We start from the raw sequence: 144,179 nt of genomic DNA, 5'->3' as shown, positions 1-144,179 counted from the left end.
TCCGGATGTGGGAGGCCCTGAGTGCCGCCCTCCTCCTACCGCTCCGCCTCTGCCCTGCCCCGAGCCGGACGCCCCCCCTCCCTCCGAGAAAAGCGTGAAGGCCGGGCCGGCGCAGTCGCCGGGGCCGGGGCCGCCTCAAACTTTGCCTCCGCAAGCACCCGCGGAAGTTTTTTGTGAGCCTCCTCCTACATCATTGGGCTCACCCCAAGCAGTAGAGCAGTTACTGCAAGTCATTACCAACAAGCTTGAACAACTTAACTTAAGAGTGTCAAATGTAGAGAAAAATAAGGAACAAATTGAGTTTCAAAAACCAGCTTGCCCTTCACAAACAATGCAATCAAAGGTGCCTATAGACTCTACTGACCAGCCGCAGCCCCGACGTAGCAGATGGTCAGGGGTCATCAAAGATGCCATCCTAGAAGGTCATTGGTCTCCAGCAAAATTAGCCCTACCGGTAATTCAAAATATGAACACTCAGACAGCGGTATGGGAACCACACGATTGGAAAATTTTGCAGCAAGCCAAACAAACAATCATGAACTATGGTATACGTTCAAAAGCTACCAGACACAAAGAACATCTCCGAACCTGTATCACAATCAGCGACCAACTGTGAACCAGGCTTCTTTCACCTCAACAAGCCAAGCACCGCAGGAAGCCTCGGAGTTGATGTGGAGACAGCAGTAGATATAACATTGACCAATACTGCAATTCACAGAATACCAACTAATGCTAAAGGACCTTTATTTAGACAAGATAGTCTCATTGGAGGCCTATTGATTGGCCGTTCTTCTGCTAGTATCAAAGGTCTTATAGTAATACCAGGTATAATTGATGCAGATTTCACAGGAACTGTTCAAATCCTGGCCTACACTCTGCATCCGCCAATTTTTATTCCTTCTGGGAGTAGAATAGCTCAGGTAGTAGCACTGGAAAACTGCCTACCAATGCTTCCAGGAGTTCCTCCAGCATCCTCAACAGAAAGGCGTGATAAAGGATTTGGATCGACAGGTCCTGCAGTTTGCTTCACCTCATCAATGACTCAGCGTCCCATGTTATGTGTGCAACTATTTCAGTCTGATTCTACTGTTGTTGTAGAGGTAAATGCAATGCTTGATACTGGAGCTGATGTCTCCATCATTAGTCAATTCAAATGGCCACGAAATTGGAAACTTCAAAAATCAATCTCTTCCACTGTAGCTGGAGTAGGGGGTCAAACTACTCCAAATATAAGTGTTGATCCCATTTCGATTAGTTTCCCTGAAGGTCAATGTGTTACCCTTAGGGTGTATGTAATGGAATTGCCAAGCAGCCTTGAGGCGCTTATTGGCCGTGACGTCTTGGGGCAACTTGGTGCTGTGTTAACTACTTCACCTTTTCCTTAGTGGTCACTGGAAAGCAGTTGCCCAACCCTCCATTGACCTGGCTAACAGATAGCCCAGTTTGGGTTGACCAGTGGCCATTAACAGAAGAGCGACTGCAAAAAGCACGTGAATTAGTAGAAGAGCAATTAGTTGCAGGCCATATCAAGCCTTCTACTAGTCCATGGAATACCCCAATTTTTGTAATACCAAAAAAGAGTGGAAAGTGGCGATTATTACATGACTTGCGAAAGGTAAATGATCAAATGCAAGCCATGGGTGCTTTACAGCCTGGATTACCATCACCTGTAATGTTACCAGAAAATTGGCATATTCTAATTATAGATTTAAAGGATTGTTTCTTTACCATTCCTTTACATGAACAAGATACACAGCGTTTTGCATTTACACTGCCTTCAGTAAACAAAGCGGAACCAGCTAAAAGGTATGAGTGGGTAGTGCTACCGCAAGGTATGAAAAATTCTCCTACACTGTGCCAAATGTATGTTGCATGGGCACTTCAACCTATTCGTGCATCATGGAAACAAACAATTATTTATCATTATATGGATGATATTCTGTTCTGTCAACAAGCTGAGTTCACAGAAAGTTCCATAGTCCAAATTACGATCAAACTCAAAGAAAAGGGGTTGGTTATAGCTCCAGAGAAAGTTCAAAAGTCTGCACCTTGGAAATACCTTGGTTGGTCCATTTGTGATGCACAGATTCGTCCACAAAAAATTGAATTACATACTGATTTACAGACATTAAATGATGTCCAAAAATTATTAGGGGACATACAATGGATTAGAAATTGCGTAGGCATTACTAACAATGATATAGCACCTCTTACTTCACTTCTAAAAGGAGGTGATCCAGCTAAGAAAATAAGCTTAGAGTCCGTGCATCTCAAATGTCTTTCTGATATTACACAAAAAGTACAGACAAATTGGTCTAGCCGAAGACTTTCTGATCGACCAATTTCCCTCCTTATTAGCAATCTAGAACATCCGTGTGCAATCATCTGCCAGTGGCAAAACAAAAACGGGGAATTCCCCATAGATGTTGCTACAGATTCTTCCTTTTGTGCCACTGTCAGATCAAAACCAGAAAATGATTTGCGATTATTAGAGTGGATTTTTCTCAGTGTCCAACCAAAATTCAGTATTCAAACGAGACCAGAAGCAATTGGAGAATTGATTCGAAAAGGAAGATCTCGAATATTAGAAATTAGCGGTCAGGAACCAGATGACATCAGTATTCCGATAAATGGAGCCGATTTAGAATGGTGGCTGAGACATTCGATGCCTATACAGAATGCATTATTAGGATTTATAGGCAAGGTACATTCACGACAACCAAAAGGTAAACTATGGCAATTCCTTAGAACAAATCAGTGGTTAGAGAGAAGCAAAGTAAAAGCAAAACCTGTTGAAGGCCTTACAGTATATACAGATGCAGGAAAACGAAGACACCAGGCAGCATGTGTCTGGCAAGAGAATAGTCAATGGAAACAGCATTTAATTGAAGGTTCAAAAGAGGATTCATTGCAGACTTTAGAGCTCACAGCAGTAATATGGGCCTTAAATAATTGGCTGAAATCTGCTTTAAATGTTGTCACAGATTCTTTGTATGTAGCAGGTGTAATACCCAGAATGGAAAATGCCCTCTTAAGACAATCGAATAATCCTCGATTAGGGAAATTGTTTGTACAATTGAGAGCTATTTTAAATCAAAGAAAAGAACCCTGCTGTGTGATTCACATCCGCAGTCATCAATGGAATCTTGGTCTAGGTGAAGGAAATCAAATTGCAGATAGTTTAGTAAGTTCAGTACAGCACATGCCTCCAACAGATAAATTCCAACAAGCGAGACAAAGTCATGAGAGCTTTCATCAGAATGCCAGAGGTCTCCAAAGACAATTCGATTTAACTTTAAATGAAGCAAGAAGTATTGTACAGGCATGTCCTCAGTGTGGAAGCCAGATGTTAGGTATAGGAATCGGTGTCAATCCTCGAGGTTTAAAAGCCTTAGAAGTATGGCAAATGGATGTGACACATGTGCCAGAATTTGGAAGACTTAAATATGTGCATGTCACAATTGATACTTTTTCAAAAATGATATGGGCTACTGCTTTACCAGGAGAAAAAGCACTACATGTATGTAAACATCTTACAGCTTGTTTTGCTGTAATGGGTGTCCCAGAAAAGATTAAGACAGACAATGGCCCTGCCTATGTTAGCCAGAAAGTTAGAACTTTTCTAATGAAATGGGGAGTGAAACACATTACAGGTATACCTCATTCCCCAACAGGCCAAGGAATCATCGAGAGAGCACATCAAATGATTAAAGGGTATTTGAGCAAACAGAAGCAGGAAGAATTAGATTGTCAACAGCGTTTAGCAAAGGTGTTGTTTACCTTGAATTATTTATGTCTAACTGGAGATCATGAGGAGCCTCCTGTGATCATTCATCATTATCAGATCAGACTAGGAAGGAAAAACACTTTACCGGAATTCATGGTGAGATATCGTGATCCCACCACTGGATTGTGGAAGGGACCAGTACCTGTTATTTTTAATGGTAGAGGGTATATGTGTCTCTCCACAGATCAAGGTCCATTGTGGGTTCCAAGCCGAGCAGTAAAGCCGGAGTTGAAACAAACTCAACCAAGTCAACTCCCTGCAGCAGAACCCTCGGAGGTCACAGAGTGAGGTGTAACCTTTGCATTGATTTAGCTGTGACATGTATGCGTACTATAGTTATATAAGTAGATCTTTAAACACCACTACCTCTTGAGTAAGTTTATCAACACCCAGCACATCGTTTGTTATAAGTTGAGTATCTTTAAACCAAAGTTCTTGGAATTTGTTTAATCAATCCATTGCGATATTTAAACAGCAATGGAATACCTCAGGTTTATTGTAAAGTGCACTGTTTACGTTGATTGTTGTTGTTATTTATATGTTATGTATAAGTTGTTTTTTATCACATATCAAAAAAGGATTAGAACACACAGCTAATCAATCCTGGCTTGTCCAAAAAAAAAAAAAAAAAAAAAAAAAAAAAAAAAAAAAAAAAAAAAAAAGGAGGAATTGTGGAGAGTCTCTGGCTGTGTGCTGTGAACAAGCCAGGGCTTGATGCGGCTGTGCTACACGGAAGGATTTCCCTGAGACACCAGAGACAAAAGGAAAGTAAACAGGAGCCGCTCTGCTCTCGACCCGGGCTGCAGGAGGGGCGTTGCCGCTGCGCATGAACAGTCTGTGAACAGTGCCCTGCAGCCAATCACCATAGTGGGGGGGCATGAGTGACTGTGAGTGTAACCAATTGTAGCCTGCGCTTGCCGCATGGCCTTTTGGTATAGAGTATATAAGGCTTGGAAAAACGTGGTCTCGGGGACATTGATATTCAGTGTTGTTTAAGAGTTCATTAAAGAGTACGGATGGTAAATTCACATTGAATTAGACTCCTTACTCTCGCCCGGCCCGCCCGTTCGATCAAAGAGCTTATGCCGGCGTCTGGATTCGTCGAATTTGCTACCGCCACAAGTTATCACTCACCCACACACAGAGATGAGGTAGTCCCAGTCCTGGCAGGTTATCTTAGATGGCATTACGGCCTAAGGGGAGGGTCTCTCCACTGCATTTTGGCCCACGGCTCCGAGAGGACACACACAAAGGGAATCCTCAATGGGAACCCCATTTTTATAGTCTTGTCAGATCTGTCTGTGGGCATTCCAGAAGCTTCTCTGCACCCCCACTCTGGCTATGGATGCCCCGAAACTTCTCGGCACCACCCCCCCACACCCCGCTATTGCTATGGGCACCCGGAAACTTCCCTACTCCTCGACACCTCTTCCCCTCTCCTATCTAACCGATAGAGGGTTAAACAGAAGGAGCTATTAACTGCCCCATTGCAGGAGGAGGGGTGGATGTGTTGGGGAAGAGGGGGGTGTGCATATGCACCTTCCATATCGAAAGAAATAGCGGGGGAGAGGGGGATGTGCATCTGCCACAGACACCTTTAGTTGGCACTACGTGTTTAAAGACCAATGTCTAGTATACGTCCATGAAAGATTTTTTCTAAAAAGTGAGTTCCTACACCACGTCAATTATGGAAAGGATTTGCAATGCAGAAAAGTGTGGGAAAAACACTGACAATTCTGAAATTTTTGACTGTCAATCACAAGATAAGTAAATACATCTCTATGGCATTAAATATTAATAACAACAAAACTAAGTTACAGGAAAACTATTAGTCAATATCAAAATCATGATGAATGCAAATAGGTATAATTTAGCTTATCTCAAGGGAACTATATTGATTGGTTGTCCTTGAGAGTCTGTCTCCAATCACAGGAACTTAAGGATGTTTAGAAAATTATTATGAATGTAAGTAAAGTCTAAATCTAGAGTGACTCCTTATTTAGTTCCTTAGATATAAACTTTCATTATGAATTTCTGGAATCTCTTGTTATTTTGATGTGCTTCCTGTATGTCTTAGATCATCCATGCCACAGACAATTCTCAAGGAAGATGAAGAAGCTCTGAATCAAAAAAAATTTAGTTTCTTTTAGAATTTTTTCATACAAGAACCACCATGAATCAATGCCACATCCTAATAGTGAGTAACAAAGAGATACAAAACCAAAATAAAAACTAGTTTTCTGTTGTAGATATTTAGGTATCAATAGTTTGGCTTAAACAAGAGATTACTAAGCAAATCAAAATCAAGAAAGCAAGGTAAAGTAAGAAATTAGTGTACCCCAAAGAGTCTACCAAGGAAAGCAATAGGCAATACAGAGAATTCCTTATTTTGTATTTAGAAAGGACAGCATATGCAGCCAACAGAGAAAGCGGAGTTTGGCATGCATTGTGCAGTTCAAAATAGCTTCAGTCATGGTGGCTATCTGAATTATATTTTACTTTTCACTGGCTGTCAGGAAAATAGCAAGAGCATTCTGTGAGCTCATGACTGGAGTCACTAGTTTGTATTGATCAAGATAAGGTGCATTTCTTTAGTCCATTCTTTCCTGATATAATTATCTGAGTTCTGAAGAATCTGCATAGAAGAGATGGTTGCTTTAAAGCTCCAGAAACATTGTTACCAGTCCACCAGCTACTAGTGCAGTTGCAATGTTTCTGGAGTAGAAGATTATATCTTTTCCATTTATTAGTAGTCTAAGTCAGGAATCTCTAAAGTATACTTACATGGTAAGCACAAACTGAACAGCTACCTCAGTTTACAAGAAGCTCAAAATGATGCTTAGAGGAAATGTTAAAAATACCTTGGAGAGACTAATCCCTACAATGACACTTGAGGAATGAAAAGTGAAAGTTTGAAATGACAGAGAAGAAAATGCATCCAGCTGTGACTGCTTACTGTAGAATACAAGGGAAAGACTCAGTTTTAATTTTTTTCTAGCATGCTACTTCTGTCTTGTCCACCACAGAATTTGCAAGTTCTTTGCCTCTTTTTTGCATGCTTCAAAATGCACAACAGTCTTGACCTTGGACTGACAGGTGCTTGCAGCAACTTACGCAGGATGATGAATCTGCCAGCCCAGTCTGCTCCAGAATGCCTGGGAATTGGACAGTTTCATCATAAAATATTTAATGAAATAATACCTACAATTAGAATAATGCAGATCAGATTTTTACCTGTCAGGAGCTATTAACCATATACCAATGCCTGACAGTGTATTTATTAATTAAAAAGGTAAGCAAATAGAAATTGATAGACAAGCAGCAAATATCTGATTTGATTATTTTTAGCAGTTTAGTCCGGGTTTTGGGGCATTCAGACAATAGTGGAAGAAGAGTAAGAAATCTAAGTCTGGGTGAACTCTTACTAAGATTCAGGACAGTAATGGAAAAATACCTTTCTCACAACATCTCAGCTTGCTAGATTTTGACACTAATTTAAAGGCAAAACTCTTACTTATAAAGGGAACTGCACTTTCTGCACTGGTGTCTGATGGACTGATACTCTAGTTAAAAGACATCAAAGCCATGTTTTGCATATTGGCACAGGTTCTAGAAGTCCAAGGATTACCCACTCAGTCATGGATATGTCAGATGGTCTGAGTTTGGTCCAATGACAATACGGAACTTCTCAAGACAGACTATATTATACTTACTGTATCTCTTTAAAAGGGATAGGGAAAGAGTATGTAAACATGTGGAATTGAACAGAACACCATACTTGATGACTTTACAGCCTAACACAGTGCTCTGAAAAGAAGGAGGTTATCAAAAGCTTTGGGAGGGTAACTAGTCGTCTGTGTCTTTACAGTGCATGAACAGTCCCAATAAACATATCAAATATGCAGTTTTGTAAGAGGCAGCAATTATTATGGTGTTGGCTTTTCATCCTCTGAAAATGCTGAGATAACCTGCAGTGAAGACAAGTCTGAGGGTAGAATTTCTCAGATTTCTTTTGTAACAGAAACATACTTCCAGGACCAGGTAAGTTGAAGGAACACAGCTCTCGGCCTTTAGTTGTTCCTTTTGCAGTAACTTTTCAAATGGCCAGTAGTACTCTTGCAGAACTGTAACTGTTCATCTCCTGTGACAAGAGATCTGAAATAGGAACATTCTCACTTTGAAGCTTTTTTTCCATCTGACTGGAAGGTTTCTGAATTCTAGGACCTCCTTACAGGCTGAATAAATTACAATTACCTACACGATCTACAGTGCCAGCATGTAAGAGACACAAGCTGTTTCAATGGAAGTTAGTGGTACAGTTAGTCTGTTTGAGACAGGTTCCCTTTCCAAAGTGCAGAGTAGTGGTTTTGACCTGGAAATTACAAGGAGAAAGAGTATTTCTTCTAAGTTTTCATGTATCTATTTGATGTTACATCTCAGCAGCATGCAGACCTACTAAATCAGGAGGGGTGGCTGACAAATACAATACTGAAGTCAGAGAATTTAATGAGATAAATACAATGGACCTGCTACTGAAGGTGCCATAATCATGTAGCATTGAGCAAAATTGCCAATTCTCCGATTTTTCATTTCTCCCCCACCCCCACCCCATCCTGAAGAGACCAGTGACAAGTAGATGACATCATTCTCACAAACTGAACTTTTTGAAAGGGTCACTTTCCATTTGAAGTCTGTCTCCAAGTTTGATTTCTTTGGAATAGTGGTCCAACAATAGTCATTCCCAGTCATGGCATTCCACTGACTAATTAAAAAAAACCCCATACTTTAAACAAATAATAATAAATTAAGTTTATTTAAACTTCCAACTGTCAGATTTCCTGTCCAATTCTGAATTCTCAACAAATATGCATCAGTTCTCCATTTCACTTTTTTGAACAAAATTTATAAATCCCCTCTACAGAATATGCATATATATGGCATACCACATTATACATATTAAAAAACACCCCCTGACTTGATGAATTAATATTTTCTATCTCAATGTAAACAATTATATTGCAAATATTGAAACCTAGAATACTAAAGACTCTGGTAGTATCTGTATCTTTCCTTCTTATAGTTACAGAAAATGAAAAATTTATCTTATTACTGAACTTTCTCAGTAGTAAAAATGTTCTGCATTTAAGTTTCCAGTGAAAGTTAGGTTCAGTTTTCGTTTCTGCCACATTCCACAATCCTTGGGAGAAGTATTGATAGATTTTTTTTTTATCCCCCATCTGAAAGGACCGTGTTAACATAAAGAATATGAAACAGAAGAAAATCCTACTTTCCCTCAGTAAAGTGTTTGATGTACTCAATTCTTGACCTGTTGATGTGACATTAAGCTCACAGACTTCAGTGGTCCATCTATATTTTATTTGTGAATCTCAGTCCAGAATACTTCAAGGTATGGAGCAAATTTGTTTCTCAGAAGGAACAAAATAAATTTTCAGAAAGGTATTCATCAGTCTAACACCTCTTTGCTTTAGAAAGACCTAACTTTTAGAGGCTAACCTGACTCCAGTGATTAAATCAAACAAACACAGATGGTTAATAGAGCTGATTATGAAGATAAGCCACAATTGTATCCACCTTTACTTCTTGTTCCGTGTCATTTCTAAGAACCCGTCATTGTAGAAAAAAAATGAAACAACCTTACTAAAAATGTTTATTATTATAAGCAAAATTAGTAAGTGACAACACATCCAATGTGCTCTATTCTGCGTATATGATTTTTTTTTCCAGACCTATAGCACTTACATGGCTGAATTTTGAAAAGCAAAAATGAAATATCACAGGATCATTCAGATATGAATATTTACAAATACTAACTTTTTATTAGAGTAACATCTGTAATTAGTGCTTCGTGTCACAAAGAAACAGAAAAATAAATATTTTGCTTTGCATTGTATCTAAATATCTTCAGTTTCGCTTAACAATCTCAAATGAGTTTGGATCTTTAACTGAAGAAATATTCTAGCAACTAAAACTCAAACATTTTACATAAACTTGAAGTTTCTGTCACAGAACTACTGCAAATTCCTTAGCAGAGTTTGGAGAATGCTAGTTTTTCACTGTTACTACTAGTACAGACTTTTCACTTTAAAACAGGAATCAACCTTGGTTCTGCAACCCTCCCCAGTCAGCCACTCAGTAACACTCTGAATTATGTTCAACTTTCTTTTTTTTACTTCTTCTTTTCTCCTATGCACCTATGTAATGGTCTATGCCAACTAGCAGGAGATGTATGCAAAGAGATTTTACCTCCCTTAATACAAAACGGTGGACAGGAAGACAAATATTCACCAACTGTATATTTTATTATTTTCTATGCAAATAAGCATTACTGCAAGACAGATTAATGTGTAAATTGGTATTTGATTAATGTTGCAATATTTATACCTCAATCAGTAAATAATTATCACTTTACATGTTTTATTGCTAGAAATTAACAGTGAGCAGAAAAGGAATTTTGAACTCTTGCATTCTCTTTTGAAGGAACACATATCTCAAGGAAGTGCATATCTTCCTTAATGCACTAAAATGTACCCATGTACTGTTGCACCAGTCCTTGCTAGGAAAACCGAAAGTTGACCAATACAAGGCAAGAAGCATTTGACATAGAGACATCCAACATAAAGAACCTGTTGTACTACTACTTGAACTGTCCATTTATACAGCAACGTACTCATGTTATTAGTACTAGTGAACCATTAAAAACAACCAAACCAAACCAAACAAACAAACTGTTGGGTTATTCCTGAAATAACTGTTATTTCTCTTTTGAGATAACTTGACAATTACTTTTTTGTTGGGTACTGTTGAATTGTTTCTTCATTTGAACTTTGAATAGGAGACTTTAAGATGTTCTTTATTGTATAATCTTTATCTTATTTGTATTTACATAACTTATTGAAGGTTTGAGAGTGCCATACAACACTCAAGTTGTGGAGGCAAACGAAGAGTCAAGATTAAAGCATAGGTAGACCTAGTGAAGGGAAAGTGGTAAAAAGTATTTAGAAATTTAGCATGCAATCAAAAAGCTTTAGACAAAAATCTATTTTTTTGACATGTATGAGAAAATTTGGACAAAACTGTTTGCTTGTACAAATGATGCAAGTACACTTTCTCTGCTGAAATTTTGTGGTACCTATTGAACATCAGAAAGATCCAAGATGCATCCATTCTGAATAAAACATAGACCTTGAACAAGTGTCCTCTTCTCTCAAGAGGCATTTAAAACTGTTTCAAGTTCAAGCATTTAGAGCACCATCTTGTATTTCCATGCAAGATCTAAACTCGTATGGGTATTTAAATTATTTTTCCCATAACAGATCAAGAAAGAGAGAAGTTGAAGGACAAAGCTCCAGATTTTGTTTGCTTGTTTGGTTGGTTTTTTTTTGTTTGTTTGGGTTTTTTTAAGATTTGTAATAATTGTGACATTTTAACACAATCAGAAGACAACAAACTAGCAAAATGCATGTTTGCACTCTAAGTTTGCGTTTACATAAGTAAAAATAACCAAACATAAATTGCCAAAAAAAATCCCAATAACATGCAGCATGAAGACTAGTTGAGAACTTTTATTAAAATGCTTGGATTTTTATAGTCAAAACATAAACAGACCCTCCCCTCAAAACACCACTAAAAATATGGCTGAATAAGTAAATTTCACATTTAGATGACAACAAAGGTTTCACAAACCCTCCATCATATTGATTTGCACAGCCTGTGCTGAAGTCTAGCCTAGCTGAATTTAGAACTGCTGAGAACATTCAGTCCAAGAAAGAAAAAGGGAGGAGAAATATGCATCTACAGTAATTCAAAAGGGTGTTTTCTGGCAATTTAACATTCTTGCAGTACACAGCACATTTGATTTGAATAAGCAAACTAGAGGTCTTGCCTTCGTTATTAGTTGTCATTTTTCCATAGTTTGTAGAACACACAAAAAAATCATTTTTCATACAGATAGTTCTTCAATTATGTGGAATATTAGAGACAGGCTATTACTTTTTTTAGCTCACTTTGCTCACCAAGACTTCATTATCTAAATTATATCAAGGAAAGATAATTCTAAACTAAGATCTGTACTCATAATTTGATGAAATAGCTAAAGATACATTGAACTTTGAAAACTAGCTATTGCTCAAGACATCATTGTTAAGATCGATATTAAATTTATATTAATATTCCTTTAAAATATAATTGTTAGACATAAAAGCCAGCATATTTTATCTACAACATATGCAATTTATTCTCCAAAAGCTAACTAGTCAGATCACTAAAAGGCATATAGGAAAAACCATCTGTGCATATAAGGATTTTTTCATTTAAGTGATCACAAAAATGACAGCCACTGAATTGTCTTTGTACACATCAGGAATTATCACAGACGTGTTCAATCTTGCTCTGCAATACTGAACAATATTTTTATATGAACCAGTAAGATCTATGGCTTGTGTTTAGTACTCATTTTAAAAGGTACTAAAACAGAGCAAATTATTGTACATAAGATGAAGTGATAGTTTAGGTAACAAAACAGGGCCTTTACTAACCACAATGTGATAAGAAAAATAATTCAACTGTGAGATATCGATTTGTCAAAACTAAATTATAAGAGCTGTTGAACTGGAGCCTAATACATGGCAGATAGTAAATGTGACAATGTTTAGGAAAATAGTGTCTTCTATTAAGCTGTTAGAGATATGTCAGAAATTTAATTGCTTATTCAACACTATTGGCTGAGCACAGATAAATTAAATAAATTGCAGAATTTTCCAAAGTTTCCTAAGATTGCTTGCCTATCCCTGCTTCAGTTTCTTATGCCAACTCAGCATAATCTTAGTGAACTTTTGACTGATTGGACTATTTCAACCAGACTTGACAGCTCAATAAAGATCCCAAATGACAACCAAATTCCCACAGGCTTTGTAGAGATGGAGCAAGTCCCAACAGCGGGAAATTCAAGAAGAATGCAGCTGTCACGCATGGTTTGGCAACCGACATTGGCCATAAGGACAGAATGATCCACAAGATCACAGCTACTCTTGCCCTCTGTCTAGCGCCAGAAGTTACAGACTTGAGGAACAATTAGAGTTCAATGAAGAGAAAGAAGAAAAGAAACCCAAGAGCATGTGGAACACATAGGAAATGGGACTTTATTAGTTCAGCTGATTTTGAAACAAAGTTTGCCTGCTAGCGTATGAATGAACTTCAACTCACCTCAAGAAAGAATACTGTGGGGAAGCAGAAGACATGGCATCCAAGTGAAAAAATATTCCACAAGAGCTTCATGTATCCTGAAGCAACACAATATATTAGATACAAACAAGTACATTTTTTACTGCTTCCAGCAATAGGGGAAGAAGAAAACATAAAGGGGAAAAAAATTAGTAAAACTTCATAGAAACTAATTTGTATTTCTATTGCATTTGCAATAGCCTTTCACTAATTATTCACTCTGATCTTCTGCAACTCAAAGTTTAGATTGAAGACTACACCTAAGATAAAAAGCCAGTTTAAAAAGAGCAAGGGGAAAATTCTGAATAAAGAAAAACTATTCCTTTACAGAGAAAAATCTTACATTCCAAACTATTTTGACTTAAAAAATTGCTTTTATATCAAGCTGATAATGTAAAGGTTTGCCAATTTCAGTGTTATAATTAGAGAAAAAAAAAGAGATCGATAAGAATGCTGAAGGCAACTACAAGACCTTTAAAATTAATATTTCTAAAACCCATCTTCTGAAATTTTTAAAGGCTTTCTTCCAAATTATTATTCTCCTCAGTTAAGCAAGGGAAGAACCAATTCAGAAGGTGGCAGTTAACATTGGCACACAAGCAAAAATTCATTCCTGAGCTGAGCTTGCCAAAAAAATCATCAGCTGAGGTAATTGGTAGGTACTTACCAATTTTCTGCTGTCAGCTATACCAATGCCAAATATGCTAGTAATTTAAATATTTTATAACATAGGAATGGAGCCACTAATTCTAAACATCTTTTATGAGCACACAATCATATATTATAATTTTCTCACAGTAAACTGGTGGACTTGACAGTGTTAGGTTAATTGTTGGACTCAATGATCTTAAGGTCTTTTCCAACCAAAACAATTCTATGATTCTACAATTCTATGATTCTTGATTACATTAAATCACATTCAATTGTCTGAACAGTCATGCATTTCAATAATATACACAAAAATAACTGAAGGAATCTTTCTTTGTCTTGAAAATTTATCCTCATTATTAATAAATTTAGAAGATCCTTTGAAGGAATCTCATTTCCCAATTCAGTTAATTCAGTTTGAAAGAATTTATTTTTTTTAAATTTATTAGAAGTCTGATCTTTTTTCCCACCAGGTATAAACAAATGTTCAGAATCCATCATCGTCACCTGGAACATTTTATGGTAAGTATTCTTACCATATTTTCATAGAGATAGTTTGCAGACTGATTACAAGCAATGTCACACATACATAGTCTTCTTCTGCAGCAGCAGAAAAAAACTCAAAAATAACATGTTTTCATTGCTGGAAGAGAGTGAACAAGATACATCTAACCAAGGTATGTGTCAGCATATGAACACTGAAACAACACAAAAAGTAAGCACAGAAGTCAACAAGAAATGATTCTTGTTGTTGCCATCCCTCCCAATTTACTCTTCTCAATCAGCTCTACCCCAACCCTCAATTCTGCTCTCTTAAAAAAAAAAAATCAATACTGAGGACTGAGTATAATCAAGACTAAAGTTTCATATTGGTGTTGTTCAAAGCACCATATATAAAAAGATGTGTCTGAAATATTGTTACCAGTACAAGTGCATGCTAGCTTCTCAAAACAAAACAAAGAAATAGCTTTAGAAGGAAATCAATATGGCAGGTAAAGCAGGCCACTCAACAGCTTAAGTTTGTCAGAACATAACAAGGCAAGAAACACAAGTTGCATTCGTAAGACTCAGCTAATAGCTAAATATCTACATTAAGCATAAACAGAAGTTGCACTGATTTTTATTCAATAAAACAGATATAGACAACTATCAGCTATATGTAGAGTTCCATATATATATGTGTAAAAAGAATCCTTACATACTTAGGAGTTTTCAATTGCTTTCCTAAGTTAATGAGTTAATTATCACAATGCATTACCTATACCCTCTGTAAGGTTCACAGAATCATCAGAGGAGCAGTTTTCCTTCCTTCTGGAAATAAGAAGTAAAGCTATGCAGCACATGAATAGCTAAAGACAGCTTGGAGAACAAGTCTGATGAGGAGTGGTGTCGGTGTCTTCTCCCAAGTGGCCAGTGATAGGACAAGAGGAAATGGCCTGAAGTTGTGCCAGGGGAGGTTTAGATTGGATATTAGGAAAAAAATTCTTCATGGAAAGGTTTGCCAGGTGTTGGAACAGGCTGTCAAGGGAGGTGGTGGAATCACCATCACTGCGGGTGTTTAAAAGGTGTTTAAATGAGGTTCTTAGGGACATGGTTTAGTGCTAAAGCTAGGTTATGGTTGGACTCGATCTTGGAGGTCTCTTCCAACCAAAATTATTCTATGATTCTATTCTATGATATTGAAGGGGAAGAAGAGTGGGGGTGGAAATTACCCTATTTGATGCGTAAACACATAGGGCATTTGAAACAAATCTGTAAAAAGGTAACTTATCTACTTCCTCAATAATAAAAGACTGGTAATCTAGGAATCATTCTAGCTTTTTAATTAGATTGGGGTTTTCAAAAGATTTTTTTCCCCCCAGCTTCACACTGAACATTGTCAGATGTACTTTTCCAAAGGAATTTTAAAAACTTCCATCAGCAAATTGAGTTGATTGATTAACTCCATCTTTAGTTTGTAAACATCACATTTGGCTTGACTTCTAATTACAGTTTGTCAATATTCAGAGTTCCATAATGTAACAATTGATTTATTTTTTAAGTCTCTAAGGACATTACAGAAATCAAAATTTTACTCGCGGACTAAATAATTATTTTGTGCTATTAATTATGATAGTTCCATCCTTAAGAAAATGTATAGCCCTCTTCTTTTCATATGCCTTTACTTTGACTATTGCCAGTCCTTTGACTATTACTACTTAAAAAATTCCATGTGCCACAGTAAGAAAAAAAAAAACAATGAACTATATAACTCTGTTTGATAGCATCCATGTAAGAAAGTGAAATATCAAACATGCAGAAGGAAATGGATACTTTCTTTTTCTTTAAACATAAACAAACAAAAACAACAACAACAACAACAACAACAAAACCAGCTGCAGCCTGGAGTGTTGGGCAACTTAGAATGTTAGTAGGAAACAAAGTCTATTAATTTTCAGCATGTTACTGCTTAGCAAAATACAATTGCCCTATCACTGGTACCAAAAGGAAGATTTCAAAAAAGAGCATAAATCAGGTATATTGGCAGTTGAAAAGCTGAAAAAGAAACATCACAAACATCATTGCTAGTGACTTGGGAAACAAATGATACTTTTAGAGGATTTGTACACACTTGGAAGAGTAAATGAAAAGAGGTTGTGAAAACTGCTGATGGGAATTCATCAAAATGAATCCCCAAGTTATATAAACTACGTCTATTTCCTCTTATTTGATAACACCACAAGGAAGAGGCTTACAAAAAGAATACATCTTTAAAAGAGGAAGAAAATGCTGACAGCAGTATGTATGGGACTGTAAGGCACTTTCAGACTTTTAGTATCTCACATACACGGGAGATAATTTAGCACAAAACATACAGCTTATTGCACCTAAAAACATGTTACATTTAGAAATACACCCAAATCATAAACAAATTCAAATTCTATAAACCATCTCTAATTTTGCAATGGGCTATGTCTAATTTTGTAATGGGTTGAAAGAAAAGCAGTGATTCAAAAATGATGTTTGAGCTGCTGAAGCATTCTTCACCACTAGTATTTGGACCAGTTTCTGGGGGAAGAAACCTGATATTTGCTTCTTGAACAAGTCAAGTCATTATTTTCCCACTTTAATTAATCACTTACAGGAATTTGATTTTTATCTCAAAAAGTATGTTAGGATTGATACAAATCGTTTGAAGTATTTACCTTAAGATACAAAAGAAAATGATGACAGATGATATTAGAGATCAAAATACTTATAGAATCAAATTGTAATCTCTTCAAGTCTCAGAAAAAATTTCATAAGTTATATCTGGATTTCTGCTATTGCAAAATGCAAGCATATTACAATTAAAACAAATGTACTGATAAGTGTCAGAAAGTATGAACTACACTAAATTTCTGAATAGTACTAGACAGACTGGTACTATTTTAAATTACCTGATCTTACCAGTTTAAATGAAAACTTCTTGCAATTCCAGTTTTTCTTATCATTTCTTCTTCCCTCTAAAAAGGTAAGATTAGAGAAAGGACTTTGTTCACCTCCATGAACCGTTAGAATTAATCGAAGAAAAAAAAATGAAAAGCTCTCTGGCAAGGTAAACAAATCCATTTATTTCTTTATTTATTTAATTTCCTCCTTAGTAATTACAGTTGAACAAGTCACATACTTAACATTTGTAACCTTTGGAGTTCAAGAACTCAAAGACGTGATTCACAGTGGATATTTCTTGCATTTCTTTTGATTCTGTACTTCAGAACTAGTAAGTCTGTCTTCAGACATCTGTGAGACCTACTGTTGTGAAAGTCTTTGCTGAACTACCTCATTCTTTCAGCCTCCAAACCTGTCTGGTGCTAAAAAAGAAACAGCATCTTCACCTTCCCAGCACAGGGAAGACCTGCAACACATAGATCTTATTGTTTATTCACTGACTGCCATCTGCATCCCTGGAGATGCAAGAAACAGGCAGGAGTCATTCTTTGTGCAAAGAGGATTCAAGCACAGGACGTGAACATACATTTTTCTCACATCGATGGAGCTATGCTGATGCAATGAGAATCAAATTCAAAACAACTCCACCAAAATTTTTATCTTAGAATACTGAAGATTTTTTTTCTCTCCACACAACATTTTATTTGCTCCTGTCATTAAAGAACCATTTATACAACAAGAAGTTTTCATTTACCTTTATGTTTCAACTATGCTGCAAGCTCAATGTAAAGAGTGTCAACCATATCAGTCAACTGAACACTCCTAAAGGATATTGATATTTTTATATTTGTTTTATGCACTGAATTTACTTCAGTACTGGTACATAATGTAAAAATCCTAAAATAAAATAGAAAACTAGTCCAAAATTTCATAATGGAAAAGGGTGTAAAATTAGAGAAATAAATTGATGAATTTGGGGCCAATTTAGAAACATAGATTAAGATGTTTCCATATTTCAAATAAGGATGTCATGGTTTAACCCCAGAAATAAAAATTCCTCCAAAACTTCAGATATATTCTGAATAACTTAAGTCAATATTTCTAAACAAGTATGTACAAGTGGTAGTGCCACTGAATTATCTTCCTTCTAATGTTTAACCACATAGTATGTCTACAAAGGCACTTACCTAGAAAAATTTTTAATTATTTTTGTTTAAGAAAGGAAGCATATACTGATGTTGGTTAAAATGGTAGTTGTACATACTTTAGTACTGAAGCGTTTTTGCTGTCTACAGTTTGAATATACTAATTTCATACATTTTAAGAAGTTTTACTATTGTTGTAATTTCACTCCATGTTGTTTTGACAGGTTCTGACTTATTGGAGAGACATGATTTTCATTCTACTAACTTAATTATTTTGGACTTTGATAAACAGGAAGAAAATATTTAGATCCAAAGCAGCTTAGTATCATAACTAGTCATTACAAAACTGCTCAGGAAGCTATTATCAAATGTTTTCAGCAACTGTTTCAGAAAATACTTCAACACATACCAATATTGTAATGAAACTTTGCCATCAGAGTTTCGTAGCTGCTGGTGTTGTATATGGTCCTCTTGAAAATATTATTTGCATTAAAAAAAAAATATTTTGTGGTGACTGCCTAATAATTGAGATCCAAGTTTGTTCCTTCACCAGCAGCATCAAGGAATCATGGCAACAATGCTATTTTTGACAATGACCACTTCCTATATAATTTTCTTCCCGTGAGGTAACATAATATATTATCTAACGCTAAAAAAAAATAAAAATAAGAAGTCTCCCTACATTTTTCAGCTTATCTTTGTTTCTTTGCTAGAATGCATAAGAATACATAAATATTCATAAGAAAAATATACAGAACAAATAAAAGTTCTTTCAGTCTTGTCCTGATACCTCAGAGGCTTGGCAGCATACACATCACAATTTTCAGGCATAGCAAGTCTCCTCAGTCTTCTAGTTTCTTCTATGTTCATTTTGAGTGGAACAACAACACTATTATATAATACTACTCTCCAGGTAGCGTCAGGAGGAGTGGCTGACACGCCAGAAGGCTGTGCTGCCATCCAGCGGGACCTGGACAGGCTGGAGAGTTGGGTGGGGGATAACCTGATGGAATTTAACAAGGGAAAGTGTAGAGTCCTGCATCTGGGCAGGAACAATCCCAAGTTCCAGTATAGGTTGGGGAATGACCTATTAGAGAGCAGTGCAGGGGAAAGGGACCTGGGGGTCCTGGTGGACAACAGGATGACCATGAGCCAGCACTGTTCCCTTGTGGCCAGGAAGGCCAATGGCATCCTTGGGTGTATTACAAGGGGGGTGGTCAGTAGATCGAGAGAGGTCCTCCTTCCCCTCTACTCCGCCCTGGTGAGACCCCATCTGGAATATTGTGTCCAGTTCTGGGCCCCTCAGTTCAAGAAGGACAGGGAACTGCTGGAGAGGGTCCAGCGTAGGGCAACAAAGATGATTAAGGGAGTGGAGCATCTCCCTTATGAAGAAAGGCTGAGGGAGCTGGGGCTCTTTAGTTTGGAGAAGAGGAGACTGAGGGGTGACCTTATTAACGTTTATAAATATATAAAGGGTGAGTGCCACGAGGATGGAGTCAGGCTCTTCTCAGTGGCAAACAATGATAGGACAAGGGGCAATGGGATCAAGCTGGAACACAAGAGGTTCCACTTAAATTTGAGAAAGAACTTCTTCTCAGTGAGGGTAACAGAGCACTGGAACAGGCTACCCAGGGAGGTTGTGGAGTCTCCTTCCCTGGAGACATTCAAAGCGCGCGTGGACACATTCCTGTGCGACCTCACCTAGGCGTTCCTGCTCCAGCAGGGGGATTGGACTAGATGATCTTTTGAGGTCCCTTCCAATCCCAAACATACTGTGATACTGTGATAAAGCAGTGCAGTATTTGAAATTTCATTTTAAAAGACATTGACCCATTTAGATCTCTTGCCAAGAACAGGTCAAGCAAGTTTCCTAATATGAGAGCTTTTGCACTGTTTTACTGCAGTAGACACACTAGACATTTTAAGTGTGAAAGGGCTTCTTGCAATGTCATAAGAGCTTTTGCTTTAAGTATTAATGTCCTCAAACCTCTGATGTGTTGCATAAGTTAACACCAATGATAGTACCAGTACACTTCTGGGAAAAAAATAATAATTGATTTAAAAAATAATAATAGTAACATTCAAATAGAGAAGCCTTGAAGGACACAACTTTAGTTTCATTTTTGCCGCCTCAAATTGACTTCTGAATATTAGAGTAAAATTCAGCAATCCATATTCCTAATCATGAAAGTGGTTTGAAGAAAAAACAGCCTCTATATTATATTCTGTAATGTTCTTTCAACAGACAGACTCCATTGATTTAATTTAATGAAACAGCTGGGGCCCTGAAGTCAGACTCTCCACCGCTACCTATCCCTTGAAGTAATGAGGTTCCAAGTGCGAGCCACAAAGTGAGGTTAATTAGGATAAGGCCCAGTGCAATGAAAGGTCAGACCCCCAGCCGAAGTACTGCCACTCGGTCTGGGTTATCTCCCCACAGTGCACCCCTTGACCATAGAGATCACTACTAAAGAGGAGACCTTAGGGTTTGTGGAGTGCTAACGGGAGCAGCTCTTGCCTCCATGCATATAAACTCACAATGTTGATTTGATGGCACAGCATTAATGTATCCATAATCATCAGGATCCGTCTTCCAAAGAGTTTGACATTGTACAACATTAATGCCTAAGGCATTCTTAATACAACTAACAATACATCCAAAAATTAAGGTAACAATGACAACTACAACTAAGATTTATAACCAAGATTGAATCATAGAGTTTCATAATCCAGATAGAAAGATTGAATCTCAAAAGTGATAACAGTCATGACATAAAACTGGTGTGATTCACATTCCACAAGGCCTCATAGCCTTGAGCAACTTTCCTCATTACATTGAGTCGCTACTGATACAGGAGAGAGGTATTTGAAATTGAGACAAAATTGGTGTGTTGATGAGTGCACACACTCCACCTTGTTTGAGAAAGAGCACATTTAGCTAGCAACCAACCAGTCTGTTATGTAGTATCATCTTGGTGGTTGCTTGCAATTGTGTATTGACCAATGTGAAGGATGTTCTGGTGCTGTTGGCCAGATATCTCAGTTGGACAATGGCATCTCTGATGATGATGTTAGTCTTAATGTTGATACATTTAATAAACTAGTCAGCCATCCATCTCGTAATAGATTTCAGCCATTGACTCACACTCACTTCTTCCCAGGTGTTTCTTGCTTTATCTGATAGTTCTGCCTAGTTAAGGGGTGTAATGCACGGAGCATCCTCTTCCTAGGGCAAAATATTAATAGAATGGTACCTAGAGTGTAGGCAGATGGATGATACACAATTTCCCAGGTTTAATTTTTCCACCAATTAAAGCTGGGATGGACATAATCATCTCTGCACAGCCATGCCATATCCGGAGGCATTTTTTCCCACATGAATAATGCTTGATGTGTAGTATGAAACCAGAGGCCCCACTTCTCTTGAGGTAGGTTGGTGAGTTTAAACTCTTGGACCTTAGAGTAATTCTCTTACTTAGTTTTTGTTTTCCTCCTAAGTGGGTGCATCAGGAAACATCCTGTATTTGAAACCAAGGAATTTGAAATGAGCCTGGGAGTTGCTCTTTTACCACTTCTAATTTGAACCAATGTATCACATGTTGCATTTTTGCTTGAGTCTTTCATATCGCTCTTGAACTGTATGGGAAAGAGAGATGTTAGGCTTCAATTCACTAAAGCAGGTTAAATTAAATCCACTGCTTGGGGTGGTCTAATCCCTATCTCAAGTACAGGTAGTGTTGGTGGTGATCCAGCCACATACCCCTTCCAGACAGCTTTCACTGTCATTTAGACTCAGGCACATGGGACCTGAAACTAGAGCTATACAGCACACGTGGACGCCTTTAGTGGTACTGAGGAAAACCGCTGTTTTGGATAATGTATGTTGTTAATTCTGATATGACAATGCTTGAGCCATAGAGGTATGAAGGTGAGCTCTAAGCTGATGAGAGGTGAGACCCCTGACCAAAGTGCTGCCACTCAGTCTGGATCATCTTACCCCCAACATGAGGTAACCTCCCAAATAGTTACAGGGCAGAGGTAGAAGTTGCCATCTAATTAAGTATCTAACTCTATAAATGCTTTTATAGGTGTTGGCCTAAATGTCCATCCAGATCTTGAATTTCCTAAGGTGAAAAAGATAACGATGCTTGGAGTTCTGGAATATTTTCTACCCTTGTTCAAGATGACTGAATGGTAACCAGCTGCATGAGCTCCATTTGCATTTCTCTCCATTTTCAATCTTGACTAGCAAACAATTTTTTTTGTGTACTATTACAAGAAAATTACAAAGAAACTTTCACATTAAGCAGATAAGAAAGAATTAGAAGCAAACCAGTAGGAAGTCTACCTGACATTATCAAAGGCCTAACACAAAGAAATGAAAGGATATAATTTGTGATGCCTATCACATTTACAAAGTGTCCTACTTACCTGTTGACACCCCATTGAATGAATCATATCAACAGTAGCAATTTTATTCCACTTCTCCAGTAAAAGAATAAGCATCAAGGTACTTCATAACTGCTGAGGAAAAGAAGCTTCAAGCCTATCTTGCCTTTTCAAACAGAAAAGTAACTTAGAAAAGTTTAATTGTCTAATGAAAAAAAATATCAAGTTACACCATAATAAGAAGGAAAAAAAAAGAAAAATACCAGCATTACCAGATCCTTAAAGTACTTTAAATACACAGATGACCTTTTTAATGTTTTTGTTTATTTGCAAAAATTGACATGCAACCAATTGATACCTGATTTTGTGTAGAGGAGTAATTAATTTTGTACCAAAACAGTTTTAAATATTCCTTAAATCAGGTTCAAAAGAGTCAAAACTGAAATACTTGAGCAATAAATACATTTCCATACAAATTTTCATCAAAAAATTAAATAATTTTGGCAAGTGTTATGTGGGGGTTCAGTTATTTCAAAGCCTCATGCTCTATTTTAAGAACGTTAGCAATTCATTGAACTAAGACTTACAACTTGTTTTCCACTCTTCAGCTTTATACAAGGTATGTTAAGAAGTTCTACCTCGAACATTCTCTTTATTTAAAGTGAGGAAACATTTCTTATGGGAATTGTTATATTGTCTATTAGTAGTAGAGGTACTAAAACCAATGTAGGTTTAATTTAAATTGGCCTTATCTGTTCTCATCAAAACTGCAGAAAAATATCTACAAAGATCTTTTACAAGGTAACAAGGAGGATTATTAATCACTACAACTAAGAAATGAGACTTTTTGCAAGTACTGAAGCATTCAAAACATTTGTCATAAGCAATAGTGAAACCATCTATCGGTGACAATTTCTCCCCATGTGATCCCTCTTCCAGCACCGCAGAAAGCAACATACCCTTCTTCCAGGTTTCAGGTAGTTGAGCACAGCTGTCAGCAAAACCCATCCTAGCTGGATCTAGCTGGCCCCTCCTTTGAGCGGGAGGTTGGACTAGAGACCTCAGTGGGTCCCTTCCTGCCTGAATTATTCTGTGATTCACTGCAGTGACACTATAAATGCCCTAGGAGTTCTATTTCAAAGGCTCATTCAGTCACAGTGCTCTTCCTCAGGAAGTCTGAGGAAACTCAAAACTAGAGTTACTTCACAAAGTCCTCCCTTTGTTTGAGACCCTCAGAATAAATAGATTTTTTTCAGACTACCTCTGTAAGTATAGGAGAGCTTGGATGATTACAGAGCCATCTCCAGTATCTAACCATAACTAACCTCCCCTTATTGACAGAGAAGCCCTTCCCCTAGGAAACAGCTTCCAGATGTAGCACAAAAAGGTTATTTGCCTCCCATAGACAGTGGATCTTATCTAGCCCATGGTTGTAATAGAAAAAGTTGTGGGACAATATTTGAAAGGGAATATTTTTAGATTAATAAGACAGGAAGGTGATCAGTAAAAATGTTAGGAACTAAAGTTTTTGTTGAGGAGTCACAATCAGGCAGTTTTAAACACACTAGGCACACTGAAACTATAAAAGAATGTTATTAAGCCATCTAAAACACTAGATGCAAAAAAAATGGCATCTTCAATATTAAAGCTGACATTAAAATCCATAGAATGATTTGCCATTATTGTGAAACCTTAAGAAATGAAATTGAAGACATCTAACAGCTGTTGCAGAATACAGCTATAGCAAGTACTATATCCTGCTAGGGCTCTCTGCAGAATTAAGGAGTGTTTTCAGTTTCCAGAAATTTCTTAGCTGAAGACAGTCAACATCTGACCAGTATGACAACATACTCTGTTAATAAATGTTTATTAGCCTTGACACAGAGTTCCATCTGAACTGCATCATGCTCTTTTGATGCCATATTTGATAAGTGAGTTTTGATAATGGACCTCTCAGATGAAAGCTGTATACTGAAAAGAGAGAGCAAAAATGAATGAGAACATTCAGTCGCTAGCAGAAGAGATTAAACTGATGTGAAGAGTGACAAGATAATGCAAAAAAAAATCTGCCCTTTAAGGGTTATTTTGCTTTTCTCATTGACGTGTTGGTTCCACCCCTTAATCTACCAGTCCATTTCTGAAAACCTACCAGTAAAAGAAAACTGAATTTAAAAAAAATTGAGAAGATTGCACTGCAATTGCTAAATCGGACTTGAGTGTTCACTTACTTGTTTCAAGTATGTCGTGGCTTAACTTGAGCTGGCAATACAAGCACGATAGCCACTCACTCTCCTCAAACATTTTCCCCCTCCTGAATAGAGGAGAGAATCAAAAGGGAAAGGAGAAACTTGGACTGAGATAAACACAATTTAATAAAATAACAAAACACTAATACACTACTAGTAAATATATATATGTAAAATAGAAGGAAATATAAAATAAAAGATACTCACTGCAGTTCCTCACAAACTCTGTCTACACCGAGCAGCCAGTCCCAGGAACCAGCACCTTGTCTTAACAGTCAATCCCAGAGAGAGAATAGGGGAAAAAGGCAGAAATGTCCAGAGGCCTCTGCAAAATGGCAGGATGGCAAAAATGCCGAACTAACAAAAATCCTGAACAGAATTCCCCTAGCTGCGACAGTGAGTAAAGAAAGTGAAGAGAATGCAAGAGATAGACTGGAAGGTCCCAACTCTCTCCTTAAATATGAAGCATGACACTAATGGGATGGAAAACTCTTACTGATCAGTCTGGATGTCAGTCAAGTTCTGCCTCATCCATGACTCCCTTTCTCGATGCCTCACACCTGTGGGCAGAGCACTCAGAACATCCTTGGCTCTCAGACCAGACCAATCAAAAACATTTACTCTGTCCCAGGGTGTTATCTTTTTGTTCTCAAACTAAGTCCAAATAATGGCTGTGCTAGCTACGAAAAGAAAGGCTTCTAACTGCATGAAGATAATTAACTCATTTTCAGTCAAACCAGTACAAGGTAGTAGACTTTCTCAAGGCAATTCTTCATTTCCCTATTTCCCCTTGGAGATTTCCTTCAGTTAAATTTGACTTTGACACCAAATGTCAAAAAGAGAGTTTGCTTGTGTGAAATTTAAACGCACCATAATCCACTTCAGAAAGCCCCCCAAACAACTAAGCATTTTCCCTTTTGAAAGAAAGAATTTCTATTCACTCAGATGATCTCTTTTTTTTTTTTTTTTTATTATATTCCCTTCACTAAGGTCATGAATTACAGCAGGAAGTATAAATCCATGCATTCAGCACCTGAATAAGAGTCCACAGACCCTACATCAGCAGATTGCATGCTTCCATCTGACACAAAATGTAACCTTGAGTAAGTGAATTACATCCTCACTCAATTCGCTTACTCAAAGCTTTGATGCCCACATAGACACACTGCAGCTTGAGTATTCACTGTTCACACTGATCTCAGTGTTGGGACAACTCAGCAGCTTGGAAGAAAATAGACCCTCTGACTGTAGTGAAGTTGGTCAGGCAAAAGGCAGTAAATTAGAGGCCACCTTTAGAAAATGTGTCTTTAGACTTAAGGATCCTCAGTTTCAAAAAACATGAAAAAGGATTAGTAACTATCCCTATTAAAAGTTTTGAACTCTGTACCCCAGTAAATGTGATTTTTGCAGTCACTAGCAGAAATTCCCAGCTGCTGCTCAGGAGCTTCTGGGGCCTGGTCCTGCTCCAGGTGGCACTGGCCACCACAGCTGCCTGGGGTGAGTGACTCAAACTTCCTGGAGTGAGCCAGGGCTGTTTAATACCATCTAGTGAGCACTGGTCCTGCTACCCTGGTCACTCAGAAAAAGAGCTGGATTGTCATAACAAACTCAAACAGACCTCTAAGCTGAGGAGAAAGAAGGTGGTAATACAGATATCATGTTTTATTGGCAGAGGAAAAGAAAAAGGCCCCGCTATGAACATCACATGGCTTTTGACAAGGATTTGTGGTACTCCTCCACCTTTCCCCTCAAACGAGAGTGTGAAATGGCCAGCCTGAAACCCCAGAGGACTATAGGGAAGTTGAACATAACACCAACAAAGGAAACAAACAAACAAACAAACAACAACAACAGCAACAACAAACTCCCACTATTAAGAGAGTGTGCTTGGTTTGGAGGCTTTATGGAGGGGAATAGCTTTAACTGTGTTATTATTGAGACTTTTCTGTATTAACTAGATAATTTGAACTGTTAGACTATTAAAAAAAAAAAAAACACAACAAAACAACAGCTGGACTAACTATAAATTCTTGACTCCATATACATAGTGTGTTCCCTTTTGACCATAAGATGATTTTGAGTGTGATGGTTCTTAACCATTCCAGGCCAGGCTGGATGGGGCTCTGAGCAACTTGATCTAGCTGAAGATGTCCTTGCTCATTGCAGGTGGGTCAGACTGCATCATAAACTATTCTATGACTCAATGATTTACAACGAAAACTGTTAGGTCAGTATTGTTGTGATCAGTATACATCTACAGAAGTCAAGATGTGTGAAACAGGAGATGAAACAGTTTTATAATTTTGGCTTAATTAAGATTTATATTGTAACTATGCATTAGAACTTTTCCTCATGTAAATAAAAACTCCTCCAAATATTATCTAGCGCTCTTACACCTGCTTCCTTATCAAGTTGATACCCCCCATGCAGCCTCCACTGGGCCGGGGACAGAAATTCCAGTATTGTTTTGTTTGTCCTACATTGCCGCTTCACTGGGAATGATTTTTGATTAAGCAGTTCTCCTCACAGCAGTTCTGTTAAGCTAAATGTTTAATTTTCAATTCTACAATGTTAAATTATCAACATTAAAAACTCAGGGAATCTGCAACTATCTCTTACCTAAGAATAGTGCTTAGACATTTTCAGTGAAACCAGTATCTTAAAACATTCCTTTGCAGATTGTTAACCCTTGGAAACAGCAATTATTTTCTAATTTAGAATAAGCTGTGATCATAAATAGTGATAAAAGCCTAGTCAAAGCAAGCAAACCTCTTCGCGGCGGTTGCCCAGTTAATTTATATACCACAACTAAAAGGAAAATATTGCTAAGAAAATATTCAAAATCCTAGGTTTTGGTGTTAGAAATATTTTTTTAAAGGAAATTAAAATTAAATTAACTAATTTAAATTAATTAATTTAAATTAATTAATTAAAATAATTTAAGTAAATTTAAAATTTTAATTTAAAATTTAAATTAAATTTCAGTTAATTTATTGTTGTTCTGGATTTTAGAAGGCAACTAAATCTCTGAATCCCAAACAGTGCTACAGTATCACATGAAAGATTTTTTAAAAAAGAAATATTATTTTCCAGTTTTCCCTCAACTCCCACATTATTTAGCTAGAGCATATTTTGCAGCCTTCTCATTCACAGGCAGTTCATTTTTATTTTTTTTCTACCTGAATTGTTTCCCACAGCCCCTCAAATTGCAGATTCCATTTCAGAAAAGGGAAACTAGGAGACTAAGGTGTGTAGCAAAATATGTCGCTGTAGCAGAATACAAACCCCCCTCTCTCCCCCTCCCTTCCTTCTATATGGAAGGTGTAGACACATCTCCCTCTCTCTGCTCCTTGAGGTTAACAGCTTCTTTTCTTCGATCCCAGAGCCTGCTGGCCAGGGTCGTTAAGAGAGAGAAGAAGGGAAACAGAGGTGCCAGGGAGCCTCTGGGCTCCCACGGCCAATGTGGGGGATGTTTGGAAGCTTCAGGGGCACCCCACTGCCAGTGGCGGGGTGCAGAGAAGCTTCTGGAATGCCTACAGTCAGAGCTGATCAGACTATAAAAAAAACGGGATTCTCATCGAGGTGCGCTCCTTGCGCGCAATCCTCTTGAAGTTACGAGCTGAGCCACTGCTACCAGGAGCCACTTTCCCCCCACCCCAAGACAGAGACTCCGCTTGCCTTGACCCCACGTGTGTGAGTAAAATTAACCCTCACAGGGTTGCAAGTGTATTATTTACTTTCCGTGCACATTTGCATGTGTATTTATACTTTCTGTGCACATTTGCACGCGTACTTTCCGTGCTCAATATGAGCACGTGTATAAATTATTTCCTCACATAATTGTGCGTGTATTTTCCTCCTGGGCTTCCACATAAGCACGTGTAATATTCTGTGCATATTTGTACGTGTATTTCTCCTCGCAGGGTTGTGAGTATATTATAAATTAATCCTCACAGAATCGCAAGTGTACACTTTCCGTACTCAATACGAGTGTGTATCCCTGTAAAATAATCTCACACCGTGTTCAGGCAAGTGTGTACTCTTCCCAGACTCAAGGATGGCTCTGACATTGTTTTTGGTGAAGCCATGTGCATGCACACTGTGGACCTCCTGTTGTATTTGTTGCTACCCCTTAATAATTTACTCAACTGATATCTGAACCTGTATTCAAGTCACTTTGGAGTGCTAAAACCCCATCTTCCATGGGTCGATCTGCTGCACTTTTTTTACCAAGTAAAAGTTTGTTTTGGACCCTGTTGTCCCTTAAACTAACCTCGGGGTGCCTCCGTGACAGTCTCAAATATACCTTGTGATGTGGAAAGTATGGTAGAAGGAATATGTGCTGCAGAATTTTAATGAACTTCTTGGTTGCTATAATTTTATTTTTAAAAGTAGGCAGGAATGGTGAAAAATTGAGCACAAGGTCTTTTTAAATCTTCTATTGATGAAGTATTATTACGTGTTAGGTGTGATATTTGGAGCTTTCAAAAGAGATCAGGTGTTTTATTTTTTCATTAGTTGGAAAGAGAGGCAAATAACAGAAAAACACTTCAATTGTCTAGTTTTCTTGAGAGCTAAATCTTCTGACCACGTACTTCGGTGTCTTAACAATAGGGATTTATCAGTTAAAATGTTTGGAGAACGAAAGAATGGCATATCAAAATGAAGCTAATTAAATTGGCCAATAAGAAACACTAAAAAGAGTTTATTTCTGAAATTCCACATTATTCCAGACACGGGCGCAAACTGAATTAAGTAACTCCTTGTATCTAGGAATCAGAGCCTGAATCTATCCCTCTATTTTACTTCTAAATTGTTCTTCGTTGTACACCACCTGACTGCTTGGTTTCTTGCTTTCAAAACAGAAAAGTTCCATGGCTAGGGACAGCTTGATCCAGTTTCCATAGCTTTGAAAACCGAGGATCAAAAATCATGTCTTTGATATGAGGTAGTTACCTACCCAAACAACTGTCCATCTTTGAAGCTGTGCAAAGGAATGCAAGATACACAAAATCAAAAAGAAATGTGTGATAATATCCCAGCATGTGGCACCTTGCTTCATTTTCCAATGCTAGATTTCATCTGATAGCATTTTATGATAGTTCTTAAACGCAAAAAAAAAAAAAAAAAAAAAAGAAAAAAAAAGTTAACAGTCTAAGATCTAGGGAGAAACCAAGACTCTTCTCCCTTCCAACCCCTCTGATGTCTAGGAGAATGATGTACTGAAAATAGTACAATGTAGAATAAATAGGAAGGAGTTAATGAAGTTTGTACTCTAATTTTCTTAAGTGGACTAGCAAAGTATCATATTAAATGTAGGGAGAGTGTCTTCCTCATTAGCGTTCCACTCAATAGTGAAGTTGCTTTTGGTATTATTTTAGAAATTACTCAGAGAGCTAATATAGTGTTAGAAGAAGGGCTGTCTTTCCTCCGATAAGGCACCACAGTAACTATGATCATTTCATGTGTGTCAGGAAATTTAAAAATTGCTTTTCTATAACAGGACTAAACTCCAGTATATCCTTCTCAAAGAAATCACAATGTTTTTAATGTTTTCTGTGCCAGTTCACACTATGAAATGTTTCTCACGTATCTAGAATAGGAAAAATAATAATTAAAAAAGAAGTTGTGCAATTGAAAATACAAGCCATGATGTGACTCAGGAATGTGAGGAAAAGCTGAACATATTTGGAAGAGTGCTTCTGACTTTTTGTCAGCTTGGACCAACATCGAGAATCTCCAAAGACACGCTCCTTAGGGATAGGAGGTGGGGAGGAAGAAGTAATTTATTTCTTCAATCTCCGCATCAAATTAAAGACATTCTTTCCTAAAATGTCACAGACTAAACAAACAAACAAACAAACAAACAAATAAAAACAACAACAACAACAAAAACCAACAACAAACCAAACCAAACCAAAAAACCCCTTTCCCTGTAAATTCTGTTACTATGATGGCATTGCAGGGTAAAGCGAGTTATAACGTCATAAAGCTCTACCTATTGTCATCTGGTAATGTCACAGTTGAAATTGTGAGTTACTCAGACTACAACTCCTCTTATAATGAATTAGGATAGCAGCAACCAAAGTGTTATAGCCTAACTTTGAACCCAGGTTCATATTAAATCACCATCAGAACTCTGGCAAGGTCTTCATTCATTGCTTGTAAGTCACAGAGCAGAGAAGCTTTGTCTCAGTCACAGTATCATTTTTTTTTTCTGAAAGGGTTGTTGTTTTTTTTCTCTTTTTTTTCCCAGTAAGTACCTTGTGATATTTGATATTTCATGTCAGGTTTCATCAGTATGTTGGCTCACAGCTGGTGGTGACAGACACATTTCTTCTTGTGAGAAAAGCAGCCCCTGTTCTTGCTTCTTTCTTTGAAATGTAGCTCATTCTTTCTGAAAATGATTAAGGTTACATGACGTTGTACTTGATGCCTTACATAATCCTTCAACTAAAATATGTTCCTCAAAAAATTTCATGTCCTGAAAAGCTCACTGGACTGTTGCAGGAAAAAACAATGTTTACCGAAACTATGAAATCTTCCTCAGTTTGAAAACAAGGGCTTCTTTGCATAAATATTTTAGGTTCATACTTGTCATTCCTATATCACAGCCTTAACTCCTTAATGAATTACTAATGCTACACAACAACAGAGCAGACTTTCTATTCCAATATCTAAACCAAGGCAACCACCAGGTTCTATAGTTGGTTTTCAAACACTTGTTGGCATTGGTTAATAAGAGCACAACTTCTTCAGTTGTTTTCAGGAGGTAAACAAATAAGATCAGGTTAACAGCAAACCTAGTTAGTAGACTAACAGAGGAAGCAATCCAGACACAGTCTGTCATACATGGTAACAGCATCCTTTACATATACACACTGTAGCTCTTATTAAAGGACAGATTCCCCAAAAAGCTTAACATATCTTAAATGGAACACAAAAGAGCATTATAGACACAGAAGTATGAGAACTATATCCCCAAGCACCCTCTAACTCTGTAGTTAGACCATGATCACACAAGTTTCTGCTAACAAAACTCCAGACATAATGTTCTGCTTTGGAACAAGGCGAGAAACAGATTTGTCAAGGCTTTTAGCTTCTTTGGTTTTGATAGAATTGCAGACACCTCCATGAACCTGTAGAAGTCAAGAGAAGGTAAGCAGATGACTAGAATAAAAACACCTTTGTTTCAGAGAAAGCCAAAGTGTATTAAAAATAAGTTTCTTCTGCATTTTCTGCATCTGCTTATGGTGATGCCAGCTTTGCAGGCTGAATTCTTGTACAGGGAGCCTATGTGCGCCTTTATGTGTTAAAATAACATGTAACCTAGAAGTGGATCTAGGCCTCCAGATAAAGCAGTCATTTGTAAGGCCTGCAATGAAAGAGACTAATAGCTCAACATTACTATTGGATACTGGTATTGATAATCTAGTGTCCTTACCTTTCTATTTTTACTAGGTGAAAACAATGAAATTGTCCCTCTCAAACTTCACTACATGCTTTTGTAATCTGGTTTCTATTGTCACTCCTATTTGCAGGATTTAAAGGCCAGAGACTTTCAAGTCTCTGGAATACTATTAATTAAAATGTTTTATTCTCAGTCTCCTAAAATGCAGCAGATGACTTATCAAAGAATGATAAAAGCAAGCAAGGAACCAAAAAGATTTTGACAACCAGATTTTCTTATGAAAATGGTCAACATGATTATTATAGTGAATTACTGTGACCAGAACACTCTTAAAGTAAATCTAAGTCTTCTGAGTCACTACAGCAAATTGTAGTTTCTGGCATTGAAGTAGTTCTTACATCTCAGTAGAAAGGTTGATCAGTAAAGCAAAACAAATATTTTACATGCACTGTGGTCAGGGCAGATAACACACCTCATTTGCCTATCACTTAGCACATTATAAAGGGGCTAAAAATATTTTCCTCCAGCACAGGACATGTGGTTTACTGTATTAACCAAACCCTGTCTGCCACAGAACACAACAGAGAGACTAAGCTTCATGTCCTCCAGAGACCATACACTCCTTGTCAAAAATGATGTATGCATCCAATACGCTCTAGTTCATACCAGCAATTATGTGACATGTCAGGCATTAGCAAAAGCTACTCCCTTGTTCAGCTCCTCTTCAGAGTTCATTCTGCCAGAGCTCAAGAAGGACCTGGATAACACCCTTGCAGTGAGCCAGCCCACCTCAAGGATGAGACTCAAGGTTTATCATCTATGTCAAAGGCATCACAACCAACTATATAGCTGCTTTTATTATTTGGAGAAGACATTCTTCTCATCAAACATCAGGTTTCTGTAAAAAGATCCCATCCCTGGTAGGAGGTCACTTCTGGGGCAATGAACAGTGTGGCTCCAACACAGATAGGGTCCCAAATGTTATGAAAAATCATAGGGATGCACTGAAATCTTTGGGAGTGCTCTAGCCTTGCTCAAAGAGAAGACTGTTGTCCCCTCCTGTGGGTAAATACTTTTAACTATATAACTAGATTAAGAGATAAATTGGCAAATGGGTGCTTGCAAACAATTTGCAGCACTCATAGGCTGTATTATTGGTTCCAGCTCTCATTCAAGCAGCCAGCATAAGCCCCTCTTCAGCTGCAGGTGTCACTTGGCAGTGAGTACTTTGTGCCTCAATACCAAGTTACAGCAAAAGTGCCAGAAATCTTCATATTGCCATCTCCACTCCTACTTGATCCAGAAATCATTCATTGCAGAGCAAACAACTGACCTTCCATCACTCCATCTGCACTGAATCCAGACCTGGCAGTTAGCTTCAAACACATTATGCAGACCCAGCTCAAAATTTTCTTCCAAAATAATTAGGCTTTCAATAACATTAGATAATGGCAAAGTTTTTATTAGCACAAGAAAAGAGAAAAAAAATATATTTAATATTCTCCCCTCTGGATGTTAAACCTCTCTTCAGCATGCTGTTCAGATGCTATTGTAAAACTTTAAGATACTGGTGCCTGATTTCAGTCTTCATACAGTACAAATTAGCAACCAAACATGGGAATTCAGGCATTTGGCCAGCCATAGCCACATGCAAATACTTGATCTAAATTGTAATAAAGAAATTTTCATGCATATAATTATGTACATACACATATCACTGAAAATCATTCACATTATCTTAAACTAAAATACTATCACATCTCACAAATTAGACACACTGACATCTGGTCATTAAAGTAGATGTTCTAATAGAAACTCAGCACAGTCAAGTGATTTAACAGATTTCTACTGTTTGGGGTCTATAATAAGGAAAAATTCCCTTAAAAAATCAAAAGGCATTATGCCATTAGTGATGATACATCTCAAATGAGATTTAAAAGCAAGTCTTACATATTCTTTTGTTGCTAAAATCCCAACTTCATCACCTTCAGGAGTTATAGAGCTCTGGTTCCGTTCACAAACTCCCTCTATTCCATTAATTTACATTTGTATTAATTTTCCTCTGCTTTTCGATTACACGTAACATTCACTGCTTTTCTTGAAAGTCTATTGCAGTCAGCAGTTGCACTCCTCCATTGTCAGAGACAGCTGTCCTTCAGAGGTAGATGAAATGGAATTTTCCTGTAATAGAATTAGGATCATTTGTGAGGCAGAGTACTAAGATGTATTGCTATCCTCCTCTCATAATTTATGAGACACGTATTTTCACATTTACACTACTTGAAATCGTATTACCTACTCATTTAACATTGTAAACCTAACTTGCATATTTAAAAGTGAAAAATATGTGGGGCACAATACAATGTTCAATAAATTCAATATAGAAATAAATAATTAGTGTTTCTCATTAGCTTTCAGAATTTGCTGCATTAGAAAACAATGAACAGCTGTATCTCAAAATGCCAAATTTCTCCATGTTTAGTAAACACTTCTGTACTAATTTCTGAGCTATTTAAATTTAATCTTTTCTACTCAGTCATGCTTCATAGGAAAGGAAGAACTAATCTAGAAGAGAAGGGAGTAATGATTGTTTCCAGTAGTTCCCTTGGAGGTGAAGAAATGTATACACTATCACCTGAGTAGGTGGATGATCTTGTGTCTGAGGTAAATTAGTGACACATGCTAGCTGAGTATACCTAGGTGACAGTCCTCCACTTTCACTGGATTCAGATCTTGGCATTAGCATTGGCTGGAATTTCTACCTGTTGTGGATCTACTCTCACGAACTTGAGGAGACTAGCAGAAAAACTAGTCCAGTTGCCAGTTTTGCTCTTACATATTTAACATGGGAAATGCTAAATTACCTGAGAAAAATGGAAGATGATTTAGCTATAATGAATGGGACTGAGCTGGGATATTCTCTGGCTTAACTGATCTTGGAACGCTTGGGCGATAAATTACCCCATGGCGGTGAGCCTTTCTTCCTTCATCGCAAATATTTGTGGGATAACTGACATCATACACTTGTCTTTTCCCTTCTTTACCTTGTTCCATATGAGAGCTGCCTGAAGAAAAGTTTTCTTGTCTTTGTACTGCACATTAGGGTTGGGATTCAGCTTTTATGTGTCTGCAGTGTAAACAGTTATGTGTGAATTCATCCCTTCAGACTTATGGAGAGAAACTGCATTTGCCAAAATCAGACGGATCATATCGCATATTTGTCCCACAGACTGCAAAGGGAACCTGTAGTGATCAGCTCAGATGTAGAAAAATTTTCATGTAACAAATCCTACCATAGGAATAAAATAATATTCTCTAATTTATTTAAGGAATGCCTTCTTTCACTTACTTCCAGTTCATATTATCAGTGAATTGTATCCATTAAAAAAGGAGTTCTTAACTTTGACACATTTGTGTTTGGCTTGTGCATCATCCTACCAATAGCATTCCCAGAGCAACAGCAACTGTGTTCTTAACACTGTCCAAAAACAGACACATATATTCCCCTGATGGAGCTATGTGCCTTGTTTTCCCCAAATACTTCAAGAATCAGATAATATTTTTGGCAGGTATTCACCACTCCTCTCAAGGCAAAATTCATATAGTTTCTGGTCTTGATAACCTATGCATTCAGGACAGCTTACATAACTTCCTTATTGCTGCATTCTTGTAGTCTATAGAGAAAAAGTACAGGGGTCTGCTCTAAATATCTTTTAATTGTCTTTCTCCAGCAAAAATGTAATACATATATAACAACTTATATTGCAACTATTGCATGTAGCTGTTCCTTCGAGGCTAAAATGCTGTATTAAATAATCAGATATTTACAAAACAACCTCCTTAAAATAAAAAGTCACATTTGCTTCATTCTCAACTATAAACAACCAAGTGAACTGGCGGTTCTCCTGTGGTCACAATGCAGAGTGCTATGTTTAAACATAAGATTATCAGCTCTTTGGGGTCTTCTTTTTTTTTTTTTTTTAATTGTAACAAATAAGTAAACAGCAAAACTATGCCAGAGATCTTTAATTTCCAAGTACGGTGAGATGAACGCACTGGAATGTTCATGATGGATGGTGCTCATGGCTTGCGTGTTTTTCATGACAAACATTCCTCAGACACAGATCTGAGTCAACAACTCATTTATCTATATTCTTGACTTTTTGATCAAGTGGACACAACCACTTAAGTGTGTCATTTATCTTTATCTTGTTCAAATTCTCCAGTTGAATTGTCGTGTGAGTCATTTATGTCTCCTCTCTGTCAGTCCAAATAATTTTTTTAAAAGTCCACTGATTCCACAGACATTCCCTTTGGAGTAAATTACAGCTACTTTAAAATTAAAAGAGTTCCAGGAGATCTGTTAGATTCAATTCCTCTACCAGAAATAAGCCAAAACCACAATATTGCCCTCCATATCCAGTCATGCCATCACATCGCCTGTTGTCACAGAGACAATTAGAATGTGGTAGCTGCTGCTGAGGGTGTCCACGTCTTGGTTGGTGACCTGGCCTTTACATGTAGTGGTCCTTTGGCTCATTCTTCTGTAAGGTGTTGGATATGTAGATGTGTTTCTCCCTAAAGGGCTACTATTTTCAGTAGTTTACCTTTCAACTCAGCTGGTCACTAATGGCCTCTTCGTTCCTGCCACTCAAGCCCATCTCTTTGACTTTTTCTAAGTAACTTTTTATCTGGGTTATTATCACATTCTGTCCTCTCACTCCAAATGGACTACATAGATGTAAAGCTAGGAGTTCCTCTGTCCCTTTTTCTTACTTTTCTATGCATACCTAAACCATTACAGGAGGGCAGATGGAGTCTGAATGCTTTGGTTGAGCTCCACCCCCTTTGTCCCCAACAGTTATTGGTTCATTTTCATAGCACATAGCAGTCATCTAATGAGCTAGAACTGGGCAGACATAGCCAAGCCCTTGCTTACCTGGGTGATGTTTTCAAGTAGACTTTATCCCATGAAATTTGTTCATGTGTTCCTGAAAAAAAAAAAAAAAAGAAGTAATTAGAAGAGAATTAAGGACAGAGGAGAGCCCAGTAGATGTCTCTTTAATACATATGTATTCAGATGTCACCAGTTAGAGGGAATCTCCTCTAAGGCATATATGGCTCTGTACCAATCCAATCCTTAATAAAGGTAATTTGCTAAACAGAAAGAGCTGAATGACTCATGTTTTTTATCACTGACATAACTATAATTGATTATATTTTTTTTTCTCCCTGTCATTATCTTTTCTGGAAAGAAAAGAATGATCTGAAAATGGCATCTTTGACACAGCAGTACACTTCCTCTATTTGAAGGTAGCTGTTGTTTAATTTTAAATTGAATATGGAGAAAATTACTACTTTTATTGTTAAATAAATCAAACTAAATTCACCTTACAATCACCATAGATAATCTGATGTATAAAAATAACCTATCTGCTTTGTAATAACCTACCTGCTGGGTGAATGTCACCCATTCCCTTTCAGTGTGACCGAAGTAGTGAAATACTAATGAGGCAGCAAGCTATCCCTAACAATATATGACATTAGACAGCATCCAATGAAGGTTAAAGAAATTATGAATAAAATATCTTTGAGTTTAATATCTTTATTGTGCCTCCTGAAGCAACCATTGCTAAATACATTTAAATGTGTGCATTACTAACCAGCTGTCTCTTGGGAGCCATGGAGTGTTCCTGTTCTGCACAGGATGCCATTACACATCCACTGCCTGATATGGCACTCGGTCTTTACATCTTGTAACTTTAAAATATAACTGGCCCTATATAAAAAGCTATTTCTGTAATGCCAAGACATTTGTATTCCAATGGAAAGTGCCAGTTCAATACAAAAAGGGCATGTATACCATTATGTACCAGCTGCCTCATCTAGCTGTTTGTAATTGCAAAATATAATAAAGCTCTTTATTAGACATGCAAAAATGAGATTAGAATCTGAACAATTTTGCACTTAAAAGAGTCACTCTTGTAACAGCAGAGAAACCATGTACTTGTTAGGATTCTTATCCAGAGCACTGACCAGAAAGATTGATTTTAGAGGTCTCTGCTTCCTTTGAAACATAAATGCTCTCTATTCTGGGGTCTTTATTAGATTTTGTGTGCAACCAAGGAAATGAAATGTGCAGAAAGACAATTAGCACACCAGGAGAGAAGGAAGATACAAGGGCAAGAAAAGACTTATGATGCAGTATCCACCCCTCCCACCTAGAACATCCCCGCTCAAACAACAAAAAAACACAAACCAAAATCATCTTCTTTGCTTATGTTTGGGGAGGGTTGGGGGCAATAAGAAGGGAGAATGGGTAGAGTGGATATATGGAAGTTCAAAACTGGTAGGGAGCAAATGTCAGTGCATTATGAATTACGAAGACATTACATTGTAACTGTTTGTGCTATTCTAATGCCAAATTCTAGGTCTTACTTCACCATGTGGTGTCATACAGTTTCAGCATCTGGTCATTCCTCACTTTACTACAGGAATTAATGATGTTATCCATAATACACAATTTCATAATTATTTGACGAGGGTACGTGAAGCTCAAACAGATGTGGTTCTATTTACAATACAGAAATAAATATCATTTTGCAAGAATGCTGTGATTATGGAGGTTTGAGTTGCAGATGTATAAATTGGTACTTACATTTTATTATCAGGTGCTGTATCTTTTCTTTTTGGATGGTGACAACCAATATGTAGGACTCGATCACAAGGAGTACAGTTTCAATATTATTCACATTCTGACAGCAGCTATCATTTAGAAAAGGAAAGGTGTGCTACAAGATGATTTTTGACTCATTTTATTACCAAGATTATTATATGCTGTCTTAGTGTACTAAGAGGAGTATTTGTATTGTACATATGTGGTGTTAAAACTTCCCTGAATTGACCACCTTGCCGTTTCTTGCACGAAGTAATATAGATCAGTACAAAGCTCATAGTCAGGTCGAAGAGTAAGAAAACACTCTTCCTCAGGTGAGGAAAATAACACCTTCTAGTGAGCATCCATGGGTTTTACCTGGTCAACCACTGAAGCAGCACAGAACAATTAAAAAAAAATTGTAAATATTTCAGTACTCAAATGTTAAACTTGGAAAGAAAGGACGTTTAACATGCTTTGCAGCATAAATCTTTGTTATGTCAAAATAGATTAAAGTTTTTAACAAGAGTTATTGGTTGTGTTGTCCTTTGTTGAATTAACCAAGTTAATGTAGCATTAGAGGCTTTGGTTTCTAAGAAATGCAGAAACAAGTGTAATATGTTCCCCTGAATAACTGATCAAGAAAGATTTATGACTGTCTCTACAATGATGATTATTCCCTCCAATTGCTTGAGGAAGATGGGACAAGCACAGAAAGTGACAGAAAGCAATCCAAAATGCCACATTTTGTGCAGCTATGGTTTTAATGTGCTCATAGGACTGCTTAACTATTATTATGTACAGGGACACAGATACACAGCATCAGCTATGATTTCATATTCTATTTGTACAAGCACAAATATGATATTCTATGTATTTGTAGATCTGTATTAATTTTTATATAAATGACATTAGGGGACCAAGATACATGAGCAAGCAGATAAACAGCACTGTTACAGAAATAACTGCTACACAAAATCATTCTCAGAACCATTACATAATTTACCAAAACCCAATTATGACTTTGCTAGATAAAAATCCATACCCCCCAATAGTTTTTGGGTGTTATTTCCAAATTTGAAAACCATGTTTTTCACATGGTACTGCTTTTGGGACAAAACTACTACTTAGTTCCAATAATATACAACTGAAGTGTTACAGCTCTAGGAGATTAACAGTGCTAGTTATACTTTGTGATTATTACATTTCGTCTTCATTTAAGACTTTCAAAAAATTTCACTCAAGGCATCTGTTATTCATAGCTAAAGTGATCTCTCAGAAAATTAATTAAACCACAAAAGGGTGGTTTTGCTGAAAAACAACTACAGAGACTTTTAGCAAAAGAGCTAAAACAACAGAAGCAGAAACTGAGAGAAACCTTTCTCAAATCAGAACATGATTTAATCTTTCCATCATTAATTCATTCTTTCAAAACATTTCTCAGTTGGCATGCATATAGCAACTCTATCCTCAGCTGTCCTGTGATATCAGCCCACATTGTATGCAAGGTATAATTTCAAAGCAGCTCTTTCATGTTTTCTTCTGTGGCACCCTCTCATTTTGGAGGATTTCCTTCTCATATATTGACTCTAACTCATTATCCACTCCATCATCTTTTCTCACCAGTGCAAATTTTGGCAACAATTCAGCTGCTGAAATGTTTAGCCTAACATCTCTGATGATGACTAATACTACCAGAGAGCCCCTTTAACCTCTCATTCAAACATATGTCCTGTTCTGTGTTGTGATGTATCACAGCTGCAAGTTCTCCAGAGCTGCTTGTTTAGTGCAAAAGGCACAGCACAGCAGCATTCTGCTCATGAGTGATGTTTCCTGGGGCTCCAACTCTGCACACATTAAAACATAAGAATATCTTCATTCCTGTGCTGTGAGAGAGTAAACCATTCCTACTTTTTCTCTTCCTCTCTTCAACCACTTATCACCTCCTCTCTCAAAATTTGCAATCTCTTCCACCTCCTTCTTCCCTAACTGCCTGTCACATCTTTCATTTTATATTTGGATCAGAAACAGAAACCTGAAAATTTGACTAGAGGAAGGCAGATAGAGAAAACAGGACAGTTGTTAAATGGGAAAAGTCTGTAGTCCCATGGGTTTTAGAAAAAGCTGATAAGCTGAGATTTATCAGGTTTATGAGGCTTTCTTAACTGAAGTTTATAAAAATACTAATATTCCTCAAATTCCATTAGCAGTTTCCATTCAAATATTGCAACAGAAAAATGGCACTATTTCATTCTGAGCTTTGATGCAAACAGAAATCCCTGCAGGAACTGTTAGCTTTGTGCTGGCTATCAGGGTATGTTGAGATTAACAGAGACCAATACTAATTTTTTTCCTCTAGGTCAAGTTCAAATCAGTCAGACCAAACTGATAACCAGAAAATTATTTGTTTCAGCAGAAATAAAAAGATGAAAATTATCATTTTTCATTTCTGTAATTAAGGAAGCACTGTTACAAAGGCAAACATTTCTAAAACTAAGATTGGCAGAAAAACTATTTGGCAAAAGGGCTTAACAATGAAGCCATCTTTGAGAAGCCTTTTTAAAACAAATCATCACATTTACCTAATTAGTATATATATCCCACAATACATTTGAAGTACCTTAGTCTACTGACAAAAACTTCCCAAACAATTCCAAATTTACAGTATTAATAAGATGAAAATGACCTGAAAAAGATTTTGATACTTCAATTAAAATAGCCCATTGCAAATGTCTTATCAGCTCTAATCACCCTTCTACCACAGACATCAAATTATCCCATCACTGAATTCCCTACTTTCAGTCAATTGACAGAAACTAAATGCCTTCTTCTGTGTCAAAGACAAATCTTTCCAGATCTTGCTAAATTCAAATTATTCATACTCAGTACTTAAACCACAGGCTTATTAGACAGAGTTTGGGGTCATTCTCTTTGAATGGGCCAGCTTTCTCTTTAAAACATTATAAAAAATTATAGGCTCCAGAAAGGTACTCTGTAAAAATATTTTCCCATGCTGGGGTACTTTTGTTCCTGAATAAAATAAGGAACATGACAGATAACAGCAGAAGGGTACAGTGAATTTTTTTCATTCTTGATATTTGACAATGGATACTACCACCCACAAAGAACTAGAGACAGCATGAAATTACCTAAGGTAATTATTTTTTCAGGTCATTTATGAAAGCTCAGTTTCCAAAATTTAGTATGAACATTATCAGAAAATTTGGATGGAAGCTTTAGACCTCAGGATTCAGATCCACTCCTCTTACCCATAATAAACATCTGCGTAATTACACTGAGACATCTGAGTAAGGCTTCAATAGCTGTCACTGAATACATCAGGAAAGATTATCATTACACAAGGGCTTAATGACAAAACAGCTGGATGTAGAAAAGGGACAAGAGGGCTCGTCTATTGTAAAAGGCACTTTGATGACGCAAGGCAATTGGTTCATGTTTTGGAAAATTTCTTATACATAAGGGAATAAACACAAATTCCATTGAGGCTGTATAGGCTCATAATAATTTAGCGAAAATTCCAGCCATGTCGCAGACTGCTGCAGACGCTATGGTTTTTATAACACAAAATAGATCTAAATCCAAGCTGGCTAAACAGCAACACCTAATACACCACGCAGGAATTTTGGCTTGTGCAAATGCCTAGTGTTCTCTGTGTCTTGGCTGCTTGCGTTCAGAGCCATCTGTGCAGCAGGCAGAAAGCCGTATTGTGGCTTGGTGTAACAGGGCCGCGGCAGGTCCGGCGCCAAACTGAGGCAGCTTTCACAGGCAGTCTGCATGGCTGTCCTGAGCACTGACTATGTGTACAATTCTGCATGAGTTGGAATGGAATGGAATGGAATGGTATGGACTGGATGGTATCTAGATGTATTTCAATATACACAGAGTGCATATATGGTGTGTTTAAGCATACACCCACAAAGCGTATGTATTTATATGGTCAAGGAAAGTTTCTCTGTTTAAAGGTCACTTTGGTAACTAAGAAAATCGACATTATAATTATCGAGAAATTACAATATGTGCTTCTTTATTAAAAATAAACAAAACAAAACCCACAACACCAAAAACAAATAAACAAACAAACAAAAAATGGGCACATCTGCTTGTAAGATTTGGGTATCTGAAAGTCTCACCATAAACATATAAGCCGAAAACCTTACCCCTCTTTCAAGTGCTGTCAGAATTTTGCCTTCCTGAACCATATAGTTTTGCACTATGGCTGGTAGAATGCAAATATATTATACAAAAATAGCACTAATCATGTGTATCTTAACTGTATCTATGATAAATCACAAACTAGGCTAAATTTAGATTGGATTTTAATGAGAAATTACTCTGTGCTTTTATGTGCATAATATTTGGAGAAGATGGTTTATAAATTTGTTTCAGCTATTCTATTCAGTAAAATATTCAGGGTTATTAAAAACACCCCTGGTAAATATCTGCATTCAGCTGAGAATCAATAAGCATGAGAATGTATTTTATAACTACCTAATACTTTTGTTAGCTGCTACAAGCCACACAGAGTGAAAAACAGAGTTGTACCAACCAGTAAGCCTATATGAATATGTCTAATTGTATAGCTACTATACCTACTGGTGTTATTACTGACCTTGATTCTTAGTGCTTGTCCCCAGGCAAAGGAGCAGCTCTACAGTTCTGCTAGTTGAGTTGAGCTTTACACTGTCCCAGGCAGATTATCTCAAACCACCTTTCTTGACTGTTCAAACTATATTTACTTTTTTTTCCTTTTTTTCTTTTTTTTTTTCTGTTGCTGATTAGACAATACATAAGACATATTTTTGCCTATGGCATTGTGGGAAAGCAAAATTCAGATATCAGGAAGGTACCAAGCAGTTTGGTGGTGGAGGTGGCAAATCAAACAGAAGTGAAAACATAAGTATCTTTAAATGGCACATTCATTTGTCAGGAGAATTGCTGAAGGTTTAAGTCAGAGGCAAAAGCATAGTGATGAACAGCCTGAAAGTGAAGCTGAGGCTGAGGTTCAGGGGAGCAACAGCAGCACCTGCCAGGAGGATGTAAGCTGGCTAACCAGTTAACATTTCACCTACAGTTCAGCTGCACAGTCTAGGTAAGGGAGAAATTAAGCAAAAAGCCAGCTTTAAGAGTACTGATTTGTTGACTAGATGCACTAAAAGAGGTAGGGAAATTAGAGAAAGCTGCTTCTGGAATCAGGAAAGATTACAATGGAATAATAATTTAAAAAATAAAATAAAATAAAGTAAAATAAAATAAAATAATAAAATAAAGTAAAATAAAATAAAATAAAATAAAATAAAATAAAATAAAATAAAATAAAATAAAATAAAATAAAATAAAATAAAATAAAATAATCCCTCGTACCTTTACATCATTTCCAATATGATGCACCATTCACTTAAAAGTCTGCAGGTCCAAATGATAACCTGGTTGATCCCCTTCTGGTAAAAATTCTCTGGTTTTGATTTTTGCCCTTTTTTAAAAATTTCTAATTAAAAAGCTACAACAGGATTATATTTGATATAGATAAAATATGGTCTTGATCTGGAAAATATGACAAATTTTATGCAGTAAGCAGCAGTATACTTTATGACAAAATCTTTCTGCTCAATATATGGTCTTTCTCAATAAACATGCTGAGCCAATGATACCAGTAAAATAACATACACATTATTTTTGCTGCTCTTCATAAATACTGACATGTGTATTTATTTAAAGCATTACATGTGTAAGTAGCCTACCCATAAGCAGGTGCTGTAGATTACTTCACTGCTCACTGTTCTATAATGGTGGAGCACAAAGCTTTCCTACTTATTTCCTACCTATGCTCATCCAAGCGTACATAAACTGAATAAAACCTGTGATGTTCAGGGCCAGATAGTCATAGGGGATAGAGTAGTTACAACCCTGGACCTAACAATCTTTAATTTTCTGTAGATTGGTGTCACATGGTTACTGACTTTAGTGTCTCAGAAAGGCCTCAGATATGAATGAAGCTTTTCCCCAGGTTACGTCTTTATAGAAGGGCATGCTGTTCATTTCTGGGGATTATCTCTTATCTATTAACACTGTGTCCTCAAGTTCCAACCTTTCCTTTACTCAGCTGTCCAATTTAACAAAACGTTAGAGTTATTTCCAAGATCTTCGCACTCCTGAAAAATGTTCAGTTTCTCCAATGAGTTCAAAAGATAAAGCATGCTGAAAAATGTACAGAGAGAGATCATATTGTCTTTGTGTGTAGACAAATGAAAGCTAAGTGCGTGCACGTACACACACACTCTGAATAAAAAGCCACTCTCAAAATCCCACAGGGCTTAAAATTTATTCTTGCAGTAATATTTGGATGGAATCATTGATAAACAACATTTAAAATTTTAAAACTGGCTACAGGCAAAATCTTTCATCTTAATTTATAATAATAAAAATACTGTAGAAGTAAAACACTTATTGGAAAAGAATAATCTGATCAATTGTTTTCACAGCACTGAAGTGAAAGTTAGTATTCAGTAACCTTGAGAAACCTACCTACTGCCTTGCATGTTCCCTGTCAGCCTGACACCTCTCAGTGTCACCACGCAATAAGACATTGTTTTACTACTCATCATATCACAGCTGAGTGTCTTAGACTAAGCCCTGCATCTAAGGAGCCTTTCAGACTGTAACAATCAGGTCAGCCTTAGAGGCAGCTGCTGTGAGGGTGACACTACCAGCAACACCCACATGTGGAGCCAAGGGCAGTGGCAAGGCTCTGATAGGCTTGCAAAGCAGTGATGTGACAGGAATGGGCCAGCATGTGTGATGCTGTTTGCAGTGTAGCTTTGGGAGCACGGTGACAAGGTGTTGGTCGTCTGGCAGGAATGGGCAGGGTGCCTTGGAGGCTGCTGGTGCTACTGTCTGTTGTTGCTGCTCTCAGTTTGTATAGCAACTGCGGGCTCTGCTGCCAGTTCTGCTGGGGCTTTGCCTAACGTGCTGGCAGCTCCTGTGACGCACTGACTGCCAGACTGGAAAGCTTAAGTTGGGGGACTGTGGATAGATGTGGCTACTGTCACAGCAGTTAGTGAAGAGAGGCACACAGGGGCCTTCCATGGCTGCTTGGGACCGAGCAGGGTCATGTGGAGATGGTGTAGTGAAGATCTCAGCAGCCTGCAAGGCGCATACTCCAGTGCTGACTGATGCTAATGGCCTTGACACAACAGAGGTTCTGCCCAGAGCCTGGATTTAGTGTTGCAAAGATGGCCTGAGGTCTCTTCCATGGGAGGTGTGCTCTGTTCAGGGGACTGAGCTGCCAAATGAAGGAGTAACAGGGAGGGCTGAGAGACTGCACAGCATCAGGAAGGTTAAAGAGGATAGTGGCAGATTCTTTCCAGAAAACCTGAAGAGGCAAGAGCCTGAGCTATGCAACGCAAAGAAGGAGTCATAGCAGCTGGTGACCGTGGTCAAACAGATGGAGGAGGAAGGCTATGACTTTGGGCAACAGGAGAAAAGCTCCTGCTCCACCAGCAGATCTGCAGCTTAAGCACAGGTGTAGTGCTCTGGGCACTGCTTAAGGATGAAAAAGACTCATTGGGGAGTTCATCAGAGTTAACTTAGCCTGGAAAGAAATAAAAAGCATGTGGTAGATATGAGATTTCTTCCTTGTGGGAGATGAAGGCAACTACCTGCCAACCTGGCCTGATTTTTCAGGAGGTTTCTTGCTTAGCTGTGGCTTAGATCTAAGATACTGCAGAAGAAATGACAAGGAATGTCTGGCCCTGGGACTATTACCCCTTGCTACTTTTTCATGTGAAGCCCCCAGTGTGACTGAGGGTAACATGAAATGCATCAAGAGAGCTTCACAGCTCACAGGATGACGTAGAAGGCAGTCAGGTGATGTCCCTGTCCTTCCAGTAAAGGGGAAATGCTCCAGCCAAGGTGGACTCATTCAGTAGGTTGACACATTCCTAGTATTGCAAGCAGGGCTTTGGCTTCTATGACCACAAGACTCCTTTTGAGCAATAAGGGCTGTTGTATAGAAGTGAGATATCTGACAGTGGGACAGGAGTGTCTTTGCAAACAAAGTTGCTAATCTAGTGAGGAGTACTTTAACCTTTGTATGTAGGGTAGTGTTGCCATAACCTGAAGAGTATGAGGGGCAAAACAGATGTGTCTTGACAGCAACATTACAGGGCTGCTCCTACACTTGGAGAGATGTGGGATATGACTCAGGGCCCATGCCAAATGCCAGTACACAAATAGATGTAGTACAGAGAACAAGCAGGAAGAATCAGAAGTCCAAGCAAAGATGCAGAGGTATAATGTCTTTGAGATTACGGAGACAGTGGGACGACTCTCTAAATTGGAGTGCTACAGTGGATGGATCAAGGTGGGAAGGCAAGGAAGAGGTTGTGCTTTCTGTCAAGGAGTGGTGGCTCAAATGGAGAAAACTTTGCCTTGAAGCTAGAGACAAATCAGTAGAGAAATATTAGGCAGGAGTTAAGGATCAGAAGACAGACTAGCACAGGTGATTGATCAAGTGTCTACTAGAGACCATGTGATCAAGAAAAGGAGGTAGATGAAGCCTTCTTTAGACAGCTGGAGAAAACCTTAGTCACAGGTCCTGGTACTCATGGGAGGCTTTAATCACCCCTATATCTGCTAGAAGGGCACTACAGCTGGTGAAAGCAATACAAAAAACTTCCAGAATGTCTTGAAGACAGTTTTTGATACAGGTGATCAGTCTAGTGACAAGAAAAGGTGCTCTGTTGGACCTGCTACTCAAAAACAAGGAAGAAACAGTGAATAATGTCAAGGGCAGGCTTGGCTGCCATGACCAAGATACTTGAGTTTAAAGTTCTGAGAGGTATAAGCAAGACAAACAGCAGGATTACAACCCTGAACTTCAGAGCAGATATTGGTCTGTTTAGTATCCTATTTGGTACAATCCCATGAGAAATTGTCCTAGAAGGAAAGAGACTAGGAGACCTCATTGATTTTTTAAGGAGAGCATCCTCATAGCACAAGGATTAATTTTGCTTAAGTTAAACAATGAGCTTAGTACCAAATCTGTTACATGAAATTTGGTGGATACTATTCTACGTGGGAAATTTAAGGGATTTTCTTAAGGTTGTTGTGTGGATGGGTTTCTGTTAGTTAGAGATTTATTTCTGAACTAGACAAAGCAACTCCAAGGCTGGCGCGAAGGCTGAAAAACAACACCTGTTATGAGAGTGAGGTAATTCTATAATAACAAGACCTGAACACGGACAATATCCGATCAGCCAATGCGTGTTTAGAACGTGGACGCGTGATCAAGAAATATCTGCGTATATAAGGAGGCTTGTCTCTGTAATAAATGGCTTCGCTTGAATTCATATTGGTTTGTGTGGAGTCCATGATTTTTTGCCCTTGCAATTCTATTAGCAACTGTGTTCAGAACTCGATATTAAGCCTCATTTATTTACAAAACTTCTAGGCTAGATAGAGTGCCTTCTTTCTGCATGTGTGAGATGAAAATTAACAGAGGATACAAAAAGTTCTATTTTCAAAACTGTGCTAATGTTCAAACAAAGCCTCAATCTTTTTCATCCTATCCCAGGCAAGCTATTCCTTTATCAGAGTTCAAAGCCTTCTGCTAGCGATATTAGGGAAATTAATTCTTTCTTTCATTGTGATACTCATCATGTGGTATAATATGTGTCCTACTTTAAATTTCTTGAGATCATACCAAGCCATCTGAAAACATGTAAATTTAACAGTACAAATGGAAGTCTGAAGCAAAAGAGGCTAAACAGCCACAGATATGTGGTAACCTTAGCAGTTGTCTGAATTTTATATTTAAAAAATAGATTTGGTTTATATTATTTATGACCTGATTTTTATGTTAACAAGCCCTCCTTCCTTCTTGTTTTGTTTTTATGCTTCAAGTTTGAGATGGTTTTGGCTTCTCAGGATCTAATCATCTAATCTTTAGTGTGAGAAAGGTGTTTTTGTACAATGCATAAAAATTCCAGTTCTGGTACTGTCCCTCAAAGTCTTTATCTCCAATTATTTTGAAGACAATAACATTTATTTCTGTAGCTGCATTTCTACAGTTTAAATATCTTAACAAACTAAAGAAAGTACTAACACTTGATCTCCTGAAAGATTTTACTATAGGCTAGAATAAGACACATTTACATCTGACAATTTGGGAAAAAAGATCTACATGAAAGAATTTAATACCTTCCTAAAACTGAGGCACACTTATCTCAAGCAGACATCATCTTTATCTTCATTTTCCCTTCAATAAAAGGATCATTAGTAAACCCAAAGATATTGTAACCTAGCACTCCCATTACTGCTTTTTCCCCCCCACTTTTACAGTCTGAGAAAGCAGACATAACAGCCCAGGCAGAGTACTGCTCCAGATATCTGATATTTTGCTTACACAAAACCAGGCAAGCTACCTTCTCATTACGCAGTACAGAAGTTTGAATATATACTCATAATAAGGACTGAGATACTAGCTGGTGTGTTTTGTTCTTGTAAAGTCTTTTACTCAGCAAGTATCAGTTGATATCTTCCACCTCTCTCATCAGTAATTGGAGAGAATTACGTGCTTTAAGAATAAATCAGTTCCAAGGCTGAGGTTCTGCACAGGCTATTTAATAACACATTGAAGCTCTGTAAGCCTTTGCTGACCTAGCCAAAGACCTGACATATAGGATTTCTTATCCAGTATGAAATCAGGTCTAATGCTTAAAGTCTGTTCCACATATGATGAAGCATCTGTTGCAAGCAAAATTAGCCTTTTGGAAAATTTTAACTGCAAATTGTCTCTGTATTAAAACTGAAATTATGCAAATCCATAACACATATAAGCAAGAGAAACATGCCTGGGAAGATGTGTAATCCCCAAAACTGTGGTGTGTTTCTTAAGCTTCACAAGCACACAAATGGAAAAGAACATTTAAAAACAAAGAAACAAACAAAACCAACCAACCAAAAAACATTAAAAAATTTAAAACACCCCCAAACAAAAACAAAAATACCCACAAACATACAAAAAGCTCCTTGAAATTGTGTCATATCCATGTTCATTATTTTAAAACATTAATGAACCCTCTGAGTTTACTGTAATTTTTCATGATTAATACACCTCCTGGCAATCTTCCTGCCACTCTCATTCGTGACCTAATCTTTATGCATATTTCTTGATCATGCAACCAGCCGTAAGTGGTCTGTAAAGTTTCTGCTGCCAACAACAATCGTATTTGGATGCTCCAGAGTATATATATATATATATATATATCTATATATATATACATATATAGATATCTTTTCAACTATATATTTCACTTTATAATCTGCCTCTGAACATTATTTTCTATGTTATCTTACAGAAAATCTGAACAAGGAAAAAAGCAGGACAAGACTTCTTGACAGAGAGAATATCTTTTATCAAACCAGCAAATACAGTTGGAACAATCAGACAAGCTTTCAGGAACTCTAATTTTTCCTCAGGTCTGAAATAGATTTAGATTTCAAACCCAGGTACCTACCACAAATCACAGGTGAGCAGAAGTTTAGAGAAATATATATTATATATTTAGATCTCTGAAACAAAAGATACTTGATATACCTGTGACTGTTAGGAAAGGGACATGGGGATAATGGAAGAGAAAGAGAGAGAGAGATTGAGAGATGATCTTTTAGGGGAGAGAGGTAGTCCCTAAACTGTGAAACACAAAGAGATTAATTTGTTTGGGATTCGTTGAGGACTATGCAAATGTGTTACAAAACTATTATGTTTACTGAAGTTGTGGGGTTAAGGAGTTTTGGTTCACTTGAGAATTGGGACCAAGAGATCAGAGATTGAACTGTCTCCCGAGAAATTTCCTGCTCTGGAAGTTGAGTGGGTTTTATTCTTCACTGATTATCTGTCAGGATACATTCCTGTAGTGAGGGCTTAGTTCTACCAATATAGTTACTCTGAGATTACTTGGTTCACGAAATAAAGGATATTGAATTCCTGGAAGTATAGGTATAGAAATGTCACAGTTCTGTTGTAAATGGTATTTACTGTCACCCCTTCACAGTGGAACGTTTATTAATCTCATGCAAGAATGTCCTGGGTTGTTTCAGTGTGCTTAGGACTTCAAGGATTCTATTCTGATGGTAAATGGGCCTGAAAACTGCTTGGAAGCAGTAATGGAAGGAAGATATTTTAAGGGGAATTTATGCAGCCTAATTGTTATTTTATACAGACACTTTGTGATTAAATATATTGTGCAACTTTCTACACAGTTACATAATTTCATTACACTTGGGACCACTGCAACCAATCAAAGTAACAATGTATTAAAATTAAAGAAATTATTCATTTCATGCAAGTATGAGATTATCTTCAGTGTCAATGAGGTAGTTTTCAGTCTTCTGTGAAGTTATCAAAATCAGACAAATGACAAAGGTATTTTTGGAATGGAAAGTCTGAGACATTTGTAGTGGTAGGTATGTAAATATTTGATCTAAATCTCTAAATAAAACCTTTTAAACTGTGATTCAGATGGTGATTATTATTAGGAATAGATTATTCAATTAATAAATTTTAACAAAATCCAATTCATAACTTGCTATCTTTTCTAAATCACCATCTCAGCAAGTGAAATAGGTGATTGAAGCAAAAAAAGCAAACCACCACACAACACCAAATACAAAAAACCACAAAAAAATTACAAAAATCTCCAGGGCTGTGTTTTGTTTAAACAGAACTTTTGTGGTAGAATACAGATTTAAAAAAAAGAGTCATCAATCAGAAATACAGACTATTTTTTACGGGAAGACAGACTGTTGCATGAAAAATGTAAAAATTTAAAGAAACTTTAAAAAGTTTATTTATAAACCTTTAAAATATCTATTACACATTTGCTGTTTTCAGACAAAACTGAAAATTTTGTTTAAAGGATAGGTCATTAATACCATTTCTTATAAATATTGCTGGCATTTTGCATTAGAGGTTTGTTCTCATTTGCTGAAAACTAAATTTAGAACTTAGAGATGAATTTTCAGTCTGTCTAGGATAGACTTATAAACAATAAATTAAATTAAACAAATTCTATATAAGAAGAAATTAAAGCAAATACATAGGTGGGTGCATGCATATGTAAAAAAAAATAACTCTGAAAACCTTTTCTGACAACAGCTGTAAAATTCTGCTTTGAAATAGTGATCTGGCATTGGGGGCAAATTAGTCTGTTTGAAGAACATGTGTCTTGCCATCCATGTGAATTCATGCTCAGCAGATACTTTTCCATAGCTTAACAATGAAAACTGCTGACACACATAGGACATTTTTAACAGAGTAATTGAGCCCATGTTAGTCTAAAACTGGAAAGACAGCACTGAAGTTCCCCATAACAACTGTTCTTGGTATGTGGAGCTGGAAGTAAAACATAAAAATAGTCTCTAAATGATTTCTTTGCCTCTATCAAGGAAGAAAAGGCAGACTGTGGAGAAACAAGCATTAATTAGGACACAAAAGGAAAGGTACAGAAGAATCTAATGCCATTTTAGATGCTGCAATGTGGTGTTATTCAGATGCTTTTGATATTGAGCTACCATTTCAGAAGAGCTTGTCTCCTGTAGATCTTGTATCATATCTACCAGTCTCACACTGATATGTCAGATACTGCCTGTCTAAAAACATATGTTTAGACACCTGAAAATCTCCCAGAATCTGATAAAAAGAGAAACCAAAAGAACAAGGAAGAAGTTCTAAAAATGGGAGGAAAGGAACAGAAGCTAAATTTTTTGAAATTGTTGCCAGTTATTTCAGAGTGCACTAAGAACAGAGGAAAAGTTGAAGTGCAGTGACAAACACTTGGAAACTGAAGGGGTTAACTGGGAGATGGGGTAAAAAAAAGAAGGCTATTGGCACAGAATCTCAGTGCTGTTGGTAAACTATAAGACTGATGCAGATTAGGCCAATGGCACAACTAAGTCCAGTCTTTCTTCAGAAGAACTCAAAAACAGGTACCTCTGAAGAAGCATAGAGGCAGGATAAAAAGGCATCAAAACCTTCCTGGAATAATCTTCCTGGTTTTCCGATTTTGCAGTTCAGTGATTTCCTGAACAACAGATAGTGTATTCAGATTAAATAACCTTCTGTATTCCCTGAACTTGTCCAACTACCCCTTGAGCTTATGTAAGGTATTACCAGTCACAGAACTGTAAAATCCAGAAGCTCCACAACTGAATTACACTAGCAATGAACTATTTTTATCTGCTTTTCTTTAATTCTTGTAGTGGAAGGGGCAGTGAGGAGCCCCTACCTACACACTATCTCCATGCCCTTTCTGATTTCATGCATCTCTGTCCAATCTACTCTCATTTGTTTTGCTTTCAGCCTGTAGAACTCTCCAGTACTTACTTGTGCTGAGGCCATTCCATGTCTCTGATTATCTTGGTTGTTCTGTGAAGATTTTCTAGTTCTACTTTTCTAGTTTTTTACTAGATTGGAGACCCATCTGGCCACTGTAGTCACAATGAAGGCAAACCATGGTTTTGTCAATGGTACAATAGTGCTTTCTCCTTGCTTCTTTCATAAAAATTGCTAATAGTCTATTTTCTAGACCACTACTGAGCACAGAGATGAACTTTTCATATGATATCTACATATACAGAAGTCCTAATTCCTGAAATAGAACAGTAGTCACAGTATCACAGTGTGTTTGGGATTGGGAGGGACCTCAAAATATCATCTAGTTCAATCCCCCTGCTGGAGCAGGAATGCCTAGGTGAGGTCGCACAGGAACATGACCAGGTGCGTTTTGAATGTCTCCAGGGAAGGAGACTCCACAACCCCCCTGGGCAGCCTGTTCCAGTGTTCTGTCACCCTCACTGAGAAGAAGTTTCTTCTCAAATTTAAGTGGAACCTCTTGTGTTCCAGCTTGATCCCATTACCCCTTGTCCTATCATTGTTTGCCACTAAGAGCCTGGCTCCATCCTCGTGGCACTCACCATTTATATATTTATAAACATTAATAAGGTCACCCCTCAGTCTCCTCTTCTCCAAACTAAAGAGACCCAGCTCCCACAGCCTTTCTTCATAAGGGAGGTGCTCCACTCCCTTAATCATCTTTGTTGCCCAGCACTGGACTCTCTCCAGCAGTTCCCTGTCCTTCTTGAACTGAGGGGCCCAGAACCGGACACAATATTCCAGATGTGCTCTCACCAGGGCAGAGTAGAGGGGAAGGAGGACCTCTCTTGATCTACTAACCACACCCCTTCTAATACATCCCAGGATGCCATTGGCCTTCCTGGCCACAAGGGCACAGTGCTGGTTCATGGTCATCCTGCTGTCCACCAGGACCCCCAGGTCCCTTTTCCCTACACTGCTCTCTAATATGTAATTTCCCAACCTATACTGGAACCTGGGGTTGTTCCTGCCCAGATGCAGGACTCTACACTTTCTCTTGTTAAATTTCATCAGGTTATTTCCCGCCCAACTCTCCAGCCTGTCCAGGTCCCGCTGGATGGCAGCACAGCCTTCTGGCATGTCAACCACTCCTCCTAGCTTAGTGTCATCAGCAAACTTGCTAATAGTACACTCAATTCCCTCGTCTAAATTGTTAATGAATATATCGAATAATGCAGGCCCCAGTACTGACCCCTGAGGCACTCCACTAGATACTGACCTCCAACTAGACTCCGCACCATTGACTACCACTCTCTGGCTTCTCTCCTTAAGCCAGTTTGCAACCCACCTCACTACTCTATTGTCTAGACCACACCTCCTCAACTTAGCTGTGAGGATGCTGTGGGGGACTGTGTCAAAGGCTTTACGGAAGTCAAGGTAGACCACATACACTGCTCTGCCATCATCCATCCACCTTGTTACATTCTCATAAAAGGCTATGAGGTTGGTCAAGCATGACTTACCCTTGGTAAAGCCATGCTGACTGCCCTAATAACCCTCTTATCCTTGATATGCCTTGAGATGGCATCAAGGATAAGCTGTTCCATTACTTTCCCAGGGACAGAGGTGAGGCTGACCGGTCTATAATTACCTGGGTCCTCCTTCTTGCCCTTTTTGAAGACTGGAGTGACATTTGCTAATACATGTTATATAGTATAGTCATGGTATATACCTTAGGCATTTTGAAAATCATTTTTTATGTCTTCCTATAAAAAAAATGAAGAGAAGTTTTGATTTATTCAAATATTTATTTTTGAGTGGAAAATTCCTGTGATTTTGAGCAAACATATACTTTGTTAGTTGAAATTAAATTGTATGTTTTCAGACATTCGTCATTTCAAGTCGTTTATTTAGATGCCCAGATATTCGAATTATATTAATACCTCTACCTAACAATGAATTGGAGAAACATCAACTTTTTATTGGTCAGATAAAACTGTTAGTTGCAACGGTTGCTTTTAGTTCTATGAAATATAGACTAGAAGGTAATGATGAAGACCTTCAAACCAAAGCAATTTGGAAGATAATTCACATTTGATCATGTTCAAAGAAGGCTATTCTCCTTATTATCTCACTTAGCTCAGTTGGAATAAATTAACTTAAATTCAATTTACTGTACCTGGGCAATTGGAAGTAGAATTTGAGTTAAGAGCACTAATTAAAAACAAAAGCAAGTGTAATTCAACACTGCAGGACTGAAGCCAAGTTTGAGTGCTTATGGAGAATACTATCAAGTAGGAACAGCACATTCAGCTTTATACATGCCTATTGTCTATCAAATTTCACACCAGAGACTTGACATAAGACTTGTTCAACTGTATCACACTACTATGACTGTTAAATAGACTTGGACATCCCAAAAAGTAAGCTAGCTTTCAACTTCCACCACCCCAGGGATTAACTTATAGGTTCTTTAAAGGTATAACTGAAGAGCTTCAAATTTATCACTATCATTCGAATAACACAGATAGGCTTTCTTTTCCGTGGTACAGTTTCCCAATAGGATTTATGGAAAAGCATGTATCAAACTTTTGTTCTATGCTCTCTACAATTCTCTGCAATTGTTCAAAGAATGAAAGTGTTGAATCTTTACCTTTGGGTAAATACATTGTTTTTCTTTTAGAACTATTGGAATTATAGAGAAGAAAAATAATCAAATTCAAGTTCTGAGACAATAAAAATTAGTAATGTCTAATATTCAAGACTCTAAAATGATATTATGAATTTATGAAAGTGCCTGTTTCTTTCGAATTGTCTTTTTTTATTTTGTTTTCATTTGTTTGTTCTTAGTTCTGATGCAACGGAAATGTAGGAGGTAAAATACACATCATTATCTAAAAATATGTGATATGAATGAAAGTATCTGCAGCTCAGATTTTACTGAACCATGGAATGGTAACCCACCACCACAGAAAAGAAGCTGCAACACCCTGGAAAGGTAAGTCTGAATGACTCAAAGAAGATGATGTGTAGCTCAGACTCTAATTTCTGTTGCCACCATGTTGCAGTCACAAATACGGCTTGTGAGTGCCTCCTAAATAGCAAACTCTTTGCAGCATGGTGAGTATTCTGCTACAAAATACAGAGAAGCTCTTCAACATATTTTCAATTTTAATTTTGACTGGAGATCAATCATTTATTCAAAGCTGTATATATGTAGAAGTGTTCTGTAGATTTTAGCTGTTATTTAATGCATTGCGGGCCTGAATCTACAACCTGTAAAAACTGGAAATAACATCTGTGGGGAAAAAAAAAAAAAAAATGTAAATCTGGATTGAAAAAAAGGCTATCAAAACATTCACATCCTAAATTGCCAAAGACAAAGTACTTCTGTCATCTCCTGACAGCACTCCTGAAGCTCTGTAAAAAACATAATTGTACCAGATGTAAAGCAGATTAAATATGTATTTTCATCAATTTAACAAAATAGAGAATAAAAATGTAATAGCTTTTACTCATTTTGGTTCCTTGTGTTGATCAAAGCCAGTAAGTGCTTGCCAAAAAAGAGAGCAAGACACATGATTTTGTTCATCCTATGTACTTTTTTTCACATAATGAATACTTCTGCATCTCTTCTCATTTTCAAGGGATGAAATCACATTAGTTCATTGCATACCTTGGCCTTACTATAAACAACTAGTAAGTCTGAGTCCATTTTCATAGCTAATTTCATAGTTAATTTTTTGTGTTTTCATTTGAATGTTAACAACGCAAAATGGTATGTGGCCTATCTTCTGTTTCTGGGATGTCTTGACTGGTTGTTCTTAGTTTTGTGTTGTTTCTTCACTAACTATACAACACAAATGGCTTCATGCTGAAACTTCTCAGATGAGTACCCTAAGATCCATTTATGTCTGGCAATTATCTCCTCTCTTTTCAGTGCTGTCTGCTGTTGATCCAATCTAAAATCTAATTGCCTATGGACATTCGTAATGCCCATGGATCTGTACACATGGATCTCATGATCTCAGTTTTTGAATAGCCTGTTTGAAACACATCACAATGCAAGGGAATTTAATAAAATAAATACAGCATTCTATAAAACCTAGAAATTCATAGTAACAGAGGCACAAAAATTTCTGTAACCAAAAAATATTGTAAGAACATCAAATGGTTGAAGAGATCTGTGCATTTTGCAACGGCTCTTGATAATAACTTACGTTCTTTTGAACTAAACTGCTTGATCACGGATCATGTCTTATTATCAGTAAATCATGGTTTGAATAATAAATCCTGGTGTGAATATCCCCTCACTACCCTGTTAATTTTAAGTAGCAAAAACACTCGTTGCAATAAACAAGTCCTATACTTTCTTGTACCTCCTTGGACACAGACACCAAGACTGGTAATGCAGAAAGGCAGAGAGATTTGCTATGCTTTTTAAGCCAAAAGCAGTCAACAATGGAAGTTTTTTTAGTAATACTTACCAACTTTATTTCACAAGGTATTGGACAAAATATGATACTACTATAAAAATATTCTATGGTAATACAGTGTCAAATTTCACCCCAAGTACTAGGGAAGTTATGTAACACATGCACAAATAACTTAGGAAAACAAAAGAGTTTAGGAATTCCTCTGAACTATAATCTTTGTCCTAGCACATGGAATCTATGCTAAATAAACATAATTTTCAGAGAGACCATTTGTGGATCAAATACAATGGGATACCACCTAACAGATCACCATAGGTGAAAAAAGAATCTCAGTTAGTGAGTGAGAGAGTGAGTGAGTGAGTGAGTGAGTGAGTGAGTGAGTGAGTGAGTCAGTGAGTGAGCGAGTGAGTGAGTCAGTGAGTGAGCGAGTGAGTCAGTGAGTGAGACGATAGATAAGATATTCCAAAATGGTCAATACTAACTGAAATAAGTCTGTGAATTCAAATTTTAGTTGAAGCTTAAAATTTTTTTCATTATTTGTCTCAAGTCAGAGTCTGTATGAAAGAGCTTACAAAGTAAAAAGTAAAATGAACAGTAACGAGCAGCACAGATCTTATTTAAAAAAAATTCTTAAGGAATTCAAAGAAAGATGAGTGGAGGAAGCAGGAGTGATCTGCAACTTCTAGCTATGGTGTGCACATTTAATGTATAAGTTCATCTAAGTATGGGGGGACTGGAGAATGTTAAATTCTTTTAAAGGACCATCTGGGGAACTACAAACCAGTAAGACTGACGTACATGCAAGGCAAATTAGCAGAAATTGTAAAAAAAATGTAAATTAGTGGACTGTTGTATAAATATGACCTGTTGAGGAACAGTCAACATGATTCCTATACAGTCGCAAACTCATTGAAATTCTCTAGTGGAGTCACAGGCTGAAGGGACCTCAGGAGGTCTCAGGTCCAGTCTCCTGCTCAGAGCAGGATCAGTCATGAGGTCAGATCAGGGATTTCAGTCAATGAGTACATGGACAAGGAAGGGTCATTTGATATAATCTTTGATGTTACAGAGGCACTGAGCAAGTTAATTCATCAGTCATCTAAGGAAACAGCCACGAGATGAAAGATCTTTCAGTGGAAAGTAATTGGTTAAGAGATTGATATGGATAGTAGTAGCAGATGGTCAATTTTCATAATGAGGGAGTTCAGAAAAGGAAAATTAGAGATATTTGTGCTACAACCAACACTTACATTAAACATTTTTATGAATTACCTGGAAAGAAAGACAAGTTGTGAGGTGATGCTGATATTATCAAGTTACTCAGTTTACTAAATATGAGACCTAACAGTGAGTAAGCACAGCCAGACATTAAGGGGATCCTTCTGTTTTAGGGTTGGTGCCTGCTAGACTGAAAATATATGAGTTAAGAGCTCTCTTAACTTTCTGGACTCTTTCCTATGCTTTTAAAATAAATTATGCAAGAGAAGTGACAAAAAGAGTAGTTCCTGATTCCTAGTTTTGCTGAGCAGAACATAATAGGTAAAGACAGAGACCAAAAAGGCCTAGCTTATGTGGAGGAGAACAACCTTTATGGCAAAAAGGAAAAAACTTCTGCTCTCTCAGGCATAAATTAATCTCTCCAACATCGTCACTCAATGAGCTATAATGTAAGTCTATGAGGTATTTCCTCTGCAACTTATTTCAAGGCTAATGACCTTTATGTTCTGAGTTAACAAGAGAAGGTAAAAGGCTCATTACCAGCTGGGCTGTAGAAGAGCACTGTCTGAAGTCCACTCACTTGCTATCATTTTTACAGGGTTCTCTGAACCACATATGTACTCCATAAAACAATACTCGGGAAAAAGGCAGGGAAAAATTGCCTGTGTATTTCCCTTTTTGTGACACTAAGTCCCTATTCTGCAAAGGGAGAAGCCAATAAAGCTGACTCTGATAAAAGAGATGGAGAAGATGGTCAGTGCATTCCCTCCTCATCTGTGTCCCCCAGTTCATCTGCTTTACTCCTTGCTTTTGCATGGAAAAAGGTGAGTTAGGAAAGGGGAGGCAGTAGTGACTGTGCTCAGGTCATTTGCAATGGAAGTGGCAACCTTTACATGGAAAGAACTGACTGATTTTTGTTAGATTTTTTTTTTTTTTTTTTCCTGCAACCTTTCAGGGCCCTATGGAGTCTAACAGGCTTTACTGGCTATGACCAGCCTCACCTGCAGCCTCCTTGCACCCCTGTCCCTGGGGATAGGAGCCCCATTTCAGCTCAACCAGGGACTGTCTGAACTATGTCACAGGTGTGCCTGTCTCCAACCTGTTTCTAAACTGTTGTTTGGATTTCCTGGATTGACTCAGGACCTGTCTTGTTACCTTGATTCACATGATACTGGACGGTTGAAGGGACCTGTTGCTGTCACCATCCTATTCTCTCATTTGGCTCAAGTGCTATGGGATGGGTCAGGCTCTGCCTGGCCTGTGCTGATGTCAACCCCAGTTCCCAGCTCCATTCTTTCAGGGAGAAACCCTTGCAACTCCCTGATGCAAATGGTCATCCTTTTCCAACTTCCAAAGGTGTTTTAAGTTGACAAAAATAACAAAAGAAAAAAAAGAAGAAGAAGGTCTGAGAAGGTAAACTGTGTTTCTTCTGTCAGCATCAATTGAAGGATCAAAATGGTAACTGCTGACTTTCCTGTTGACAGGTAGCTCTTTGAAATTTAAGGTGACATTCAAGCAAAAATACAAGAGGCATTGCAGTCTCATAACTAAGCACAAAATTTCTTCCACTGGTTTAGTTTATTCCTTCAGCTCCTAAGGAATACCATTATATTTTTTCTCACAAGCAGAGGACTGTGTGCTCTCTATCAGAAGAACTCTTATGAGTGAGAGGTGCACACACAAACATTAAGTGCACTTCTGCAAATAAAAATTGTCCTAAGTCACTGAAACAAATTTATGGGTAAGTCCCACCCCTTGCAACCAAAAGCAACCAGCCTTTAAGATCTATTATGAAGACGCCAACATTCGAGGACCTGATAGGTTCTACTTGAAGGTTCTAACAAAGCCTTGCTTTGCAGTTTTAAGCTGCCATGTCCAACATCCAGATGTAATTACTTGTAATTACTTTCCCTTCCTTCAGTGCAAAAGAAACTGGCCAGCTCCTCCTTGTACTTTGCTTCCAAGTGTAATGCATAGCAACATCCTTCTTTCAGCTTTCATTTTGAGAACTTATAGCACCCCCTTCTCATCTCTTTATGTAAGAGTGGGTCTTTCTTCACTTGGTCACTCTAAAAAACATTTTGAACACTTGCTGCAGTCTGAATGATCTTGTTGAACAAGAACTGCAGTATGATGGTACCTGACATAGTTTATTAAATGTCATACTTCTGAAAGAGATCAGACTAATACCCCAAAAGGTACAGTTCATAAGACCATGTTACACTTTATTTAGGGATGACTATATGCCATATTTTGTAGATACTATATTTTCTATCCATCAGAGATCTGCCTATCTAGGAGTGATGTACAATTAAAAATCCTAGTTACTGAACCTGAAGATTCAGTTTGTAGTTATTTGAGGGTTTGTTTGTTTGTTTGTTTGTTGCAAGCAAGAATTAGTATCTCATAGGTTGTAGGATTGTAAAGTCTGAAGAGAAAGCAAATGAAAGGAGAGCAACAACAAAGGAGAAAGGATCTGGAGAAAAGGCCAAATGGAAAAAGTCAGAAGTTACAAGGGTTGAACAACCCAAGAGCAAGCATCAGCACAAGTTATATAAGTGGAAAACTGAGCACATTAAAGGCAATCCAAGAGTTTGTCCAGCGACTTTTATACAAAGGGTCAATAAAACCAAGTTATTTTGTTCTGTGCCAAAACTCCCCTCTTCTCACTGCAGGAACATTCTGGGCTCAATAAACTCTGCTCAAGCATTACAGACAGAAAAAACTGCTCTGAAGTTTTGCATCAGCAGGGGACACAAAGCAAAAGAGCCATCAGATTCTCTGATTTGTTTTCAGTGCACCAATTTGCTCCTCTATTCAATTACTTCACTCTGACTAGTATATTCTGATAACTAACAGTATATTCTAAGAAGTGAGATGCAATATTATCCTTTCTCCTGCAGAATTAGTTTTTGGTGGTTCGGTTTGGGTTTTTTTTCCAAATCAAGTTGGGGTTTGGTTTGTTTGCTTATGTGTGTTTGTTTTGTTTTGTTTTGGTTTGGTTTGGTTTTTGTTTTGTTTTGTTTTGCTTTGCTTTGCTTTGCTTTGCTTTTTTAAATTAACTTCATTTTCAGTTATAATGGATTCAAAATTGCTATAGTTGATGATCATTCACCCAGCTATAGTTTTACACATTTTATCTTTATGCACAATTTTTCTTATTCCTTGCCATCTACACCCTGGACTTTACTAAATGTAAATTTTGAAGGATTTTGCCTTGGTGAGCCATTTGAAGTTGTAGAATTACATTCAAATTACTTAGTTTATCTGCATTACTTTTATTATTTTCTTCTTTTAAAAAAGAAAGCTTGCTTTCCAGCTTTTCTATCAGGAAAAGATATGTTACATTTTGTTAATTACAAAGGAAACAACTGATGGGCCCGAGAAGAGGCAACATCAAAGAATACTCTCAATTGTGAAAAAATGATGAAAGAAATTCAGTTCAATCTGAAAACTACAGAATTTCTTAAGCCAGAGCAGGAAAAGCTGAAATGATAGCATACAATTTTTTCATTAATTGATATTTTAAAGATCTTTATTCCTCCATATTACCATGACTAATTTTTTCCTATTTTAAATGGTGATATATAGATGTTACATTTGAATGAAAAATACATAGCATACACAAAGGTAAAAACAGCTTAATCCACTTTAGAGCATGTCTGAATAAGCACTGTAAGACACAACATGTTTGGTTGGTTTTTTTTTCTGTGCTTTTGATATTAAGAGTTACCACGTTCACACAAAGTGTGCTCTTCTAATACTATTGTTGCAGAGCTGAGCTTTAAAGCAGTGAGAAGTCCAAGTATACTAAGTCTCGAATATGAACTGAGGACAGATCTGCACATGTTTGTGCTACACTGCCTGTTTAGAAACCTTCATTATCACAGGAGGAGTTGCTTAGCAAAAAGAGCATACTTCGTGCATATGAGCACCTGCATGTGTAATACATTTGACTCAAAATATACTTTGATTTTCTTCAAGGTGCTTTATTAAATAGTCAAAATTTTTTTTAAAAAAATAATTTGCTGAAGGTTTTTTTTTTCTTTCTCCTTTGAATTACCACTCAGAAAAACCCCATTATTCATGCAGTTGCATAGTGTGTCCATAAAGCTAAGCAAAAGGTCAAGCTGCTGTTTTCTCTGTCTTTCAGTATCACCAATTCACTTGCTTATGACAACTTTAACTGTGTTGTCAGTAAATCAAGACTGACAAAGGACAGGGTTAGAATTATTTCGCTGGCAGCACAATGTTCCGTGTCCCACATTACCTAACAGCTTATGCTCTTTGCACTGATTTTATCAGCAAACCAAGAAACCAGAAAAGTCTTACATATTGCTAACATAATAGGTAACCAATAGTTGATGTGGTTTTGGTTGCTGAAGAAATATTGTTGTATTAAGTTTTGCATCATACATTTATCACATTTTTGTAAAGCTGCTCTCACAGAAAATTTTAAGAACACACCCTGAGGAACAAATACTATTACAATTCCAAAATCAAGTAATATTTGAATGAAATAAAGGGAAAATAATTAAGCAATCACTTCATGTGTGTCTTGCTATCAGCATTTTTGTATTGTGCTAAAATTCTTTGTAATTATAGCACTGCCAAAACAAATGCAAATTCCATTTTGGATTCTGCACTACAGACACTAAGAGAGGGAAAATTAATTTTTCTTTATCTCATCTGCACTGGAGAATATAGCAGAGGCCTACTTGATCGGTCTTCTTTTGCTCTGCAAATCTAAAGGAAGAGATTATAAGACTGGGAAGATAAAGAGACAGAAATATAGACTAGATATTTGCAAACTGCATAGAATCATAGAATGTCCTGTATTGGAAGGGATCCACAAGGATCTTTGAGTTCAACTTCTGTCCCTGCATATGATAACCCCAAAATTCACACCATGTGTCTGAAGGCCTTGTTCAATTGCTTCTTGAATACTGACAAGCTTGGGGCCATGACTGCCTCCCTGGGGAGCCTGTTCCAGTGTTACACCACCCCCTGGGTGAAGAATCTTTTCCTAATGTCCAACATAAACCTCCCCAGGCACATCTTCCTGCCGTTTCCTCTGGTTCTGTAATTGGTCACCAAAGGGAACTGATCAGTGCCTGCCCTTCTTCCTCCCCTTGTGAGGAAGCTGTAGACTTCAATGAGGTATTCCCTCAATCTCCTCCAGGCTGAGCAAACCAAGTGACTTTAGCCAATCCTTATACGGATTCCTCTCCAAAACCTTCACCAACTTCATAGCCCTTTTCTGGACACTCTCTAGTAGCTTAGTATCTTTTTTATCCTGTGGTGCCCAGAACTGCACACAGTGCTCCAGGTGAAGCTGCACCAGTGCAGAGTAGAGTAGGACAATCACCTCCCTCACCCGGCTGGCAATGCTGTGCTTGGTGCACCCCAGGACATGGTTGTCCCTCTTGGCTGCCAGGGCACACTGTTGGCTCATGGTCAACTTGCTGTCAACCAGAACCCCCAGATCCCTCTCAGCAGTGCTGAGTATAGACACTCATTTTCATTTACAACAAAATCCCTCTCATTTTTTTTTTTTTTCTAAGACATCACTATAGAGTGCTGAAGAACAACTTACTGGCATCTACTCTAAAATATTTCACTCTGTGCTGGCAGAATGACACTGCAAAGAGTCACAAACACTTAGTTTTACTTACCCTCAGACTGACACTACTGAGGTTATACATTACAGGATAACTCTCAGGGGACAGAGACACTGCATCTTCCCTTTTGTTATTTCCAGTGCTCTTTTACTGAATTCCTTTCTGCCACCAAAATCAGTTAATTTCATCTTTGCATAAACACTGTATTGGTAACCACCGTGCCAAAAGATACCCTGAACTTGCCTCCACACATGCTATCACATTTTCCTTCCTCACAACTCACAAAAATACTGTTTCCAAACATTACCTCAAATCCCTCTTCTTCAACTCAATCTAAGGTAGTAATCCACCCACACATCAGCAATAAAATTGTAGTAATTTAGCAACACTATAATGCAAGAGGAAAGGCCAAGAGGTTTGTGTTGAAGAATTAACTGCTCTATTCAATGGAAGTTTGATGGTTTGTATCTGTAAAAAGTTTAGAAAAGCTCAGAACAATATTTAAATTACCATTAGAATAACTGTTTCTATTTTATCCACACCTTTTTGAAAAAGCAGGTGTCAGTAAATGGTTATGCTTGATCATTAGAAGTGCTCTATTTCAATTTGAAGTGATTCCTACATGAAGGTACTGTCTAGACCAGGAAGTCATACTGTTCTGCTCAAAGTCTCACACTCCACTTACCTGGGTAAACTAGATGGATATTAACATGATGTCTTGTTACGGTTTACTTTCATTGGATAAATAGAACGGTTTGTGAAGTACCAGGCTGGAACTGAGCCACTCATAAGAACTTTTGTTTTCATACCAATGTGAAGTCATAGAATCAGAGAACAACAGAATAGTTTGGGTTGGAAGGGAACTTCAAAGGTCATCCAGTCCAACCCCCCTGCAATGAGCAGGGACATCTTCAACTAGATCAGGTTGCTCCAAGCCCCATCCAGCCCAGCCTTGAATGTCTCCAGGGATGGGGTGTCTACCACCTCTCTGGGCAACCTGTGCCAGCATTTTACCATCCTCATTGTAAAAACTGTCTTCCTCATGCCTAGCCTGAATCTCCCCTCTTTTACTTTAAACCCATTACCCCTTGTCCTATTGTAACAGGTCCTGCTAAAAAGTCTGTCCCCATCTTTTTTATAGGCCCCTTTTAAGTACTGAAAGGCTGCAATAAGGTGTCCCCAGAGCCTTCTCTTCTCCAGGCTATTTCATGAACATAACCAACATAGTTCTGTGTCATACTAATTTCTAATTAACTTTTATCACATCTTACTTATAATTATGATATATTTCCATCACTTGAAATCTTTGAACCATGACTGGGTAATAACATGTACGTTACAGACATATCAGAAGTTACAACCTTACTATGTAAACTGCTGGTTTTGGTTCTTCAGGCTAAATCATGGAACATACAAGATGAACCTGTAATTCCTTTCGTCTTTAGTTTCTCTGAATTTCTAGAAAATCCTTTCTGCATTCAAACTTTTTTTTTTTTTTTTTTTAGTATGCTGTATTTTTATTTTCTTGATCACCATGCTTTTAGTTTTGGGGTGGAAAAATGCTGTGGGAACTCAGATGTAAGTAAGTAATCTGATTTCAGACCACTATAACATAAATTCATTTTGTAGCTAGACCAAATATTTAATCCCATTTTTCGGAGCATTGGTTGTTGCCAGATCACCAACCACTATAGTCTTTCAGCTGAGCATGATATTTGCATTTAAAAGTACAAATCTGCAAATGGTACAAAACTGAGACAACTTCTTGAAACACAAGATGGTTATGCTGCTCCTCAGAAGGACTTCAACCAGCTGGAGAATGGGCAAACAGCACCCTCATGACATTCAGTAAAGGGAAGCAACTAGTTCTGCATGTTGTGGAATAACACCCTGCACCAGTACATGCTGGAACCAACAGACTGGAAAGCAGCTTGGCAGAAAAAGACCTGATGGTCTTGTTGGATAACACAGTGACCATGGCCAGTAGTGCATCTCTGTGACAAAGGACGTTGACAGCATATAAGGCTGCATTAGGAAAAGTATTGCCAGCAGGTCAAGGCAGGTGATCCTTGTCCTCCAGTCAGCCCTGGCTAAGACCACACCTGGAGTGCAGAGTCCACTTCTGGGCTCTGACCAGATGGACATGGGCTTGTCTCTGAAAAGACAGACATGGGCATCCTGTAATGAGTCTGGCACAGGTCCATAAAGATGATGAAGGAAGAGGAGCATTCCTCATACAAAGACAGACTCTCTGAGCAAGTTAGGGCTGTTTAGCCCATAGAAGTGAAAGCTCAGGGGGATTTTATTGATGTGTGTAAGTATCTGTTGGAGCGAGGGGGGAAGTGAAGACGATGGAGTCAGACTCTTCTCAGAGGTGCCCAGTGAACTGACAAGAAGCAAAGAGCACAAACTAAAACAAGAAATTCCACTTCAACAAAAGGAAATCTTTTTTTTTTTTTTTTTTTTTTTTAACAGTGAGTTCAGTCAAACAATGGAATAGATTGCCCAGAGAGACTGTGTCTCCATCTGTGAAGATATTCAAAGCCCAACTGGACAATGTCCTGACTAACCTGCTCTAGTAGACTCTGCTTTGAGCAGAGGGTTGGCCTAGATAATCTGCAGAGGTCCCTTCTGACCTCAGCTACTCTGTGAAATCAAGCAGAAAGCAGTTTCTCAGGGAATGATCTGAGTTTCTAGAAACTAAAGGAGATGATGAACCTTATTTCTTCCTTCTTCACATGATTATTCTTGTCTAACACAAGCATGCAGTAATATGCATACATATACATAAAAATATAATCCAAACCTTTAAAAAGCAAGCTATGTAGGGCAGATGTGAATTTAGTATTTAGTGAATTTAGTATAGCAGATTATGATCAGATATTTAGGTGATGAGTTTTGTATATAAAATCTACCTAAAGCAGAGTTTAATCCCTTTCACTTAATGTTACATAATTATCTATTTTTTATTCATATATAAACGTGAAGAAACTACTTTCTACAGTGATTACTATATGTATTTATGATAAAAAAGTCATCTCAATTTGCTCCACGCCTCTGTAAAAATTGGGGTGTGAAAATACATAGACTAAGGATCCCAAATGCAAGCATCTACTTTGAAATCTTGACAGGAATAGTGCTTTTACTGATGAAAATTTGATTAGAAAAGTTGAACTTTTCAAAGTAATGCTTCTAGAAGAAAACAGTAATTTCCTTTTATTTGCATTGAAGCATGTCCATTGCATACTTTCACATCCTGGATTGTGTATCCAAGTCTGATGATCAGTCAAAACAAAGCTGCTTTACTCAAGAATGTTATTTGCTATTTCAATAAATGCTTTATTTATTTTCCGACAATAGTGCAGAGTTCATTTCTGAAAGGAAAGCACTGACCATAAGATGCATTAACATCTTCATTTTCCTCATGTTTGCTCAGTGTTACATATCTAAGGTAGTGTGGCAGTTGTACATCCCCGAGTGAGATCCAGAGCTTTCCATCGGGCAGTTGATGGCTCTTTAACTCCTTTTGTGCCACACTGTGCCTGTCCTTACACACCTCAGGTGGTGCCAAGCTGCCAACAGTCACATCCTCACCCACCGCAAGGCACAGTGACTCCTTATGTTCATATCCCCCCAGTTGGGGAGTAAGAGAGACAGGACCTTTGGGCAAGATAAAGGATTCTCAGCCAATGATGTGTCCAGGCCCAGAAAAGCTTCTGGACCGTGTTGTAATGCCCACAGTCAGATCTGACCAGGCGATAAAATGGGTCCCTGCCAAAGACCGTTTTGAGTCGTCTTCTTGGAGCAGTGGGTCTGTGAATGGAGCCCGCCTCTTAGACTGGGGTGTCCTCTAAGGAGACTTCCCAGGACTGAGAGCCCTTGCCTTCTCTTTGGTGACTGATTTCCCTTCTAGATATATCCTTGAATGTGCCCTTGCCCACCTCTGGCAAGTGATTATTTCCTTCTGGGTACTCTTGAGTGAAAGAGGCCACTGGTTTTTGTGGGTTAATGTGTTCATGCTGTGGATCCTCATTATTCTTATAGGGTCATACGATAATAATAACCTTAGGTGGTATCTGAACCTGTGTTCTATGATGTTATCAGAGTGCTAAATGATCGGGATAAACCCTGTTTCTAGTGTATTCTTTGCTAAACAGGTCTGGCTAGAATAAAGTCTGTTTGGAGCTTGTTGTTTGCCTTAATTGACTTTTGAGGTGCCTCTGTGACAGGTATATATAAGGAAAACAAAGGAAGACAGCAGATAAGAAAAGGATACCCTTCTCTATTATATCAAGTAACTTCATGAATGTAACTTCAAATGCAGTGATAAATCTGTAGCGGTTCTTGGGCATATAAATAAAGCAACAAAGAGGACACAATGTAAAATAACAGCAAAGCAATATTTATGGAAGCATTTATGGATTACTTGGAATAAACAGAGTCCAAATTCTATATAAACACCAAACTTGAAAGAAACTTTAAACCTTTGTTTCTCCCATTGAGAAAGAAAAAGAAGGATGGGGGAGATGGGTAGCAGCAGGTAAACAAAGCTGGTATAACATGAAAAGTAAAATCCTTAGTATGTATTGCTTACAATCAAAATAAAAAGATCAGCATACATGACTTTAATATAAAAGAGATTTAGATATTTAAACTTTAAGTTATGGAGTTTTATTCAATTCTTTCCTAAATAGGGTCCTTCAAAGATTTATCTGAACAGTCATGTTCAGAGAATATTTTCAGGAAAGGGCTTTTAAAAGAAAATTTGTAAATTTTGATTTTTATTTCAGTGATCTTCCAATGGTAATTTAAAAGGAAGCACTGCATTTTATTCACAGGGGCTGAATTCAGGAGGAGTGAGGGGAGCTGCAGAGGAAGATATAGTTATGCTTCTCCAAGCTCAGCACACAAAATCTCCTTCCTTTAACTGAAATGACAAAATAAAATGCTACTCGGTTAATTGTGCAGATGTTAAAAATGTTATCATTTTGAATTTTATCTATGATTCCATTATAAGATAAAAAAAAAATAAAATAAAAAAAATACAAGGGGACATTGACATTTCTCTTTTGGTTCCAGAAACTTCCAGTGGTTAGGTCTTCTTCCTGCCTGTGCTGTACTGAAACTGAGCCCTGTGAAATTCTGTTATTTGTTTTGATGGAGCTATTTCTGCTTCCCTCATGCATAAGCTAATCGTAGTTTTCTTAGCTAGGTCTCATTGCTTTGCATGTATTTTGCTCAGAGCATTACCGTCTTATCCATTTGATGTTTACTAAATCTATCATGGGGTAAGACTTACCAAGCTGTCAGAGCAATTTAGGAAGGGTTTGCCTCTTGCCTTGTTTATCCCTTGTCTCAGACACCGAATAGAAAGATATTTCTAGTCCATGGCATTGAAGTAGGTTTATGCATACTATTCCTAGTTAGTTATACCATATCAAACGCAGACTGGTTGTGGGTGCTCAGGTGTGCCTAGTTCTCTTGTTAAATATCAATGGATTCATTTCACACCTGTAAATCCCTTCTGTTGCAATAATCGCACTTCCAAATTTACATTTCTTCAGTCTTGAAACAAGAAATGTTTTGTTCACTAAGATAACATGATTCCAATTTGCCTCCTTTTCTCTAATTGCATGTACAGAGAAAGGCTGTATCCTACCAATTTCGTCCCTTGTTATTGATCTCTTCATTCCTACACTCCCTATTTTTATCACAATGCCATAATATGAGATAGAATGTGAGCTAAAAACATTAAAAACTTTGATGTTCAGCTATGGTAATAAACATGCTATAAAAACTTCCCAGGGATTATACTTAAATCTATCAAAACATACGTGAGTACTGTACAAAGTTTAGGGAGATGGAATTTCTTTGTCTAGTATTTCTATTATTTCTATTAATTATTGTCTCCCAATCTCTAAATATTTTGTAGATTCTGCTCTCCTTCACTACTATAGATGCATTTAGCTTTTCAAGGCACAGTATCTGAAATAAAGTCCCTATGAAATAAAAGTGGAAATAAAATCTCAGATGACAGGAAATGCCTGATTGTTGTGTTAATAGAAGGGTTACCCTCCTTTGATTATGTTTAAAATAGGTCTGAAGCTGTAATATGACTAAGGATAACAGTTCAACTTTCATTCATTTGCATCAACTGATCACCTGTTAAGAATTATCCTTTTATGTAAAGGATGGCTACAAAGGGGATGGAGGCTCTCTCTTCACGAGGAGCCACATGGAGAAGACAAGCGGCAAAAGTTGCAAGTTGCACTGAAGGTTTCCAAGATACTATTGAACAGGGTGCTAGATAATCCCATCTAAATTCCCTTTCCCACAAATGGTTGAACCAGATGAGTCTTTTGAGATCGCTTTCAACCTGGGCTGTTCTATGAGTCCGTGATTGATGCTATTATGATATTCCTAATTAGTTAGAAAACTACCTGTGGGTTCTCTTACCTATTATTTGTAGAAATGCAAACATTTCTGGAAGCCCTGTCAGATTCAGAACTCTTAGTTTTCTTTCCATTTTCTCCAAAATTATTAGGAATACAGAACCATTTAATATTACACAAAAGTCACCATCTGACTGTTATTATGTTGCTATAAATCACTTACTAGTTCCACTAAATTGTTTTACATGATTACTAAACCAAGCAGTGAAATGTGTTATGTGAGGCTGGCATTCTAGACATACTATAAAGAAAAAAGTCTCAAATAAATGATACCAGATGGCCAAATCCGGCACTACATTCTCTTCTATTACTCATTTTATGCACAGATTAGTTGTTTGCTGTCAGGATTTTAAATCAGCATCAATGCGCTGGACAAGATGTCAAATCCCCCTAAAGCTTCCACGGGAAACTGTGTAGCTTTGTAGCACAGTTAAGAACACTCTTGTCATTACTTAGAAGGGGAAACAAGTGCGTATGAAGCTAACAAAACTAACAGGACTTGCACTGTTGTATACAAACTTGTCTTGGCCTGCCTGGAGATAAGTTTCACAGTGTCTTTAGCTATAACTGTACTTATCTAATGACCAAGTGATATCACTTACTTTGTTTGGCTTCTCCTGAGCTTTGTATAATTGTGTGGTATTGTTGCTATATGTATTTATGTAACTAATAGATTAGTAATAACATTCCTCACAGAATAGACTACCTTTAATTATGCAATAAAATGCAGTGAACAGTTGTGTGGATAGGGAACGAGAACGAGCACAGGCCTTAAAAGTACAAGCAGAGGATAACACTGAAGGCCATGGGGTGATGGCTCACCAGCAGCCAATTACTAGTCATTGAAGGACTGCAACATTGAGAGTCAGGCAAAACTTGATTTAGGATATGAAATGCGAATAAAGAATGAGTATCCAACCTATAACACACACCTTAATAAATCTGGATGCTACACGGAATGGCAATTAAGCTAGTAAACATGCAAATGTGTATATTTCAATATATCCACATAGTGTCAATGTGTAAAAACCATATTAATGAACCTACTAGATCCAAGAGTGAGGAGGAAGCCAGCAAAGACTCATGATACTGATAACTTCCATTATCCAAGCCAGAGTCAGCCAGTCACCTTAGGATCCAGGGGTGTAATGACAGATAAAAAGGTAGGCTGGAGAAAGTTTGTGTATCATTTTAATTGGAGATAATTTGAAACAAAAGTATTAGTATTATTGTAATAAGGCTAACAATGATTCTTAAATTTAACTGTTTATTAGGCTAATCCTGTGAAAGAGGTCTTACCTCCAATTTTCAGAGAGAAAACTTTTTATAAGGGCATGTAGTGATAGGACAAGGCGTAATGACTTTAAACTAAAAGAAGGTAGATTAGATTAGATATAATGAAGAAGTTCTCCACGAGGGTTGTGAGGCACTGGAACAGGCTGCCCAGTGATGCTGTGGATGCCCCATCCCTCAAAGTGTTCAAGACCAGGCTGGATGGGGCTTTGAGCAACCTGATCTAGTGGAAGGTGTCCCTGCCTATGGCAGAGGGGGGGTTAGAACTAGGGGATCTTTTAGGTCCCTTCCAACCCAAACCACTCTATGATTCTATTAAACAGTATAGGATTTGCTGAGATCATGCATAAGCCTGTGATGGAAATGCATCAAAGTATCTTGCCTCTAAATTAATTTGTCCTCAAAGACTTTCCTTTAGGGTATATTGTGAATGACATGAATGGCACAAATTACAAAATACAGCTTTTTCAAACATGAAAAAGCACAGCATATTGAGTATCTGGATTTGCACTCAGTCTCTCATTAATACCTGTTGTGGAAGGAAGCCAAAGTTGAAGCAGTTCCTAACTCTTATGAACACTCATTGTGGAACAAAGCCAAGACGAATTAATTGTTGCTGTAACATTTTTTTTTTAAAAAAGAAAAAAAAGTAGCAAACCTGAAACCAAATTAGAAGACTAAATGATTAACTGTGTAGGTCCAAGGCAATGAAACTAGAAGGATTAAAGTATTCTGTTGTCTCTTTTTGCAAATACAAAAAAATAATTACAAGGTTCATAATTCAGTATATTATTTTTATTTTGTTTAATTGTATTTCAATTTCATCAACAGTTATATCTGAAAAAACATGAAAAAAGCAACTTTTTCTACATGTGATTTGACACAAAATAAACCAAAAAATACATCTATTAAAACAAACAAACAAACAAACAAACAAAACCTAGGAAAATAGTTTAGGTCTTGGGGTATTGTTTACTACTATTTCTTCACCTACTTTTTTAAGATAATTGACAAAGGGCATTATGATCATGTTGGTGACAAATCTTATTCTATGTGTTGATCATAAAGAAAATGACTGCCTAGGTTTTCTGACAGACTATAAGCTCCTGATCTGACTCCTGCTGTTCTACAACCAGTCTGGGATGTAAGAGGACACAATCATATGCACAGGCAGGCTCATAGGTTTTGACCATCACCTGTCTTACATTTCAGTTGCCACGGCTGTGACAAAGCAGCTCCTGCTTCTCTGTATTTCACTGGTTGCTCAGCCTGCTCTCACACCACTGCCTTGCTTGTGCTCACAAAATAATTTTTTGGCAGCCCTGGGAGCTAATCAGGGGCTGATCGGGCTGAAAAAACCCCCACAACCTTGTGCTGTTCTCTGTATTTTTCAGTTGCCTTAGCTCCCTGATATAGCCAACAAAATGCCTGCATTGGCCACAGTAAAAGAAGTGGGAAATGGGGAGGAGGGATAGACAGAGTCAGCCAGGAGCTGCAGTTTTTGGAAGAGTGCTGTGTAAATGCAAGTCAGGTGGCAATTTTGAGACTTGTTCCTACAGAAATCGAAATAGTGTTACTGTCCTGAAGTTTTATCACTGGGAGTTATGCATTTACATCCCTTACCAGTATTTCCCTCCTCATCATTGTGAAAAAAGGCAAACACCATTAGAAATATATTTACTGAATGGTGTCACGAAGGCACTTTGAAAATGTAAGCTTAAATCAACTTTCATTCGGAACTGAAACCAAACGACAGGAACCAATGTAAGTAGGGTGGTTAATCCAAAATCGATCAGCACTCTGGCAACATTTAATGAACTGCAGGTTCTGTGTACTAGTTGGGGATATTATTGCCACATAAAAATACAAGGATAATGACCCAGAGCGTGTATGCACTCAAAGAGAAGCCACCAGAAGAAATAATTGCTTTCCCACAGAGAGGCGAGGGGTCACTCAAGGATAGATTCAGAAGAAATGATCACAGAGAAAGGCAAAGATAGAGAGTTCTCAGTCTTGGGATGTCTTCTTAGACAGTGTCCCTGATCTAAGAGGCAGTCTCCATTCACAGTCCCACTGCTCCAAGATGACTCAAAGGGGGTCTTCAGCAGGGCCCCCATTTCATTGCCTGGTTGGACCTGGCTGTGGTCATTACAAGCATGGTCCAGAAGCTTCTCTGGGTCTGTGCACCTCATTGGCTGAGGACCCTGTCTGTTGGCTGAGGGTCCTGCCAGGGGGAGGTTTATGTGACTGGAGTCACCATGTCATGGTGGGGGGAGGGAGATGACTGTTGGGCATTAACCAAGGTGTGTAGGTGAGGGCAGGCACAGTGTGGCACAAAAAGAGCTAAAGAGCCACCAACTGCCCCATTGAAAGCTCTGAACCTCTTCGAGGTGTGTGCAACTGCCGCACAAACAGTAAACCAATTCTGAAAATAGCTGTTTCCCCAGACTTCCCACCCAGAGACAGTCTGTAAATTATTCCTCTGCAGGATACATTAATGTTTTGTGATTAATATGATATTTGAGCTTTTTTCTTCTACTGGAGGAGTCAGAGCAACCAATAATGTTCTTGGCTGTAGAAATAACCAGACTTAAACCTATATTTAAAGATCGATTCCTGTTCAAAACATGTAGCCCTCTTCCTCAATTCTGGTGACTGAACAGCATCATCCACAGCCCCCTTGAGCTGCACTCACCTTGTTGGAGCGGGTCTACTAGGGCCTGTGGGGCTGGGGACTAGTGGCACTGGCTGCCCATGGGGGAGTGACTCTTGCCTCCCCAGGGCAAGTCAGGGCTGTGTGGTACCCGCAGTGCCATGAGCTGGGCTGATTAAATGTGCAGAAATAAACTTGAGCGAGGCCAAGGCTGAGAAGAAACTCCCACCACCAGGAGAAGGCCTCAGGGTGCTGGTGAGTTGATGTAGCCACACCTGCCCACTCTGGTGAAGAGCAGAGCTGTTGGCATGGGACCAGAGTCACCACATGAAGGTGGGCATCCTGCCAGGGGAGAGGAGTAGCTGTTGAAGGGTGGGCATCCTTGGGGGCAAATGACAATCTGAATTCTGTTATTAATATAATCATAAAATCATTTAGGTTGGAAAAGATTGTCAAGATCATCCGGTCCAACTGTAAATGAGACAGGTTATTGTTTTTAGATAGCTTGGGATATTAGGTTGTTAAAGGATTGATTGGACTAATGAAGTTCTTAGCACTCTCTCTAGATACAAATGTACAAAACCCTATATATTAATGATAAGTGCATAGTTTATTTTGTTTATCTCATGTTAAGACTCTTTAGTTCAACAGGGTTTCTGACTCAGGGCAGTTTTTCATTTTACAGAAACCCCATGCAATCTCTGCTCCTGACACCTTCCTGAGAGCTTGAGATACACACACAAAAACTAAACCAAACCAAAAACAAACAAACAAACTTGCCATTAAGCATATTCCATTTCTTAATTTTTTTTTTAAATGTTGATTCAGTCACAGCAAAGAAAACTAGCAGTCCAGAAAAAAAAAATCACCTACTTTTTTTTTTTTTTTTTCCCCAATCCAATTGTTTTAGCCTCAAGAAATTTTGGCCATCATGATTTCTTAGGCTTCATATTGACAGTGTTTACATCTAAACTGGAGAAGCTTGTTGGTTTAAGTACATACTCTACCTGCATCCTAATGTTACATGGGTAAAGGTGTTTCAAGTGTGTTAGTCCTGCCTGGGGGACTGCTGTTCAGGAACAGGCCGAGCATCAATCGCCGCATGGTGAGCAATTGCATCGTGTATCATTCATTTTATAATATTATTTTTACTATTATTACTACTATTGCTACTACTACTTCTGCTACTATTACTATTATTATTAGTTCCCTTTCTGTCGTATTAAACTGTCTTAACCCACAAGATTTCCTTTTTTTTTTTTTTTTTTCTCCTATTCTGTCTCCCATCCCCTTGAGGGGAGGGGAGTGAGCAAATGGCTGTGTGTGGTGTTTAGCTGGCTGCCTGGTTAAACTGCAACAGTGTAGATTTCTAATCAGCACACCAGGACAAAGAGGGAAGATAAATTATCTGAAAAAAGGAGCACAACTTAAAAGCATATACTTTACTTTCCCAAACTGCCAAACTAGAAGAAAGAAAAAATAATATCTGCCTGAATCCTGAGCATCAAAACTGCAATCTTCAATCCAAAGTTATAAAGAATTAAAGACCTGAGGCAGAAGAGACCTCTGGAGGTGCAGAGACCACTGCAAATATGATGAGAAGAAATCAGATATATTCAACTAGACTATCGTATTTTGCAGACATTAAAAAAAAAAATAAATTGGAGGATTCCCCGTTAGTAATACAGCATTGCAGATTTATTATTTCTTATGCATTCCAATACAAGGTATTTCTGAAAAAAAAAAAGACATAGTTTGGTTTAGGTTATACATCACATACAAAGGTAATTATAATTTGTTTAACAATACCAACCTATTAACACATTAATTGGTACTACTGTGTAGATGTAGTACATTAAATTGATTGTAACTATATGCATCTTTGGAGAAAGTCTCTAAATATATTATAAGAATTGTTTTTTAATTAATGTACATATCTGTCACAGCAATTTTCAATTAAATGTTCTTCTGAGATTTTCAGCTTAAAACTTTCTTGGAAGGAAAATGTATTATAAGGAAATCTTCAAACAGTTGTGTAAACCTAATTTGACTTTGTATATAGACTTGTTTTCTACCTGGTTTTTGATGCAACAGGAATGAGAAGCAAATGAATTGTTTTATTGCTTTATTTTGGAATAAACATGCACTCATATTTCATACATGAATCATAAATGAGATCAATCTGAAATAACGTAATTTCCCTATTCTGCAAAGTATCTGTCTTCTATAAATCTCTGGCTGCATATTCACAAGAGCAGAAGTAAAAGAAAGAACTAACAAATCAACCATATCAAGGTGCACCTGATACAAGCTTAGGAGAGCTCTGACTTCTGAGACTATACAAAGGAGATTGTTACTGAAAGTTATTCCATGTTTGAATTGTATTGATTTGGTTGCCTTAAAAAAAAAAAAAAAAAAAAAAAGTCAACAGCAGCCACTGTATGGAAGTAAATTAATTACTTAAGCAGAAAAGCAGAGCTAGTCTTTGGAAATAAGATCCAGATTTTTCAAGGCTGCAGTCTCTATCCTCCAAAGTTTTCATTTTACCATGTGTTTAATTAACACTCTGTAGTCATGGAAACTTCGAGCACCTGTAATTGTTCCTCACAACCATGTTTAATAGCCTGGAAACAGCATGTCATGATCTTTCATTTCTAATCTGTTCTAAATTTCATCAACATTCTTCAACACTAATGTCTCCCCTCCCCTCTGCTCTACAGCCCAAGACCTGTGAAACTGGTGTTCGGAACACCAGCTGCTGCAGGCTCCCTTGCAGCAGGCCCCTGCCGATACTAACCTCTGATTCCAAAGCACGTAATTTCCTTAGTGCAAGGTCACAGGCTGCTTGCCTTTGTCTTCCATTCATTACCTGTGGCATCAAAGCCCCAGAGAGCAATTCCCTTTCTCTCTTACCTAGTGTTTTGAAATCTGAAATATTTGCTGTAGTTTAGCAAGGATATACAGTACACTGATTGTCACAGAGCACCACAAAATGCAGCTTTATTGTTTAAATAAAGAATCTTGCTGCGTAGCTTTAACTAGCAAAGAAGGGAACAGAAGGATGTCAGACCTACTTCCAGTATTTCCTTTATTGTGGAAATCCAGAGAGAAAAATATGTGGAGTCCCACATATTTAGTGAAAGATTGGAGCTGAGCTGACAGACAATTCCATCGAAGAGGGACAAACTGGAAAGTATGTTTACACCCATAGGCAGTGCTAATTGTGGGGATGAGCCCTTTACAAAGTAAAACTGCCTATTAGAAGGAACTCCAGTTGGCATGAAGTTCAAGGGAATTTTCTTCCAGCTCGGTTCCATTAGATAGAGCTACCCTGTTTCTTAGCTGAGAAATGCAGGAGTAGATGACCCTCATACAGAAGCAATGGGATCCCAATGAATATCTCTGTATCTTTATCAGACTCTGTAGAGAGCTCTCAAGAGATCTTTGGAGTTTAGAATTCTATCCCTTTTCATGGGGGAGGAAAAACTTGCCCCTTTGCTCTTTAAACCTATGATCTCAATAAACTACTTCAGAAGATTATCCATTACAGAAAGTTTATACTTTCCTCACTTCAGACCCCCTCTACTTTCAGGCTTTTCTGCAGGTATGCAGCTTAGTTTGATGCATAAGCATTATCTGTCTTGTATCACAAGTCACACATTATTCTCAAGCTCCTGCACTGTTATTTTTTGTAAGAGAAAACATGCTGTTAGTTTTGTGCAAGGAACAGTTGCTAAATTACTATTATTTCCTACAGATTATATAATCTCATAACAGCAAAGTGTTTCTTTACAACGAGTTAATAAAATGCAAGAGAAGACATCCAAGTTCCATTTCAAATAAATGGTAAATCTAGTAAAATGTATCAAGGCATTAAAAATATCTGCAGTCTTATCTGTCAAAAGTGAGCAGTGCACAATGTTGGGAAAAGGTACTGACTTTTCATAAGGTTCTAAAAAAGCTTTAAGGCAGCATAATTCATCCTGCTACTGGAGGGAGTGGAAGCACCATGCACTCTATAGGGGAACTAATTCACAGAAAAATTTAAGCCCTGCCACACAAGTTTGCCACACTTGGATGCTTAACATGATACAGATTTGCATTGACTAATTGGATGCACAAAAGAACATCACTCCTTTCAGTAGCAGTTGATGTTTTATCATGCTTATAAAACTGTCAAAAATTTTGTGATCCTGAAACCAGCCTCTTCATATTGGTTATATTTCAAACCAAGTTACATTCTCTAAATTTTGTAACTTTCTAAAAAAAAATATTTCCTTATCTGAGAAGCTTATCTTCCCACAAAAGCTCAGTAATGCCTTGCTGTGGTGCAGCACTTCTTAATGGCAAACTCAAAACCTGAGTTGCAGGATCACTGGTATGTTCATAGGTGTGGAAGAAATATCCTTATTATGGAGTGATTTTTAGAGATCATCTGTTTGGATCCTGAACTGCGTTTTTTAAGGAAACTTAACATGTTTTTTTTCTACTTACGAAGTACTGCAGTTGTACTAGTGATTCAGGGCCAGTATGTAGAAAGAACAAAGCACATCAGTATTTTGAATAGCACAACACAAGTGGAAAAAGCAATGGGGGGACATGAGAAACAGGAAAGACATTCTCCAGTGCACACAGATGCTGCAGTTGATATACCAATGATCAGACTGCTATGACTCTGACTCTACATTTAATGTAGATAGCATCAAGCCCTAACACAGGAGTGTCAAACTCATTTTGACTGGGGGCCACATCAGCCTCCCAGTTGCCTTCAGAGGGCTGAATGTAATTATGTAATTTTTGGACTGTATAAATTAAATGGAATGGAATGGAATGGAATGCAATAGAATAGAATGCAATTCAATGCAATGGAATGTAATGCAATGCAATGCAACACAATGCAATGCAATGCAATGCAATAGAATGGAATGGAATGGAATGCAATGGAATAGAATAGAATAGAATAGAATAGAATAGAATAGAATAGAATAGAATAGAATAGAATAGAATAGAATAGAATAGAATAGAATAGAATAGAATGCAATGCTATGCAGTGGAATGCAATGGAATGGAGTGGAATGAAATGCAATGTAGTGCAATGGAATGCAATGCAATGGAATGGAATGCAATGGAATGCAATGGAATGGAAAGGAATGCAATACATTTCAATGGAATGGAATGCAATGGAATGCAATGGAATGGAAAGGAATGCAATACATTTCAATGGAATGGAATGGAATGGAATGGAGTGCAATGGAGTTGAGTGCAATGCAATGCAATGCAGTGGAACTGAACGGAATGGCACGCAATGCAATGCAGTGGTATCCAATGGAATGGAATGGAATGCAACGCAATGTAATGCAATGCTTGGAGACCCAGAGCAGCTCAGAGGCCGTATCCAGGAAGCCCAGAGACAGAGCCTCAGGGTGATGGGGCATGCTCATAGACTGGGGGTGGAGGCTCAGGGCAGTGGGGCGTGGTCACAGGGCAGGGGTGGAGCCTCTGCACGGCAGGGGTGTGGTCACATGGTCTTCGGGCACTGGGGGCGTGGACACATGGCCAGGGCAGAGCCTCGGGTCGTTGGGGGCGTGGCCGCAGAGTGAGGGGTGTAGCAGGCACAGAGCCACAGGGCAACTGCAGCAGCGGTGGCCATGGCCACAGGACAGAGCTTTATGGCAGGGGCGGGGCCACAGGGCAGGGCTTTGTCACAGGGTTGGGGCGACAGGGGGTGCATTCTTATGCGAAAAGGAGTGGAACCAAAGGCCAGGGCTATAAGGCAGGGGGCAGGACAACAGGGCAGGCCAACCCAGGCTTTTCTGGAATACACCAAAGGGATTGGTTCTTTTCAACCTCTTGGGAAAAGGTCAAAACCACACTCCAACATGGGATACTCTGCACCCTGTCACCTGCTTCCTCTCTTTAGCCCCAGGTACCATCATGTTCCCATCAATACTGAGCACGTGGGAAGGTCAAGAAAGCCCCCCCAAAAGAACTTGTAAGATTCTGGACCACATTGCAGCAATCACAGTGGAAGGAGGAGCAACAACACTTGGTCACAGGCTTTAGTCAGGGGATTTCACGAGAAATGTCATCCCAGGCAGGAATGCTCATACAGTTCAAGGCCTTGGGCCAGAGCATGTTCTTCCCTCTCTTCTTCTGTTCCATCCACAGATGCCCCCTTGCCATCTCTTCTTTCCAAAGTCTCCTCCCATTCTCAAGATGATCAACGCTCCAGCACTTGGGAAACTCTCTTTTGGGCCCTCCTTTGCTAAGCTGTCAGCCTCAGGGGAGCAATTCCGGTGCCTCGGCAGACAGATCTCAGTGCAGGAACACATCTTGTCCGGCTTCTGACTGCTAGGCAGTTGGTACAAAAGTAAGTGTGGTGTTGGGCCATGCATTTTCAACTATTACAACTAGGCTCAAACACAAAATAGAAACTGTTAAAACCAACAGTTTGGCCAACGAGGAGCAGCTTTGTTTATTCCCGTCAAGTAAAAATCCCTGCTTCAGGATTGAACCAGCTCTTGCGAAGTATTTTTTGCATTCTGCTGTCTGTGCAAGGGCTTTTCCTGCAAAAAGTTGTTGAGATGCTTGAAGAAGTGGCAGGTGGCTGGCAAGAGTTCAGGTGAATATGGCTCATGAGGTAAAATTCATAGCCCAAGGCTTTTGAAGCATTGGATGTGCAATGTGTGGTCACACATTGTCATGGAGAAGAACGGGTCCTTTCTGTTGGCGGATGCTGGTTGAAGGTGTTGCAGATTTCGGTGCATCTCATCCATTTGCTGAGCATCCTTCTCAGATGTCATGGCTTTGCCGCCATTCAGAAAGCTATAGTGGATCAGATGACAGCAGACCACCAAGCAGCGACAGCGACTTTTTTTGGTGCAAGTTTGGCTTTGGGAAGGGTTCTGGAGGTTCTTCTCAGTCCAGCCACTGAGACGGTCATTGCTCATTGTCGTATACAGTCTGCTTTTCATCACATGTTGCAATCCGATAAGAAATGGATTGTTTTGCAGAATAAGAGAAGGTGACAAGTGCATTTAGAGGTAGAACATAACCACATTTTTTAAAGAATGTTTCCAATATCAAATGGCAAATTTCAACAATGCAAAAAATGCACTTTTGTTTGCACCAACCTAATACATCCAAGTTGTCTTCAGCTGCCTAGCCCACATTCAACAGCTCAAAATGAAAACTTACGCAGCATTTTAATGAGTTCTGCTGCATGGCGACTGTTTGGCAGAGTTTCTGAGTGTTACACGTGCCACTGTGCGTTTAGACCCCCGCTAGCAAGATGCAAAAGCACATTCTAGGACACTGCAGCACAATTCCTGATTTTATTAAGAAACATGGATAGATTTAGGACAGATTAAGAACTTTTGTATTACTATAATGAAAAAAGCACCAGTTCTGAGGGTGAACACATAGAATTACAACATTTAGCGAAATGGTCATTGTACACTTTGCTGTATTGGATACCTAGAGAACCTAGTAGGTGACTCCATTGAAGAGACCTTTCCCTTCCAGTCAAATGGGATAGTCTTACAGTACTATATCTTACTGTGCTACATAGTCAATAGTGCTCATTACATACAATGAGTTTTGCTGAAAAAGAAAACGGAATTGTAACAAATCCCTGATGCAAGATACTTTGAGCACCTGCAGGAAAACATCCATGTACATAGCAATACATGATACAATACACTTTAAATAACAGACGAGACAAATCCTGTACCTTTTGGGCAATACACTGAACAGCTTTAGGCAGATGCTGATAAACACAATCAGAATCATAATGCATGCTTTCTTGATTTAAGACGCTCAGAATTAAGCCATGTAATTTGGAAAGAAAACAGTAAACGTCACACCTACCTCACACCAGATCGACAGCATGTGATCTCACTGTGACAACAGGATTGGAATCTACACTAACTGGCTACACTCAATGCTTGACCACTGTCACTGGCTGTGAGGCAAGGATAAAACACACCAGTACAGGAATCTCTGGCCAGTGCACACTGTGGAGATGCTGTTTGTATCTATTTTTCAAGTATGTGAAGCACCTACTGTCATAAGATCACCAAATCGTTCATGTTTTAGTCAGCTTATTGCTTTGACTTAATCTCTTCCCTCCTGATAGAAGAGGGAAAGAAGATGGTCAGGCACAAACATGGAATCTCAGTTCTTTCTCATTCGCTAATGTTGGCCAAAAATGTATCTCATTAAAGCAAGCTCCTCCTTTCTACAGCTGACTTCTTAGTCGTGGAACTGCTGCCCTTATGTTTAACTTAGTGATTTTTCCTTCTAAGAGGAACAAGAACACCCTTCAAGGTCTTATATGCTTCAGTTGGAGAACTGAGGTACCAATCTTGATCGCTGCATTAAAACCGCAGCATGTATGGATGGCTGAGAAGAAACGGCTCTTAGGTGCTGATTCTGTCTTCTTCCCATGTCAAACCAGCACCGAACTCTGGAATCTGGTCTGCAAAGGACTGGGTCATCCCTTGTCCATTAGGAATTCACCGAAGAATGATCCTTCACAGTACTGTGGATCGATTGCTGCCAAAACAAACAAACAATCAAAATGAAATACAGTTGAAAAAACTGCAACTGATATCACTAAAACTAAAAATATAGATGACGCCACTAGCAAAAAGCTCCCTAACCTCCCAAAACAACCCCTAAACATTACAAAAAAAAAAAAGATATTTGCAGTTTCCATCTTTCCTCTGTTTTTCAACCAAGAGTAATGGTTTACAGGCTGGATGCCCCAAGCACTGAACTTTACCAGTTCCATTTGAAGAGAAATGGCACTGTTTGCTTTCATATGGTGCACAGTCACAGCAAGCTCCTCCATACGCTTCTTTGTAATCTGGATCAAATTTTTCTGCTTAGACAACCATCTTTTTAGCATCTTCTGCCTAAAGAGAAGACCTCAAGTATTAATATTAAAAAAAAAAAAAATGATCAAAGAGTGCTTTTATCAAAGAACACTTGAAAAAACAGCCACACATTTTAAAGATAATTTTGCTCCCCTTAGATAATTAGGACTATAATAAACCTGTAATTCTATGCCATGTAATTTAGAGAAGATGGCATGTCTCTTCTCTCCCTTTAAATTCTCGATTTCTTTTTGCTTAGGAAACGGTTCATTGTGTTGTACATTACACTGTATTTTAATAAAGGACTAAAAAAATGACCTCACTAGACCTTGTGCAAGTTGCGAGTCAAATGTGTACTGCACCTCCTGCACCTCTGTGTTTGGTATGATGCCTTTCAGCTGATCCCTTAAGTCTTTCAGCTTTATGTAATAATGAACTTTATCTTGCGCACAAGGAAACTGAGCACGTATTGCACTGGATGATGGCATAATGTAGCAGAGCTTGAGACAAAGAGCAATAAAAATTGCATTACTGGTCCCTGAACTACAAGCTAATATTTAGCACATCAAGAATAACTTATACAGTTCAGCTCACTGTTTTAACCCTTTGTACAAGCCTCACCTAATGCCACAAGTGGCTGTGGGAGAGGAGAAAAGGAGCCTTTTGTTTTTTTCCATCAGCTAGATGTCTTGCACCAAAGAGAGGGGCTGATTATCAGCTGCTGAAACGAGGACAATTTTCACCAGTTGTTCAAGTGTTGCAGGAGCAGCAGCACCAGTGTGTTACAAGAAGTACAATTTATAAGCGTATATCAGAAAGTCAAGTGCATTCCGGAGCTCCCTGAGCAGGAGGGAGCCACAGCCTGCCAATAATTTTACTATGATAATTCTGCTTTTAGGAAAAAGAAAAAAAAAAAAAGTGGCAATAGCAAATAGCATGACTCATTTCTCAGCTTCTCTGTCAAGGCTCCCTGCAGACTGACAAATTCCAAGGGCATTACTCTATCCAGTCTGACAAACATCTGCTTTTTTGTTTTCTCATCAATAGATAGTAAAGGCTCGATACCCAGAGCAAAACCAACAGAGTCTACACAGGAATGTGTCCAGGTGGGTTTTGAATGTCTCCAGAGTAGGAGATTCCACAACCCCCCTGGGCAGCCTGTTCCAGTGCTCTGTTACCCTCACTGAGAAGAAGTTTCTTTTCAAATTTAAGTGGAACCTCTTGTGTTCCAGTTTGAATCCTGTGGTAGAATGCAAATCCCCCTCTCTCCTCCTCACTTCCCTCAATATGGAAGGCGTAGACACATCTCCCTCTCTCTCTGCTGCTTGAGGCTAACAGCTTCTTTTGTTTGACCCCAGAGCCAGCTGGCTAGGGTCATTAAGAGACAGGAGAAGGGAGCGCAGATGCACCAGGGAGCTGCTGGGCACCCACAGCCAGTGTGGAGTTGCAGAGAAGCTTCTGGAATGCCTACAGTCAGATCTGATCAGGCTATAAAAACAGGGTTCTCGTCGAGGCCTGCTCCTTGTGTGATTCTCTTGGAGTAATGAGCTGAGCTGCTGCTGCGAGGAGCCACTTCCTCCCTCCCCAGGACGGAGACTCCTCTTGCCTTGCTGTCACATGTGTGAGTAAAATTAACCCTCGCAGGATTGCGAGTGTATCTGCTTTCTGTGCACATTTGCATGTGTACTTTCCACGTTCAATACAAGCACATGTATTAATTATTTCCTCGCATAATCGTGAGTGTATTTTCCTCCCATGCTTCCACATAAGCATGTGTAATATTCCATGCATATTTGCACGTTGTGGAGAGTTTCTGGCTGTGTGCTGTGAACAAGCCAGGGCTTGATGCGGCTGTGCTACACAGAAGGATTTCCCTGAGACACCAAAGACAAAAGGAAAGTAAACAGAAGCTGCTCTGCCCTCGACCCAGGCTGCAGGAGGGGCGTCGCCGCTGCACATGAACAGTCTGTGAACAGTACCCTGCAGCTAATCACCATAGTGGGGGGGATGAGTGACTGTAAGTGTAACCAATTGTAGCCTGCGCTTGCCGCATGGCCTTTTGGTAGAGAGTATATAAGGCTTGGAAAAACGTGGTCTCGGGGACATTGATATTCAGTGTTGTTTAAGAGTTCATTAAAGAGTATGGATGGTAAATTCACAGTGAATTAGACTCCTTACTCTCGCCCGGCCCGCCCGTTCGATCAAAAACCTTATGCCGGTGTCTGGATTCGTCGAATTTATTACTACTACAGCACGTGTATTTCTCCTCGCAGGATTGTGAGTGTATTATAAATTAATCCTTGCAGAATCACGAGTGTACACTTTCCGTACTCAATACAAATACGTGTATCCCTTTAAAATAATTCCACACCATGTTCAGGCAAGTGTGCACTCTTCCCGGACTCAGGAATGGCTCTGGCATTGTTTTTGGTGAAGATACATGCATGCACACTGTGGACCTCCTGTTGTATTAGTTGCTGCCCCTTAAGAATTTACTCAACTGATATCCGAACCTGTATTCTAGTCACTTTGGAGTGCTAAAACTCCATCTTCCACCAGTCGATCTGCTGCACTTTTTTTACCAAATAAAAGGTTTTTTTGGACCCTGTTGTCCCTTAAACTAACCTCGGGGTGCCTCCGTGACAAACCCATTACCCCTTGCCTTACCGTTGGTTGTCATCGAGAAGAGCCTGGCTCCGTCCTCGTGACACTCACCCTTTACATATTTGTAAACATTAATAAGGTCACCCCTCAGTCTCCTCTTCTCCAAACTAAAGAGACCCAGCTCCCTCAGCCTTTCTTCATAAGGGAGATGCTCCACTCCCAGGTGTGGTCTCACCAGGGCAGAGTAGAGGGGAAGGAGAACCTCTCTCGACCTACTAACCACCCCTCTTCTAATATACCCCAGGATACCATTGGCCTTCTTGGCCACAAGGGCACAGTGCTGGCTCATGGTCATCGTGCTGTCCACCATGACCCCTAGGTTCCTTTCCTCTACCCTGCTCTCTAATAGGTCGTTCCCCAACCTATACTGGAACCTGGGGTTGTTCCTGCCCAGATGCATGACTCTATACTTTCCCTTGTTATTTTTCATTAAATTTTTCCCTGCCCAACTCTCCAGCCTGTCCAGATCTCGCTGGATGGCAGCACAGCCTTCTGGCATGTCAGCCACTCCTCCCAGTTTGGTGTCATCAGCAAACTTGCTGATAGTACACTATATTCCCTCGTCCAAATCATTGATGAATATATTGACTAATACAGGCCCCAGTACTGACCTCTGAGGCACTCCACTAGATACAGGTCTCCAACTAGACTCTGCTCCGTTGACTGTAGCTCTCTGGCTTCTTTCCTTCAGCCTGTTCGCAGTCCACTTCAACTACCTGATCATCCAGACTGCACATCCTCAACTTAGCTGTGAGGATGCTGTGGGAGACTGTGTCAAATACTTTATCTATCCACCTCGTTATGTCTTCATAAAAGGTTATGAGGTTGGTCAAGCATTACTTCCCCTAGGTGAAACCATGTTGACTGCGTCTAATGACCCTTTTATCCTCGATACACCTTGGGTGACACCAAGGATAAGTTGCTCCTTCATTTTCCTAGGGATGGAGGTGAGGCTGACCGGACTATAGTTACCCAGATCCTCCTTCTTGCCCTTTTTGAAGAGTGGAATGACATTTCCATTCCTCCAATCCTCAGGCACCTCTCCCATTTCCCAAGACTTGGCAAAGATGATGGAGAGTGGTCCAGCAATGACCTCAGCCAGCTCCCTCAGCACCTGCAGATGCATCTCATCTGGACCCATGGATTTATGGATGTCCAGATTACTTAATTGCTCCCTAACTCAGTCCTCATCAACCGAGGCAAACTCCTCCATTCTCCTGCCTTCCTCTGGGGTCTCAGTGGTACGGGGCTCCTCAGGACAGCCTCCAGCAGAGTAGACAGAGACAAAGAAGACATTCAGTAACTCTGCCTTCTCTGTATCTTCTGTCACCAGGGCACCCACCTCGTTCATCAGTGGGCCTACATTGCCTCTGTTGTTAGTTTTGTCTGCCATGTATTAGAAAAAGCTCTTCCTGTTGTCCTTGACGCCTCTCGCCAGGTTTAATTCTAAGGAGACCTTAGCTTTCCTAGTTGCCTCCCTACATCCTCTGACAACAGCCCTATATTCTTCCCAAGTGGTCAGCCCCTCCTTCCATGACCTGTAAACTCTCCTCTTCCACTTGAACTTACCCAGCAGTTCCCTGTTTAACCACGCAGGTCTCCTGGTTCCCTTCCTTGACTTCCTACGTGTCAGGATGCTTTGATCTTGAGCTTGGTAGAAGTAATCTCTGAATACTGATCAACTATCTTGGGCCCCTTTACCTTCAAGCAGCCTTGCCCATGGGTTTTCCCCTAGCAATGGTTTGAAAAGGCCATGGTTTGTCCTGCTGAAGTCCAGGGTTGCAATTCTACTTGCTATTCTGTTCCTGCCACACGAGATCCTGAACTCCACCATTTCATGGTCACTGCAACCAAGTCAACCTTTACTGCTTCAACCAGATCCTCCTTGTGAGTGTGAATGAGGTCCAGCAGTGCACCTCTCCTAGTCGGCTCCTCCACGATTTGCATCAGAAAGTAGTCATCAATGCACTGGAGGAACCTCCTAGACTGTGGCTGGCTGGCTGAGTAGTCCTTCCAGTGAACATCAGGGAAGTTAAAATCTCCCACGACAGCCAGGGCCTGTGACTGCAAACCCATTCTCAGCTGCCCGTAGAAGGCCTCATCAGCTTCCTCACCCTAATCTGGTGGCCTGTAATAGACAGCCAGACAGTATCACCCCTGCCAACCTGCTCCTTAATTCTCACTCATAGACGCTCAACTAAAAAGGCAACCTAATGCAATACAATGCAATGCAATGTTGTGATGTGATGCAGTGCAATGCAATGTTCATTTTAATGTAACTGCTCCTACATTTATACAGTCCTAAAATTACATTTGGTCCTTTGAAGGTAACCGGGAGGCTGATGTGGCCCCTGGTGAAAATGAGTTTGACACCCCTGCCCTAACAGATATAAAAGTCAGCTTCTGATTTCTCTCATGTGACACTAATCTAAGTCAGTTGTACTAATTTTTACAGAATTTGTCTAGAACCAGGACACCAAAACTAGAAAAATGTTAGACACTCATGTAAAGGTTAAGACTATCCTGATCATTCCTTAAGATTTTCATTTTACTTGCCTTTATTATAAAAAAATAGAATTTGGTATTTATTAAACTTAAAACAACCTTTTATGTTTGTCTACTCTTGAGTTTCTGAATGCGGCTGAGATGTAAAGGTGGGAGGAAGGAAGGATTTTTCTTACTCTAAAATGTAACTAGGAAATGCCATATAGTCTATGTGGCAGAATGCAAACCCCCCTCTCTCCCCCCCACCTCCTTCAGTATGGAGGGAGTAGGCACATCTCCCTCTCTCTGCTACTTGAAGCTAACAGCTTCTTTTGTTTGGCCCAGAGCACCCTGGCCAGGGCCATTAGGAGAAGGGATTGCCGAGGCGCCAGTGAGCCGCTGGGCACCTGTGACCAGTGTGGGGTATGTTTGGAGGCTTCAGGGGCACCCCACACAGGGTGTGGGGGTGCAGAGAAGCTTCTAGAATGCCTACAGTCAGGTCTGATCAGCCAGTATAAAAACAGGACTCTCGTCGAGACTGGGCCCATTGTCGCCGGTCTCTTGGAGCACGAGGAAGATGATGCCGCCGAGACCCCCCCTCCCCGGGATGGAGACCCCGCTTGCCTTGCCGCCACGTGTGTGAGTAAAACCCCTCACAGGATTGCGAGTATATTTATCCTTTCCGTGCACATATGCACGTGTAACTTCCCGTGCTTAATACAAGCACGTATAAAATTATTTCCTCGCACAATCGCGAGTGTAACTTTATTCCGTGCACATTTGCACGCGTACTTTAAATTATTTCCTCGCACAATTGCGAGTGTATTATAAATTTATCCTGGCACAATCGCGAGTGTGTTTTCCTCCCGTGCTTCCACATAAGCACGTGTAGTATTCCGTGCACATTTGCACATGTAAGTAAATTAACCCTCGCAGAATTGCGAGTGTATTATAAATTTACCCTCGCGGAATCGCGAGCATACGCTTTACCTGTATCTCTTAAAGAATAATCCCGCACCGTATTCAGGCAAGTGTGTACTCCCCTGGGACTCGGGGGTGGTTCCAGCATTGTTTTGGGTGAAGCCACGTGCGTGCACTCTGTGGACCGCCAGTTGTACTAGTTGCTGCCCCTTAATAATTTTCCTCAACTGATACCCAAACCTATATTTAAGTCAGTTTTAGAGTGCTAAAACCCTGTTTCTCACCGGTTTAATAAAAGTTGTTTTGGACCCTGTTGTCCCTTAAATTAGCCTCGGGGTGCCTCCGTGACAGTCTAAAAATAGCTCAAAAAGGTGAACAGTGAAGGATGTGCCAACTCCCCTGTTAAGTCAGTTTACTTTGAGATTAGTGGGTAACAAATTATGAAACTATTTGTGCAAAACGTTCTTTATCCTTTTTCGTATACCTTTATGTACAGGTGGTCACAGATGGAACTATCTGAGATAAACAGCCTATGCAGGACAGGTTTGTGCACATCAGAAGCTGCTTCCCAACAGAGATGGCATGATACACTACAATTTCCACCCCACAAGGGCAGGCTGACCACTGAGAGCTTGAAACTTATGTCCTTGGAACCCAACAGTTCAGTTTCTTGGAGGTAAACTGAAGTTTGCATTTTCGCAATGTTTCAAAAAGTTTCCAGCAACACTATAAACAGACAAAATAGAAGTAGTTTTGTGCAGACATGCAAATGTACATTTCCCTGCTTGCAAGGTCAGTTCTTGGTTCTCTCTTCAGACTGTTTGTGCTGGCCAATAGCTCAAAGGTCTTTGCAGTTCACTTTTTACTAAACAAAAAGGTATTCCACCTAAACAAAAAAGGAGGAAGCTACATTCAGTCTCCCACAATGTCATATTCAACAGGGGAAAGCTATAAGCTAGCGGAATGTAATAATGTTACTCCCACTAAAGGGAGAGTCTTTGTCTAAAAATCAAGACAATGGCTGCACAAAGTAGAGCATCTCGAGCTGACTATGAATTCACAGGATGTTTCAAAAAAATGGATCCAATTACTTAATGATACTGCTTTGAAACTGAGTCCATCTTTCTGAAACACCCTATATATACAGTCATTCTACTTTAAAAATACACCTCTGTACAAAAAGCCAGTTGAGTTTCCTTACTCCTGGGTAAGAGTTTTTTCACTGGGGACTTTCTGCTTAGCCTCAGCAGATCCTGTGACATAAATAAAGTTTTGAGTAACATTGCCTGTAAAGGCTTTAAAGGTTTGCAGTTAGATGGGGACATTTTACTGGATTATAAGAACAACATTTTGTCTATAAAGCAGGAAGCAGTAGCACTATCATGGAAGTAAATGATAAAAGTGTATTACATAAAGAAAAATACAGAGTTTTACTAAGCACTGTCATGGAGCAACTCAAGCCTGCTCATGGGAAAACTTTTAGAGTGCAAGTTAGAGAAGGCAAGGAGAGAGGTTGAATGTAGTTGGCTGACTCCTATGATAAACCGGGAAGGCAAATATCGGAAGCAGCAGGAAGGAGTAGAATGACCCCTTCAACAGCAAGGAATTGTTTGTTTTAACCTTGGATGCCAGGTTTGCTGGACAAAAGTGCAAAAAAGCCATGGGACAGAATCCACCATAAATAAACAATAGTAGGATAGAAGTTTATTGCCAAGGATTTTATTTAATCTGCCTCATACAAGTGATTTTGAGTTTTCTCTAAGATAACTATCTTTTCCAGGATAATTATTTCTGTCTTCATAGAAAATATAGCCTTAGAGATTGATATACTTTGCTTTGTCCCTTAAAATAGATGGGAAGTTTTCCTTTGATCTCTCACTACTCCTGTCTGTGGTCTAAAGTGCAGTTAGGGGACATTCTGGTGCTGTCCCACTTCTGACACTGTAATTTACTATGATTGCCCAAAGTCTTTATGTTTCCAAAAGTTGAGGTGTAATATAGAGAACTAAACAGGCTTCAAAATTTGAGAATGTAAGAAATGACCTGCTGGTCAGACCTGTGGGTCTGACAGTAGAAATAGTGCATAATATTAATCAAGGGCACAAAAGCCATTCTGCTTTCTAGAATCCATTCTCTTCAGACTATTCAGCATCCATATGTGTTGGTTTACAGACGTTTAGGGGTACCTATCTGCCTGTTCTATTCAGTATCTTTTTATAGATGTTGTCTATGTACTTGTTTAACCCTTTCTGAATTTGTTAATCCTGTCTGCCTTTACAATGCCCTATGACAACAAATTATTACTAGTAATTAATTATTTCCTTTATCTGAGAAAACTAGTTTCATTAAATACATCTAGTTCTACTATTTGGTAAAAAAAGCACTCTGCATTTGACTTCTCCACTCCTCCATGGCCATGTGAACCTTGGTCATATGATCTCTCAACCTCATCCTCTCCAAAAAGATGTGTGACCTTTTTAGTTTTTCCTTGAAAGGCAATTGCTCCATCCTCATAATTTGAGTTGCTCTGATGCTTCTATATCCTTCCTGCTGTGTGGAAACGAGAACTGCTCACAGCAGCCAAGATGTGCATGTACCAAGGTACCATATATTAGAAAATTACTCCCTCTGTCTTGTTTTCAACACCTTTCTTGACAATGTCCAAAATCTTACTGGTTGTTTTTGGCTGCTGCTGCTACACATTTAGAAAATGTCTGTAAGTCATTGCAGACTAAAACCTGTTTCTGGTGTTCTAGCTTCTAATTCCAAGTTTAGCATTAATTTTATTTTAAAAGTGTTGATTTTGATGTTTAAAAATGCCTGCCCACTGTTGGACATTAACATGGAAAAAAGAGCTACTCTGTCCCAATGATACAATGTCTTCCCCTTGTACCTTTTTATTTTCTCATGCTGGTCTGGAGACAACTGGAGAAGGTGAGAAAATTGCTGTGTTTCAGCCAAGTGTAGATTCTGCTTCCTACTGCCCAGGATTTCTATTGGTGTAGAGACAGCAGATAAAGAAATACATAAATTATGTGGACAAAAAACGTCTTGTCAAAGACAAAAACCCCAACCTTTCCTTCTGCATTATTGTAAAATAATACATTTGTGCGTATGTAGAAGTTAGAGAACTTGAGGGACTTGGTGGCTTATAAATAACCAAGGTAAACATAAGACATATCTGGAAGTAAGTTCATGTTTTTGTTTGAGAGGTAAATGCAACCACAAAAGAGGAAAAACCAGCTTAATTTACTTTAATTGCTGATTTGAATACTTTGACCATAAGCTTGTTGGGATGTCTTTATAATTTCTGGTTAAAAGCCAATGCTCACCTAGGTACCCAGCAGATATACAAGAACATGGAAGGTTTAGAAGTTCTGAAACATTCTTGCTATATTTTCAGCCACATTAGTTATATCTAAGGTCTGTGACAGTTTTCATTTTGTAGTAAATTACAGAACTGTGAACCCACTATTTTCTAAATTTGTTCTGCTGTTCCCTGGAAAATAGTGTTAGTAATGTTATTTCTTGCTAATGTTCTCTGTGCATATCACAGTATCACAGTATCACAGTATGTTTGGGATTGGAAGGGACCTCAAAAGATCATCTAGTCCAATCCCCCTGCTGGAGCAGGAACGCCTAGGTGAGGTCGCACAGGAATGTATCCAGGCGGGCTTTGAATGTCTCCAGGGAAGGAGACTCCACAACCTCCCTGGGTAGCCTGTTCCAGTGCTCTGTTACCCTCGCTGAGAAGAAGTTCTTTCTCAAATTTAAGTGGAACCTCTTGTGTTCCAGCTTGATCCCATTGCCCCTTGTCCTATCATTGTTTGCCACTGAAAAGAGCCTGACTCCATCCTCGTGGCACTCACCCTTTATATATTTATAAACATTAGTAAGGTCACCCCTCAGTCTCCTCTTCTCCAAACTAAAGAGCCCCAGCTCCCTCAGCCTTTCTTCATAAGGGAGATGCTCCACTCCCTTAATCATCTTTGTTGCCCTATGCTGGACCCTCTCCAGCAGTTCCCTGTCCTTCTTGAACTGAGGGGCCCAGAACTGGACACAATATTCCAGATGGGGTCTCACCAGGGCGGAGTAGAGGGGAAGGAGGACCTCTCTCGATCTACTGACCACCCCCCTTGTAATACACCCAAGGATGCCATTAGCCTTCCTGGCCACAAGGGCACAGTGCTGGCTCATGGTCATCCTCTTGTCCACCAGGACCCCCAGGTCCCTTTCCCCTACACTGCTCTCTAATAGGTCATTCCCCAACCTATACTGGAACTTGGGATTGTTCCTACCCAGGTGCAGGACTCTACACTTTCCCTTGTTAAATTCCATCAGGTTAGCCCCCTCCCAACTCTCCAGCCTGTCCAGGTCCCGCTGGATGGCAGCACAGCCTTCTGGCGTGTCAGCCACTCCTCCCAGCTTAGTGTCATCAGCAAACTTGCTGATAGTACACTCAATTCCCTCGTCTAAATCATTAATGAATATATTGAATAATATTGGCCCCAGTACTGACCCCTGAGGCACTCCACTAGATACTGGCCTCCAGCTGGACTCCGCACCATTGACCACCACTCTCTGGCTTCTCTCTTTAAGCCAGTTTGCAACCCAACTCACTACTCTATTGTCTAGACCACACCTCCTGGTGTCTTTTAAGCACACTGGTTGAGCCCTTTCTGCAGTAGAAGAGCCAGCAATTATCTATGTTTATGCAGTATCCCATTTATACAACCATATGCATGAAAGAAACGCAACAGAAAAGATAAGGATGCAACAATTTTATCTGATATAGAAGCAGGGAAATTGACTACACAGGACATTCCAAAGTGATCTGAATAGATTATCCTTGCACAGAACTTTAGGGTGGAGTAAACATATGAAAATGACTTGGTGTTTCTTGAACAGTGACTCTTAATATCAGAATAATTCAGGCTATATTGTCAGATATCATCTGTGGGGAGAAAATCCTACCTGCTCAGAACAGGTCTAACAAAAAGAGAAGTAGAAGGTCTGTGTGCTGAAGCAAAGTGCACTTCATGTAATACAACTGCATAGATAATCAGCTGTTACTGTAGTACTGTGAATTCAAGTTATGAACACTAAGCACTGGCAAAGCTTCAAAACTGGTGATGTGTCACAATGGAAACAATATACCATAATGCTGTTTGTTATTTTAAGACTGGATGTATTAAACCAATGCCTATATTTAACATCTGAATCCCAGCTGTGCACAGCAAGTCTTGTTATTACAAAGTGAAAAGATTTTGACAAGTTCTGTCTTTGGAGTTATACCACAGAATGATCACAAAACGATGCAACTTGACTTGTATTGGGTATTATATTACTTCTGACCTAGATAGCCCACAGAGCGTTTGAAGGATATGCGGAAACAAGATTTAAAAAGTGATTGCCTTCCAGGTTGTTACATTCATAAAGGATCAAAGGCTAATCCTGCCTTTGGCTGCTCAGGATAAAACCAAGATACAAATGTCAAATGTCTTCACAGAGTAACAGTATGTCTTTCACATTTACACAAATTCTAACATGCATATTCCATTATTTAAGCCATACTTCTTTTAAGTAGCAATTCTAGATAACAAAAAGCCTGTGGTAAAACTTCCATGTACAAATGAATCCCATTTATAAGCAGACTGTCTATGTGGCTGACAGGATTAGATGGTAAGCTTTGTCACATAGTCTGGCCGTAAGCAGTTGCATTAATTTCTATGTTAAATAAAAATGTTAAGAAATACTGTCAACTGTGAAAACAAATGAAAATGAAAAATTAAACACCCAAACATCATTTATCGTTTCATGCGGCAAAACATTACTAGCACAATTAGGAAGCAGTCTGTCTGACCATTTATTTTATACTGTGAACACAGTGTAATTCCTCAGTAAAAGCCATCACTTTTCTCTTTTTTGTACATCTTTCACAAAATGGACACTAGAAAAATTGAATCATAAAAACGTTTAAAACGACTTGTGAAGATCAGAGAAATAAACAGACACATTTTAAATCAGTTGTATTGTCATCAGTGGTTCCTATGCTGGGATAATAACCGATATCCATTCCTTTCTAGGTAAAAGTTATATATTGCTTGTGTTGCTTATTGAAGTAAGACCAGAGTTGCATGGCTTGCAGTGCACAGAATTATAAAATTCAGCATATATATATGAAATGACTGAATATTCAAACACAATTATATTTTAATCAGCAATTCCCTCTTCCATGCATGATGTGTTTACAGCAAGGCTGTGATCTTCTCCAAACTGCCACAAAGCAATGCTGTCAAGCCTGAGCATAAGGAATAGATGTTCTTTCAAATATATTGAAATCAGAGATAAATGTCAGACACATAAGCTTGCTTTTGTTTCTGTTCTGAATCTAATAAAATATTTTATGTCATTAAGGATTGCCAACAATTGTATGGTACCTTACATCTGTAAAATAATGTGCAGAATATTTTCCAAAATTAAGTAATCAATTAATGAGTGCTATTTTAGTACGATTTTGCAACCTTTTTTCCATTTTTTTGTGGGAAAGGAATAGTTTGTGTATCAACAAAAGAATTTTCTATGTTTGTTATACTGAGGATCCTGGGTGCAAGACAAAACTGAAATTCTTTGGCCTCTGTTTTTCAAATAAGTTTGCAGGACATATAGAGGAGAAATAATGCCCTATCAACATGAATGTGCATCCCTCAGAGATGCCTACAAGGATAATATTATAATACCTAATGGAAAATATCTTCTACAACAACCTAGGACACTAAGTCATGGTATATAGTTCCCTGAATACCTTGGCATCTCTGAGACCGGCCATGAGCTTGGAATTGAGATCAGTTTCGCTTCCAGAATTTAGTAAGTCCCAAATGTAGCAATACCAGTCAAGAAGTGGTAACATTATTCTCCAACTGACAATTACTTGGGTTGGATGTGAGAAGGAAAATCATGAATGTGAGTTCTGTTAAATGAACAGTACAAGTGGCTTATAGTTTTTGTTTGTTTAGCTGGTGTTTTTTACCCCCTGGAGTTAGGGAGAGGCTGGATATTATTAAATCTTGTAATATGTGTCCATTCTGTCCTCTACCAAGAAAAGCAATAAAAAAGATGCCTGTCTACCCTTTTCTATCTTGAGATGAATCTCCTCTTTACTACCTTTGCTATGAGAGATCCAATAACAGAATCATTTCTTCAGGCACTGTTCCTTTTTTAATGATCAAGGCAATTACTCCAAAACTTTGGCTTTGTGCTTGGAAAGGGCAAATGGAATTAGGATTAGGAGAAATGTTTGGGAACTACAGGTTAAAGTATTGCATTTTCCCCCTGCTCGCAACTACTTTTATCATCTGTATCTGTGCAGAGTAAGTACAAAGTGTTACTGCTCCGACTATATGCTCTCCCTTTACACATAAAATGACTCACTGAATGACCAGGAATAGATTAGTTCTTAATCCAGTTGTCAGATGGTTAGGAGTCTTTTCTTTCATCAGAGATCTAGAGGTATCTACCATGCTCATCACTGCTAAAAGTGAAGCTAGCTGTCCCCTTGCATTTATGTGAAAACCATGTCAAGTTTTTCAGATGTAGTATCAAGGAACATGAAAGAAGATGGAGTATTTTGTATGCAGTGTTTGTTATGCTTTGCATCTAAATATTTTTAAGATTTGTTAGCTGAACTTGAGTGAATGACTAGATGCTAAAAAGCACGTGCATGAAGAGACGATAAAGATAAAAACAAAATTGCTAGAAATAAAGTGATACATTTGCCCTAGTGAGCAATTTGAGAAAAGAAGGGATTATTATGAAAACTGGTGTGCAGCTGTCTGGCCCAGTAACTATGTGCCTCCTTTCTCTTCTGTGAATTATAACTAAAGTGATTATATCTTTTCTAGAGGATAACTTCAAGGACGTAGATCACTCTTCCTGTAAAGTGAAACACAGGGTAGGATGCAGCATTTTCTGTAGTCTTAGGAACTTTATATCCAAGCTTTTTTAAATGCCCAATGAGATTTGTTTTCCTTTCTAAATTCAACTTAACATTCTGGAATGTACCTAGAATCAGTAGAAGATCCCTAGTTTATTATCATCCATATTTCAACTACATGTTGAGGTTTTTGAGCTGTCATCTACTATCTGAATTCCAACATAAAATATGCATAAACTCTGACACAGTCTTTAGCTTTGTATATATTCAGTATATTCACAAAATAAAACATTTCTAGGGTCTGTTGCACTTTCTGCAAAGTATTCTGTGATTTGATCTCCTCGTTGTTTCCAGAGCACATGTTCAGTGTAGAGTGACAGACAACTAGTTTTGAAAACAATGGAAACAATCAGTAAAACAGCTGGTATAAAGAAATACGTTTTTTCCTGCCTGAGTAAAAGATTTCCCCACAGTGTTTTTGCCAATGAGTAAAACTGTTAAGTCGCTCAGTGGCTCAGTGTTTTCTTGTATGTGTGGTTTTTATTTATGATCCAAAATATGTTCTGAAGGAGTTAAAGTTTTCCTTACTGCTAGGGCCCAAGCCCATATCTCACAAATGTTATCTTAAATTATTTCATTCCTATTCAAATTATATACAGGGGTATTCAAAACTTAAATTTGAAGCATTACGTTTTATCTGATATCCTGGGTTTACATAATGCGTCTTTTTTTTTTTTATGAAATGCTGTGTAAGTTTTGTTATTATGTTATGTGCCTCTTGCCTTATCACTCTAAATGCATTAATTTTATTGCAACTGTTTCCATACAAGAGAAGGTACACTTGAGCATGATATGGTTTCCAACCAGTCACCATCACTTTGATTTTGAAACACATAGTTCAAAGACTACATAACCAGTTCCATGATAGTGTTTAAGAAATCGAGCATTGCTAACATATGCCACACCGTAATACTGGAATATGCTACAGTTTGCTTCTAAATCGAGAGAAGAAAACCATGGCAATTTTTATAGGAAGGTCTGAAATTAGTTCTTTTGTGTTTATATGTTGTCGTGGTTGAGACGGACAAACGACATGGACCAAGTTCTTCCAGGATGAAAGTAGTAGATGCCATTTATTTCCACAAGTGCATTTTTATACAGTTTTACCAATTCATGTGTCTTTTCACTATTGGTTACAAGTTACAGCAGTAACATCTCATTGGCTAATTTTGCTATCATCAGTGTTACTCTTCTACTCCCTTCTCTCTCACGGGTACATCCTTAATATCTCTGGATACTCCTTTACTCCCATCTTTCTCATGGGTAGGCCTTCATATCTTCAAGGCTAATTTCTGTTCCCATGCCCTCCGTCAGGGAATCCACGGACCCACCGTAGTCCCCCACAATATGTGTGTGCATGTAGTTTCTATTGTATTGTAAATGCTTATACTCTTCCAATAAAATAACTAGTTGTAATTTTAGTTGTAATGAAACGTACATCATCATCAGTGCTTCTTCATGATTCGGAAATGTTAAGCTAAACTCCAATTTCAGGTGAGCAAAGAAATTATGAATATGTCACAACATCTTCACTATTCTGTGTTATCTGTAGCAAAAGACTGAATATTTAAATTAAAAAAAAATACTTTATACTTGGAAAATATTACTTTGAAAATATTCCAGTGTTATATCAGGTCACAGTATGATGTATTAGCTTGAAATTGGAACAAAATAATCATTTGTCTTGTTCATAATTATAAATTTGGTTTAAATAATTTTCTGACTCTTAAAATAAAAGTGTGAATATTATATCAGGACTGTACACATATCAATTTGAGTCAAACTTATTTAAACTTACCTGTTTTAATTCTTCAGAGATCTTCTGGAGTGCAGCAATTGATGGCTACAGGCTGCTCAGAAATGACAGGCAAGGAAGGAAGGGTGGAGGGGTTGCCCTCTACATCAAAAGATGGACAGAGCGTGAAAAGCTGTCTCTGAAGAATAACCACGAGCAGGTTGAAAGAATTGTAGACCAAGGCAACAAAGGAAACTTTGTGGTTGGTATCTGTCACGGAGGCACCCCGAGGCTAATTTGAGGGACAACAGGGTCCAAAACAACTTTTATTAAACCGGTGAGAAACAGGGTTTTAGCACTCCAAAACTGACTTAAATATAGGTTCGGGTATCAGTTGAGGAAAATTATTAAGGGTCAGCAACTGGTACAACAGGTGGTCCACAGAGTGCACTGTTGTGGGTTAGGATTGCGGGGTGACAATCAAACCCTGGCAGATGTACTGTTAACCTCCTCTCCCCCCCACTTCCCCCTTTTGCCCCTCCCTCTCCCCCCTTCCCACTCAGGACAGGCAATCGGGAGGGAAAGAAGGACAGAGAGAAGAGAGTTGGAAAAGTTAAAGATGTTTTACTAATGCTACTAATAAGAATAGAGAAAATTATACAAAATATACAAAACCAATCTTGTAAGTCTCAGCAACTGCAGAGCCAGCACCCAAAGTCCTGGATTAGACTCTGTAGCCAACCGGAGTTGGATTCAGTCTCTCACTAGGCCTCAGTTCACAGGGACGACCAGCAAGGTCCTCTCCTAATGTCAGCCATGAGGAAAAAAGGGAAAAGGGCACGAGATCCTCGTGATCTCCCACTTTTATATGAAGTATTCACGTGAATGGAATGTTATACACCATTGGTCAGTCTCTCGATCATCAGTTTTCTCGTTGCCCCTCTCGCGAGATTTCCATCCGTGCTTATCAATAAGTTTGCATTCCATTGCTAGGTTTAACCAAAACATGTGTTGGGTTCTCCAGGAAAATGCAGCTAATATGAAGGCTTTAGCTGACAGGCAAAAATTCACTAAAAGAGAAACTTGTTTGTAACAAAACCAGGACATGCACGCACGTGGCTTCACCCAAAACAATGCCGGAACCACCCCCGAGTCCTAGAGGAGTACACGCTTGCCTGAATACGGTGCGGGATTATTCTTTAAGAGATACAGGTAAAGCGTACGCTCGCAATTCCGCGAGGGTAAATTTATAATACACTCGCAATTCTGCGAGGGTTAATTTACTTACACGTGCGAATGTGCACGGAATACTACACATGCTTATGTGGAAGCATGGGAGGAAAATACACTCGCGATTGTGCCAGGATAAATTTATAATACACTCGCAATTGTGCGAGGAAATAATTTAAGGTACGCGTGCAAATGTGCACGGAATAAAGTTACACTCGCGATTGTGCGAGGAAATAATTTAAAGTACGTGTGCAAATGTGCACGGAATAAAGTTACACTCGCGATTGTGCGAGGAAATAATTTTATACATGCTTGTATTAAGCACAGGAAGTTACACGTGCATATGTGCACGGAAAGGATAAATATACTCGCACATCCCCACACTGGTCACAGGTGCCCAGCGGCTCGCTGGCGCCTCGGCACTCCCTTCTCCTGATGGCCCTGGCCAGGGTGCTCTGGGCCAAACAAAAGAAGCTGTTAGCCTCAAGTAGCAGAGAGAGGGAGATGTGCTTACTCCCTCCATACTGAAGGGGGGGGCGGGGGGAGAGAGGGGGGTTTGCATTCTGCCACAGTGTCTTCTACAGGCCACTCAGTCAGGGAGAGACAACTGATGTAGCCTTATTACTCCAGCTACAGGAGGCATCGTGCTCAGAGGCTCTTCTCCTGCTGTGAGACTTCAACCACCCGACATCTCCTGGAAATGTAGCATAGTGAACTGCTGGAAATCCAAGAGACTCCTGGAGTGCATTGAGGATAGCTTCTTAAGCCAGGTAATAGACAGCCCTACTAGGGGGGATGCAATACTGGACCTGATAGTCACCAATGCAAGTAAGCTGATGGGTGATGTCAAGATTGGAGGCAGCAGTGATCATGCACTGGTGGAGTTAGCAGTCCTGAGGGATGTGGGACAAAGAGTAAAGTCAACACCCTGAATTTTAGGAAAGCCAGCTTCCAGCTCTTCAAGGAGTTAGTCAACAGGATCCTCTAGGAAACTGCTATCAGGGACAAGGGAGCAGAGCACAGCTGGCAGATCTTTAAGGATGCTTTCCATAGAGCACAAGAACTCTCAATCCCCAGGTGTAAGAAATCAGGAAAAGAAGGCAAGAGGTCGACATGGCTGAGCCAAGACCTGCTGATCAGACTACATGACAAGAAGGACATGCACAGGCAGTAGAAGCAGGGACAGATATACTGGGAGGAGTATAGGGACACTGCCTGGTTGTGCAGAGATGAGGTCAGGAAGGCCAAGTCACAGCTGGAGCTGAACTTGGCAAGGGATGCAAAGAATAACAAGAACGGCTTCTACAGGTATGTCAACCAGAAAAGGAAGGTCAAAGAAAGTGTACTGCCCTGATGAACTGGTAACAATGGATGAGGAGAAGGTTGAGGTATTCAACAACTTCTTTGCCTGAGTCTTCGCTGGCAAGGTCTCTTCCCACACTTCTCCAAGTGAAAAATGAACTGCAAAACAGGGCCCAGGGGAACAAAGTCCTTCCCACAGTAAGTGAGGATCTGGTTCATGACCACTTGAGGAACCTAAACATGCATGAATCTATGGGACCTGGTGAGATGCATCCCAGAGTCCTGAAATAACTGGCTGGTGTAGTTGCCAAGCCACTCTCCATATATGAAAAGTCACGACAGTCAGGTGAAGTCCTCAGTGGCTGGAAAAAAGGAAACTTTACACCTGTTTTTAAAAAGGGTTGAAAGGAGGACCCCAGAAACAACTGACCTGTCAGCCTCACCTTTGTGCCTGGGAAGTTCATGGAACAGATACTCCTAGAAGCTGTGCTAAGACACATGGAGGACAGGGAGGTGATTCGAGACAGACAGCATGGCTTCACCAAGGGCAAGTGCTGCCAGACCAACCCAGTGGCCTTGTACAATGGAGTAACTACATCTGTGGACAAGGGAAGGGCAATGGATGTAATCTATCTGGACTTTGACACCGTTTCCCACAACATCCTTCTCTCTAAATAGGAGAGGTATGGATTTGATGAGTGAACTGTTTGGCGGATGAGAAACTGGCTGGATGGTCACACTGAGAGAGTAATGGTCAATGGCACAATATCTGGATGGACACCAATGAGAAGTGGTGTACCTAAGGGTCCATTCTGGGACCAGAACTGTTTAATATTTTGGGATGCATCAAAAGAAGCATGGCCAGCAGGTCAAGGGAGGTGATTCTGCCCCTCTACTCTGCTCTGGTGAGACCCCACCTGGAGTACTGTGTCCAGCTCTGAAGCCCTCAGTACAGCAAAGACATGGACTTGTTGAAGAGGGTCCAGAGGAGGCCACCAAGATGATCAGAGGTATGGAACACCTCCACTATGAGGACAGGCTGAGAGAGCTGGGGTTGTTCAACCTGGAGAAGAGAAGCTCTGGGGAGACCATATTGCAGCCTTTCAGTACTTAAAAGGAGCCTATAAGAAAGATACTGATGGACTTTTTAGCAGGACCTGTCACAACAGGACAAGGGGTGATGGTTTTAAACTAAAATAGGAGTGATTCAGGCTAGGCATGAGGAATAAGTTTTCTACAATGAGGGTGGTAGAACACTGGCACAGGTTGCCCAGAGAGGTGGTAGATTCCCCATGCCTGGAGGCATTCAAGGCCGGGCTTGATGGGGCTTGAAGCAACCTGATCTAGTTGAAGATGTCCCTGATCGTTGCAGGGGTGTTGGATTAGATGACCATTGAAGGTCCCTTCCAACTCAAAGTATTCTATGTGTTTATGATTCTATATAATTTTCCTCAGTTTTTAGACTCCTACATATCCTTTGCCCCTCCAAACAGAAAAAGAAAAAAGAAATTGAACCTCAGAAATTAGTATTTAAAATGCTGAATGATGGCAAAATGGAGCTCATAGACATTTAATTTCCCATCCAATCATTTACAGAAAATACACATGCCTATTACATGTTCTAAATTAGTGCTCTTTCTGTGACAGTAATGAAGACAACTCTATAGGTATGATTTACTTAGACAGTTAATCAATTCAGGAGAATGATTTAGGAACAGCTTTTTTTTTCCCCCTAATTTCCAGGAAAATCTTAAATGGCTATCATAGAAAGAGGCTATCAGACTTGAACACAGTGGAAAATAAAAAAGGTACAGCTTTATTATTACATAACAACCTATTACTATGCTCCATAGCATGATAAAAGTATGCTAAAATGTATTCTTTCTAAGCATTAGTTGATTCTACTGAAAACTGGTTTTAAATGTCAAAATATTTAAAACTAATCTACACTTAACAGACTACACTTTTCTTCCATGTCTGCATTTGAGTAATTAGATTTTACAGCTTTTTATTCAGTAGCATCTGTTTCATATTTTTTCACTATAGTTAAGCTATCAATTTTTGGCAGTGTAATAACCCTGTTAAGTCAATAGCTCCTGTTTGCTGTGACATTATTGACTCAGCAACGAGTTCCTTGTTTTGATTGTTTTTACAGCAAATGCACTTCATATACATTATCATATTTAGGTAATAGAGCATATTAATAAAAGATGTATCTCACTATCGTAGAGGATTGTCCAGTGTTATTCACTTAGTGAAGACACTAGGAACAGGTTTTTATAATAATGTAGCTGGAGATCACTTTAAAGTATACCAAGTGATCCAGTACTGCTGCCATATCTTCCAGCATACCAACGGCTTGAATACCTCTGTAATCTGGGAGAGGTGCTACTTGTCCAGTTTTAAGGACTGTGGTAAACTTTAACTTTCGTTGTTCTTCACCCAAAATCTCTACACACTTAAGTGACCTAAAATCATACAATCATAAGATGGCTTGGGTTGGAAGGGATCTTGAAGATTATCTAGTTCAACCCCCCTGCCATGAGCTGGGACATCTTTTACTAAATCTGGTTGCTCAGAGCCCTATTCAGCCTGGCCTTGAATGTTCCCAGGGATGGGGCATCTACCACCTCTCTGGGCAACCCGTGCCAGTGTCTCATCACCCTCATCATAAAAAATTTCTTCCTTATGCCTAATCTAGGTGTCCCCTCTTTCAGTTTAAAATAATTGCCCCTTGTCCTGTCGCTACAGTTTCTGGTAAAAAGTCCCTCCTCATGTTTCCTGTAAACACTCTTTAAGTACTGGAAGGCAGCAATAAGGTCTTCCTGGAGCCTTCTCCAGGCTAAATAACCTCAACCCTCTCAGCATCTCTTCACAGGGCAGGGATTCCAACCTTCTGATCATTTTCATGACCCTCCTCTGGACCTGCTTTAACAGATCCCTATCTGTCTTGCACTGAGGACCCAGAACTGTATGCAGTGATACAGGAGGTGTCTCATCAAAGGAGAGTAAAAAGGGCAGAATCACCTCCCTCAACATGCTGGCCAGACTTATTTTCATGCAGCCTGGGATACAGTTGGCTTTCTGGGCTGCAAGTGTCCATTGCTGGCTCATGTCTGGTTTTTCATTCATCAGTACCTTCAAGTCCTTCTATAGCTGCTCTCAATCCATTCATCACTCAATCTGTATAGATGTCAGGTGCAGAACCTTGCAATTGGCCTTGTTGAACCTCATGAGATTCACAGAGGTCCACTGTTCAAGCCTGTCAAGGTTTTTCTGGATGGTATCCTTTCCCTCAGGCACATCAGCTGCACCACTTAGCTTGGTGTCATCTGCAAACTTCCTGAGGTTGCATTCAGTCCCACTGTCTGTGTCATTAAAGACACAATAGTATTGAACCCAATGCTGACCCCTGAGGGATACCACTTGTTGCTGATCTCCATTGAGCTGTTGGCTGCATCTCTTTGAATATGGCCATCCAGCCAATTTCTCATCCATCTAATAGTACATCCACCAAACTCTCCCATATAGCAACAAGGATGTTGAGTCATAGGCTTTAGAAAATATCAGTTGCTCTTCCTGTGTCCACTGATGCAGTCCCTCCAACACAGTAGGCCATCAGATTAGTCAGGAACGATTTGCCCTTAGGGAAGCCGTGCTGGCTGTCTCCAATTGTCTCACTGTTATCCATATGCCTTCATATATCTCCCAGGAGGATCTGTTCCACGATTTTACTGGGCATAGAGATGAGGCCAATTGGTCTGTGGTTTGCAGAGACCTCCTTTCTACTTTTCATCAGAAAATAGTATCAGAGTGATATTCTGTAAGTGGCTTTGGATTTCATGCCTTTGAGTGCAGTCATTGCTATTGTACCTCATTGACCAATGTACACGGAGCTAATAAAATACCTACAGTGCAATGGGTGTCTTACTGCAAAAATTTTCTCAAACATGTAATGTTTGTCCTCAACATGTCAAAAGCAATGGTGCCTTGTCTGAATTACAGGAAAATAGGTGAAAATGAGAGGCGTCTCGATGAGGCTGACAGACTGACTGTGACATTTTAATTATTTTGAGGGAAGATAAGCAAAAAAAATCATTTAATTTCAGTTCAACTCTGCTTAAAACAATAACTTTTTCAATTTCTGCATGTTGAGTAACAGCAACCATCACCCTTCTTTAGTACTAATTCAAATCAATAGATCTTATGCAAGAGTAATTTAAATCCCAATGTACATTTTAACAGAAATCCATCAAACCCAGAACTACCAGCTGGAGGAAAAAAAATGTAGAAATTTATCACATGTAAAAATTATTTTTGCCTCTGAAGAAGTGCTTATAGTTACTGAAAGACAGTCACACAGAGAACACAGAAGGAGGAAAATCCTGCTACTGTGCTAACCTTTATGTATTTTGTATTTGACAGAACCATTGAACAGTTTGTACCCTGCCTTAGGTAGAGAAGCAAAGAGGAAAAGAGAAGAGGCATGTAATATTTGCTCCCCTGCATATCTAGGTTAAGTTCTTGGTGCCTGGGCTCCCAAGCGTTTTGAAAGCTGTTATAGCACCATTAGTTTCGCTAATCATGCCAAAGATAAATAGGTCAGATGCAGGTGGCCTGCAGGCCCTGGCCAGCTGGCCATGGCTAGTGCTGGGGATAACAGATGCCACAGCTCTTGCTCGGTTTATACATCTACAGCACCTATGGGGAGGCATCCTATTTATTGCCTTCCTTCCAGATAGAATCCTTCCAGGAACAGCCAACAGAGCTTTGACTCCATCTTTCCTCAGCACTAGAATTACAGTGGAATAGTTTGGCCACATGACTGGAAGTCCAAAACAAATTAACCGTGACCAGAGTTACATTAGCACATATATAACTAGGCATGTTTGTGTACTGTTATCTGAAACCTAGACACCAGAGAAAACAAGAATGCAGTCCACAGTGCTAAAGGACACACTTTACTTTGTACCTAAGATAAGTTTTTGGGTTTCAAGTCTTTTTCTTATTTGCAGTTATATATGAACAAAAGTTCAGTATTGTGGATATTTTCTGCTGGGAAATTATTCTGAAAATTCTGTAGCTAACTAGCAAACGCGGCCAATGAACACATAGAGGTATGGGTTTTGACTGCTTCAAAAATTAGTTTCTTTTCAGATCAGTCTCTCTGATTCAGACACACATTTTTTAATAAGACAGGCCTCAATATGAAGGATATTGATATAAAGTAAATCATAGGCTGTTTTATAGAACTAGAAAATAAATTGCTGGCCTTTCCTACAGTTAGTAAACTAGCATGGATCTCTCTCCCCAACTCAGCTTCAGCTTTGCATAAAGTCAGTGCAAAAATAACTGTTTCAGGCAATCATCTCTATCAAACTTGGTAGATTTCAGTAAATGATTCAGAAGACTTTGGGTGTGACAGAGGAGATCCAGTGAGACTAAGCAACAGGCACAGTAAGGAAACCAATTTAAGAAAAGCTAAGTACAAGTGTCAGGACCTTGCAGGAACCACATTTTATATAAACAGGTTATTAAACACAAATCACTTCTCAGGAGCTTTCTTTTATAATAGAAATAAACACTGATGCTGACTTTGACTAAGAGCTTAAAAGATCTTTAAAAAAATCTGGTTCCTTATTAAGGAGATTGCAATTTAAATGTAGTTCTTTGTAGACTTCAACTTGTTATAATAATACAGACTTTAATAGAGTTTTGCATTGAATAAACATGCTTTGATGCAAAAAAAAAAAAAAAGTGTGTTTTATGTTAACTTACATTTAATTAGAAGAGAAAAAAAAAGAGAAAAAAGAGAAAGATCAGCATACCATTTTCCACGTCTGCTTAACGTAGACTTAGTCAGTTAAGCAAAGCAAAACTGTGACTTTGTTCTTTGGTCTGACTGGGAAATGGAGACTTTATCATCATCACAGGTTTCTGATATTTTGAGAGCCAGTCCAAGAATTTATATCATGACAAATTATTTTATTAAAAAAAAAAAGTTACTCACATTTGAAATTAAAGGAATGTTAATATGCTGGTCATATTTACCTTAAAAATTAAACAGGAAAGTTCTTGCTGATGACAGAACTAAGTTTATATTTCTTATTCCCTCTTAATACCTCTCTTCCACATACATTAATTTTGAATTGGATAATCCATTTTTGTGTAAAATACATCAAGCACCTGTCTTGCCTATGTAGCTGCTGTGAAGGTATGCACAGGTCAAAAATGGTTCCCAGTCAGGAGAACTTGTAATTAGAACATTTTACTTAATGGTTGTGTTTTAGGTTTGTTCCACTAATACACAAAATGTGATTATTAGTTTAGTCTTTGCATATGGTGTTTTAATTTTGTGTAATTTCCTTCAAACATCTCTTTATCCTTTTCCTACACCTACTCTTTTAGCAAGTTCTTGCTTACTAGCTTGGATTTTAGGATGGACATTATTAGTTTATAGGAAAAGAAAATGCTACTTCTTATTTGTTATTCTCAACAAAATGCCAAAGATATTATTCAGGTCCCTGATATTTCTGCAGAATCAATAAACCCTCAATCTGCCCTTAAGCAAGTTTATGATGTCATCATCACTGTCAGAACCAGTGCATTCCAAAAATAATTTGCATATGCAGTAAAGGGAGAAATTCAACATCTACTTTTGTGACCACTTGTATTAAAACAAAAGTTAAAAAAAAAAAATTAAAATTATTAAGTATCTCTGCACAGTATATGTTTTTTGAAAAACTATTTGATGTTGCCTTTGTTTTTGTTCCATGAAAAAAGAATATTACTAGCTTTCAGATGGATTATTTAATATTATCTCTAAAAATTGTAATCTCCTGATTATTCCAACCCTAACCCCGATCTGGTAATATCTTTTTGCTCTCACAGAAACTTAAGCCAACTTCCTTTTTTGCCAATGTCTGATAAAAATACCTACCAATATCCGTATCTAGAAGAGTTGGCTAAAACTGTTACAAGATTTAATTTTCTTACTCAAGTATCAAATTTGAAGGTTTGTTTTAAATATCAAGTAAAATAGAACAAAATGTTTGTTCTTTTTCATGTTTTTGTTTGTTTCTTTGTATTTTGGTGTTGATTTTGGTTTTTTTAAATTAATTTTTGAAGTTATCCTAGTAAGAGATGTACAGAAAAAAGTGTCCCATCTTCACAATTGGATCTGATGCTAGCTAATGTACTTCAGACAACTAAATCAGCTCTTCTCAAAGTAACATATCTACTTTAAATATTCTGAAAATAATAATCAGTTCATCAGTAAATCCCAGTCAATCTGGAAAGAACTTGAACCACAGTGAGGTACTGAGAGCAAACTGTTTTGCAATTGTTCTATTTCATTTCCTATAACCACCATATACCATTCATATTACATCTGGTATCACAGAGATAGCATAGTTAGTTTGTGCTGACACTAGGGTATTACCTTTGGTTACCCTTAAAGAACACTAAAACACTAAGTTCCTGCTGTGTTTTACCACATGCAATGTGAGCTCCCAAACAGGCCTGTACAATGAGTAAGAGTATTGCATTTTCTGAAAAATTATGGAGGAAACTAGAAAGGAAGTGCAGAGGGAAGGGCACAAAAGGCAATGTGATTCTTAATTTTGTAAATTCTTTTCTTCCAGTTCTATGCTAAAATAAGGTGCCAGATAAAGTTACTAGCAGAAAATACGACATGAGAAACACGAATGGAAAAGTAATTTAAACTTGAAGCAAATTGTCCCAGTGGAACAAGTAGTACTTTAAGCCTGATTGCAGAAAACTTCCAACATATGAAAAGTATTCTCAGGTTGCTAACAGAAATAAGTGTCTAAGGTCACCTTTACATTAAGCTGCACTGTGACTTTCCTTGCTAAAATGTTGAGAGAATTCTAGAGCATCTAAAGAAGAAATGTTGCAAAATTTACTTTGTTGATAATAGTCTTTACTTATTTTGGACAAATGTGTCAAGTGATATGAACAAAATTACAATATTTAACTGCTTAATAAAGGTACAGTATGGGACATTTTAGGGGGTTGTGGTTTTTTTTTGTTTTGTTTTGTTTTTGGTTTTGTTTTTTTTTTTTTTTTGTTGTTGTTGTTTTTTTTTTTTGTCATGGCACTAAGCTGGGTAATCAGTGGTTATAACTTGCCCACTATGAAGTTTTCCAAAGACTTCAGGTTGCTCTCTGCAGGAGAAACTGTTGAGGTTCTTCTGCAGTGAGGGATATGCATGTGGAGTAGTCCTGAGGAAGATGCAGTGCTTAGTAATGAATTCTGAGTAGTCATGCATAAGGCTGTAATGGCTAAGGTAAAAGTAGTGGAAAAACATAGCATCCACAGAGAGTTTTGCAATCAGAAAGATTTATCTCATTTCATTTATTTATTAGTTTAATCTAATCTCCTTTTTCAACAAAATTAATCTTCCAGTAGTAGTGGTAAAAAGGTATGCCAAATAAATGAGTTATAAATAATTGTATAAAACATTGCCAGCCTGTTAATAACAGCAAAATATGTGTAGAGAATGGTGTCCCCTGATCTAGAAAGAGGATGGAAAGAAATAATTCCAAATAATGATTGGCATTTGTTATCTGGAGAAGGAGAAGCAGCCTTGGAGTCAATTACAAAATGGCTAGTTTAAGGTACAATCAGTTGCTTTTGCCAGTTTTGAAGAGCCAATGACAGAGTGGTAAAATATGAAAGATTCTTAGAGAAGTATTACTGTACAATACAACATTTATTTCTCTCTCATTACTATGCATTTATTCTACTATGTCTTAAAAGCATTGTTAGAGTAAGTTTCACTTTTCTACCATTTATCTCACAATAGAAAATTATTATATTTTATATATATAAAACATTTCAGTATAATATATATATATATGTAAGTAATACATAGAATATTTTTAAAAACCCTTTTGCAATGTAATATAAACTGAAATGGAATGATCATGTTGCATGTAGAAATGCTAGGTTTGTGAGTTTCTTTTTTTATAAAATGGATTTCCTGGTCCCTTTAAGGTTTATGAGACTTTGGCTTAAAAAAGTATGTTTTGAGATTAATTATTTTCTTATCAGAGTGGCTATCTGTGCAAGGAATTTCCCTTTCAGTCTCCCTGAGAATCAAGAGACTACTGTTTTCCTTTAAACTGAGAATGTTTCAGGGCAGTCAGGTCTTGATTGATGAACAAATAGTTGCTGAGGACTTGCCTGGCAATCTGGGCACTTGTCTGAACCTGGCTACGAGTGCTAACATGTCCTGCTTGCCTCACCCAGCTACTGTGGGATGGGGCTCTTTCTGGTGAGACCCCTGCTTCTGCCCATCTTTCTGTCACCCTCAGCTCCTTTCTCAGTTTCTCTTGAGGAGCAGTCTACCCTTGCTGTCACCTCACAGGACCATGTCCAGATGGTCACTGAGAGGATGTTTAAAACTCCTTACTTATTAGGATCTTTTAAACAGGGCAATGCTCACATGGAGAATCAGATCTCTCAGATTTTGATATATGATCAGTCCCTGTCTGTATGATGACAGCCCATGGGTTCATCTCAGCAGGAACTGGCCAGGAGGCTTCTTTGATCAGCCAGGGAACTGGTGACTGAGTGCACTGGGAGTGTACATGGACACAGCCATGATACACACCTACACCACAATTACAAATACAAGGACAAACTTGAATTTCATCCTTATGTAATACTCATAAGTTATGTGGATCTTGCCACAACAAGCTGTGAGCTTTTCAGCATTTAAAAAATGTACGTTTGTGCTTGTTAGGAAAGTTTGCTCCCTAAAACTAACAAACTTTGATTAAGACAAAATAAACTTTTAGCACATTCATGATAAGGATTTTTGTATGCTACAGTAAAACAAATAAAAATCTCTCTCATAGCTGGCTCAGAGAAGCCGACAGAAGGTTAACAAATCTGAATGAAATTTTGGAAATAATTACACCTACTTTCCAGTTGCAGATCTTTCAGAATGGAAGTTTCTCTTTTCCTACAGGAAAGAAGAGTAAAACCAGATTAGTGATATCAACAGTTTTGTCAGAAAGTGCTGATGGCTTGTATACTACACATAAGTGCCATCTTGAACTATTCCTAACAGAAGATTTTTGATATTGGAAATTTCAACTGTTCTTGCTCCTGTTAATCAGTTGTGTGAGAAAAGACTGAATTGATTAACATGAACCACAGCATGAGGTTCTTGTTGGGCAATGGGATAGTTTCTGGGCCTGTGTGTTAGCAGTGATTTTTCCTATAATGTCAAAGTCCTAATGAAAATAATCAGTTCGGGGATGAAGACATGGTGAATCACTGAAAGATTTTAGAAACTTTTCCTACAATTTGTCTTAAAATATTGTCATGAGTGTCCGGCACAAATGTATATATACTAACAAAATTGTTCTCACTTTCTTTCCCAGTGGGGAAAAAAAAGACACCGTAACATTCCTCAAGCATCTGTAGCACAGAGACAATATTTTCTTTTGCTTACCGGCAAGGAAACTGAACAAAAATGAAAGTACCTATTTTTGAAAGTAAAGAAATACTGAACTACCTTCAAAGAAGACAAAGAAGACACTGTATTCTTCAAAACAGAAATCAAGGCTGGACCAGTCCCGTAGTCCATTTTCTTTTGTTCCTCTCCCATAGATGAATCATGCTCTTATTGTCAGCATGCCTAAAAAATCCTCACATACACCTCCTCAAGTCTCTTAATGACCACTCTTCATAAACTTTACACTGTATAAGGTAGTCTAATCAGTCCTTTCATAAAAACAGGTATCCAGACATTTAAGAAGGGCTCTGATCTTGCCCAATGGGAAAGGTTCTAATTAAAAAATGGGACCACAGAGTCAAAATGGCTGTCCAAAGTTAGCCCATAGGGAAATGACAGAATGAGCAGCATATTCAGCCCAATTTTCCACTGCTTCTGTCTCTTTCCTCACTTACTCAGTCCCAACTGAACATCCTTTTAATTGCTTTTAGAAGCTATGTAGTTTTCCACCATCACACATGAGAAAACGCTGCATGAAAGCTGTTGCAGTCAGCTTCTAGTAGCAGTCTGAAAGGTTGCTGGGGAAATAATTCACAAAGGTAGAGATCTGAGAATGGGAAGCCTGAACTAGTTGGAGCTAGTCTATTACCTGAAAGAGCCAGAAGCAGCAAAAAGTGTTATCTGCTGTTTGCAGCAGGACTGTGGATACATGTCATACCTGTCTTCCTACCTTACTTACCCTTGGATTCATCTTAAGGGATGGGAACTGTTTGACTTTATTACCATGATGAAATCAATGGACTTTAAAGGACATGGAGCTTTCATTTCTGGACACTGTAGTCAGAATTGGTCTTATACTCCCAACAGACCAGACAAAACTGAATTTTGCTGTCTGAAGAAGAAAGGCAATATGAATTTTGGGAGGAGAATGACAATAGATAAATCTTTCCCCTTTCTGCCTTCCAAAGGGACAAGGCTTGCTTTTTCCCTGGAAGAGGAAGTTATCAGGGCCATACCAACAGTAGTCCGCAGGACTGAGAGATTCAAAACTCGTACTTCCACTGACTCCACAGAGAAGATGTTGCTGTGCTCAGTGTACTAGCACCATCTTGTTATTTTGAGGAACTCCAAATGTTTTTCAGAAAGTTGGTGCAAGGCTGTGTGCAGCAGCAGCAAAACTGACAGGACTGCCTGTTAATAAGGGTGTTTTCTTGCCCTCAGCAATGTGTTTGGGACAGGTTGTTGTCTATTGCAATGATGTCAGCCTAGCTTCAGTCAAAAGAAACAGGACTTTTCTGCTATTCAAGCAGAACATGACAATAAATATTGGAATATTTATGTCAGCCTTTAACATCAGTATGGACTTTGTTAATGCATTTACTGGAAGACAAGGAGCAAATCATTAGGTGACTAAGAGTTTAATCAATTATATCTTTCCTTTTACTGAATTTCTTCATCAGGTAAAATGGGTTATGTTCATAGGTAATCAATTCTTAAATGTATCAATCTAATTATTGTTTCAATGCCTTTTTGTTGTAACACATACAACCTTATTCAAAGTAGGTTAAAGAAAAGTTAAAGAAGCTATAGCTCAATTACAGGTGTAAAAATAACACTGAAGAGCAGGTGTGATTTTGTTGGAGGCTGACACATAAATTTAAGTTCCTACAGCCTGGAGTGCGTGTGTGTGCAAGATCTTTAAACACATCCTGTGGCTGACATTCTGGGCCCAGTTTGGCTTTTTAAATATATCTATCTGCTGAGATTTCATAATGTATCTTAGACATCTCCAGCAAGATACATATGATGCAGATCATACACAAGGTTCAGGACTTCCTGCAACAGTAGGCAGCAGCCAGACAAGATACACAAGAAGGGTAAAAATAGCACTAGCTGCCCATGTGAGGAAATGGAGTAGAGCTCCTGATGGCAAATCAGCTGAATGTCTTCCCTGTGACTGTAACAACTGCCATGACAATGATTGACAGCTGCATGAAAGAACTGGAGACACGGTGCAATAGAGGTTTGACTAAAGAAGTGGTCATGATTTTAAGAATGCATTTCTTTCATGTAGCAATGGAAAAAAAGTGTTTGCTGACTGGGTGGATTGATCCTTCTGCAGGCTTGTGGATGATGCCAAATTGTAAAAATGGGTCTGGAGGGCTAGGCTGCTGTGCAAAGGGGCTTAGACAGAGTGAATGATCTGAGAGAAACTTGATAAAGTTTTAAAAGGGTAAGCACTGAGTCCCACACTGTGAACACAATAACCCAGCAGACCAATACCAGCTGGACATCAACTGAACAGAAAGTGGTTTAGCAGAAAGGGAGCTGGGGGTCTTGGTGGGCAACAAATTGAATGTGAGTCAATAATGTGCCCTTGCATCAAATAAGGCCAAGAGCATCTTGAGTTGCAGGAGGAGGAGTGTTGCAGGCAGGTGCAGGGAAGAGATTATTCTAGTCTCTTTGGCAATTGTGACACTATATCTGGAGTTCATTGCTCAGTGTTTTCAAAAAAGGTTTACCAAGATAATTAGAGGCCCGGAGCACATGACATGTGCAGGGAGGCTAACGGATGAGTTTGGTGTTAGGAAGAAAGGCTAAGGGGGAGGTCTCATACCTACCTTTAACAAACTAGTGGAAGTATCTGTAGAGCCAGGCTCCCCCAGGATGAGAGGCAATGGACACAGTTTACAACATGAGGAAGTCAAAACAGATACAAGGAAATCTATTTTCATAGAAAATCTAGAAATCTGGGTTTCATATAAATCTATTTTCATAGATTTTCATAGATTTTCTATTTTCATAGATTTTTTTTTCATAGGCTGCCAAGAAGGCTTGTAGAATGTCCATTTGTGAATATATTCAAAACATGACTGAATGAAGGCCTAGTTTATGTAATATAAGTTAGTTCTTTTTTCAGAAGGAGTTTGGGCAAGGTGACCTTCAGAGGTTTCTTCCAACCTAAGTTATTTTGTGATTAATGATTCTATGGTAATAACAAATACACACTTTTTAAAAAAACATTGAATGTTCTTGACTGATTGTTGTCAGATATGCAAAAATCTCCGAACTTTGCAAAAAAATTTAGAGTCAGCAAACACAGAGAGAGTGTGAACTCTTAGCAGTCTTGTCAGTTTGGGTCTGTCATTGTTGAACTGCATAGATGAATATTTCTGTGTATGTGTGCATAAGGACTAGAACTTCTGCGTAATTCTGTTCTCCTATACATGTAGAGAGCAGGAATAACTTGATTAAATACAAATCCAATAAAATGAACTTTTTCTTCTTCATTAGCTAATTTTATACAAAAGTCACTAATTTGATGACATGCTTTTAAAAACAAGTATCTCAAAAACAAAAATCCTGGTATTTTCACATCTGCTGTACCCATTTAAATCTATCACATAGGTAGATTAAAATCTTTTAATATGGAAAGGGCAGAGTCCATACTACATGTGGATACGTGTGGACTACATGGATACAAAACTGTTAATCGAGTTGACAAGCATATATTTAGAAAGTGTACTGAACTACTCAAAGGGATACAGTTTGATCCTCAGTATAATTCAACAGGAAAAAAAAAGGGATCAAAAGGGAAATACAGGAAAAACAGACTTTAGCCGTGGTTCACCAACAGCAGAGATCAACAACCTCTGTGTGAAACACACTGAACTGCTGGAAGCTGACTTGTGTATTGACAGAATAGAGTATCTGGTCTCATCTTGACTACTTCTTTGCATAACTGAGTTGTCCTTTTGGCTGTCTCCCTCTTTTCCAATTTCAGCTGGAACACAGCTATACTGACATGGATAAAAATATATATGTATGCTACTGTTGTTCATCGCTCTAAACAAACCTGATCTCTCCTTTAATCTAAGTTCATAAAACATAAATATGTAAATGGGATAATTGCCTCCATAGCAAAAATATATTGTGTAAGTTAACAGAATTTGATGTTTCTCTCAGATTTCAAGCACTCTGATTTAGCATTTGCCTTGTAGATTAAGACAAAGCTACATATGCCTTAGCTAAGTGGCAGCTTTAACAAGATCTTAACATTAGTTCTAAAAATGTCCAGGATTCTTCATTCTTATACATATAAAATTATTTGCATTTTAGGAAGAGAAATGACCATAAGATTTTTTAGTTTCCTTAAAGAATTTCTGCAAAGTTACAAATTAAATAAAATTCACTATTAACTTTACAGAATTTTAAAACTCCACACATTTTTTTCATACTTTGCAATTTCTCTTTATACCTACTAAAAATCCCATTGTTTTCACTAAGAAAAAAATTACTAAAAAATTTTCCTATATCTTGTGAAGAACTCTTCAGGCCTATCTCATGGCACTTTCATCCCTGTTTTAAGTATGTTATGTTTCTCCTCCAGTAGGGAATTAAGACCTTGGAGTTAAAGTCGCTTAAATTTGTCATAGATCCTAAGTAAAATGAAGTAAATGCACAACTAAGACTACTACCTGTTCAAATGTGGTGGAGAGAGTGATGCATGTTACCGTCCTCATGAAGAGCCAAAAAACAGTGATTGGGCTTTTGAAATCAAAGGCAAATGAAGAGTAAATGAAAATAAGACAGGCAGCAGACTGCATACTGTCAGGAGGAATATGAAAAAGGAGTTGCTTTTATCCAACTTAAACTGGAACCAAAAAAAAAGTAGAGTAATTTTCAGTGTTAGTTACTAAAGGCTATTTTAGCAGCTGATAAAGGCAAAGCTTGAAGCCACACATTATATTTGCACAGCTTTTCTCCACTGAATATAAATTACATTTAATGGCTTTATTTCACACATATTCCAATTGACTTAGGGATATGGCCTGCAAACAAATTGGCAGTACTGACTTTATAGTCTTGCATTTCATGCTCCTCTTAGCCACTAGGATTCATTTTAATCATCTCACTTCATTGTCCTAGAGAAATATTATCAGACACAGAAAAGATTGCTGGCAAGGCTCTAAATTTCAGATCAATATTCATCACAGGATGCAGAATACTAAGACCAAACTCAAGAGAAAACTTCAACATTTCAAATTAATCTTGCAATGCGTTTTTACACACAGGTCAGAGTTATTGGCTTCCCTAAGTCACAGTTTTGAAGAGGGAAAATATATTTCCCCAGACAGATGTAGTGATTGGTTGGCTAAAATTAGTGAGCTCACTGAATTTGAGGGGCCAACTATCTGTGGTATAAAATTGCCTCATCACTGCTTGACACAAGAAATTTTGCTTTTACATTTGCAATATGCAACTGTGAGACTAAGAGAAGACATGATTTCTAACATGGAATTTATGAATAACACCTCTGGCATGTTAAACATTTTAAAAACAATAATTATATGGAAACAAAAAAAATGAACAATTAGAATTACTGATTCATGTAAAGAAAATTAAAATCCTGCTGCTGAAGGAAATATTAATCTGAAGTCCATTTTACTGAGATAATTTAATTTCACATGTTGGATAATGTATATATAAAAATAATGTATGTGGGGAAAAATGATAATTTCTCAAAAATTAAGTTTTCCAGTTAAAGTGGCAAAAAAAAAAAAATTTATGAAAACATTATGCTGTTTCTGGACTATTACCTGGCAACTAAGTTTCTCTAACAGTCTTTCCTCAGAGCTATAAAGGCCTCTAGAATACAATCACAGATTAAAGAAACAGATTCTCTATCCATCAAAAAACTGAACTTAATTCAAGCCAAAAAATAAATATTTTCTCTTAATTTATTTGTGAATGAAGCTTCTTACACAGTCACAAGCAGAAAACTATTCTTTGATGTTTGTTCTGTGCTTCACTCTGAACTTGATTTAAATATGATTTTCAGAAGTTGAGCAAGAACTAGCTGTAAGAAAACTCAAAGGAAGATCTCATGGAAAGAGATATTGTACTAAGTAAAAATGTTTTCAGTTGTCCACGCTCATTCACTCTTGTATTTTACGCATTCAGTCTTTCATACTAGCACCAAGAGGTGTATATTCAATTAGTTAGGTTAGCATTACTTGTAGTAACATGGAAGATAAAGTTGTTCTTCCTGATGACAATGGACTGATTTTTGGCCAAAATATTTTATATTTCTTATGAGTCAACACTTGATATGGTCTGATCTTCTGTCCCTGAGGCCTCCATCCCTCACTTCCCTCACTATCTCAAGGCAAAGTTGCTGCTTGTTGCCTTATTTTCCATATCTTATGACTAAAGACTGTTTTCCTGTTGAAGTGACACAAAAAGGAATCACACATGCAAGATTATTGCCATCCGTCTGCTGTAAGAACGCAGGTCTTCAAATTAAAAGTTATCTGTACTGTGACCTGCTTCAGTGCTCACCAGCTTTTTGTTGTCAGTCATGTTCTGTTTCTAAATGCATGCCATTTGTTTACACTACTGTTTTTTTCTGGTAATTAAACACTCATGCGTTCCCATTCATACTTCCTTCATACCAGTGTTTTACAGATCTCTACAGAAGGTGCTTGCTCTCAGTACAGTCTTTCAGACAAGCGCAGGTGTGAGTGGTAAAAATTACATCATAAAGAGAATCATGATCAGACATACTTAAATCTGTTGATAGGAGTTGTTTCTACACAGGAAGTTTTTTGAGCACAGTTAAGTGCAGGGTATCTTATTGAGAGAATCGTTGGCTCAAAAAATATTATTTCATGTTAGAAATTTGTCAGTTCCATTCCACTGAAGGTTTTAAATATTATCAAATCATGACAAAAGCAGATCTACCCCTTAGTTTTAGACTCTTAAAATCATAGTCACGTATAACTGGAGTAGACTATAACAGTATTATGCTTCCATGTGTCTAAATTCCTAAAATCCCTCAAAATCTGAGTCTGTTCTGGTGCCTAACTCTTCCATTAGTAGTATCCTAATGGTTCTATCTTCCTTCTTGCAGATTCTGCAAATTCTTTTTTATTTCCTTGTGAGACACTGAGAACCAGTAAGTACTGTCCATTCCTAACAGCCACCAGGGCACATTTTCCATTTGCTTTTGGCCCACTTTTGGGAACTTCCACTAGGCAAGAAATCTAGGCAGCTCTCTTTCAAGGCTCTAGTCGAATCAGAGCAGTGCTGCTACAATCATCTGAGCATTTTGGCAGATATGTATACCTTCTTTCTTCATTTAAAAAAAAAAAAAAAAAAAATAGTTAACTTCAGTATCTCACAGTATTTTGTTTTCTCATTCTATCATGCTTTTTGTCTCCTCAGCTATTCTTTATTTGTTTTTCATAAAATGTACTGCTATATACTGATGAGAATATTCTAGTCATGAAGATAGCAAAACTGACAAGAGGGAAATAATTTCATTGCTTATAAGTTAAAATACATTCCAGAACTGAGCTTTGTATTTTGCTTTTTATTTTTCTTCCCTTTATTACATTATTGTATCATTGACTTGATTTGCAGTCCATTAAAGCTTCTAAATCTCTTTTTAAAATTGTACCATGAGACAGCTATTCTTTATTTTTATATCTCTCAATTTATTTTTTCCTTCTGTTTTATATTATATTGTTTTTCTCTTTTGTTAACTTTATCTTATTAAACTGGAGTCAAGAATAATTTTGACAAGCTGATTCAGATCTGTCTTTGAGAGTGCTTATTCTTTTGCTGGTTTGGTGATATCTGCAAAATTTCATATTCCATTGTCTGAATAATTCATGAAAACAGTGATTTGAACTGGGTCCACCCCAAGCCTTTGCAAAAATCTCACACTTTATGTTCATGCATTCTGAGGGAATATCATATATGTATTAGCTGAATGTGACTTTTAACCTATTGTACACTCATCTTACAACGTTTTTTATTTAGGCTATTGAACTTTTTTTGGTGTTATGGGAAAACACTGAAAAGCAACATGATTTTAGAGAAGAGAGATGTTGAGTGGCCATTTTTTATCAGGGGACTGGACATCATGGGTGTTTCTACTCTGTTTCTTTCAGTGCTAGTAAATATGTACGCCTTATCCTGTATCTTTTGTTTACGTCTTTTACTGGTTTACCATATGCATGTACTAAGTACATTTCCATTCCTTACCTGCTCCAGTACTTCTTCTTTTACCTTGTGAAGTTCTATAAGTTGCAATAACCAGTCAAATACACCTTGTAACCAAGGGTTATTTGCAGAATTTAACTTTAAAACTTGCTTATGAAAACAATGCTAGTACTGTTATTTTTTCAATTCCAGTGCTGCCTTTCCTTGGTAACTCAAATAACTAAGGTTATCCTAAAACTAATAGAGAATCACAAGATCCTGCAGTGCGTCCAAAGAAGAGCAACAAAGCTGGTGAAGGGTCTGGAGCACAATCTTATGAGGAGCGACTGAGGGAACTGAGGCTGTTTAGCCTCGAGAAAAGGAGGCTGAGGGGAGACCTTATTGCTGTCTACAACCACTTGAAAAGAGGTTGTAGTGAGGTGGGTGTTGTTCTCTTTTCACAAGTAACAGGTGGCAAAACAAGAGGAAATGTCCTCAAGTTGTTCCAGGGAAGGTTTACATTGGATATTAGGAAAAACTCTGTCACAGAAAGGGTTGCCAGGCATTGGAACAGATTGCCCAGGGACACGATTGAGTCGTTCCTGCAGGTGCTTAAAATACATGTAGATGTGGTGGTTAGGGACATGGTTTAGTGGTGGACTTGGCACTGTTAGGTTTATGGTTGGACTGAAATGATTCTGTGAGTCTATGAATCTACAATTCAGTATAAATATACACATAGATTAACATACACATCAGATACATATACATATAAGTTTATATATGCATATACATACTGTTTGTATGGTTAAGGGTTCTCATCTCCTAACAAAATTTGTAATGATGATGCAGAACTGCAATTTCATTAAATGACATGAAAACCGGGCTCCTACTTGTGTGAACTGTTACATTTCAGTATTCTATTAGTAAGGATGGAGTCTCACTTTCTACCTGCTTACTCAACTTGGCTAAGGTTATGCAAGAAGCACCTTGCTTAACAATTAATACAAAAATTTAGGTATAATTTCTTGTGATACTTGAAAAAATTTATCTTGTCCTTCTTGTAATTACAAGTAAAATGCATTTTCTAACCACAGTTAATCTTCAGTTCAGCTTAAGATAAAAACCTGCAATAAACAAACACCTTCACTGAAACCAGAGGACATAAATAGGAAAAAGTTGAGTGGTTGAGCTTAGAAAAGCCTGGGCCTACTTTTTGTTTTTATACTAAGTTTTGCAGTAATGTCATCCCTTATGTTAACATGTATTACACATCCTCAATATTGTTTAAACCTTTTATTCAGACTGGCCCTATAAGGCAATATTTTTCTATTTTCTCTCTGAGGTCTCATGTGGCACTGTGCAAAAAGCTTTATTAAAGTAAAGCGATCTCATCTACTTCCTTCTTATCCATTACACTAGATGTTACTATGTCAATGAAGGAAATAAGAATGTTTTGACAAGATTTACTCTTGAGAAAGTTGTGCTGTCTAGTTTTTATGACCATTTTATTTTCCTATAGAGTCCCTATAAAGTGACTGTTTAATAACTTCTCCCAGTATCTTTCCACATACTGAAAATACTGTGACTGGTCAGTAACTTCTCTAGGCTTCCCTTTCGTAGGGGAATGTTGTGGTTTGCCCTTCTTCAGTCTTCTCTCTTCTATGAGATCTCAAAGATACTGACTTGTGATTCAGATACTACTCACAAAATGCTAAGGTTTTGTTCCTCTCTTCCACCCCTACCCTGGCCCACCAAATTGCATCAAATATATTTAAATATCTTTTACCATGTCTTTTTGAATTTCTGCATTAGAATTAACTGCACTTGCTGTCTGGTCACAAGGAGAAATATGGCAATGAAAGCTATATTCTTCTGGAAGAGCTGTAGACTCCTGCTTAATTTTGTAGTTTTGCTTTCATGTTCTGCATGTTTTGGATGACATCCTTTTTTTGTTTGTTTGTTTGGTTTATTTTTGTTTGGTTTATTTTTGTTTGTTTGTTTGTTTTTAACCCAAGTCTAACATAAATTCTGGTTTAGCTCGGTTGTATCTTTAATACAGTTTTCTGCTGTTTCTTTGCTTCTGGAAATCTCTATTTATTCTCAATAACTGCAAATTATTCTGTATTTTTCTTCTGTGGAAAGTCACATCTTGCTATGTTACTCATCTGATCCCAAAATCACTGGAAACTTCTGAAAAAAATATTTTAAAATACTATTGCTATTATTATTTTAGCTTCTTTCTTCCTTTCTATTACTTTAGAATTGTGAACCTGATCCTCCTGTGACCCTACCCAGCACCTTCTATGTTCTAATCCTCAGCCGTCTCCTGTCTGTTGGAATCAAGACTGGAGACAGTTGTTTCCTAAACTAACTCCCATGTCACATTCTTCTTAGTGCATTCTTTAACTTCTTTTGTGTCTGGCTGGGTTGCTTTCTAACAAGCATGGGATAATTAATTCTCTTTATCACTAGTTCTTGCTCCTTGTGTTGCCAAAAATATCTAATTTCTAATGTGTGGTAAAACAGTTTAGAAATGGCTCTATCATTACAAGTCTTGATCCTTTTCTTTTTATATTCACCCAGGAATAAAAGGTTTAGTCTCTTCATTGCTATTGTTTTAGAACAAATATATATTTTTTAATATTTAATACTTCCTTGCTTTTTAGTTTTGTATTTGTCCTCTTAAATTCTAGTCTTGTGACTGAATGTTTGTGGTGCCAGTGAGGTTGTAGCTTTGTCCAAATATTAGGACCTGAAGTTCTGTCTGTGTTTTGTACTCTGATGTTTAGACACTGCAGTTCATTTTTCTTCCTTTTCCCTCTTCCTTTAGAAGAATGTAACAACCAATTCTCAGCTCCTTTGGCTAGATATGAATCGTGTTTTACTTAGCGAAGGACTTTTATCACCATCTCCCATCAAACAACCTAAAGCTCCTTCCTCTAGTTTATTGATGAACTTCTCTATTGTATGGTATATCTAGGATAGAAAGATTTTGTGATTTGTTAAAATTTGGGTTAGTTAGGCAAATTTGCTAAAATGAGGCATAGGTGATTAATGTATGGAAGAGTGAGTTACCCTTAACATGGTTAGTATTTTGTTTTTTGCTAATTAAAGAATAGGGTAGCGCACTCTGTGTAGTGTCAGCCACTAGGACTGGAACATGTTTTTACTACGTAGAAAAAAAATATTTCCATATTTAATGCCACAGAAAATAGTTTATCCTTGTGCAAGTCAAAATAACTTCTGATTTCCTTTACTGTTACTGTGACCACAAATGCAAACGAGGTTGGGTAAACCACTAGTATATGACATCTCTAGTTATTGAAGGTTGTGTATGTATCCCAAATATACTTGACAACTCAAGTTATTTTCAATATTAAAAGTATTTAACTGGTGTAGCTACTATCAAAAGTTGACACCTATTAACTAGGACGATACTCAGATAGTATTTGTTTCTCCCATGCTGGAAAGTCCCCAGAGGGGAACAACACTAAAGAGATAAATACTGGGAAGTTTTAAGGCCTTAGTGTGTTAATCAGATAAAGTTGAGCAATAGCACATTTTTAGCTCAATATGGGTGGTGTATTCTTCTAATAACATGGGTTTGATTCTTATAATTAAAAAATTCAGAGTTCATCAAAATTTATGTAGAAGTTACAAATCTTGCCTAGACTCTTTATCCTTGTCCCATCTCATTTAGTGGGGTGAGGGCAAGGTTAACTTTTAAATACTCCATGCAGTAACTTGGAGTAACAACAATTACTCGACAGCTTCAGTTAAATTACAAATTTACTAAAACCCAGTGGAATTACAGCAAATAATGGCTTGTGTTATAACTATATAGCTTATAACTACATCACAAAACTTAAGGGTAATATTGTTGTGATTTTTGTTTTTGAAGTCTTGTTATGTGCCCAGGATAAAGCTAGAAAGAGAGAAAGAGAGAGAAAAAGAGAGAGATATTAGAAGAGACGAAAGATTTCGCCACTCCAAATGTTGGCTGATCCAGCAACCTTCTTTGTAGTTCTCAGGGTGGTGGTCACGATGGATTCTGTTGTTCTCAGGGTGATGGGTAAAATGCAACACTAGTGGCCCAAATGATACTTTAGTTAATTTGTGTGCAAGATAGGAGAGGGTGCTTCATCTCCTCCCTCTGCTCATTCCTCATGCTAGTTAAGAAGATTGTTCCAGAAATGAGTCAGTGGTCCCAGAAGTGAGTCAGTTGTTCCCAGAAGTGAGTCACTTGGTCCTCTAGGGGGAGGTGGTGGCTTGTGGTTTCCCCCTAGCTGGTCAATGATCATTCTATGACCTTGCTTTTGTGCAAATGTAGTTAATGCCTTTATCTCAAAGGGTGGTGCCTTCCTTTTGCAAAGAATAAGCAGGCCTTAAGGAAGGGATACTGTCCTGCCTCCGTGACACTTATCTCTTCCTCCCTACCAGAAGTTGCAAAACCATTTTTTTAAGCCCTAACATTTTTTTCCTGTAAAACACTCTATCTGGACTGACTGTTGAAAAGATGCACTGCTAAAACCCTAAGCTGGACTTGCAAACTGATTTGCATTAGCTGGCAAGTTTACTTCAGTAAAAGTATTCTTACCCTGTATTCTTTACCCCCAAAAGCCATTAAGCAAAGCTTTCTTTTGTATACCGCAAATCAGAATGTCAGTTTCACCATCACTTTTTCTATGTGTCTGTATACTGAAGTGTGATATAGTAAAATAATTCCAAAGAATCTGAGAATTAGGACATGTACTCCTTTTTTCTCTTGGGTGTAACTACATGTGCGTACATCATTCTAATTTTATATTGAAATAATATGGTAAGCATTATAACACTTTGGTTTAAATTCTTCACCCTGTCTGCAGTTACAAGCAGATGAAAATTACATATGCTAACCTTTAAGGGAGCAGACTTGTGACTGACTGGTCATTCAAAAATCTGTTGCGATTTCAGATAGCTGGTTATTTTATTTGCATGGGAATTCCAGGAGGTTGTGACAGGTTCGGTATCACCAAAATACTTGCTAATTTCTTCTAATGTTAAATTTGATCAACTGAATCATCCAAGTTTATCTAAGTTATAACATAATCAATATAATTTTTGGAAAAAATAACATCTGCATAAGATATTTTTTAGGCAATGCTCAGCAAAACAGGAATAAAGAAAATCTGGAACAGATTTTCCATCAATATATGTATGTATATGAGAATATAAAGAATTAATTGATGTTTATAAAGTAGATTAAGCTGTGATGTTAATATTAAATAGTTTATTACTTACTGCAACCTTTTTAATTAACATCTTAACATCTTAGGCAAAGATCAGTAAGAAAACTGCTGATCAGTTTGGTCTTGCTACATCTAATGGCTGCAATGTAACTATGCAAAGTTTCATTTATACAATGACATGTGGTCCATGAAGGACTCAAGAAGAATGTATTACATTTTAGCAGTTGGTTATGGCTATAGACAATATTTTTTGACCACAGAGAAATAATATAATGGAAGACAAAAAGGTGAAATATTGGAATACACTGCTGGGTTGTAAATCAATTGCAAACACTCAAGAACAGACCTGGTTTTCATTTCTGAGCAATTCTGCTGAAGTATCTACTCAGAATGTAGCTCTGATGTCTCAAATAGTAAAATTAGCTGAAAAATTTAGCTAGACTTCTTTGGCCAAATTTCTGTGCAGCAAGAGTTTATTTTAGGAGAGGAAGTAGAGTTGGGGGAACAGCCTGAGATGTTTACCTTTCTTATACATCATAGAAAAGAGGAACAGTGACTAAAGTATCTGCGAAACCTGTGGTTGCAGACAGTTACAAAACATGTGATAGGAGAGCTGCCTGTGCAGCTGCCATCATTTACAAAATCATTTTGAAAGAATTTTTTCTAGATGACCTCAACACTACATGCCAATATTCTACTATGTGTTCAGCATGTTAGATTTGCCTCCCATTTCTTTCAAAAGTACTTCAACTAAAAATGAGACTGATTATTTGCATATAAAGTGGTATTAAGTAAGAATGTTGAAGAATTTTAATGTAGAAACATTATTTTCTAAATAATCTGGTGGTGTACATTATTCAACTGTCTCTAATTTAGAACTAGACTGAAATTAGGAAGTCATGTGACTAACCCTCAGAAATTACTAGTACATAAATTCTCTGATGCACTTGATGCCCGCTCTGTCACATGATTTACAATGTGTCAGACATTTGAGAGATCTGATATGATTCAAGTAGCTTAGGTATTCCAACATCCTGACTGAAATGGAAAAAATGTAATTTCCCTTGTCTGAATGTTTATGATCTTTTTTCCCCTCTGTGGCTCCATGACAGAACTTCTTGTGTGTATTGTGAAATGCGGACCCATGTGTAATTTAAGGTAGGGTTTACCTCTGCTGCATGCATGCAGTAAGATTACCCTCCTTTGCAGTTTATACTTTCATTTTACATAGCTTTTTCCCCTGCCATTATAGCCTTCCTTAGCCTCATAAAGTTAATTCAGGTAATCTTCAAAAATTCAAAAACATAACCACTGAAGTGTTTTATAGAATTGTGTATTACTCTATGAAGGCCAATGGACATGAGTCTTTCTTGTGTTTTTTTCCCTCTGACCCACCAGTTACAATTTCTGTCTCTCTATGTCCAGCATTGGGACCAATAGCATTGCCTTTTTCTTTTAATATTAAAAAAAAAAAAAAAAAGAACAAAACCCAAAAACAACAAGAAGAGTTATCAGTAAAACTAAGTGTTGAGACCCTGAGTTGTAAGAAAAGCAGGACATGAGTCCTAGAGGCAGAAACTTATCAACTCACCATCTATAGCTGAACATCGGGTAAATGAGTTGGACCACTTAACCAGTGGTCATTGCGAATACAAATTTTTTGTTTTACAAATAAACTCCATTAAGATCTTAATGCCAGATTTCAAAATAATTCTATGTCAGATTCAAAAGAGACTTCTCCTGGTGTACAGGATTCTTTCACCACTTACTTTTTCTGTGCGCTTTCAGTAATACACCATTTTACTGTAAAAATGTGATACAAGTAGTCTTCCATTAAAAATGTAAAAATTATCCTCTCTGCATCAGGGGACTTAGTAAATATGAAATCTAGTAGTCTGGAGGAGACAATAGATTTGTTTCTGGGAAATGACATCACTGTGTTAGTACGTATAATCTGTTGATTTTTAATGATGAAAGTGAGATTAAGTGTTTATGCTTGTAAGTTGACTGGACTGATATTTTTATGTAATATTGCTTAATCTGTGTAAAATCTAATTTGGCCTATTAATGTAGCTATAGTAGAATTAAAGCTGTATTATCAAACTCTTTTTTTTTTTTTTTGTGCACTGATAAAGCTTCCTAATGCAAATTTGCATGTTGATGTTTTGTTGTCCTATTAGAGAATGTTTGAGCTGTTTAAAATAGATACTTCATTCTAGAGTTTAATCTGACTTGTCCAAACTCCTTATGAAAAAGGAGAAGTTTTATTATCTTGTACATTTTGCTGAAAGATCCTTGTGAAGTCAATGAAAATTAGACTGCCATTTCAGTGTGCATGGGCATCCTGAAAATTGTGGTAGTCAACCCTATGTCTAAAAGCAGATTGATAGATTTTCTTCAGCCTTTTACAAGCTTCCACCAAAGTAATGTCTTTATATTTGCAATTATTTATGGATGAATGGATTTCTAACTTGAGAGGAAGAATTTTCTGTAGATTTTGTACTAAGTCTATACTTAAAAGCATACACCTAGGTGGGGATTGTGTAACCGTGAAATCATTCTTTTCAAGAAAAGAGAACAAAAATTGATATAAACAGCATCACGAAACTTACAAGAATCTAATATATCTCTATATTAGATATATACTAAGAGAGTATTCCTTATATTCTTCAGGGTGTACCTGGAATCTATAACATGAGCATTAAGACTACTTACAGGCAAAAGACAGAAGAGTGATCTTTTTAGCAAATTAAAAAAAAAAAAAATTAAAAATTATGTCGACTGTATAGTAGACACAACAGTATTTGGCCCTAACCCTGTTATAATAGTGTTTAAGATTATTTTGTTTGCATGGTAGTAAGTAGGCAGCAAAATGAAATGTATTATATATACTAGGAATTAAATAACACATTAATCATATAAGGGAAATTCAAGAAATAACTTTTTTTCCTTAAAGCTTCTTTTCCTGCCAACATGTTTAAAAACAATGTAAATGGATTATCTGAATCATCTATTGAGAAATTATGCAACGAAGAGGAGAAGCTGCAGTAGAGTCTTGTCTCTTGTACTTCCCTCCAAAGGGTAAAATAAAATTATAAAGTGTAATACTAACATGGGAGCAAGTAAACCCATGCTAAATTTATTAGGAACTGCTGAAGAAATGTTATTCAGTATAATAAGTCTTCATATATAGCTTTGGAAGTATAGAAAATAAGTAGATTTCATTGAACCATGTAGAAACTTGTATCTTGTTTTATGAAGAGTTTGTCATAGAGAACGATTCAGTGGTGGTCTATGAGGAAGAAGTTTATTTTAAGACATTTTAATAAGAAATATTCTGCTTTCATATAGGATATCTTGGAGAGCAGAGTGTATAACAGACACTAGAACTTTAGCAGCAGTTCTAAGTATTCGACATAGAGGTGAGTGTATATCAGAAGAGCAATCTGTCTAGAGAAGGGGTGCACTGAAATAAGCTCAGTTTTCAATCTATTTGGCAGCTAGCCTTGAGCTGTGATTACTTTTAAAGGTTTCCACTAAAAGTGGGTAAATTAAATACAGAAAAATTACTCAAAAATCAATGAGAAAGTTATTCAGGCCAGTGGTATTACCTGCAGACTTTCTTACGGCATTCAGTAATTTTTGCATCATTAAGACCTATATCAAAAATTCTTTTCTATGCTGACCTTGATCAGAAGATTTGCAAGGGTTGTTCTTTACCAAGGAAGCCTACTATTAATTAATAAATTTCATCTAAAAATTAATATTAAATCACTCAACGGTCAAGGTATTTTGGTACCAGTTTCAAAAGCAGTTTAGTATCTACATAGAACTGTTGCTCAGGTACCTTCAACCTTGAAGTAAATGGCAAGCTCATCACTTAATGGAAGTTCTTTGAAAAACTGATTCCCAGATATGCTCAGGTAGAAAAATCTACCCATTAAAAATACCCATGGTGTACATTATCTTCAGACAATAGTGTATCAAAGTTGTATGTAAAAGAAATCTGAAGTAGATCATTGCTTCTTTAGAGTTAGCCTAATTTCAGTACCTGAACTACCTTGTTTAGATATTTATTTCAAATTTACCTTGCAGTCTGCAATTTCAAAAACTTAACATATAGAAGAGGTGCTGACCTTACAACATCATTAATTCATTTGTGCATATTCTAGATCTGCTTACTTGTATTCTGAAACAGCATCTTGGAAGTTCTCACCTATGATCAAATTGACTGATCAATAACTAACCTATTGGAAAACAGAAGTAAAATTAACCAAACAACATAGATTTTACTGATAACTGCTACTCTATTAATGAATACAGCAAATATGCATTTCTAAATGATAGTAATATATCTGATATTTGCTTGAAGAACTGATACTGCTTGTAGTCCCATAGCAAAGCATTTAACTTGTGTCAGGGTATAATGCAAATACTTGTAGTGTCATTCCTATGCATATTGAACAGGAAAAATTATGGGAATAGTCAGTGCTTTGTTACCAGCCATTGTCTGTCATACAAGTATCACATATTGCAACGCAAACCTCACAACTTGTATGAAATCACTGCTCCTAAACAAAGCCACGGGGTTATCTGTGTGTATCTGTTTTATTTCTTCACATCCAGCACAAACATGAACAGTAATTATTGTATAGCTGAACTGTGCCTGAAACTAGGAGTGTACTGAGATCACAGGGCTTTAATCATGGGTGCTGTCTTTTCGCATGAAACACAGCACAATGTGGAGCTATCCTACTACAGCATGGTAGAAAACCCAATAATAATGATGGAAGAAGGAACCAAATTGATGTTGTTTTGTATCACTAGTATAATAAGCAAGGGTTGGTTTAATACAAGGGTGTATTAGATATTAAAAAGGCATTGCTTTTGCAGATAATACGTGCCTTATGGCAAAGGGCTGTACTGATCGTGATGGGATACTATTTGCTGAGATATACAAAGTACACTACTAAATCATCCCTTGGAACACAGCACAAATCTGTGCTTGCAGCCAGCATTAATCCCTCTCTTACAGGCTACCCTTCTTTTATTTTGAAAATCAATTACTAAAGTGCCTGCCTGATACAACAGTGGAAATGAGATTGCATATAATTGAACTAAAAGCTTTTGACTACTTATGTGGTGAGGAGTTTCAGTGTCTATGCCATCTTTTCCAGTCTTCAAAAAGGGCAAGAAAGAGGACCCGGGTAATTATAGACTGGTCAGCCTCACCTCTGTCCCTGGGAAAGTAATGGAACAGCTTGTCCTTGGTGTCATCTCAAGGCACATCAGGGATAAGAGGGTCATTAGGGGCAGTCAGCATGGCTTTACCAAGGGTAAGTCATGCTTGACCAACCTCATAGCCTTTTATGAGAATGTAGCGAGGTGGATGGATGATAGCAGGGCGGTGGATGTGGTCTACCTTGACTTCAGTAAAGCCTTTGACACAGTCCCTCACAGCATCCTCGCAGCTAAACTGAGGAGGTGTGGTCTAGACAATAGAGTAGTGAGGTGGGTTGCAAACTGGCTTAAGGAGAGAAGCCAGAGAGTGGTGGTCAATGGTGCGGAATCCAGTTGGAGGTCAATATCTAGTGGAGTGCCTCAGGGGTCAGTACTGGGGCCAATATTATTCAATATATTCATTAACGATTTGGACGAGGGAATTGAGTGTACTATCAGCAAGTTTGCTGATGACACTAAGCTGGGAGGAGTGGCTGACACACCAGAAGGCTGTGCTGCCATCCAGCGGGACCTGGACAGGCTGGAGAGTTAGGTGGGGAATAACCGGATGAAATTTAACAAGGCAAAGTGTAGAATCCTGCATCTGGGCAGGAACAACCCCAGATTCCAGTATAGGTTGGGAAATTACATATTAGAGAACAGTGTAGGGGAAAGGGACTTGGGGGTCCTGATGGACAAGAGGATGACCATGAGCCAGCACTCTGCCCTTGTGACCAGGAAGGCCAATGGCATCCTCGGGTGTATTATAAGGTGGATGGTCAGTAGATTGAGAGAGGTCCTCCTTCCCCTCTACTCTGCCCTGGTGAGACCCCATCTGGAATATTGTGTCCAGTTCTGGGCCCCTCAGTTCAAGAAGGACAGGGAACTGCTGGAGAGGGTCCAGTGTAGGGCAACAAAGATGATGAAGGGAGTGGAGCATCTCCCTTACGAAGAAAGGCTGAGGGAGCTGGGTCTCTTTAGTTTGGAGGAGACTGAGGGGTGATCTTATTAATGTTTATAAATATATAAAGGGTGAGTACCATGAGAATGGAGCCAGGCTCTTTTCAGTGACAAACAATGATAGGACAAGGAGTAATGGGATCAAGCTGGAACACAAGAGGTTCCACTTAAATTTGAGAAAAAACTTCTTCTCAGTGAGGATGACAGAGCACTGGAACAGGCTGCCCAGGGAGGTAGTGGAGTCTCCTTCCCTGGAGACATTCAAAGCCCACCTGGACACATTCCTGTGCGATCTCACCTAGGTGTTCCTGCTCCAGCAGGAGGATTGGACTAGGTGATCTTTTGAGGTCCCTTCCAATCCCAAACATGCTGTGATACTGTGTACTGTGATATGCCATCAGTTGATTGAGCCCTGCAACTATGGCCACTTCAACTGTCACACTTTGTCTGCTCAAAGTACATGCCCTGTCTTTTAAGCTTTAAATTGCCTGGGGACTGTGATGTGAATACTTGCCCCCACACGTTGGCGGAGGTTACCTTTCAGCCATCTTACAAAGTAACATACTGACAAAGTAACATAAATGTGGTTTCAAGTAACATGACTGGTCCCTGGATACTCATGCTTCCTCACCAGGCCTAATTATATTTCCTTTCTTACTTCAAAGGCCCCTAAACAGGAATGATGTTGAGGTCAATCCAGCTGGATGTGGCAGTGTTTAGATACATTCTTATTCCTGGTTCTTCCAAGACCTTTTTAACAGAGTCCCGCCTTGTCCCTGATGTTAGATTACCCTTTGCAGCCCTAAGAACAGGGAAAGCCCTGCCCCACCCCCTGTATACCATCACTAGACTAGCATAACAGCTCCTCTTTCCCATTTTAAATTCCTAGTTTTATTATATTTCAATAGTACAGTGAGAATTTATTGCATTTGCAATTCATATTTTAATTTGCTTTCAAATTGCCCGTAGTCAGAGGAATCTACTGCTTTGCCAAAATTGTTGATTTGAGTTCAATCTAAGGCCAGTGCCTTGTTGTGCTGTACTTATGAGCCTGTTTTCCAGAATTCTTATTTCCCCTGGTCTCCTAGCAGAGCCCTCAGATTTGCAGATGCACTTATTCCTTCAGATATTTTATGATAGCTCTAATTAGCATCCATCATTAACATTCTGCAGTTTTCTGCAGTTCTCTCTTTCAGTTGTAGTAGTTATTAAACTGCTCCAATGAAAGTGCACTTTCGACAGAGACTAGCAATAAAGATAACCCTAAGAAGAGCAAACCCCAAAATGCACAGTGACAAGGTTTATCAATTATGGCAGTGGAATTAAGAGTGTATAATGTAGAGAAAATCATCCCGTTCATGGACCAAGAAAATACGATGGTTTATGTCAGAATATGGCCATTTAAATGCATCACTCATCTATTCTGTAATTCTTCAACTTTACAACACATTAGTTCTCTCAGTAAATATTTCCAATATAATATAATGTAATGTAATGTAATATAATGTAATGTAATATAATATAATGTAATGTAATGTAATATAATGTAATGTAATGTAATATAATGTAATGTAATGTAATATAATGTGATATAATATGATATGATATGATATAATATAATATAATATAATATAATATAATATAATATAATATAATATAATATAATATAATATAATATAATATAATATAATATAATATAATATAATATAATATAATATAATATAATATAATATAATATAATATAATATAATATAATATAATATAATATCACAGTATCACAGTATCACAGTATCACAGTATCACAGTATCACAGTATCACAGTATCACAGTATCACAGTATCACAGTATGTTTGGGATTGGAAGGGACCTGAAAAGATCATCTAGTCCAATCCCCCTGCTGGAGCAGGAACGCCTAGGTGAGGTCGCACAAGAATGTGTCCAGGCGGGCTTTGAATGTCTCCAGGGAAGGAGACTCCACAACCTCCCTAGGTAGCCTGTTCCAGTGCTCTGTCACCCTCACTGAGAAGAAGTTCTTTCTCAAATTTAAGTGGAACCTCTTGTGTTCCAGCTTGATCCCATTGCCCCTTGTCCTATCATTGTTTGCCACTGGGAAGAGCCTGACTCCATCCTCGTGGCACTCATCCTTTATATATTTATAAACATTAATAAGATCACCCCTCAGTCTCCTCTTCTCCAAACTAAAGAGACCCAGCTCCCTCAGCCTTTCTTCATAAGGGAGATGCTCCACTCCCTTAATCATCTTTGTTGCCCTACACTGGACCCTCTCCAGCAGTTCCCTGTCTTTCTTGAACTGAGGGGCCCAGAACTGGACACAATATTCCAGATGGGGTCTCACCAGGGCAGAGTAGAGGGGAAGGAGGACCTCTCTTGATCTACTGACCACCCCCCTTGTAATACACCTGAGGATGCCATTAGCCTTCCTGGCCACAAGGGCACAGTGCTGGCTCATGGTCATCCTGTTGTCCACCAGGACCCCTAGGTCCCTTTCCCCTACACTGCTCTGTAACAGGTCATTCCCAACCTATACTGGAACTTGGGATTGTTCCTGCCCAGATGCAGGACTCTACACTTTCCCTTGTTAAATTTCATCCGGTTATTCCCCACCCAACTCTCCAGCCTGTCCAGGTCCCGCTGGATGGCAGCACAGCCTTCTGGCGTGTCAGCCACTCCTCCCAGCTTAGTGTCATCAGCAAACTTGCTGATAGTACACTCAATTCCCTCATCTAAATCATTAATGAATATATTGAATAATGCAGGCCCCAGTACTGACCCCTGAGGCACTCCACTAGATACTGGCCTCCAACTGGACTCGGCACCATTGACCACCACTCTCTGGCTTCTCTCCTTAAGCCAGTTTGCAACCCACCTCACTACTCTATTGTCTAGACCACACCTCCTCAATTTAGCTGCGAGGATGCTGTGAGGGACTGTGTCAAAGGCTTTACTGAAGTCAAGGTAGACCACAACCACCGCTCTGCCATCATCCATCCACCTTGTTACATTCTCATAAAAGGCTATGAGGTTGGTCAAGCATGACTTACCCTTGGTAAAGCCATGCTGACTGCCCCTAATGACCCTCTTATCCCTGATGTGCCTTGAGATGACACCAAGGATAAGCTGTTCCATTACTTTCCCAGGGACAGAGGTGAGGCTGACCGGTCTATAATTACCCGGGTCCTCCTTCTTGCCCTTTTCAAAGACTGGAGTGACATTTGCTTTCCTCCAATTCTCAGGCACCTCTCCCGTTTCCCAAGACTTGGCAAAAATGATGGATAGCGGTCTAGCAATGACTTCAGCCAGCTCCCTCAGCACCCGCGGATGCATCCCATCTGGACCCATGGATTTATGGACGTCCAGACTATTTAATTGTTCCCTAACCCAGTCCTCATCGACTAAAGCAAACTCCTCCATTAACCTGGCTTCATCCGGGGTCTCAGGGGTACAGGGTTCCCCAGGACAGCCTCCAGCGGAGTAGACAGAGACAAAGAAGGCATTCAGCAATTCTGCCTTCTCTGTGTCTTCTGCCACCAGGGCACCCACCTCATTCATCAGTGGGCCTACATTGCCTCTGGTATTAGTTTTATCTGCTATGTATTTGAAAAAGTTCTTCTTGCTGTCCTTGACCCCTCTCGCCAGCTGTAATTCTAAGGAGGCCTTGGCTACCCTAGCTGCCTTCCTACATCCTCTAACAGCAGCCTTATATTCCTCCCAAGTGGCCAGTCCCTGCTTCCATGACCTGTAAACTCGCCTCTTCTGCTTGAGCATACCCAACAGATCCCTATTCAACCACGCAGGCCTTCTGACTCCCTTCCTCGACTTCCTACGTGTGGGGATGCTCTGATCCTGAGCATAGAAGAAGCAATCTCTGAATGCAATCCAGCTCTCTTGGGCCCCTTTTCCTTCAAGCAGTCTTGCCCATTGGATTTCCCCCAGCAATTGCTTGAAAAGGCCGAAATTAGCCCTGCCAAAGTCCAGGGTTGCAATTCTACTTGCTATTCTGTTCCTGCCACACGAGATGCTGAACTCCACCATCTCGTGGTCACTGCAACCCAGGCAGCCCTCAACCTTTACTGCTTCGACCAGACCCTCTTTGTTAGTGAGGATGAGATCCAGCAGTGTACCTCTCCTGGTCGGCTCCTCCACCATCTGCATGAGGAAGTTATCATCAATGCACTGGAGGAACCTCCTGGACTGTGGCTGGCTGGCTGAATGGTCCTTCCAGCAAACATCAGGGAAGTTAAAATTACCCACAACAACCAGGGCCTGTGACTGTGAGGCCACTCTCAGCTGCGCATAGAAGGCCTCATCAACTTCCTCAGTCTGATCTGGTGGCCTGTAATAGACACCTACAACAGTATCACCCCTGCCAGCCTGTCCCTTGATCCTGACCCATATACTCTCAACTCGTTCCTCATCCGCTCCTGGGCAGAATTTAGTACATTGCAGTTGCTCTCTCACATAGAGAGCAACTCCACCACCACGCCTGGCTGGCCTGTCTTTCCTGAAAAGGGCGTAGCCATCCATGACCACATTCCAGTCATGTGAACTGTCCCACCACGTTTCTGTAATTGCCACCAGATCATAATCTCCCGACCGAACATAGGATTCTAACTCCTCCTGCTTATTCCCTATGCTGCACGCATTGGTGTACAGGCATTTCAGGGAGCGAGCAGAGCACACCAATTTCTCCCTAGGGGCACAGGAGGCCACCCGGTCCTCATCTGTTTTAGAATGCTGCCCCACTGGGCCAAGCCCAACTACAACCCCATCCCTCTTCGAGCCTAGTTTAAAGCTCTCCAAATGAGCCCAGCTAATTCCTGCCCCAGCATCCTTTTGCCTCTGCGAGATAAGCCTTTCCTGCATAACACTGTCCGGACTGGAGTCTTATAAAACCAGCCATTATCAAAAAAACCAAAGCCCTGCCTGTAACACCAGTCTTGGAGCCAACCATTTAGAGACTGAATTTTCCCATTCCACCCCACATCGTCACTTGAAGAGGGAAGGAGTGAAGAGAAGATCACTTGAGCCCCTGAATCTTTCACCATCCTTCCCAAGACCTTGAAGTCATTCTTCATTCCCCTCAGACTACGGGCAGCAACTTCGTCCCCATCTGTCTGGAAGACCAGCAGCGGGTAGTAGTCTGTCGGGTGCACCAGTCTGGGGAGCTCTCTAGCAATATCCTTGATCCAGGCTCCAGGTAGACTACAGACTTCCCTAAGATGAGGGTCAACCCTGCATATTGGGCCCTCTGTTCCTTTCAGAACGGAATTTCCTATTACAATCACCCTTCTATCTTTCTTATCAGAGGTAGTCTTCAGTTGTGTAGTCAACCGCCTCTTCCTATGTGATCTTGTAGGCAGGCTTGGCACCACCTCCTCACCTACCTCTTCTTCAAGATCCAGGGCCTCAAACCTATTACGGAGGGGCACCTGGGGAGGTGAAGCAGGCAGGGAGAGGGGCTGCCCATGATGCCGAACTGCAATACACTTTCAACCCTCGTCTTCTTTTCGGTCACTTACCTCTGCTCGAGAGTGACAAGGGTGGGGCTGTCTCAGGACCTCCGCCTCTGTCCGGGAGGGCAGGAGGTCCATCTCCTTTTCGGGGGTACCTCCCTGGGGCCTTTCCGACCGGCACATAAGGGTGTTACTCCACCAGTCGATCTCTCTTTCGCACTCCCTGATGGACCTTAGCGTCTCAACCTCCTCCTTAAGCTTCACAACCATGTTGAGCAGATCTTGCACCTGCTCACACCTCACACAAGTAGAGTGCTGGCCTCCCTCCTCCGGCAGCAGCAGGTTCTGGCACTCCTTGCAGCCGGAGACCTGAACAGCCACCGTTTGGGACAGAACCTCAGTCTGCGTTGCCACAGTCTTTTTGAGACATGCTCTCCTTCTGGAGGTGACCATGGTCATCAGCGGTCTGGGACGCTGGCAATAAGTCGGTGGGAATGACAAACAACAAGTGCTCTCTGCACCCCGCTGCGCTAGCTGCCACACCCGCTGCGCTAGCTAGTTGCTCCTCTCTGCACCTGGTGGGCAGCAAATAGTCGCTGCCCTCCCAAAGGTTTTTTCAAGGCAAGGGGAGGAGGTGTGGTCGCTGTCACCGTGGGAACGCCCCCCGCCACGTCAGCCGCTCTCTTGCAATGGCTACCGGCGCTTCGGGGGGATCAGGACCGCCGGGAGTCACGCTGTCCCTGTACGTTTCCCTCTGGGCTTTCTAATCTCGGCTAAACCTCGTAGTCGACTGAACCTCGCCAGCTCTGGCTCTCGCTGCGCTGGCTCCGATAATATAATATAATATAATAATAATATAATATAATATAATATAATATAATATAATATAATATAATATAATATAATATAATATAATATAATATAATATAATATAATATAATATAATATAATATAATATAATATAATATAATATAATATAATATAATATAATATAATATAACCTATGAGCTGAAGACTTTTTTACCTGAAGAAATTATTTATAAAAATCAAAGTAGTTTCTGTTATAGTAGTCAAGTTCCCTAGAAACAGTCTCCTGGAAATCACTTGCTAATGCCAAGAACACTTGAATATTTTCAGTCTTTTACAGCCAGTAGTGATACTGCCTTATGCACTGCCTGAATGAGGTTTGTTATATATCAGCTTTGAATTATTGCAAATGCTAAAACTTCTCTCAGCATCAGAGGGAAAAAAAAAGATTGTTCAAATTACTTCACTTTATACAGTTTGTTTTGTGATTATTTTGATAGTCTAGACAATGAAAATGGACTGCACTACTTTGTTTACCATGCAAAAACACTGCTGCCCTCTACCACTGTGGTCAACTTTGTTGACGTGGTGGGTGACCTTGGCTGTCTGCAAGAACCTACCCAGCCACTCTCTCACTCCCCTCCTCAACAGGACAGAGGGAAAAAATAAGATGGAAAAGCTTGTGGGTCAAGATAAAGAGAGACAGATGATTGACCAGTTATTGTGATGGGCAAAACCGACTTAACTTGTGGAAAAGTAGTTTAATTTACTGTTCTTTAAAAATAAGAGTTCAATGTATCACAAAAAAATTTGCAACTGGCCTGCGCTGATCAAGGAGAGAGGCTAGGACAGAAAGTGTAGAATTACAAGAGTACAGGTATAACATGATTTGACCTATCACTATTTAACACACATTCTACTGTTTTTGCAAAACAATTATAATTCTATGGTGTCATAGACTGTGTGTGTCTTTCTTAATCTAGGTGTCCCTGGAGTTGGTCTTGCTACACAGTTACTTATCTATGATGCCAGAAAATGGGAGGGTATCACAGAGGTGTTGGAAGGGCGAGGGAGCTAGCATTAGCTTGGGAGTGCAGGGGTATCCTTTACTAGTAAGGAGCTGTCCTCCTTAAGCATGACTACACAGTACAAAATGTAAACTACATATGTATGTCTAAAGAAAGTTCATACAATTTGATGCTATAAAGACTAATTGGTACAAGAGTTAAGGAATGAGACGTTCCTAACATACGGTGAGACAGACAAAAAAATAAAACACCTTCTCCCCACCCTCCCCTTATTCCCAAGCTCACCTTCAGTCCTTCATTCCCAACTTCATCTCCAGATGGGGAGTGAGTGGCACACACCAGCTCCTTTGTGCTGCTTCCCCCTCCTGACACTTTTCCCTGCTCCAGCCTGTGCCCTTCCCAGGGGTTGCAAGGAAACACCTGCCCCAGTGGGGTCTCCCCCAAGGCTGAAGGGGAATCTCTGCAGGGGCTTCAGGAGCAGCTCCTGTCCTCCTCCTGCTCTCCCCTCAGGGCTGGCAGGGCTGTTTCTCACATGGTTTCCCTCAGCCCTGGCTGCTGGGCAGCGTTTTGCCCTTTCTTCCTCAGGCTTTGCCCAAGGTGCCCGCCCATGGCTGAGGGGCTCAACTGTGCCCTGCGCTTGGGGCTGCTCTAGCCACTGGAACCGGCTGTGTCGGACATGGGGCAGCACCGGCCACTCCTCACAGAGGCCAAACCGGTGCTGCTGGAGGTGTCTGGGAACATGCACCTGCTACTGTACCCAAGTTTCCAATTTTTCTTTTCAATATCAGCTGCAGCACACCTGCTAGCAAGACAGCTCAAGCAATTTTTATTCTTTTAAAAATATTTAGGTTGAATTGTGTTTGTGGCTGAACTAAAGAGTTACTTGCATGACTGTTATATTTTCTTTATGTCCTCCTCTTCCTGCTTATCCCTATGGTTTTTCTAATATCTCATTCCTCATATTTTTAACTAAACAGCACTTACTAAAACGGGTACCAAAGTCTCTTGAAGGTATTTTGGGCTTATGGTATCACATGTGTAAATTTTACTTTAATTTGTAATAAAAATTATACATCAAATATTTTTGCACATTAATCATTTTCTATTTCACTCTGTTTATTGGCTAGTTTTTTTTTTTTCCTTGCATATTGGTAGCTGGGGCTCTGAGCTTGTAAGATGATATGTATGTAGTTCACTATGCATTTATGAACAGTCTCACTGATTTCAGCAAACAGTTCATCTCTGTAAAGTTTAGTATATGTAAAGTTAAGTCTATGTTTTGAGTCCAAATATTTATAGGAAGAAAAATCCTGTAAGGAAATGAATCCTTTTTTTAGTTTTTCCCACAGCTTGAGTCAAAGTGGTATTTTTGCATTACTTACAATAAAGTCATAATGACAGTAGTTCCTTAGACAGGTAACTCACATGTCTGCTTAAATTTTCATAGCAGAATTTTCGTCATTTTGAAATTAACTTACTCAAGAATTCTTATATATATTCAGCAAATGGAACCACCATATTATAGCTTATCATGTGGTTGATACTTTAGGAGAGATGTTTGAAAGTGGGAACATAAATACTGTAATGTATTAAATTAGTCTGTGTGTTCAGTTCTCTCGTTTTTTGTGTCAGACAGGGAAGATCTTTGCTACATTCCCTAAAAATGTAGTCTGTTACTTTGTTGTCTGAAAATGAGTAATTAAAACTCTCCAGAGGCCTGAACTGAGTTTTAAAATAGTTTCACCAGCTGGGTGGTGATACGTTTTGGGTTTGTATCTTTCCTGATGGATTGCAAACACAGTTAATGAAACTAAAAGGTGTTTAAACAATCTGTAGTAAACTAAGGCACTAGAGAGAAATCTTCCATAGTTATTTGCATCAGTTTAAAGATTCAGCAGTGATTAATGGAAAAACTTGTTTCCCTTCTGTATTTTACTTGAGCACTAATAATGTGTAGGTTTACAATTTAAATAAAATAGCCATGAGTGATTTTGCAGAGTTGCAACCATTTCGCATACAATATATCAAATGGTTTTAGAAAAAAAATTAATCTTTTACACCATGTGTGACTTTTCTTAAACTATCAAATGATAATCAGATAATTTTTAAGCTTTACTGAGTGATTTTTCCCCCTAATAATTTTTCAGTGCTCATCAGAAATAAACTGTTTTATGGGCAAAATGTTATTTGGATTGATAGTATTTTTAATCCTTATTCTGTGAGCCAAATTACTTATATTATGCTCTTGCACTAAGCTATACACTTCTATGATTTATTCAGTTAATGGTTGTCACAATACTACTCCACATGATTTTCTGTGGAAAATACCAGAACTTAAATATGGCATCTGCTTGATGCTGACTTAACTTGCATATAATCTGCTCATGAATCTGAATTTGTCGAAGATCCATTTCATCCTCTTTTTGAAATCATCCTTCTGCACAAGATTAATCTCATGTGTTTTTCTTTTTCTGTGGAAATTGATGTAAGGAAAATAAGGTCCTGTTTGAAAATATGTCCAAGTTTGAGTCGGTAGTCAGCTACAAGATCACCTTTAAGGTCTGAGGACTACGACTTGTCGGGGAAAAAAAAAAAAAAAAGTATAAAGACATAAGTTGTGACATTCAACATTTTTTTCAAAATATAGTGATCTCCTCCAATTTTTCTGCTCTTCAGGAGCTATGGAACATAGGAACTCCAGGAGAGTCATAGTAAAATGAAACAGTGACCTTCTGTATACATAGCTCTGAGATTTTGAGACATATTCCTGGAAGACAGAATTGAGGGGTGATGACCAGTCGGCTTAAGAGGTAAAGCATTTTCTACAACACTGTCTATATATTGCAAAAAATGTAAGTATTCTTCAAGAAGAAAAATGTGAGGTTCTATGAAGAGAGGAGGAAAAGAAACAAAGAAAACCAAACAAAACCCCGGTTTAAGTTCAAAGTTTTTAATAGGAACAACCAAAGACTAAGAAAATTGCATTCTAATTACTTGTTTCATCTTGGTTGGAACACACCACTCTTAAAGATCAGATAAGCAATTATTTCACTGTAATAGCTAGTCAGCATAGACATGATTATTTGAGGTGGAATTCTAATACAGGTGCATATAGAAGTTTTGAGAGGAAGTGTATTGTCCTGGAGTTCATCTTGTTATCAAATGTTAGCTTCAAAATAAAGTAATTCAGGGAGAATTTTGTGAGGAGTGTTATTTATTATTATTATTATTTCTGGAGATGTAATAATGTAGGAATGTGACAATATATATCTACTTCAATAATGTATGTAGATATAGCAATTTATGTGAAACAATATCTAGCTGTCCTGTCTCTTGAGAAAAACACTGACATTTGTCTTACTGTGTATTACTTGTACAAAAGTAAATATTTTCTTCAGTTAATGCCTATTTCTAAGTCAGTAAAGTGCTTCACAGAAGACTATACAACTTTCATCAGCCGGCTGAATTAGCAGTACATTATCTTGGACAAACCTCTGTATCACCAGCTTCAAATACCTATTTCATATTGAATAATGTATTTTTTGTGTTTATGGAAGTCTGTATTTATATTTTCGGCTGCCTGTTTGAGAAGTGTATTTCAGCGGCAACATGGCTGTGTGCTGCTTATTTTTTTTTTAAATACTATTTTCTGAAAATCAGCCTTTTTTAAAAAAGCATATGTGCTACAGTACTATACTTTTTTGAGTTTTGAGTTGTGTCCAAATGCTGCTTCAAGTAAAACTCTGTGCTTTAGGTAGAAAGTATTCTAAAATCACTGGAGAATTCTGCCATTATAATCTTTATTTGTAACTGTTGAATATAAACTAAAAGACAAACGAACTTGAAAATATTGCCACAATATAAAGTGTAGGCAAGATAAACAACAACAGGTGTTCTTGCATTTGGAAGGAAGTTTGGATTTAAAATAAATTATCTCAAAACTTCCCACCTGCCTAGAGACCACAGCAAAAATCCTAGGTCATTTTTTGCAATGCCTATGTTAATAAGCGTCTATCCTGAAATTCAGCAGCCCAGGCATGTTTCTATCTCCCCTGAAGCCTGAAAGATTTATATAACTGAATCCTGGTCTATGATTGCTACACCTCACTAAACTTCCACACTTTCTAAAAAGTATAATTTGATATTCTGTCTGTTTAAAGTTTTCCTGTCTGAAAAAGTTATGTGTACTTTGACATATGATTTCTTCAACTGTATTTGTGCTGCTGCAAGTTTGGTGAGACACATCTGTGTCTTCAAATTGGCAGAACACTTAATCACTGCCTTCTGTTCAGAAGACCCCTAACTGGTTTACTTCAATGCGAGGGGTCATTTTAGTCTAATGACTTGTATTCTTGCTTTTCTTTGGGTATACTTTTATGTTAGTTATTTTTAGCTATTCATCTACTTTTAAATTACTTTGGAAAAATACTGCTCTTGTCATAAAATACAGTTGTGTTCTTCAAATCGCTATGGAGTGTGACTTGATTTCCTTCATTTAAAGAAATTAATCTTAATTATCTTGTAAAGTCTTGATTTCATAATTATTACCAAGCTTTTTAGTATTTTTATCTTTACTTTTATAGCGCTCATATTTTACTTTCTTACTAAATCAACCCTATCCTGCTGTCAGAGAAGTTTGGTTCTTGTTCTTTGGGTGATGCTCTGAATTTAGGGTGAGGCAGACCTTGACTATTGTCCTCCAGATTCATTTGGCACCACAGGAAAATAGACAATGTTATTGTACAGACTGCAGATGGCTGGTAGTTTATTAGTTGA

This window comes from Patagioenas fasciata, chromosome 2, assembly GCF_037038585.1.
Source record: "Patagioenas fasciata isolate bPatFas1 chromosome 2, bPatFas1.hap1, whole genome shotgun sequence".
NCBI classification, from domain to species: domain Eukaryota; kingdom Metazoa; phylum Chordata; class Aves; order Columbiformes; family Columbidae; genus Patagioenas; species Patagioenas fasciata.
The sequence above is the reverse complement of the archived record's forward strand: the minus strand, read 5'-3'. Positions refer to the sequence as shown.